This window comes from Pleurodeles waltl, chromosome 3_2 (genome assembly GCF_031143425.1).
Source record: "Pleurodeles waltl isolate 20211129_DDA chromosome 3_2, aPleWal1.hap1.20221129, whole genome shotgun sequence".
Classification (NCBI taxonomy): Eukaryota; Metazoa; Chordata; class Amphibia; order Caudata; family Salamandridae; genus Pleurodeles; species Pleurodeles waltl.
This window is the reverse complement of record NC_090441.1, coordinates 110598440-110742618: the sequence shown is the minus strand read 5'-3', so window position 1 is coordinate 110742618 and position 144179 is coordinate 110598440. Positions and strand designations below refer to the sequence as shown.

The window sequence follows — 144179 nt, the reverse complement described above, 5'->3', positions numbered from 1 at the left end:
GCTAGAGGCTAAGCTAACTCCTGTTATCCCATTAAAACGAACTAGGATTCACTACAGTAGTGTGGATGAAACATCATTTCAAACTGCTCTCTGGCACCTGCATGTGAAGCTTCCCCTGGCCTGGTGGGTTGAGGCTCTGGCCAAAATGGAGGTTGGAAGAGTGGGAGCCTGAGTTCACCTCAAAGGTGGCTTGTTTGGTCAGGTGAGGACTTGCTTGTGGAGCAGATCTGCCTCCAGCCATTGGCCAGTTGGTCTTGATGTTGTTTGTAGCTGATGGTTGTGATCACTGCTGTCACCAGGTGTGCCCCCTCGTTAGTTGGATCCATTGCAGGTTATCTTTTAAGGCATACTGTGTGCTCCCCTGATCCAAATTGCTAGGCAGGTAGGCATTTGGCCAAATAATATTTTGGCTGCTGCTTGCTAGGCCAAAAGGGCCTTTAGTGAGGGGTGACCTGTTGGTTGAATAGGTGCAAAAAAGCATGGGTTAGTGACTTATCATGCGCCCCAGCCACTAACAAAAAAAATGAGCTGATCACCCTTATCTCGAAAGCCTCTGGCCTCACTATCCTGTCCTCAGAAGCAGACACCGAAGGCAGATGGCGTCCTACTAAATTACGGAGGGAAAACACCGAAATTATAGTCATGAACATCTATTCCCCTATAACGACAACCCTACCTTTCGGATTAATCTCAATAAAATCTCTCAACTTTTCCTTGCAACTGCAGAATGATTCCAGGAGGAGATTTCAATTTACCCTGGGTCGCCTCTCTTGACAGGAATTCTGCATGTCAATTTAAACCCAACAAATCTCTTAAGCAAATGCTAAACACATTCTCATAAACTTAAAGACATTTGGAGACTATTCAATTCTACAAGGAAAGATTACAAATTTTTCTCCCATTCGCACAATACATTCTCTTGCATTGATTATATCTTAAATGACAAAACTCACACCTCAGCCACCTCTTCCCCAATCATTGAACCAATCCTAGTCTCAGACCACACCTGTATTTCATTACTCTACGATGTCGCATGCAATACATCAGGAAGAAAAACATAGAGAATGAACGACCTCCTCAAGGACGAACCCTCCTTTAAGGAAATAATCTAAAAAGAGATCAATGAATACATGGAACTCACTAAGTTTTCTGGTAAAAAAGCATAGATCATCTATGATGCCCTAAAATGCACTAGCCACAGGCACATGATTAAACTAATGTTAAAGAAAAACAAAGTAGACAACAAAAACATACACCAACTAGAACTAAAAAGAAAACATTAGAGAAAGATCTCAAATGCACAGATCTCAATTAAACAATCTAATTAAACTCAAGATATGAATACAACAAGATTCTGAGTTACAAAGCCCACCTAATTGTCCAAAAATACAAAGGCATCAACGTCTGTTGACATAATGAAGCTGGTAAAATACTTGCATCCTATTTAAAACAGACCCATCAGAAGACAAGAATGACTTCTATAGCCAATAAACATTGCATCACATTGACAAATGAGGACATCCTAATTACCTTTGATAATTATTACCATACCCTGTACTCCAAAAATAATAACACATCTTATGACATATGCTTAAACTACCTCAACAAAAGGAATGTAACTAAAAACAATTAATCAACAAAAGAATTACTAGAACAAACAATTTATAGCAAAGAAATCATAAAACAAAATCAAAACAATGAAAGCCAGGAAGGCTCTGTGACCACACTATCAAACTTGGGATGCCTCCCTAATCACTCCCTTAGAAGACTTATTCACCCACTTCTCCTCCACTGGCTCTGTTGAGGGCTCCACCGCAGAGGCAACAATAATTGTTGTACCCAAAGAAGGGAAAGACCCATCCATTCCCAAGAACTGCCGACCCATATCCCTAATAAACATAGACTGCAAAATATATGCAAAGATCCCAGCCCGCAGAATAGAGCCCGTTCTCAGTAACGTAATACTTCCCTCTCAATCAGGATTTATCAAAGGAAGATTCAGCACGGATAATATCAGACTTTTTAACCATGTGATTCAAATAGGTAAACTCCTGCACCAACCAACCTGCGCAATAGCATTAGATGCAGAGAAGGCCTTTGAAAAGGTATTGTGGATCTTCCTCCAAGCCTCACTCGCCTTCTTCAACTTTGGCCTTGCTCTCTCAAAAATTATCCCTGCTCTATACAAAGAACCAAAATCTAGAATAAACATCAATGGAAAATTATCTAATCACATTTACCTCCAACAAGGAACCAGACAAAGGTGCCCTCTCTCCCCCTACTATTTCTACTAATGCTAGAACCCCTACTCACATTGATCAGAGAAAATCATTCATCCCCTTGCTGCCAATGCTCACTATTGAAACTGCCCTCGCTAAACCCTTATCACTCGCTTCATTTCTAACAGTCAAAAAAATTAAAACACACCAGTCTATAAACATTCTATCCAGCACAGCACAGGCACTCTGAAAAATTGGCAACAGACTATCCAACAAAATTCAACACTCATGTCTAGCCTCACTATGGCACAATGAAAACTTAAAACTAGAAGGGAGAATGATGTATAGAGAGAAACGGGCAGAAAAAGATATTCTCCTGAAGAGAGATATCCGCACCCCCTCAGAACCCATTCCGTTCTCTCAAATTAAAGACAAATTCGATCTAAACGACCTAGACCTTTACTATTTCCCTAAAATTAAATCACTTATAGCCAAATATAAACCTCCAACCCCTCGACCTACACAGCACATTGGAAAAATTTACTAAAGGTGGTCACCTAGCTTCCAAACAGTACTCCCTCCTATTCCTCACAAAAACCTCACTAAATAAACTAACACAAGAGAAGTGGGAAATTCTACTGTCAGACTCCAACAACACTCCAAAGGTCTCACCGGACTGGACATCTACCTGGAGTAACCTCACTTCCAACATAATAACTCCATCACTAGCACAAAGCAGATAGTGAATTGCCAATATGGCCCAGTGAACTCCGGCCAAACTTTATAAACTAGGCCTCTGATCCACCAACACATGCTGGAGCAGTGAGAAGGAAACAGGAGACTTAAAACATATGCTAATGGAGTGCACCACCACCAAAACGTCCTAGCTGTACATCAGTACTACAATATCTCAAATACTTAATACAAAATGAACTCGTACTTTAGCCTCTATTACACTGGGCACCCTCCCCACTGACATTAAACAGGCATTAAACAAAGAAGACCGTCTTCTATGGGACATTCTAGTCACAACTGGCCTTAAAATGATCCTCAATGAATGGAAAGACTCATTCAACTATTCCCCCACACATGGTGCGAATGGGCCCAATTCACCAGAACTGCCTGTAACTCACTAAACTTGTACTTGAAGACAAGACCAATGAAGAATGGTACACTCCGGTGCAAACTAGACTACATTATGTCTCACTCATCTATGTAACCACGATCATCTGATCACTCGACCATTCATTCATTCACTCACTCATTCTCCCACACTACCTCTACTTTCCCCACTCTCCTACCCCCTCCTCTCCCTAAACACCCCCTTTTCCCATGTACTCCCTACTTTTCACCCCTAATACCTTGTCTTCTCTTCTCTCATTTTTGCTCTTTTACGCTGTCTCATTCTCTTACAACTGAGGTACCTCAATCATTCACCACAACATCAAAAAACGCTCCATCACAATAGATTGACTGATTAACCACACCTCACCATTGGAAACCAATACACTTATCTCTACCTTCTACTTTTATAAATGTGGACCAACTGCTCATGCTATTTCCTAAACTACTGTTCCCACTTGATTTGATGGGACCATACAATGCATTGTTTCTTTTCATTTATGTTATTTAATTTTCCTATTGTATAAAATCCTGATAAAACACTCTTGAAATATAAAAAAGTGCTGGGACAATTGTGTCTTGCTTGATGCTAACAGAGGGAAAAGAGGCCAGGAAAGGGCTGGAAGGCCCAGTGAGGGGAGATGTTGATGCGCCTGTCTGTATAGGGCTGATGGACCTACATTGGTACTCACTTCTGAATACAGGGGTTTGTGCAGACAATGCTTCAATTTGGGCTTCCATTGTGGCAAGAAAGCGGTCCGATACGTTGCCCAGTTCCTGGTCATATATGCTTTCCCTCCTAGGCTTCTTTGAGAGCAAATGAATGGAATTGGCCTCTAATATGCAGTTGTACCATTACCATGCAGGACCAATGTTCACTAGCCAGAACGTCTCTTTCCATTTCCCAATCAACTGTTTCCGACGGGTTGGGGGGGGGTAGATGTCTCACTCCATTGCTGCTTTCTCGGGGGCAGTACCCTGGGTGGGCAGCTCCTGGAAACCTATTGGAAGGTCAGGTGGAAGACTCCCCTTGCTGCACTGGACCTCCCAATGTAGCCCTGGGCAGGAGAATGCCCGATACGATTTTGGCTCTACAATATTCAGTGACTCTTGGCTTTCATTGTGTAGAGTCATTAAAGTCTTGTTGGATGCCCATGGGCCAAATAAAGATGGTGAAAGAGATCCTTTGTGAGGAGTCTTGAGAAAGTGTTCGCTAATAAGCCCCTGAGATGGCGGTTGGGCTTCTTGGACTTGGGTCCAGTAGGAATATTCGCTGATGGCCCCTGAGACACCATCGGGTCAGATGTTATAGCTATTAGGCCCGTATTTATACTCCGTTTGCGCCGAATTTGCATCGTTTTTTTCGACGCAAATTCGGCGCAAAACTAACGCCATATTTATACTTTGGCGTTAGACGCGTCTAGCGCCAAAGTATGAAGAAAGAGCGTCATTTTTTAGCGTGAACGCCTTCCTTGCGTTAATGAGATGCAAGGAAGGTGTTCCCGTCTAAAAAAATGACGGCGACGCAAATGCGTCGTATTTATACTCCCGGGCAAAAATCACGCCCGGGAGGTGGCGGGTCAAAAAAACCCGCATTTGCGCCTGAATTTAACGCCTGGGTCAGGGTAGGCGTTAAGGGACCTGTGGGCTCAGAATGAGCCCACAGGTGCCCTCCCCTGCCCCCAGGGACCCCCCCTGCCACCCCTGCCCACCCCAGGAGGACACCCAAGGATGGAGGGACCCATCCCAGTGAAGTACAGGTAAGTTCAGGTAAGTATAATTTTATTTTATTTTTTGTATTTTTTTTGTGGCATAGGGGGGCCTTATTTGTGCCCAATGACCATGCCCAGGGGACACAAGTCCCCTGGGCATGGCCATTGGGCAAGGGGCATGACTCCTGTCTTTACTAAGACAGGAGTCATGAAATGGCGTCTGGGCGTCGAAAAAATGGCGCAAATCGGGTTAAGACGATTTTTTAGCGTCAACCTGACTTGCGCCATTTTAAGACGCCCTAACGTCATTTTTTCCCCACGCCGGCGCTGCCTGGTCTACGTGGTTTTTTTCCACGCACATCAGGCAGCGCCGGTCTGATTGCGCCGTCTAACGCCATTCCATAAATACGGCGCCCGCATGGCGCTTCAGAATGACGTTAGACGGCGCAACATTTTTTGACGCTAAACTGCGTTAGCGCAGTTTAGCGTCAAAAAGTATAAATATGGGCCTTAGTGTGGTCGTGGGTGTGCCTCTTTGACTGGTCTCCTTTGCCCCTTGTTTCCCCGACATGTTGAGGGGAGAACGAATGAGCTCAGGCTCCTGGGAGGGCGGGTTATCGGAGATGAAGTAAAGGAATCGTCTGAGAGAGCATTGGGTTTTTTCCAGGGCAAGGCTTTCCTTTCGGGCATGGTGACGCGTCTTTTCTGAGTAGTTGAGGCACTGATTGATGAGCTATAGGCTGTGTTTTATAGAAGAGAGTGATTGGTAGTGCCACCTTACCTCATGATCAATGAGCGTGCCCTGCAGGCAACCAATGGAGATGAGGGGAGATGCACGAGCTTACTCCCATGGGGAAACTTCCCTCTGCTTTCTAGAGCGTCCCATGCTGGACGGAGCCAGTGGTTGCTTGCCAGAAGTGAAGTCGGAGTTTGCTGGGTTGGCCCTTGGATACAAATGGTACTAGGGCTATCCTTGGAACAGTCCCTGCCATTGTGAAGCGGCATTTATGTGGTGCTGATGAGTGCTGGGAGCTTCGCTTACGTCCTGAGGAAGCATGGGGTAGCCTGATCTGGCCTGGTCCAGAGGAGCACACTGTAGAGGGCTAGCCGCATCACGAACCTAGTTGGGCCGCTTCTGCCCCCACCGGCTCAATCCTTTGTAAGGAGAACTAGCTCCCACCCACTCCCCCTGGGCCAAGGTGTACCTCCCTTGGCCCTGCTTCTACTCCTGCCTTTCTCCTGTGATGTGGTAGGGGTGTGGTAGAAGGTGCCTGGTCCAGACTGGACAAGGTTGGGGCAAGAGGCGGGCAGGTGCCTTGCTCCTTCTTAGATGTTTTTCACTCCCCAGTCCCCATTTGGCTCACCTATTTGATGACAGCTGCTTGCTCGTGGGTTGCACTCTTCGCCTGCGACCTCCTGCAGCCTCGTGAGCTTCGAAAACGCTCTAAAAGTACTAAAACAGGAGCTCACAGGGTGGGTACTGGCACTAGGGAGGGGCAGTGGCCGAAAACCGACCCTCACGTAGGGCCGCGGCCACCCCCGCTGTCTCCAGTAATGTCTCCAGTGACCAAAGATCAGCGGCAGTAGCTTCCGGCGCATCCTGCAAGGCACAGCACCGAGGAGTGTAGGCTGTGGGGTGCGTCCGCGGGGTGATTTGCTTCCCCCTACATAATGGTGTAGATCTATTTTGCCCTAGAGAGCACAAGCACTAGTTAGCAGGGAAAAGGTGCACACGGAGTCTCCTAACAGCTAACAAAATTGGGTTCAGCACAGGAAGGCCGAGGTAGGCAGTTCCAATTTTGCAGTTCGTAAAGCATTTCTAAACTCATTTTTGGAGTCAGTAATATTTTACCGAAATCCTAAAATATATTTACTATAAAGAGCAACATTTTGTAGCACTCTCAAGCACGGCAATTTCTGTATCGCACTGTTTGCGACCACTAAAAAAGTTCTGTACATATGGTCCTATAATCGTTGTGGAGAAAAAGAAGGTGACACTTTGCTAGAGATTCCCATTGATTAAACGTTATTGTCATTACTGGGACCGTGGAGGTATTTAAGCGAATATGTAGGGATTTTATCAATTTAACAATTATATTGAGGTCACTATACTGACAATTTGGTTTTAATTATTATAGCTCAGCTGTTGTGCGGTCTCTTTCTGGGATGTCCCGAGCTAAATAACCATGGTCAAAATTCACAAAAAAACTCTTTACATACTCGTGACCTTGAAAATGTAAGTGAAATACACGCACCAAGCAACATTGTGGAGAAATGCATTTTCGATGGCCACACTCTGTTGTGTTGTCCATTTGTTCCCTGCACCACAAGTTGTTAGGTCGAGCATAGCAGCGCGCAAGCACTGCTTCAACATGTAAGTATGTATCAGGGCTTTTAACCACGCCCACGGCACACCCATCACTATCACTTGTTCATGGGCTTACCCTTCAAAAATGCTTTATTTTCGTTGCTAAATGCTTTACGGTTGTCCCTCCTTGGGACGGTTCAGTTACCACCTTGATATCACCCCTGTAACATGGATAATTTCACTTTTGCAGATACGTTTGACTGCGAGCAAACTTCTTTTTCCTTTTGTGTGCTGCTTCACGCTGATGGTGCTTTGAATCGGCTCGCTTATGAGAAACTCTATTACCTTTCATTTTCAATTTATGTGGCAAGAAAAGTCCAGATAGGAGTTTACAACGCTAATTGCTCCAACTCGAGCAAATGCGAGACCCATTGCATTGCAAATGCTTGCTTTTTACATGTTAGGCTTGTTACCATTCTTTTTCCGTTTTGTAGCATAAATTGTTTATATTTATTGTCTGGACTTGCTGCACTGCCCTGGGTTAAAGGGACAGGGCAGGAATGCGCCATATTTATCCAATACGCCACATCCCTGTCCTTTTCCCTTGTGCTGGTGCCGTTTTAGCAGCCTATCGACAACACAGGCACCCTTGTACCATCTTGCAAAGGTCTCTGCACTGTAGGCGGGGTTGTTTTTTAGCAGGAAGGGACACCCTCCAGCACAGAAAAAATCCTGAGAGGCTTTTTCCTCTTTCTCTGTGTGCTGCAGAATGTATAAACAAGGAGAAATAAAGATATGTCACCTCCTTACACCTCTCCGGGAAAGGCATATTTTTTTGGCGCATTTCCAGGTTTACCAGGTTTAATCAATCTGGAAAAGCATCAAAAACCATGGGAGTTGCATTGCAACAACCATGCAGCGCCCATGGAATGCCTCCCTTGCTCAGAGTAATGCAACCCAGCGATTTGTTCTGCGTTGCTTTACTCCAGATTTCTGAAGCCATTCAAAGCCAGGCAACGTGGTTTTGTGTGGCTTCAAAAAACTGTACAATTATGAGCACCTCCATTTTTAAAATGTTGTACTACCTGTACTTCTCTGCAGGGATGCAATACTCATAAAAGAGTGGTGAAGATACTGGCACTTCTCAATAACAAACAGGTACCCTGGGATAGTGAGTACCTGCAATTTTCCATTTCAAACAGGGGTGAAAGCTATAGTGATTTATGTTTTAATATAGTGCCACGACCTGTTTCTCGTGTGGTCTCAAAAATAATTTTTGACTCTGCTCCAAGCAGTGTAGAAGTAAAAAGTGACAAATTTCAACGTAAATGGCTCCCTTACTCAATTCAGACCTCCGGGTGGAACTACATTCCTGCTCCCATCTCAAAAAAGGCTGTTGAAGAACGCAACATATGGTCTGAAGCTGGCGAAAGGTGACATTTGAAGCTTTGTTCTCTGAATACATATCAAAACGTGGCTGTGAAAGGCTTAATAGCTCATTTTCTTTTCCCCCTTGATCTGTACAGGTTGTATGCGCTAAGCTGTGCAGATTAATGGACCTCGCCTGCTCTCTGCTGGCTAACGTATGAAACAGCATGTCTTAGACAAGCGCAATTCTCAGACATGGGCCATTTTATACGACCAGAGTTTCTTCTCAAATTATGTGCGCATTATTGCAGACACCAGCAGAAAATGAATTATCACTGCATGATACGAAAGTAAGAGGGCCAGATCAATAAAGAGAACTTCACAGTATAAATCACTAAAACCATTTCGAATCAGCCTGTGGATGAGCGCAGCCAAGAAAGTAAAAAGAATAATTATTTTTGTAATATTTCACTTCTGTCTGCGGTATTTAACTACAAAAATGTTACTGATTTGAGGTCATATTTATTAATAATTCACACAGCTCAGCACAGTGCACCAAGTGAAGTTGCTGATCTGCACTGCATGAAAGGGAGAGAGCAAAAGAACACCATCATTTAAAAAAATTGCAAGAGTTCTGGTCTTTCAGCTCAGGCGCTTGTGGCTCCCAAACACGAACGCAGGCACCCTTGAGCCAGGGCACAAGGATTCCTGCATTGTGGTTAGGATAGTGTTTGTGGGGGAAGGGATTCCTTACAGCACAAAACACATGCAAAGAAGGAACAAGGAGAAATATGGTGCAAGGAGGTTTCCATGCATCCACCCATGAATTTAGACCCCAACCAATGTTTACAAAGACTTGTAAACTATGGGTTTGCATACATTAATTTCAGATCAGCAAAAATGAAATCCATCTTACATCTAATTAAGAAGCAATATAACTAGACTTTAGTACCATTTCCTTTAGGAGAAAACAGATTTAATACAACTTGACACCCCCAATTATTTAAAAATGAAGTAGTAGCAGTAATACTGCCCTTTTAATTAAATGTTATTTATTACAATGCTTCTCTAACAGAAATACTACAAGTACTACTTCTAATAAATGTACTCTCAACATTGTTTGTTGGACTTGAACTTATAACTGTACATGTGCTACCCAGAACCTGTCCCCTACTGTTTATATTACATTTCCCAATGGTAGTGGGTTTGGAATTTGACCCTCCAAATGTATGTTGTTACCCTAATGTGTGTAGTATTGCAGTAAGAATATTAAATATGCCCAGCCTCTCAATTAACATTTCTCACCACAGCATTTGGAGGACTGGGCTTAGAACAGTAAATACGGCTCAAACCCCAATATTTATCAACTCTCCTCACTGTTTGCAGGATTGGAGTTAGAACATAAAATCTGCCCTCCCATCAAATATACGAACTTTCCCAGTGTTCTTGGGATTGGTTCAGACTACAAACTCCGACAGCGCCAAATATGTGCACTTGTGCCAATATCTGTCAAGTCAGGAGTTAGAATGGTAAATATCCCTCTGATCAAATATATTGCATTTCGCATTGTTATTGGGATTACAGTTTTTTAAAAAAGTCCTCTGTAAAAGAATATATGTTCTTTCCTCAAATGTTAGTCTCATTATTAAAAATATTAATATAACACGTTTTAGTTACATCACTTTAAGTATGAAATTAAAAATAACACACCATTTTCGAACTTTTAAAACTTGATTATTAAATAATAGAGAAAAGTAAAAATTACGTTAATAAAAAATATTAATTTTACAGAAACTAACGTAAATAAAGCTTTTAATATAAAACCAAGAAACCATAAAAATCAGTTATATACAATTTAAAAAAAAACAAATGAAAGGTTAATTTATTTTCAATAAATCATGTACAAATTTATTTAAGTAAAACATACTTTGCTATTAATGCAAATTCTGAAAATACATACAGGAATAATGCAATTTGGAAGAATAACTTTTCATGTAAACTAAGGAAAATTATATGAAACATAAACAGCAAAATATTTTTACATTTCGTGTAATGATTGTATAATTATATTAATTTAAGAAAAAAAATATATAACACGTTTTTGTTAGTTACCATTAATGGAAACGTCTTTCTGCACTACACTTCTGCACTAAATAAGTCTTTTTTCCAATGTAATTGAACGACATTTTATTTTACCATTGTTTGGCCATTCATATAATAAAGCAGTTTTTTTTTTCATTTCTTCATCATTCAGTGGCTGTAAAAAATTGAGTTACTGGTTGAGGGGGTGAAACCCTACTTAAGCAGCAACCACAATTCTTATAATTGTGAAGTCACAAGCAAACCCCAAGTTAACCCGGCTCAAACTTCTGATAGCTTGTCACAAAGCAGTCAGGCTTAACGTAGAGGCAATGTGTAAAGTACTTGTGCAACACTTCACACAGTAATGAAATGATAACACACTACAAAAAGGATCCCAGACAAAAATATAAAAATAGAGTAGATTTTAATTAAAAAACAAGACCAAATCGACAAACGTTTAATCAGTCAAACCATAGATATGCAGGTTTAAAGATTTCAGTGAAAATAGCACTAAAAAGTGCAAAGTGCCAACTGTGGATATCTCATCGAACTGGACGGGCCAGGTACAGGGGCTCAGATAGGCCCACTGAACAAGAGCACCCTAAGTTCTGGTTTTGGAGCGCATCAAGGTCCTGCATCAAGGATGTTTCGTTCAGCTGAGGCAATGTGCAGCTTCTGAGGAGATGCAAGGCTGCAAAGCTAGAACCTGAATCATCGTCAAGGCTACCGCTGATGAGAGATTCGTAATGCAAGTTCCGGCACCAGGGAAACTTTGCACATCAGCGGTTCTGATGGGGACTGCAAGGTCAATGCAGAGTCTATGTGCTGGGAGAATCCTCACAGCAGAGGTGATGCATCGGTTATGCTCAGGGCTGTGCTGCAGAGGAGATGTTTAGTTCTAATGGATCGAAAGAAGGAATGGAAGAGCATCTTCAGGTCCATTTCCATGACTAGGGTGTCACCTCTTGGCAGGTTAGGATTCACAGATCACAGAGTCCAGGTGCAGATTTCAAAGTTGTTGAAGCTTTTTGTCACTGAAGTTCTAGTCAGGAGGCCAGCCAGCTAGCACTAGGAACAACTGTGGGGTCCTCGGTTCAATAAATGCAGGTCCAGTCCTTCTCACCCAGGCAAGAGGGCAGCAGGTCAGCAGAGCAGGGCAATAATCCTTCGAAGCAGTATACAGCAGAGTGGCGGTCCTTTTTAGCAGCACAGCAGTCTTTCTTCCTGGCAGTTTCCCCAAATCCAGAAGTGTACTGAAGAGCTGGTGTCTTATACCTGGGCCTTCCATTTAAGAGGGAGATATGTTTTGAGGTTTTCCTCTGAGGTATACATCCCTTTGTTTGGAGGACACAGCCTATTCAAGTGTGGGTAGGGCTGTGCCCAACTTTGTTTTCCCATCTTGCCAGTGATGGCCCATCCATTCACACCTAAACTCTCTATTGTGTGTGGATGTCTAGGAGAAATACACAAAGCCTAACTGTCAGCTACACCCAGTCATGTGGCCCAGAGACAGGCTACAAGCACTAATTAACTAAGGCAGTAAAACACCAACTTTCTAAATGTGCCCTTTTCAAAATTATTTCAAAATTAAAATCCGACTTTACCATAAGAGAGGATTTTTCTAAATGTGGCCTTTTCAAAATTATTTCAAAATGAAAATCCGACTTTACCATAAGAGAGGATTTTTCTAAATGTGGCCTTTTCAAAATGATCTAAAAAATAAAATCCGACTTTCCCATAAGAGAGGATTTTTCATGACAGTTCCAAAGAAACCAAACATGAACTGGTTCCCTGTTCCCATTACAATCCCATCCAAAATTACAACTTATTAAATGTAATAAGGTTACTCCAGTGTTATCTTATGTGAGAAGTAGGCCTTACAGAGGTGAAAAACTAATTTGAGAGTGTTTCACTGCCAGATTATGTAAGCTTAAAAGTAAATGTCCAAATTGTAAATACCTTGCATCCTGCCCTATGGAGTACCCTAGTGGTAACGTATATATATTAAAAAGCAAGGGTTTATCCTAGCAAAAGTGTTTTTGCCAAGTCGAAATGGCAGTTTAAAACTACACACACAGGCTTCAATGGCAGGCCTGAAATATGTTTAAAGGGCTACATATATGGGTGGCACAATAAGTGCTGCAGGCCCATTTGTAGCATTCAATTTACAGGCCCTGGGTACATGTAGTCCACTTTACTAGGAAATTATAAGTAAATAAAATATTCCAATTGGGGATATACCAATATTGCCATGCTTTAAGGAGTGAGCACATGCACTTTAACATTGGTTAGCAATGGGAAAGTGCACAGACACAGAGTGCTAAGGCCAGCAAAAACAAGATCAGAAAAAATGCAGGAGAAAGGCAAAACATTTGGGTGAAAGACCACTCTAAGGCTGAAAGGTCTAACAGTAGTGGTTGGAGAGAAGAATGTAGGCAGGATCCTGGCCATTTGCAAAGGTACATGTACATTAATATTAATTTTTTTTTTCAAATAATTAAAAAAAAAAAGTTTAGGCGATTTGAGATTTCTAACGGCCTTCAGGGTCTGTGTAAGTGTGTAGGTTTTTTTTGTGGTTATTTCATTGTATTTAGTGAGTGGTATGTTTGACTTGTATCATGAGTTTGTCTGAGTTTGTTTTAAGAAGTCATGTGTTTCATAAGTTTTCATTGTTTGGTTTATGTCATGTAATATATAGGCAAGATGGGTAGGAGTGTATTTAACTGCAATTAAAGAGGGACTCACCACCGTGAAAAAGATCAGAAAGGTTCAAATTACTTACAATAAACTAAGGGCCTGATTTGGATATTGGAGGAATGGTTACTATGTCCCAACGATGACAGATATCCCGTCAAACCAAACTAAAATCCCATTGGACATAATTGGATTTAGATTTTGGTGTACTGAATATCTGTCTCCACTGCAAGACTATCTAAATCAGGCCCTAAGTTTGGAAGTACAGTTCCACGGAATGCAGTGTTTTGCTGGTTTTAACATAAATGTACTGAAGGGCTCAGTCTGCCTGCCCTGCTACACCAGCTGCAACTGTGTGGCTTCTGACAGGCAAAGACTGTGTTGCTAGTATATCTACTCTGGTAGCTATATGTATCTTAGGAAAAGTGTGTAAAGTATTTAGCAGTAGCAAGCAATTAAAAGGTCAAAGTGCAACTCAATAAAATCCTGCAAGCAATTTAGGAAACTCATGGAAAATATATCAAGAAAACTGAATTTAATAAGAAAACTGACACCAAAATGATTGAAATCCCATAAGGCAAAGCAGCTATATGATTTTTTAAAGTTATAGAGCCAAAAGGTCCAGGAAAAAGAAAAGATACAATCAGAAGTCACTATTCATGGTTGAGACAGGCATAGGTGAGTGGGTCATCCTGGTCAGTGTCATAGTTTTTACCTTCTGAATTATTCATTTTTATGGGCATTGCAGTCCTTCATTGGGGCTCGCTTTGATGCTAAATCAGACAATGTCCACTCAAAGCTGGCCAAGCTGGGAAAACTCCAATTTCAAACCCAGCATTGACTTTGCATCAGCCTAATATTTTTTCCCAGTCAAGATTACTATGTTTGGACCTTGTTATGCTATTAATTGTGTTTGACCAATGACTTTGTGTTTCACCACTGCGCATATTAGTTGCTCAATGTTCACCTTTAGCATATATCATGTTGTATTCAGTTTAGCTGCCTATTGGCTTTAATGTGGCATTAGACATTACATTCTGTATTCAGTTTAGCTGCCTATTGGCTTTAACATGGCATTAGACATTACATCATATATTCAGTTTAGCTGCCTATTGGTTTTAACGTGGCATTAGACATTACATTCTGTATTCAGTTTAGCTGCTTATTGGCTTTAACATGGCATTAGACATTACATTCTGTATTCAGTTTAGCTGCCTATTGGCTTTGACGTGGAGTTAGACATTGCAGTTGAGACATTGCAGATGAGCTGTGTTTTTCCAAGCTGTGTTTTTCAAATTGAATTCACACGAACCCTAACATGATAAGAGAGCGTATATTTGGTGTTTTCCTTTCTGCTCAGCCTTGGGAAGAAGGGAGGTCTAGGAGATCTGGCCAATCTCCAATGGCCTGTTTTATTTCCGAGGTCTGAGAGGAAGGGGCCAGGCTTTTTACAGTGGCCCTGGGCAGCAGCAAGGGGAGATCTTCCAGGACTTTAGTCAGGAGCAGACGTCAGCTGCCTGGCTCCCGTTTGGGTGGAAAGTCTCTTTCTCGCAGTTGAACCGGAGTCATCAACTTGAAGATAGGAGAAAGATGACAAGCAGTGATAGGCCCTACAGTGATGCAATTTTGACTTTTATTCTTTGCTTTGAAGTTATGCTATAATATAATCACATGTATTTGCTGTGTACATTGCAATTGAGAAGTACTTTGTCTTTCAGGAATCTCGTGGTGAAGTAATAATAATAATAAATGTCTTCTTTAAACTAAGAAGTGCAATCCAGAGAAGTTTTGTCAGCTCTCATAAGATAAGAAAAGGAAAGCAAAACAGACCTTGGGGAAGATTTATCATTATTTGACACAGTGCAATGCAGCAATAGAGAGGGCAGGAATCGGCCATATCTACCAGGAGCATCTCTCCTTGTGTTGGTGCATTATGTACTGCCTAGTGCCAATGCTGGGCCTCTTGCACAATGGTGCAAGGGGCCCTGTGTTTCAAGCAGGATTGTTTTTGTGCAGTAATGGACACCTTTCTGCACAAAGACAATACTTAGAGGTGTTTTCCCCCTTCTAAGAGTGCTGCAGAATGTAAGACAGTGGAAACAATGAAGAGAAATAAAGATATTCTTCTCACTGAGCCTGTATCTGGGGGCTGTACACTCCACCTATGTAATGCCTTCCCGGTGCAGAGTAACGCACAGCAGTGAATTGCACTGCCTTCTATTAGTCTGGATTTACTAAGCCATGCAGGGCCACGCAAGGTGGTGTGACTTGGTAAACCTGGCTTAAGGATTGCATTGACCTTGGGTCATCTTGTGTGACACACCGACAATGTAATCCCTTGTTAAATCTGGAGCCTGGTTTATTCCTTTTGAAGCTCAAAAACCTACAGTGGGATAAGCCTGGAAGCTGAGCCAGGCAGGCTGGACTAAAGATGGATACCTTATCCATGAGGATCCACTGAAGACTATTTTGGGGCAGCAGAAATATCAGAGTGGGGCTAACCTGATTGTGCTGAGGTCGTACTTTGAGCAGATAGCCTTGAATGGGTAGTCCCACCTTTTTGGAGTAGCTCCCCATGGTTACTTTTAAGGCTCCCTGGACATCAGGGCCAACACTTAGGGCCTCATTATGAGCTTGAGGGTCTCAGGACTGCCATTTTGGTGGTGGCGGTTGAATCGCCAACAGGAAGGCGGAGAAGACCTCCAAAATATGACCATAGTGGTATCCCCAACAGAATACAGCAAAAACACCGCCAGCAACGCCACAGCGGTCTGGCCGTCATAGATGACGGTAGCCACCTTTAGACCAGCGAAGACCATGTTTCCGCCGGACAGATTACGAGGTTGCACACGGCCAAGGATTCCACTGCGGTCGCACCACCATGGAAACCGAGGCGGAAATCAACTGCATGAAATGAGACTGTTCGAAATAGCCTCTCTGCAGGGTCACCCCCCATACTTTTTGCCTTCCTCCTCTTCTTTTTCTGACCTCATTTTTGCTGGCTTTAGGACTCTAGACACTTTACCACTGCTAACCAGTGCTAAAGTGCAGGTGCTCTTTCCCTAAAAACATGGTGATATTGGCTCATACCCAATTGGCATATTTAATTTACTTGTAAGTCCCTAGGAAAGTGCACTACGTGTGCCCCAGGCCTATAATTTAAATGCTACTAGTGGGCCTGAAGCACTGGTTGTGCCACCCACATACCCAGACCCTTAACCCTATCTCAGGCCTGCCATTGCAAGGCCTGTGTGCACAGGTTCACTGCCACTTAGACTTGGCATTTAAAAGTACTTTCCAAGCCCTAAACTCCCCTTTTTCTACATATAAGTCACCCCTAAAGTAGGCCCTAGGTAAACCATAAGGCAGGGTGCTATGTAGGTAAAAGGCAGGACATGTACGTGTGTGTTTTGTTTGTCCTGGTAGTGGGAAACTCCTAAATTTATTTTCTACTTCTGTGAGGCCTGCTCCTTTCATAGGATAGCATTAGGTTTACCCTCATTTACTGTTTAAGTGGTAGATTCTGATCAGAAAGGGGTAACCAGGACATATTTAGTCTGACCAGAATGGTAATAGAAAATCCTGCTTATTGGTGATGTTAGATTTGTTATTATTATTTTAGAAATGCCACTTTTAGAAAGTGAGCATTTCTGTGTATTCAAAATCCATCTGTGCCTTACAGCCTGTCTCCAATGAACATCTGGACTTGGCTAGTTGACAGCTTCCTTGTGCATTTCACCCAGACAACCACAAATACAGGATAATCAGTCACATCTGTACTCAACTGCATACTGAATGGATCTTCCTGGGCTGGAAGGGTGGAGGGTCTGACACTTACATATCAAAGGCCAGTGGCCTGCTCTCACACAATGGACTGCCAAACCCCCTACTGGACCCTGGCCAACAAACCTGTACTGGAAGGGTACCTTGTGCTCTTCAAAACCAGTTTTTGAAGTCTCCCCCCCTTCCAAGGCATTTTGGGGTATATAAACTAGGTCCCTGACCCCACCAACTCAGACACTTCTGGACCTGAACCTGCAACCTGTCAAGAGGAACTACCTGGCTGTCCAAAGTACTCATCTGGACTGCTGTGCTGAGAAGGACTGCTGCCCTGCTGTTGCCCTACTGCCTTGTTGCCCTCTGACTTTGATGAGAAGTGCTCTCCAAGGGCTTGGATTCAGCTTACCTCCTGTATTTTGAAGTCTCAGGGCCAAAAAGACTTCGGGCCTGATTCAGACCCTGGCGGCGGTGCTCCAAAGGGCATTCTGACCGCGGCGGTTCTGCCGCGGCCAGAAAGGGTAAACCGGCGGTCTCCCGCCGGTTTACCGCTGCCCTTGGAATCCCCCATGGCGGCGCAGCTTGCTGCGCCGCCATGGGGGATTCTGACACCCCCTACCGCCATCCTGTTCCTGGCGGTTCGCCCGCCAGGAACAGGATGGCGGTAGGGGGTGCTGCGGGGCCCCTGGGGGCCCCTGCCGTGCCCATGCCAATGGCATGGGCACGGCTGGGGCCCCCGTAAGAGGGCCCCACTGTGTATTTCAGTGTCTGCCTAGCAGACACTGAAATACGCGTCGGGTGCAAACTGCACCCGTCGCACATGCCCACTCCGCCGGCTCCATTCGGAGCCGGCTTCCTCGTGGGGAGGGGTTTCCCGCTGGGCTGGCGGGCGGCCTTCTGGCGGTCGCCCGCCAGCCCAGCGGGAAAGCCAGAATGGCCTCCGCGGTCTTTCGACCGCGGAGCGGCCATATGGCGGTTCCCTCCAGGCGGGCGGCGACCGCCGCCCGCCGGGGTCAAAATGACCCCCCTCATCTCTTCAGGAAACTCCTTGTGCACTGAAAATCAATGCACAGCCTGCTGGAAACATCGCACAGCCGTGGTGCGACCGAGAAATTGCCACACAGCCGAACCAGATCTACACAGCCCGACTTCCCGAGTGAAGAATCGACGCAGTGCCTGCCTTGCAGCTGGATATTTGACACACAGCCCTACCGGATCAACGCGCAGCAAACCAGAACGACACAGCCTGACTTCCTGTGTGAAGAATCAATGCAGCACTTGCCGTGCAATAGAAAATTCAATGCATTGCCTTTGCGGATCGACGCCATGCCTTTGACTTGATCCCGCATGCTCAAGATTTCCCTGCATCGTCTCTGGGCGTCAAAAAAGATCCCCACATCACAGTGAGGAACCAAGACTGCATGCCGGAAATCAACACGAAGCCCCTTGCAGTGTGGAAAGAAATGATGTATTGTCTGTGTCGCATCAGAAAGTCCAACGCACACCCTATTTTTCCACGCATCTCCTCCTCTGCAGCCTCCGTGCGTGTTATTTTTGATACAAACAAGGTACTTTGTGCAAATAAGAGACAACTGTTGATTTCTAAGATTTAAGACTCTTTTTAATCCTGCAAAATTGATATCCCAACTTGTGCTTATTCAATCTTTATCGCTTTGACCCTAATTCAACCAGGCAAATATCCTATATTTTTCTAAACCTGTGTGGTGGATTTTTGTGGTGTTTTCTCTGTGTTACTGTGTCATTTATTGCAAAAATACTTTACACATTGCCTTCTAAGTTAAGCCTGACTGCTTTGTGCCAAGCTACCAGAGGGTGGGCACAGGATAATTTGGATTGTGTGTGAGTTACCCTGACTAGTATTGTGGACCCTACTTGGACAACGGTGTATACCTCTGCCAACTAGAGACCCCATTTCTTACAAAGACACTCACCTTCAGGATGCCATACTTGTCCGGAGCCGCCATGGAACCAGAACTAAACGTCTTCCAGCTGTTCCTGCTTGCCCAATGACCCTGGAATCTGCAACGACGATGACAGCAACCGTAAGGACACACACTTACCTGGTACTGTTGTATATGGTCAAATTTGTACACTCACACAACATACATTCAGGAAGGGTGCATGAGGGCACCACTCACACGTAACAGGACACTAACATGCACAATCACATACAGCCACACACACACTTGCATATACACAACACACATGCCATGGCCACCACACACACACAAACACACACAGGTACGCAAGGAAACACTGCACAGGCCCACACTCATGCAGTACCACACAACAACACAACACTTCACAACCACAATTGCACCATCTCCAATCTCTTGGCAGGGACACACAGGGGACACTACCCAGGTACATATCACACATACATCACAACGTAACACCAAAGGGCTAAAAATACATCCAAATACACATTCATACTACTCGCCAATTGACTTCCAAAGGACAAGGTATATAACGCTACATGCACATAACAAGCACACAGTCAAAGTACACAAAGCCACCTAACACACCAGCAAACACATCCAAAAACAAACAACACACAATACCATCACAACAAAAACTCCTGAACACACACATGTCCATCACACAACACATACACTACCACTTTCAGACAAAAGCGCTGCACACAATCTCACATATTGCCTAAACAGCACATGTAGCCCAAGCAGAACACACACCTACAGACTCAAAACTAATGCCAGCCAGGAACAATGCCATACTAGGGAAAGAAATGCATGACAAAGATGTAACCAGGAAACCAACTACAAGTTGAAATAATTATTAATGTTCAAATCATTGTGAAACAACAAAGGCTGTAGCCCAGTCCATAAGTTTAAAGTCCATATGCACACAGTGCACAGATGTGTGCCCGGAACTTGACTCCTGACTGCCATGTTACCTCCACAGGTAGGGGCACCATTGGGGCAGACAGGCACCTAAGGGGTTATCTGGTGGGGGGGCAAAAGGGAGAGTTTGTGTTTAGGTCTTTGATGGGGGCCTTTGGGATCTGGCTTTTGGTCTTAGATTTAGGGGAGAGTGGCTTTTTGGTGGAGGGGTTGACTTCTTAGCAGGGGGAGGGGCATGGGTACTTGCAGGGGGGGCAGGGGAGAACCTGGAGGTGGAAGGGCCAGACGTGGGGAGAGACACAGGCTAATTAGGGGTATCACAGGGTGAGAGAGGAGTAAGGAAAAGGGCGAACCCCAAATGGAAAGCTTTTTTAGACACACAAAAATGGTCATAGCACATAGCGTTAGGCGTGGCGGGAGAGGGAGTGGTTGTAAATGATGTTGGTGTGGATGTCTTGGGTGCATGTTGGTGCAAGGTGTGTTTGTGGGTGGTAGGTGTCTGTTGGGTGGGTGAATGAGGGCGTTTAAATGTCTTGGGAAGAGGGAGGTGGAGGTGCTGGGGGATTCCATGGTGGGTGGGTGACTGCAGGTATGGTGGATGTGCTGTATATAGGCATTTCTGTGGTTGTGGTGTCTGCGGGTGTGGTGACTGGGGTGGATGTTTGAGGGTATGCTGTGGTTCTGTCTGTGGGTAGAATAGGTATAGTGGCTGGATCTGTGAATGTTGGTGTGGTGTCTGCAGGTGTGTCAGGTGTGCTGTCAGTGATGCTGCGGTTAGTGGGGGTTTCAGGGCAGGTTGTGACTATCACTGTGTGTGCAGGTGTATGTTGCTTGTGTGCATGCCAGAGGTGTGTTTTATGGTGCATATTTTTTGTCTGAGCTACCCTTGGATGTTGAGGTGGATGCATGCTTGCCTGTCGGTGTGCTTTGGCAGGGTCTGGGAAGAGGAGTTTGGGACTGGGAAGAGGAAGGTGGAGGGGGGACGGGAGACAAAGGATGACTGGCTGCCATCAGTGTGGAGGCCAAAGCCTGAAAGGATCTCTGTAGGCCAGCCAGTGCACCGTGAATGCCCTCCAGGAACTCATTACTCTGTTGGATTTGAGTTGCAAGTCCCTGGATGGCATTCATGATGGTCGACTGACACATAGAGATGGACCTGATAAGGTCAATAGCCTCCTCACTGAGGGCAGCAGGGCTGACAGGGCCTGGGGCAGAAGTGTCTGTGGCAAAGGAGACACCCACCCTCTTGGCTGAGCGGGCAAGACCAACTGGGTGGGGAGCTACAGGTAGGACGGTAATAGAAAGGAGGTGGCGTACAGAGATGGTGCTAGGGTGGTCACAGATGGGTCTGCCACTGCCAGGGAGTGTCCACTGGAGGAGGATTCTGAAGATGATGAACTGGATCCTGTTTCCCCCGTGACACTTCCCTAGCCCTACGGGCCACTGGGTCTCTTGGTGTGGGTGGTATCAGCACTCTGGGCCCCGTGCCCAGCAGCTTCCCCACTCGGATGTGCCCCTTCTCCTTTACCTGACAATGCTGATCCAGAGAAACATATAGAGAGAGAGGGTCATCACATTCTTAACATACACATACATTACACCATTCACAACAGTAACATTACATCTATGTATAAAAAACGCAGGTAGGAACCATTTAGAGCCTACATCATGTCACAACTAAATACTTCCAACAATCCTATGTGACAACAGTCTCACCAACAACATAAGCTAACCATCTGATCAATTCAGCTGTAACACAAACTATTCATGCACATGATGATTTGACAACATCAAAAGTCTTTCCCTTTACAGATCATCACTGTGTATCAACAAATCATCTATAGTAAATGCTGCTAACTGACATCAGTCTATCATGCCTACCCCTACTCCACACTTGCCCAGTCCATCACCAGTAGTCATGTTTCATTAAGGTAAACCCATCTCACTTCAACTACAACACAGCATGTTGCTTTGCAATCACATAACTAACATGTGACTCTGTCTATACCATTCACAATGTCAAATACCTCAGATGAAATCACTACATATGGCATTCCCAAATAGTGAGGCTCATAAAAGTACATACATACCATGTCAGTAAAACATCTATCAAATGTCTATTTAGATAGAGCTTCTGGACCCATTTATCTTATTCATTGACACATAGACAACACAGTTTTACTTAGCACACAGGATACACCCACAGACAACCATAGGGAGCATATCAACACCTTCAATATAATGGACACCAATCATGTGCATAAAGGCCACATACTATTCCGCTATTCATGCTGAGTAGAAAACCTTACAAGACAACATAGAAAAACCTACATCACTACTAACTGTCTAGACTCCTGTAACCTGACCTCTTAGGACTAACGCAACACTGACATAATACACTTCTAATGTAACCATGTTTGATACATACACCTAGAGACCAGCAAATTGACTGAAAACATTTCCCATTCCACCAACATGTGAATGTCAACTAGGAAACCCGCTACACTATGAATATATGCTCAAATTAGCTGATTCATTACAAAATGTGTCACAAAAGCCTCGGATTAGCAAAGGTACGTATGGCAGAGTAGAGCCCTCATCATAAAAAAAAGGCACAAAGTACAAATTGACAAATGATGTAGGCAAAAAACATTATGGGGGTCATTCTGACCTCGGCGGTAAAAGGCCCTTACCGCCGGTCAGAAGTCCGCCATTCTACCGCCGCGGCCGCAGTAAACCGCCACGGTCATTCTGACCCACAACGGCGGAACCGCCAAAATCCCGACATCCAAGGAAGGCCGCCACATCAGCGGGCCGCGGAAAACTGGAGATGACCAAACCTCCACCGTCACTCCAACACAAACACGCCCATGCCATTCTGACCCACGAATCCACGCGGCGGTCTTTCAACCGCGGTATTCCATTGGCGGTACACACCGCCGCGGTCAAAATACACACACAGCTCCAAAACACAGCCACATTGGACAATTTGAAATACACACACCTGACACACATACAAACAACACTCCCACACATCCAACCAACTATAAAACACACACCCACATCACCCACAAACCCCTACGACCGAAGATCATAGACGAAGGAGAGAGAGACACATCACAGAATAGAGAGCTACATCACACAGAGGCACACTACACCATCACACACACCACATAGAAGCACAAAGCACCACACACCAACACACTCTTCACCATATACACCACCCCACACCTCATCCACACCACCCCATGGCACCCCAAAGGCACCCACGCTTTTCGGACCAAGAACTCCGGGTCATGGTGGAGGAGATCATTAGAGTCGAACCCCAGCTCTTCGGCTCACAGGTGCAGCACACCACTATAGCCAGGAAGGCGGAGCTATGGCAGCGGATCGTGGACAGGGTCAACGCGGTGGGACAGCATCCCAGAAATCGAGAGGACATCCGCAAACGTTGGAACGACTTACGGGGAAAGGTGCGCTCGATGGTCTAGCGAAACAACATCGCAGTGCAGAAGACTGGCGGGGGACCCCCACCCACACCACCCGAATTCACAGCATGGGAGCAAGAGGTACTAAACATCCTGCATCCTGATGGCCTCGCTGGAGTACACGGAGGAATGGACTCTGGTAAGTACAATCTCAACTACTTCACCCCCCCCCAGCATGCCAACCCCCACCACCACCCTCACCCCCAACCCCCCATCACACATCCTCCCTGAGAATGTCTCCCCAGCACAACCCACCCAACACCAACCCCTGCATGCCACCACAAACTATGGACACCCATCACCTAAGCATGACCACTGCACACCCCCCCCCCCCAACACCCCCACAACACCTCCTCCAAGGGAATGACAGCACTGGGGGACAAGGGCACCCATAAATCGCACACAATAGCACACACAGAAACAATAACCATACTCTCTTACCCCATGCAGGACCCGAACGCCAACACACCGGCCAGGAGGGTCCAGAAATGTCCATCCCCCCGGAAGAGGCACCCAGTGATGACAGCAGCTCTGTCGACCTGGAACCTGACGACCAGCCCGGACCATCGGGGACCTCTGGACAGTCGGTTCCCCACACACAGGCCACAGCAGACCCAACCCCCTCTGGGAACAACAGCACAGCTCCCACCCAGCGGGCCCATGGCTCTGTCTCTAGGACAGGTCAATCAGCGGTGTGTCTGCCACTACAGGGCCCCCAGGCTAACCCACCACCCCAACAACAACAGGGACCTGGGGGCAGTGGTAGTGGGCACACCGTCCAGGGGACAGAGTCCGGGGGAAACAGGGCAACTCGGAGGGCTGCTGTGCGACAGGGGGGGGAGGAGAGGCCCAGGGAACCGACCCTCCAAGAGGCCCTCACCACCATCATGGCAGCCTACCACCGCTCACAAGAGACGATGGCGACGGTACTGGCCAGGTTCCAGGAGATCCAGGCACAGCAGGAGGAACGCTACATGGGGTTCAACAATCATCTCACCAACATCTCTACCGCCATGGGGAGCCTAGTCCAGGCCCTCCACCGGATAGAAGACACGTTGCGGGACCATGTGGCACCACACAGGGCCCCTGTCACTAGCCCGGACCAGGAACAGCCTACCACCTCCGCCGGCGCTAGTGGACAGGAGGCCCCACCACAACGACAGGCCACCAGAACCCCACCTCCTGCTGAAGAACAACCACCCCCCAAGAGGAGCCTGAGATCAAAAAAATCGACAGAGTAGGATGTCAAGACCCCCGCCAGCATGAGATACCCCCTGAAGTCATCCCACTGTCCCACATTGCCACCCTGTCCAACCTTGAACTGCCCCTGCTCCATCCTTCCACAGGCATATGGACAATGCACCTGTGAGACTGAGAATTGGACTCTGCCATGGCCATTACTCCACCCCCACCCATCACAGTGTTTATATCATGTACCATTATCTAGCACCAAAAAGAAATCACTCAATGCACTGAAATCATGCTGGAGTCAGGCTGTATTATTTACAAATGTAAAACACATTACCGATAAATTATGTTCTGTCAACTTTGTGCTGAACACATACCGAGATCAATAAGCATTAGTCCATGGGCTAACCAAGCAGAAGTCACGCAGTGGGTCATACAGCACTGAAAAGGGAAGGGAGAATCAAACATCAGTTTCAAATAACTGGGGGGTCATAGACAAAGTTGAGAAAAACGAGGCAGTCAGGAAAATTAAAATGGCGTGTGTGATTCTTACCTGTGTGCTACTGAAAATACTGTTGGATAACTCTGTCCCTGTTGTCTGGGTCGTCCTCTGAGTCTTCCTCCTCTTCACTCTCCACAGGCTCTACAGCTGCTTCAACACCACCATCTGGACCATCCTCCTGCAGGAAAGGCACCTGACGTCGCAATGCCAGATTGTGAAGCATACAGCAGGCCACGATGATCTGGCACACCTTCTTTGGTGAGTACATCAGTGATCCCCCTGTCATATGCAGACACCTAAACCTGGCCTTCAGGAGGCCAAAGGTTCTTTCAATGACCCTCCTAGTTCGCCCATGGGCCTCATTGTACCGTTCCTCAGCCCTGGTCCGGGGATTCCTCACTGGGGTCAATAGCCAAGGCAGGTTGGGGTAACCAGAGTCACCTATTAGCCACACACGTTGTCTCTGTAGCTGTTCCATCACAAAAGGGATGCTGCTATTACGCATCACATACGCGTCATGCACTGACCCAGGGAACTTGGCATTCACATGGGAGATGTACTGGTCAGCCAAACAGACCACCTGGACGTTCATAGAATGGTAACTCTTCCTGTTTCTGTACACCTGCTCATCGTCTTTTGGGGGGACTAAGGCTACATGGGTCCCATCAATGGCACCAATTATGTTGGGAATATGTCCAAGGGCATAAAAATCACCCTTCACAGTGGGCAAATCAACCTCCTCTGGGAATATAATGTAACTCCGCATGTGTTTCGTCAGGGCAGACAACACTCTAGACAACACCTTAGAAAACATTGGCTGAGACATTCCAGATGACATGGCCACTGTTGTCTGGAATGAGCCACTTGCAAGAAAATGGAGGACTGACAGCACCTGCACCAGAGGGGGAATTCCTGTGGGTTGGCGGATGGGGGACATCAGGGCTGGCTCCAGCTGGGCACACAGTTCATGGATGGTGGCACGGTCAAGTCGGTATCGTAGTATGATGTGGCGTTCTTCCATTGTCGACAGGTCCACCAGCGGTCGGTACACGCGAGGATTCATCCTTCTCCTCGCAAATCCCAGCGGACGGTGCCTAGGAAGGACAACATGGAGCACAGAGTCAAGATAATCACTGGTACGTTCACCACTGCTTGCATGGCACACGGTTATCTAGGTATTGAAAGGCGTGTATGTGTGGCAATGCCAGGCCTAGGCCTGTGTGTCGCAGTAGACATTATGCCATGTGGGCCCTTGAAATGGCGGCTGCCTGACCTGTGAAGTGGGACAATGGGATGTGAGGTCACTGCGCTGGCGGAGCACACCGTGGCGGTAGGCGGTCGAAGACCGCTATACGGAGCCGCATTGGATAACATTGAAGCCTATGGGTTTCAGGAGCCAATGACGATGTGCGCCGGCGGTCGTGGTACGCACCGCCGCGGTACGCACCACTGCGGGCGTGACCGCCATTTTCTATCTGCTTAATCACTCGAGACCTGATCATCCACAGGAGAGGACCTATACTGCAAGTGCTGCTGTGAACTCGGTCTGGAAGTGACAATGGCTGCTGCGACTGGGGAAAGGGCCCCTGCCTTCACATCTGAAGAGTTGGAGAAGCTCGTGGATGGGGTCCTCCCCCAGTATGCGTTACTCTACGGTCCTCCAGACCAACAGGTGAGTACACCGGGTGCACATGGAATGGGCGATGCCTGTGTGGAGTGGGGTGGATGTAAGTTGGTGGGGTGGGGGGCGAATGAGGAGTGCAACGCACGACAGATGAGAGCATGTGTTATATTGCAAGGTTGGGGAGGGGCGGCCAATCACATCTAACATGCAGTAAGTTGATGATTGTTTCCTTCCCACCCTGTACATGTCACATAGGTCAGCGCCCATCAGAAAGTCGGGATTTGGCGTGCCATCGCCAAGGAAGTCCGGGCCCTGGGGTTCCACGTCAGATGGGGCACCCACTGCCGCAAGAGGTGGGAGGACATCCGCCGCGGAACCAGGAAGACCGCCGAGTCACTGCTGGGGATGGCCTCCCAACCTAGGAGGGGTGCCAGTCGTACCCTGACCCCCCTGATGTCCCGGATCCTGGCGGTGGCCTACCCGGAGTTGGATTGGCGCTTGAGAGCATCACAGCAGACACAAGGGGGTGAGTATCAGCACATTCAGCTATCTTTCTGCGCAGTGGAGGCGTCTGGGTGGGGGAGGAGGGTTGGGGGTGACATTAGGCCAGGGCGCTTTCTGTAGTGTAGTCCTCTCCCTTAGGCATGGCCCTGTGCTCCCGGCCCCCACCTCCGTAGGGTGACAAGTCCAGCTATTGATGGTCCAGCCTCACACATGTGCGCGCTTGTCGTCTCCTGACCTGTTGTCCGAGTCAGAAGTACTGAGTAGTGTGCCCCGAATGCGCGGCTTAGTGCATGCGGCTCCTGTGTCTGTCCTCTCCGCCAACGGTGTTGACATTGCATGCACTCAACCAGGTTTTCTCTTTCTCCCCCCACCCTTCTTCTTCATCTTCTTGTGCATGTGTGCATTAGCATCATCAGGCGGAGGAGATTTGGCATCGGAGCACGAGGGAGCTGCAAGCCACAAGGCCCCGGTGGGCACAGGAACAGACACCGAGGGCCCAAGTGAGCCGGAGGGCGAGGGGAGCACCACGACGGGGACCGTTGGTGAGAGCAGCGACAGCGACACGTCCTCGGATGGGAGCTCCCTAGCGGTGGCGGCAACATCCGGGCCCCCCGCCTCTACAGGTACAGCCGCCACCCAGCGCACCAGCCCCGCCCTCCCAGCAGCCCCTCAGCCTACGCTCCGTGCCCACTCACCCAGGAAGGCGGGCGTCTCCTTCGCCCCAGGCACCTCAGCCCCTGCCCCTGTTACCCCTGCTGCCCTCAGTGAGGAGGTCATTGATCTCCTCAGGACACTCATTGTTGGGCAGACTACCCTTTTGAATGCCATCCAGGGGGTAGAAAGGGAGGTGCATCGGAGCAATGCCTACCTGGAGGGCATTCATTCGGGTCAGGCTGCTCATCAACGATCGTTCAATGCTCTGGCCTCAGCACTGACGGCAGCCATTGTCCCTGTTTCCAGCCTCCCTCTTCTGACTGCCTCCAGCCTGTCTCTGTCTCCTGTTCCTCAGCCTATCCCATCCACACCATCTGACCAGCCTGCACACACCTCAACACCCAAGGGCAGCTCATCCAGACACAAGCACCACAGATCCCACAAACACTCACCCAAGCAACACACAGATGCAGACATCCCAACAGTCACTACCACCCCTGTGTCCCCCTCCTCCTCGTCTCCCTCCTCCCTCCCTGTGACGTCTCCACTCACACCTGCATGCACACCAACATCAGCCAGTGCTTCCATCACCACCACACCCTCCTGTACAGACCGCACGCGTGCAGTCACCACCCCCACCCCCACTGCCATTTACACGTCCCCTGTGTCCTCTCCCACTGTGTCTGTCCCCACCCCTTCCAAGACACACAAACGCAGGCAGACACCCACCCAACAGACATCCACCTCACAACAGCCTACAGCACCTGCACCTTCACCCAATGACAGCACACCTGACTCTCATACAACCACATCCTCTTCCTCCACTTCCATCTCCACTTCTCCTACCTTTTACCTTGGCCCTAAAAAACTTTTCCTGGCTAATCTTGACCTCTTCCCCTCCGATGACCTACCCCCTCCATCTGCAAAGAGTCCCAAGAGCACCACAGCCACCACCAGCCCAACTTCGGGTGTCATTGTTGTGCATGGGTTCTGGAGCCCACCCTTTGCCAGCAGTGACACCTCCATCAGCAGCAAGGACACATCCAGCCCCCCCCCCCCCGGCAAGAGGACCAGGAAACACAAGGGCCGCCGTGCGAAGACTGACACGGCTGCCCCCAAGGAGCAGAGTTCGCCCACTTCACCAGCCACAACGTCTAGGGGAGGCAAGGGCCCGAGAGCCCCATCTAAGGAGCGTAAGGGCAGCAGGGCGGAGACGTCAGCCAGCAGGAGCGCGGAGCAGGTGGGCCCCACATGCCACATCCCAGCTGTAAAGGAGGACACCAAAGGGCCCAGGACTCCGTCACCGAAGGGCCCAGGAACATCACGGCCGGAGGGCATCTGAGCACGGAGTCCAGGCCAGGTCTGGCTCCCTTGAACCTACTGGATGTGCACCGCTGAACAGGGCCCGCCGTGCAGAAGAGCACCGCTGAACAGGGCCCGCCGTGAAGATAGGCACCGCTGAACAGGGCCCGCCGTGCAGAAGAGCACCGCTGAACAGGGCCCGCCGTGAAGATAGGCACCGCTGAACAGGGCCCGCCGTGCAGAAGAGCACCGCTGAACAGGGCCCGCCGTGCAGAAGAGCACCGCTGAACAGGGCCCGCCGTGAAGATAGGCACCGCTGAACAGGGCCCGCCGTGAAGATAGGCACCGCTGAACAGGGCCCGCCGTGCAGAAGAGCACCGCTGAACAGGGCCCGCCGTGCAGAAGAGCACCGCTGAACAGGGCCCGCCGTGAAGATAGGCACCGCTGAACAGGGCCCGCCGTGCAGAAGAGCACCGCTGAACAGGGCCCGCCGTGCAGAAGAGCACCGCTGAACAGGGCCCGCCGTGAAGATAGGCACCGCTGAACAGGGCCCGCCGTGAAGATAGGCACCGCTGAACAGGGCCCGCCGTGCAGAAGAGCACCGCTGAACAGGGCCCGCCGTGCAGAAGAGCACTGCTGAACAGGGCCCGCCGTGCAGAAGAGCACCGCTGAACAGGGCCCGCCGTGAAGATAGGCACCGCTGAACAGGGCCCGCCGTGCAGAAGAGCACCGCTGAACAGGGCCCGCCGTGCAGAAGAGCACCGCTCCGCTGGGCCCTTCCTGTCAAGCACCGCTCCGCTGGGCCCCTTCATCTCAAGCACCGCTCCGCTGGGCCCCGCCGTCTCCAGCACCGCTCCGCTGGGCCCCTTCATCTCAAGCACCACTCCGCTGGGCCCCGCCGTCTCCAGCACCGCTCCGCTGGGCCCCTTCATCTCAAGCACCGCTCCGCTGGGCCCCGCCGTCTCAAGCACCGCTCCGCTGGGCCCCTTCATCTCAAGCACCGCTCCGCTGGGCCCCTTCATCTCAAGCACCGCTCCGCTGGGCCTCGCCGTCTCAAGCACCACTCCGCTGGGCCCCTTCATCTCAAGCACCGCTCCGCTGGGCCCCTTCATCTCAAGCACCGCTCTGCTGGGCCCCTTCATCTCAAGCACTGCTCCGCTGGGCCCCGCCGTCTCCAGCACCGCTCCGCTGGGCCCCGCCGTCTCAAGCACCGCTCCGCTGGGCCCCTTCATCTCAAGCACCGCTCCGCTGGGCCCCTTCATCTCAAGCACCGCTCCGCTGGGCCCCGCCGTCTCAAGCACCGCTCCGCTGGGCCCCTTCATCTCAAGCACCGCTCCGCTGTGCCCCGCCGTCTCAAGCACCGCTCCGCTGGGCCCCTTCATCTCAAGCACCGCTCCGCTGGGCCCCGCCGTCTCCAGCACTGCTCCGCTGGGCCCCGCCGTCTCAAGCACCGCTCCGCTGGGCCCCTTCATCTCAAGCACTGTTTATGGTTCACTGTGCCCACCATGCCTCCTCCTTGACCAGTGGAGACTGTTATCCACTTGAGAGACTGTGGCTTTGCACTCCCCAGGATGGCAGAGTGGGCAACCCACCCACTGTAGAGACTTGAGAGACTGTGGCTTTGCACTCCCCAGGATGGTACAGTGGGCAACCCACCCACTGTAGAGACTTGAGAGACTGTGGCTTTGCACTCCCCAGGATGGTCCAGTGGGCAAGCCACCCACTGTAGAGACTTGAGAGACTGTGGCTTTGCACTCCCCAGGATGGTACAGTGGGCAACCCACCCACTGTAGAGACTTGAGAGACTGTGGCTTTGCACTCCCCAGGATGGCACAGTGGGCATGGTGGCCCCTTCGTGGATCTTGCGTCGTGGACTCATGTGGCTGTGGTGCCCCCCCCTTCCCTTCCCCCTGAGGTGCCTGTAGTATTTTCATCAGATGTCCCTGCAGTGTTCTCTCCAAAGGACTCAGGTCTCCTGTGTGGGCTTTGCCCTTGTGTCGCTACACTGTAGCCCACGGACTGTTCCATTTGACTTGGATGTAGCGGACTAATTGCCTCGGTTCGCCATGGCAGTGTGTATAGTATTATTTTGTTATGGATATTTTGCATAGTTGCCGATACGTCTCAGAGTCTATTTTTTATATAAAAATGTGGTTCACAATTTAATTCTGTCTTTGCATTTTTCAGGGGGGTTTGGGTGGTGTCACTGTGCATTGTTGCTCTGCATTGGTGTGTACATAGTTTGGGGGGGTGGGGGTCGCATATGTGTGTGCCCGTAACCTTTCCTCCTCCCCCCTCCCGTGTGTCGTAGGTGCAGTACTCACCGTTGTCGTCTGCGCCGGAGTTCGTACTCATGGTAGATGAGCAGGTAGACGAGTGCAGGTAGGATGTTTAATTCGGGTTCCATGCTGTCCTCCGTACTCGTGGAGTGTGTTTTGGTGAGCGTTTTCCCGTCCGTAGTCTGTTTCCGCCGTGTTTTTATCGGCGGGGCTCCCGCCCCGGAAAAGGTGGCGGATTGGTGAGTTGTGATAGTGTGGGCGGTACATTGTCTGCCGCCTGCCTGTTGGCGGTGACCGCCGCGCTGTTTGTCTGTACCGCCGTGGCGGTCGGAGTGTTAATGTGGCGGGCTGTGTTGGCGGTTCCCGCCAGGGTCAGAATTCCATTTTTTGGACCGCCGGCCTGTTGGCGGGTTGGCCGCCGCTTTATCACCGACCGCCAGGGTTAGAATGATCCCCTATATGTTGCACCTACAGTCCTGCATTATGTAGCATGCACAAAATACATGGCCTAATGGATCAGCAGGCTTGCCACCTACCTTCTCAATACCATGTGCATGGTACAAATTGTCTGAACACACATGTCAATGATATGTCATGTACTGTTAATGTATCATTACCCTCATGCTTTCCATCATGTAGGATGTCCACCCTGATGAAACATCACATTTGCCAATGTATAGTTTAGACAGAACAATGGGGACACCTCCTCACACCTCAGAGGGAGTGTAGTAGGTATGCCATGTCAAATTTCTGATTGGGATAACACCCTCACATGAAGTTTTCATCTATTTAAAAACACAGGAATATTTTACCCTGTTTATCATCTGTCAGACCCTATGTTGCACATAGAACTAGATCCAGTGGAATAGGAATGGTCAGAGCCCAAAGAGCTGCACAACTTACCAATTGGGTATATGGACTGTGGATCAGTAGGTGGGAAGGATGACACAGCAGGTTACACATATGTATAGCGGTGTAGAGGTACACATATGACACATTCACATGAGCATCACCACATGCTGTCATACAATTTGGTCAACATAGGTGAGTAATATGTTCCTATACACAATATAATATCCACATCTGTGTATCAATGTTGGCAACTGTAGTACTATGTCTTCCTAGGAGATCGTCTACCTGTAGCACGTACCACATTTTCACAGCTGAGATATTTAAACATACACTTAACTGGCAGAGGCATGTACATGTGTGTAGTCAGTACTTACTCCCTTGTGGCTGCTGTGCTGCCCTCAAATGTCCATCCACCTCAGGGTAGGCCACCACGAAAATGTGGGCCATTAGGGGGGGGGAGTCAAGATCTGACAGGCACCCCTCTCTTATTGGGAGGACATCACCAGTAGGGCCTCTGCGGTCTTCTGGGTCCAGCATCTCAGGTCCTCCCACCGCTTCCTACAGTGGGTGCTCTGCTGGCAGTGGATCCACAGGGTCCGCAGTAGCTTGGTGATGGCACACCAGTGTCCCTTTTTCTGATGGGCATTGACCTGCATAAATGACACAGACCAAAGGAAAAAGTAATGTCCACATGCACCATGCCAACACAAGTGGACAGAACACTTCAGTTATAGCAAGTAGGCAAATATTTCCATCCTCTCAGTTCAATTCATGAACAATTTAGCATCCGCAGGCAGCAAAACTGTCACTATTCAACATTTGAGGTACACCATCATAAACCCACACCTATCACACATTGGTACACCATTGGACTCACCTGCTCTTCGGGTGCACCATATAGCTGTTTATACTGAGGTAGGACCTCCTCCACGAGCTGATCCAGCTCTTCTGGGGTGAAGGCTGGGGCCCTATCACCTGCAGGACGTGGCATGATAGCTCCCAGAGACAGTGCAAAGCAGCTCAGGTAGTGGAGGTCTTGCTGGCAACAGTGTCAAGAGCAATACTGCAGAAGATGGCGGTCGCAACCGCCACGTACATGACAGTCATCACTGGTGGTCATCGCCATTGGCCCAAGCCCGCCAAAGGCAGCAATGTATTCCAATGGCAATTTCCACAGCAGTTGTGACCGCCTACCACCATGACGACATCTGCCAACAGAGTTTGGTCACTTCCACATATCCAGTACAGTAGGTCATGTGGCTGCCATTTTGGGCACATTTCATGTATAGAAGAGTTTTGGAATCTGTCATTTACGATTTCCTATATTGTGCTAAATATCAGTTAGTACTGCCCTCAGGTTTAGTAGTCAATTTGTGCATGTGAGTAGTTAAAGTTGTGTAACAGAGGGATTTGTGGTGAAAGAAATGTACACAAATTCTCATCATCCTATGTGCTTCGTTAATGTAGAATGGGTGCTATAAAATTGTGTTTCACATGTAAACTTGGTTAAACTATCAAACACTGTCTGTCACAGTTAAATATTCATGTATATCACATTAGCTAATTCAAGGAATGTGCACCAAGGGGAGTGTCATAGGAAGCATAGCAACATGCTGTACTGTAGATGTCAGATGTTGTAACTAACCTTGATTGCAGAGATGTGTAACTTGTATATAGACATATTCATTATGTGTGCAATGTTCATGTCTGTTAGAAATTGGGTTTTTGGTTGGCAGTCAGGTTACCCTCTGTCCAAGCAAGAACCCTCACTCTAGTCAGGGTAAGTCACACACAATCCAAAATTAGCCTGTGCCCACCGTCTGGTAGCTTGGCACGAGCAGTCAGGCTTAACTTAGAAGGCAATGTGTAAAGTATTTGTGCAATAAATCATACAATACCACCATATAGCACCACAAAAATACACCACACAGTGTTTAGAAAAATATATAATATTTATCAGGATATTTGAAGGTCAAAACGAATAAAGTTGCAATGCGAATTTGTAGAGATATCACTGAAAAATTATATAAAGTGTCTTAAGTCTTTAAAAAGCAAACAAAGGTGGTCATTCCAACCTCGGTGGTAAAAGGCGCTTACCGCCAGACAGAAGACTACCATAACACCGCCGCGGTAAACCGCCACGGTCATTCTGACCCACACTAGGCAAACCGCTAAAATACCGCCATCCACAAAAGTCCGCCACACCAAAGGTCAGCGATAAACTGGCGATGACCAAACCTCCACCGTCACGCCAACAGAAATACACCCATGCCATTACGACCCACGAATCCACGCAGCGGTCTTTCAACCGCGGTATTCTATTGCCGGTACACACCGCCGCGGTCGAAATACACATACACCTACAAAACACTACCACATTGGACAATTCGAAATACACACACCTGATACACATACACACACCACTCCCACACACCCAATACATTATAAAACACACACCCACATCACCCACAAACCCTTACGACCAGAAATTTCGAACGAAGACCAGAGAGAGACACCACAATCTACAAACAATCATCCACAGGCACACAATACCAATACCCACAGAATGGACTCTGGTAAGTCTCATCTTCACTACTTCATCCCCCCCACCCCACCTGCATGCCAACTCATACCCCCACCCTCACCCCCTTCACAACTACCCCTTGCAAATGTCTCACCATCACAACCCATCCATCCCAAAACTTAGCCCTGCATGCGGCCCCAAAGCATGGACACCCATCACCAAAGCATGCCCAATGCACGTACCCATCACCCCCCCCTAAAACACCGTCACAACAGCCCCCACAAAGGAATGCCAGCACTGGGGTACACGGGCACCCACCCATTCCACGCCATTGGCACACACAGAAGCAATAACCATACTTTTATACCCCTGCAGGACCCGAACGCCAGGTCACCGCGCAGGAGGGTCCACAAATGTCCCCTCCACCCCCAGAAGAGGCCCACAGTGATGACAGCAGCTCTGTCTCCCTGGATCTAGATGACCAGCCCGGTCCATCGGGGACCTCTGGACAGTCGGTTCCCCTCAGACAGGCACAGGCCACAGCAGACCTTCCCCCCTCTGGGAACAGCAGCACAGCAGCACAGCACCCACCCAGCGGGCCCATACCTCTGTCCCCAGGACACGTCAATCAGCGGTGTGTCCACCACTACAGGGAACCCAGGCTAACCCACCACCCCAACAACAACAGGGACCTGGGGGCAGTGGTAGTGGGCACACGGTCCAGGGGACGGAGGCCCAAGGAAATAGGGGAACTGGGAGGGCAGCTGTGCGACGGGGGGGGACCGGCCTAGGGAACCCACTCTCCATGAGGCCCTCTCCTCCATCATGGGAGCATACCACCACTCCCAGGAGACGATGGCGACGGTCCTGGCCAGGTTTCAGGAAATCCAGCTTCTGCAGGAACAACAGTATATGGGGTTCAGGGAGGAACTGAGAAACATCAGTACCACCATGGGTACCATCGTAGTGGCCCTGAATGAGTTAATCTCCACATTGCGGACCACTGTGGCACCTCAAAGGGCCCCTGACACTAGCATGGACCAAGAACTGGCTACCACCTCTGCCGGCGCTAGTGGACAAGAGGCCCCGACAGAAGACCAACAGGCCACCAGGACCCCACCCGCTGCAGAAGGAGAACCACCCCGCAAGTGGGCCCTGAGATCCAGGAAGAAGACAGAGTAACATGTCAAGACCCCCGCCAGCAAAGGATACCGCCCTGATTGTCATCCCACTGTCCCACATTGTCACCCTGTCCAACCTTAAACTGCCCCTGCTCCACTTCCCACAGGCATTTGGACAATGCACCTGTGAACCTGATAGTCTGGACTCTGCCATGGACAATCCTCCACCATCACCCCTCACCGATTTGCAACCATCCATCCAAATTAGAGCACTTGAATAAACACACTTATTGCACATAAACAATGTGGAGTCTGTCTGTGATTTTAACAAATGTATTAGACATGACAGTGCCAAAATTGTTATTCACATTGTGATGCCAAAAAACCGCTGTCACACAGCTGTAGTCCATGGGGAAACTAAGCAGATGTCACGCAGTGGGGTCCACAGCTCTGAAAACGGAAGGGAAAGTCACAACACAGTTACCATACACTGGGGGAAAAAGTCAGACAGTAGAGAGGTAGGAATCTTTAAGTAAATGTAATATGCCGGTGTGTACTCTTACCTGTGTGTCACTGAAAGTATTGCTCTATTACTGTGTTCCTGTTGTCTATGTCGTCCTCTTCGGCTTCCTCTTCTTCACTCTCCACAGGCTCCACAGCTGCTACAACACCATCATCCGGACCATCGTCCTGCAGAAAAGGCACCTGGCGGCGCAAAGCCAGGTTGTGAAGCATACAGCAGGCCACGATGATCTGGCACACCTTCTTTGGTGAGTACATTAGGGATCCACCTGTCATATGGAGGCACCTGAACCTGGCCTTCAGGAGGCCAAAGGTGCGTTCGATCACCCTCCTAGTCCGCCCATGGGCCTCATTGTAGCGTTCCTCTGCCCTGGTCCTGGGATTCCTCACTGGGGTCAATAGCCAGGAAAGGTTGGGGTAACCAGAGTCCCCTAATAGCCACACACGGTGCCTCTGGAGTTGCCCCATCACATACGGGATGCTGCTATTGCGCAGGATGTAGGCGTCATGCACAGAGCCAGGGAACTTGGCATTAACATGTGAGATGTACTGGTCTGCCAAACAGAAAATCTGTACATTCATCGAATGATAACTTTTCCTGTTCCTGTACACCTGTTCACTTTCTCTGGGGGGTACCAAAGCCACATGGGTCCCATCAATGGCACCTATGCTGTTGGGGATATGTCCAAGGGCATAGAAGTCACCCTTGACTGTAGGCAAATCCCCCACCTCAGGGAAAACGATGTAGCTCCGCATGTGTTTGAGCAGGGCAGACAACACTCTGGACAACACCTTGGAAAACATAGGTTGAGACATCCCTGATGATATGGCCACTGTTGTATGAAATGACCCACTTCTAAGAAATGGAGTACTGACAGCACCTACACTAGAGGGGGGATCCCTGTGGGTTGGCGGATGGGTGACATCAGGTCTGCCTCCAGCTGGGCACACAGTTCATATATAGTGGCTCGGTCAAGCCTGTATGTCAGAATGACATGTCGTTCCTCCATTGTCGACAGGTCCACCAGCGGTCTGTACACGGGAAGATTCCTCCATCTCCTCGCATTGCCAAGCGGACGGTGCCTAGGAAGGACAACAGCGAGCACAGAGTCAATCAACCCACAGGTACGTTCCCACAGCTTGCACACAACACGATTCACTATGCATTGAATGGTGTGTATGAGTGTTGAGGAAAGGCCTAGGTATGTGTGACGCAGTAAAAATTAAGCCATGTGGGCCCTTGAAATGGCGGCTGCCTGACCTGTGAAGTGTGACAATGGGAAGTGAGGTCAATGCGCTGGCGTGGCACACCGTGGCGGTAGGCGGTCGAAGACCGCGGCGCAAAGCCGCATTGGTTCACATTGAATCCTATGGGTTTCAGGAGCCAATGACGATGTGCGCCGGCGGTCGCGGTACGCACCGCCGCGGTACGCACCGCCGCGGGCGTGACCGCCATTTTCTATCAGCTTAATCACTCGATACCTGATCTTCCACAGGAGAGGACCTACACTGCAAGTGCTGCTGTGACCTCGGGCTGGAAGAGACAATGGCTGCTGCGACTGGGGAAAGGGCCCCTGCCTTCCCTTCTGAAGAATTGGAGAAACTCGTGGATGGGGTCCTCCCCCAGTATGCGCTACTCTACGGTCCTCCAGACCAACAGGTAAGTACACTGGGACCATGCTTTGTGGGCAATGCCTGGATTGAGTCGGGTGGATGAAAGATGGTGGGGAGGGGAGCGATTGAGTCATGCATCAGACGACAGATGAGAGCATGTGCCACAGGGCAAGGGTGGGGATGGGGGGCCACTCACATCGAGCATGCAGAAGGTGATGAAAATCACGATTTGGCGTGCTATCGCCAAAGACGTCCGGACCCTGGGGGTCCACAACAGACGGGGCACCCACTGCCGGAAGAGGTGGGAGGACATCCGCCGTGGGAGCAGGAAGACGGCAGAGTCTCTGCTGGGGATGGCCTCCCAAAGTAGGAGGGGTGCCAGTCGTCAATTGACCCCCCTGATGTCGCGGATCCTGGCGGTGGCCTACCCCGATTTGGAAGGGCACGTGAGGGCATCACAGCAGACACAAGGGGGTGAGTACAGTCTCATTCTGGTGACTTTGCGCGCAGTGGAGGTGTCTGGGTGGGGGAGGAGGGCTGTGGGTCTCCCTAGGCCAGGGCGAATTCTGTAGGCTAGGCCCCTCCGTAAGGCATGGCCCTGTGCCCCCGCCCCCCACCTCTGTAGGGTGCCAAGTTCAGGTATCCATGGCCCTGTGTCATCTATGTGTGCAGTTGTCATCAATAGGCTTGTAGGCCATGTCCCACGGATTGCGTAGTGGACCCCAAGTGCGCGGCGTAGTGCAGGGGGCTTCTGTGTCTGTCTTGTCCGCCAACGGTAGCGGTAATCCATGCACTCAACATGTCTTTATTTCTCTCCCCCCCCCCCTTTTTTGTGGTCTTCCTGTTCATGTGTGCATCAGCATCATCAGGCGGAGGAGAAGTGGCATCGGAGCACGAGGGAGCTGCATCTCACATGGCCATGGCGGGCCATGCAACTGAGTCGGATTTCACCAGTGAGACGGAGGGCGAGGGGAGCTCCACAGCGGGGACTCGTGCTGATGTCAGTGGCAGCGACTTGTCCTCTGAAGGGAGCTCTCTTGTGGTGGCGGCAACATCCGTGCCCCCCGCAACAACAGGTACAGCCGCCACCCAGCGCACCAGCACCGCCCTCCCAGCAGCCCCTCAGCCTTCGCCCCGTGCCCGCTCACCCAGGAAGGTGTGCATCTCCTTCGCCCCAGGCACCTCAGGCCCTGCCCCAGTCACCCCTGCTGCCCTCAGTGAGGAGGTCATTGACCTCCTGAGGACCATCATTGTTGGTCAGTCTACCCTTTTGAATGCCATCCAGGGTGTAGAAAGGGAGGTGCACCGGAGTAATGCATACCTGGAGGGCATTCATTCGGGTCAGGCTGCCCATCAGCGATCGTTCAACGCTCTGGCCTCAGCACTGACGGCAGCAATTGTCCCTGTCTCTAGCCTCCCCCCTCCAACTTCCTCCACCCAGACCCAATCCCCAGTACCTCTGCCTATCCCAGACACACCATCAGACCAGCCTGCACACACCTCAACACCCAAGAGAAGCTCATCCAGACATAAGCACCACACATCACACAAGCATTCACACAAGCAACATCCACATGCAGACATACCGACAGCCACTGTCTCCACTGTGTCCCCCTCCTCCTCGTCTCCCTCCTCCCTCCCTGTGACGTCTCCACTCACACTTGCATGCACAACATCTTCAGCCACTACGTCCATCACCAGCACACCCACCAGAACACTCCGCACACGTGCAGTGACCACCCCCACTACCATTTACACGTCCCCTGTGTCCTCTCCCAGTGTGTCTATCACCCCCTCTTCCAAACCACACAAACGCAAGCAGCCACCCACCCAACAGCCATCCACCTCACGACAGCCTCCAGCCCAAGCACCTGCACCCAAAGACACCAGACTTCACACTCCTACAACCACATCCTCTTCCTCCACTCCCATACCCACTACACCTACCCGTCACTCTCTTTCCAAATTGCTTTTCCTTGCCAACCTTAACCTCTTTCCAACAACTCCCCCACCCCGGCCATCTCATAAGACTGCAATCAGCACCTCAGCCACCACCAAACCAGGACCTATCAGGACTGTTGTCCAAGGACTGTGGAGTCCCCCACCCTCAAGGGCAACAACTCCAGTGAGGAGCCAAGGCACGGCCAGCCTACCCCCGGAATAGCACCCAAAAGTTAGCAGTGCCCGGCGCGAGAGGCCACGGACACCAGGGACCAAAATCCCTTCCCTGGCTCCGTCTGGAAGTGGGGTGCCACCTGGCACACCGCCAAAGGTGTCAAAGGGCCACAGACGAGCAGGGAAGGGTGGGAAGGGCAGCACGCCCGACAAGTCCAGCAGCAGCCCAGCTGCCCAGGAGTCCCCCACCAGCCCCTGTGTGCAGGAGGACACCCAGAGGCCCGGTACGGCAGCCCAGGAGGGCCCCGCAAGCCAACGGACAGATGGGCAGGAAGGCCCTGCCAGCCACATGGCAGGTGGCGAGTGACACCCATGCCTGGGCCGGAACCGCTGAACTGGGCCCTTTCAAACAAGCACCGCTGAACTGGGCCCTTTCAATCAAGCACCGCTGAACTGGGCCCTTTCAAACAAGCACCGCTGAACTGGGCACCGCCGCCTCAAGCACCGCTGAACAGGGCACCGCCGTCTCAAGCACCGCTGAACTGGGCACCGCCGTCTCAAGCACCGCTGAACTGGGCACCGCCATCTCAAGAACCGCTCCGCTGGGCACCGCCGTCTCAAGCACTGCTGAATAGGGCACCGCCGTCTCAAGCACCGCTGAACAGGGCCCTTTCAAACAAGCACCGCTGATCTGGGCACCGCTGTCTAAAGCACCGCTGAACTGGGCACCGCCGTCTCAAGCACCGCTGAACTCGGCACCGTCATCTCAAGAACCGCTCCGCTGGGCACCGCCGTCTCAAGCACCGCTGAACAGGGCCCTTTCAAACAAGCACTGCTGAACTGGGCACCGCCGTCTCAAGCACCGCTGAACTGGGCACCGACGTCTCAAGCACCGCTGAACTGGGCACCGCCGTCTCAAGCACCGCTGAACAGGGCACCGCCGTCTCAAGCACCGCTGAACTGGGCACCGCCGTCTCAAGCACCGCTGAACTGGGCACCGCCGTCTCAAGAACCGCTCCGCTGGGCACCGCCGTCTCAAGCACCGCTCCGCTGGGCCCTTCATCTCAAGCACCGCTCCGTTGGGCCCTTCATCTCAAGCACCGCTCCACTGGGCACCGCCGTCTCAAGAACCGCTGAACAGGGCACCGCCGTCTCATGCACCGCTGAACAGGGCCCTTTCAATCAAGCACCGCTGAACAGGGCCCTTTCAAACAAGCACCACTGAACTGGGCACCGCCGTCTCAAGCACCGCTGAACAGGGCCCTTTCAATCAAGCACCGCTGAACTGGGCCCTTTCAAACAAGCACCGCTGAACTGGGCACCGCCGTCTCAAGCACCGCTCCGCTGGGCACCGCCGTCTCAAGCACCGCTGAACAGGGCCCTTTCAATCAAGCACCGCTGAACAGGGCCCTTTCAAACAAGCACCGCTGAACTGGGCACCGTCGTCTCAAGCACCGCTGAACAGGGCCCTTTCAATCAAGCACCGCTGAACTGGGCCCTTTCAAACAAGCACCGCTGAACTGGGCACCGCCGTCTCAAGAACCGCTCCGCTGGGCACCGCCGTCTCAAGCACCGCTCCGCTGGGCCCTTCATCTCAAGCACCGCTCTGTTGGGCCCTTCATCTCAAGCACCGCTCCACTGGGCACCGCCGTCTCAAGAACCGCTGAACAGGGCACCGCCGTCTCAAGCACCGCTGAACAGGGCCCTTTCAATCAAGCACCGCTGAACAGGGCCCTTTCAAACAAGCACCGCTGAACTGGGCACCGCCGTCTCAAGCACCGCTGAACAGGGCCCTTTCAATCAAGCACCGCTGAACTGGGCCCTTTCAAACAAGCACCGCTGAACTGGGCACCGCCGTCTCAAGCACCGCTCCGCTGGGCACCGCCGTCTCAAGCACCGCTGAACAGGGCACCGCCGTCTCAAGCACCGCTGAACAGGGCCCTTTCAATCAAGCACCGCTGAACAGGGCCCTTTCAAACAAGCACCGCTGAACTGGGCACCGCCGTCTCAAGCACCGTTGAACAGGGCTCTTTCAATCAAGCACCGCTGAACTGGGCCCTTTCAAACAAGCACCGCTGAACTAGGCACCGCCGTCTCAAGAACCGCTCCGCTGGGCACCGCCGTCTCAAGCACCGCTCCGCTGGGCCCTTCATCTCAAGCACCGCTCCGCTGGGCCCTTCATCTCAAACACCGCTCCGCTGGGCACCGCCGTCTCAAGCACCGCTCCGCTGGGCCCTTCATCTCAAGCACCGCTCCGCTGGGCACCGCCGTCTCAAGAACCGCTGAACTGGGCCCTTCATCTCAAGCACCGCTGAACTGGGCCCTTCATCTCAAGCACCGCTCCGCTGGGCCCTTCATCTCAAGCACCGCTCCGCTGGGCACCGCTGTCTCAAGAACCACTGAACTGTGCCCTTCATCTCAAGCACCGCTGAACTGGGCCCTTCATCTCAAGCACTGCTGGCCCATTGGCGGAAGGGGCAGGCCAGCATCTGTGTCGGGCAGGGCTGCACGAGGCACTCTGGGCACTAGTCCCCCTCCAGTACCAGTGGAGACTGTTATCCACTTGAGAGACTGTGGCTTTGCACTCCCCAGGATGGTACAGTGGGCAAGCCACCCACTGTAGAGACTTGAGAGACTGTGGCTTTGCACTCCCCAGGATGGCACAGTGGGCAACCCACCCACTGTAGAGACTTGAGAGACTGTGGCTTTGCACTCCCCAGGATGGGACAGTGGCCATGGAGGCCCCTCGTGGACCTGGCGTCGTGTACTCATGTGGCTGAGGTGCCCCCCCTTCCCTTCCCCCTGAGGTGCCTGTAGTTTTTCTATCTGATGCCCCTGCGGTGTTCTCTCCGTTGGTGTCAGGTATCTTGTGTGGGCCTTGCCCATGTGATTTGGGCCCAGTGGTCCACGGACAATGACAGCTAGAATTATCGGACTTTTAATATTTATGTATATATTAGTTTTAAATGTGTGATATTTTTATAAGGCAATAATACAATATATTTGACTGTTTATGATCTATTCCTTTTGTCTTTGCATTCTTTCGGGGGGGTTTGGGGGTTGTAACAGTGATGTATTGCTATGCATTGATGTGTGTGTTGTAGTGGGTGGGGGTGTCGCGTATGTGTGTCCCCGTAATATTTTCTCCTCCCCCCTCCCCTGTGTCGTAGGTGCAGTACTCACCGTTGTCTTCTGCGCCGGCACTCGTGCTCCTGGTAGAGGAGCAGGAATACAATAGCTGGTAGGATGTGTAATTCGGGTTCCATGCTGTCCAGATTCCTCGTGGGGTGTATGGAGGTGAGCGTTTTCGGTTTGAAATGTCTGTTTCCGCCGTGTTTTTATCGGCGGGGCTATCGCCCCGGAAAAGGTGGCGGATTGGTGGGTTGTGATAGGGTGGGCGGTACATTGTCTCCCGCCTGTCTGTTGGCGGTGACCGCTGCGCTGTTTGTTTGTCCCGCCGTGGCGGTCGGAGTGTTAAAGTGGCGGTCTCTGTTGGCGGTTTCCGCCAGGGTCAGAATTCCATTTTTTTAACCGCCAGCCTGTTGGCGGGTTAGCCGCCGCTTTAACACCTACCGCCAGGGTTGGAATGACCACCAAAGTCTCTTTCAAGCACAAAGTACCTGGTTTGGAGTGGAAAATCTCCTCAGAGGGCCACAGAAGAAGAGATACGTGGAAAAATGGTGTGTGTGTCGATTTCTCCCCAGCACACACGGACTTGCGTCGTTATTTTTCACACGGGGAAGTCATGCGTCATTTTCCGGTGCGCGGACAGTCTCTTTCTGTGGATCGCGGGGATTACCAGATGTCCCGGGTCTGTGCGTGGATTTTCCTGCTTGTTTTCCGGCTGCGCGTCGTTCTGCGGGGCTGCGCGTCAAAGTTTCGCTCTCACGGCAGGCGTCGCGTCGATTTCTCCTCAGGAGGTCGGGCGGCGTTGTCCTTGCGAGGCCGTGCGTCGAAGTTACGGTCGTCCTGAAGGCGTCGCGTTGATCAGCATCGGTGTACGGCGTTTTTCTCACCGCGGAACAAGCAGTGCGTCGAAAATTTTGGCGCACGAAGCGTCCAAGTGAAAAAGAGAAGTCTTTTTGGTCCTGAGACTTCAGGGAACAGGAGGCAAGCTCTATCCAAGCCCTTGGAGAGCACTTTCACAGCCAGGCAAGAGTTCAGAAAGGCAGCAGGCCAACAGCAAGGCAACAGTCCTTTGTAGAAAGCAGACAGGTGAGTCCTTTGAGCAGCCAGGCAGTTCTTCTTGTCAGGATGTAGTTTCTGGTTCAGGTTTCTTCTCCAGCAAGTGTCTGATGAGGTAGGGCAGAGGCCCTGTTTTATACCCAAATGTGCCTTTGAAGTGAGGGAGACTTCAAAGAGTGGCTAAGAAGTGCACCAGGTCCCCTTTCAGTTCAATCCTGTCTGCCAGGGTCCCAGTAGGGGGTGTGGCAGTCCTTTGTATGAGAGCAGGCCCTCCACCCTCCCAGCCCAGGAAGACCCATTCAAAATGCAGATGTATGCAAGTGAGGCTGAGTACCCTGTGTTTGGGGTGAGTCTGAGTGAATGCACAAGGAGCTGTCAACCAAGCCCAGCCAGACGTGGATTGTAAGGCACAGAAAGATTTAAGTGCAAAGAAATGCTCACTTTCTAAAAGTGGCATTTCTAGAATAGTAATATTAAATCCGACTTCACCAGTCAGCAGGATTTTGTATTACCATTCTGTCCATACTAAATATGACCTTCCTGCTCCTTTCAGATCAGCAGCTGCCACTTCAACAATGTATGAGGGCAGCCCCAATGTTAGCCTATGAAAGGAGCAGGCCTCACAGTAGTGTAAAAACGAATTTAGGAGTTTTACACTACCAGGACATATAACTACACAGGTACATGTCCTGCCTTTTACCTACACAGCACCCTGCTCTAGGGGTTACCTAGGGCACACATTAGGGGGGACTTATATGTAGAAAAAGGGGAGTTCTAGGCTTGGCAAGTTCTTTTAAATGCCAAGTCGAAGTGGCAGTGAAACTGCACACACAGGCTTTGCAATGGCAAGTCTGAGACAAGGTTAAGGGGGCTACTTAAGTGGGTGGCACAACCAGTGCTACAGGTCCACTAGTAGCCTTTAATCTACAGGCCCTAGGCACATATAGTGCACATTACTAGGGACTTATAAGTAAATTAAATAGTCCAATCAGGTATGATTCAAAGTTACCATGTTTAAAAAGGGAGAGAGCATATGCACTTTAGCACTGGTTAGCAGTGGTAAAGTGCGCAGAGTCTAAAAGCCAGCAAAACAGGGTCCAAAAAGTGGAGGGAGGCAGGCAAAAAGTTAGGGGTGACCACCCTAAGGCATGTCAGGTCTAACATGTGTCCCACCCAGCTGAAAGTGGGGAGAGCTACCCGACCTCCTGGGAGCTCTCATCGCTAAGACGGAAGTATCTGGAGAGACCATCAGCATTGGTGGGGTCAACCCCTGGGCGATGCTCCACCGTAAAGTCCATCCCCTGAAGGGAAATGGACCATCTCAAGAGTTTTGGATTCTCACCCCTCATCTGCATGAGCCATCTGAGGGGCCTGTGGTCTGTCTGAACCCGGAAGTGAGTCCTAAACAGGTAGGGTCTTAGCTTCTTCAGTGCCCAGACCGCAGCAAATGCTTCTCTCTCAATAGCACTCCACCTTTGTTCCCGTGGTAATAGTCTTCTGCTAATAAAGACTACTGGTTGGTCTGAGCCCTCCTCATTCAGCTGTGCTAGAACAGCCCCTATGCCATGCTCTGAAGCGTCTGTCTGCACAATAAATTCCTGAGAGTAGTCAGGGGCCTTGAGCACGGGGGCCGTGCACATCGCTTCCTTCAGAGAATCAAAGGCTTTCTGACAGGCCTCTGTCCAATTCACCAACCTAGGTTGTTTCTTCGAAGTGAGTTCTGTCAAGGGGGACACAATGGTACCATAGCCCTTGACGAACCTGCGGTAGTATCCAGTGAGGCCCAAAAATGCTCTCACCTCAGTCTGTGTTCTAGGTGGTTGCCAGGCCTTGATAGTTTCAATCTTGGCCTGGAGCGGCTGCACCCTGCCACCACCTACTAGGTGTCCCAAGTACACCACGGAACCCTGCCCAATCTGGCACTTACTAGCCTTGATAGTCAGGCCTGCCTGTTGCAGGGCCTGAAGCACCTCCTTGAGGTGGAGCAGGTGTTCCTCCCAGCTGGAACTGTAGACAGCTATGTCATCTAGGTAAGCTGCACAGAAGGCATCTTTACCAGCTAGGACCCCGTTAACCAAGTGTTGGAAGGTAGCGGGGCATTTTTCAGCCCAAATGGCATCACCCTGAATTGGTAATGGCCATCAGGGGTGGAAAAAGCAGATCTTTCTTTAGCCCCCTCAGTCAGGCCAATCTGCCAGTACCCGGAAGTAAGATCGAACGTACTCAGGAACTTGGCAGCGCCTAGCCTGTCAACGAGCTCATCAGCTCGGGGGATGGGGTGAGCATCAGTCCGGGTGACTGAGTTGAGAATCCGGTAGTCCACACAGAACCAGAGTTCTGGCTTCGCACCTGGGGCAGTAGCTTTGGGAACCAATACCACAGGGCTGGCCCATGGACTACTGGATTTCTCAATAACCCCCAAAGTCAACCTCTTGCAGACCTCCTCCTTGATGCTGGCCTTCACCTTATCTGACAACCTGTAAATTTTGTTCTTTACAGGGGCACTGTCAGCTGTGTCAATGTCATGCACACAGAGGTGGGTTAGTCCAGGAGTAAGGGAGAACAGGGGGGAGAACTGCTCTAACAGCTCATAGCAGTCCCCTCTCTGGGTTGGAGTCAGGGAGTCAGAGAGAATGACACCACCTACTAACCCATCCCCTTCTTTGACAGCAAGGAGGTCGGGGAGAGGTTCACTCTCCTCTTCCATGCCCTCATCTGTGCCCAGGAGCATACTGACCTCAGACCTCTCAAAGTGAGGTTTGAGCCGGTTGTGATGGAGGACCCTTAGGGGGTGCCTAGGGGTCTTGAGGTCCACTAGGTAAGTGGCCTCCCCTTTACGCTCCTTGATCTCAAAGGGGCCAGTCCAGCAGTCCTGGAGAGCCCTGGGCTCTACTGGCTCCATCACCCAAACTTTGTCTCCAGGTGAGAACTCAACTAGAGTGGCCTTCTGGTCGTACCACTTCTTCATCACCTCTTGACTGGCCTCGAGGTTACTCTGGGCCTGCTTCCAGAAGCGTTGGGTTTGTTTGCGGAGGGCCAGCATGTAGCTGACCACATCCTGGGGAGGGGCCTGGGGAGCTCTCTCCCAGCCCTCCTTAACGATGCTTAGGGGTCCCCTGACAGGGTGACCATAGAGAAGCTCAAAGGGGCTGAACCCCACCCCTTTCTGGGGCACCTCTCTATAAGCAAACAACAGGCAGGGTAAGAGGACGTCCCACTTACGCCTCATGGCCTCAGTCAGGCCACCAATCATGCCTTTCAGGGTCTGGTTGAATCTCTCAACAAGCCCATTGGTTTGAGGATGATAAGGGGTGGTAAACCGGTAGGTCACCCCACACTCATCCCACAGGGTCTTCATGTATGCAGACATGAAGTTTGTTCCCCTGTCAGACACGACCTCCTTAGGGAATCCCACATGGGTAAATATTCCCAACAGAGCTCTGGTCACCACCTTTGCAGTCACTGTTCTCAGAGGGATTGCCTCTGGATAGCGGGTGGCATGGTCCACCAAAACCAGGATAAACCTGTTACCCAAGGCAGTTTTGGGGTCCAAGGGACCAACAATGTCGATGCCCACCCTTTCAAAGGGGGTGCCAACGACTGGGAGTGGGAGCAGGGGAGCTTTAAGCCGTTTCCCTGCCTTCCCACTAGCCTGGCAGGTGGGGCAAGCTCTGCAGAAGTTATCTGAGGCTTTCCTCATTCTGGGCCAATGAAAGTGGGTGTTAAGCCTGTCAAAGGTCTTGTCTTGGCCCAGGTGTCCTGCCAGGGGAATGTCGTGAGCCAGGCCTAGCTGGAATTTCCGGTAACACTGGGGGACCACCAGCACACGGTGTGCCCCAGGACCTGGAACCCTACGCTCACTGTAAAGGAGATCATTCTCCCAGTAAATATGGTGAGCGCCAGAGGCGTCACCTGCTGTGTGGTCTGTGGCCTGCTTCCTCAGACCCTCAAGGGTGGGGCACTCTTTCTGCACCTTGCAGAATGTTTCCCTGGTTGGCCCTCCCTCTACTTGCCAGCCAGCAAGTAGGTAGGTTACCCAGGGCAGCTATGTCCTCCCCGGTTGGCTCAGGGGCCTCCTCTTCCTCAGGGGCCTCGTCTACCACCGTGGTAACATTGGAGGCGGGTTTCCCGCGCCTCTGGACCCCCTCTATGGCAGCTGTCTGGGCCATCTTTCCAGGCTCCAGACGCCCTTGACTCCCTTCCCGGGCAGCCATGGACTGTGTGGTCATGCAGACCCACTCAGGTAACCCTAACATCTCCAGGTGAGATCTGAGCTCTACTTCTTTCCAAGTAGTATGCCCAAGATCATTGCCTAACAGACAATCTACAGGCATGGCAGGACTCACAGCTACTTTCAGAGTACCAGAGACCCCCCCCACTCAAAGGGAACCAGAGCCACCGGTAGGTGACTCTCACGATTGTCAGCGACTATGACCTGGTGGAATGTATTAGGGACTATCTGCTCTGTTGACACCAGCTGACTCTGGATAGTAGTCATACTGGCTCCTGTGTCATGCAGAGCCTCTACCTTCTGCCCATTAATAGTGACCCACTGCCTGTACTTGGAAGTATTTCGGGGCATGTGGGCTTTGGGCACCATTTCTCTTTCTCCCAGGGACACTAGGGAAATCTCTACCTGCTCCCCAAAGCTATCTGGGTCCATCTCCCCCCCAAGCGCTACACTAGTCAACCCAGGTGTCTGTCTGGTAGTGGACGGTGCCCTTTTGGAGCACTGGGGGTCGCCTGTATAGTGACCATACTGGTAACACTACATTCATTTGGGGTTGGATTTCCCTGACCTATCATATGTCCCTGGCTTTTTCCCAAATCTGGAAAAGGAATGGTTACCACCCCCTCCCTGGGAATTCTTTTGGGGGCCTTTTGAGAGTTCCTTATCTGTAAGTTTATCTCCCCCCTCTTTCTTCTGTTGGGAACCCTGACCACCTTTGTGGGAGTCCCCCCCACGTACCTTTTTGGACACTCTGGTGCTAACCCAGAAGTCCGCCTCCTCAGCAAGCTTCCTGGGATCAGTCAGCTTACTATCTACCAAGTGCTGGCGCAACTCTGTATAGGTAACATTGAGTATATGCTCTCCCAGAATCAAGTCATATAGCCCTTTATAATTATCTACTTTGTTGCCCCGCACCCATCCATTCAGTGCCTTACTGGAAAAGTCAAAGAAATCTACCCATGTTTGTGTGGTTTGTTTGGTGCTGTCCCTGAACCTCTGACGGTATCCCTCAGGTGTCAGCCCAAACTTGGCAAGTAAAGTGGCTTTCTGAAGTGGGTATGTGTTTTGATCAGGTTGATCCAATGTGAGAAGTGTGTCCCTCCCCAATGGCGGCACATAACCCCACTTAGCTACCCCCCATTGCCCTTCAGGAACCACATGAGCCCTTAGTGCAACTTCATAAGCAGCTAACCATTTATCTATGTCATCTCCCACCTCAAAACTGGGCACCACATTTTTGGGTCTAGGAACTTTCTTTTCTCCAGCAGGTCCTGTCTGTATGCTGCCACCTTTATTGCTGGATTCAGACTGTCTTGCCTTGATCTCCAGCTCCTTGAGACTCAGTTCATGAGCCAATAATAGTTTATTTTCAGCCAAAGCTCTTTCAGCTTCCACCTGTTTGGCTGCTCTTTCAGCTTCAGCTTGTTTGGCTGCCGTTTCAGCTTCAGCTTGAATCTGTTTGGCTGCTCTTTCAGCCTCAGCTTGCTTGGCTTCTCTCTCTGCCCTTCTTTCCTCCTGGTGAGCCTCAATTTTCAGTTTTGCCATTTGCAATTGGAACTCCCTTTCCTCTCTCCTTTCCTCTGCGGTCAGGCTTTGCACAGAGACACTGCTCCCTGGTCTGGAAGGGGGCATAATTGCAGTGGTAACATCATCCACAGATAGCAACAAATCCTCTGAGGGGCCATTTTCTGGCTCCTCTTCCTCATCATCCTCTTCTAAATGGGCTTCTGCCCAGGCCCTCAGCGCCACTTGAAAGTCCTCCTTTTTGGAGGCCCCTTGGGTGGGTACCCTCATTGCCCTGCAGAACCCTCTTAGTTGTTTGACCGTATATGTATCCAACAGGACTAGGTCAAAGTCTCCTATTTGAGACCCAGTCAGAGACATGTTGAGTGAGGATTGAGGGCCATATTTATACTTTTTGACGCAAAACTGCGCTAACGCAGTTTTGCGCCAAAGAATTAGCGCCGGCTAACGCCATGCGGGCGCCGTATTTATTCAATGGCGTTAGCCGCCGGCGCTGCCTGGTGTGCGTGAAAAAAAATGATGTACACCAGGCAGCGCCGGCGTAGGGGAATATGGAGCTTGGGTGCCAAAAAATGGGGCAAGTCAGGCTGAGGCAAATTTTTCGCCTCAACCCGATTTGCGCCATTTTTTTCGACTCCCAACCCCCATTGAAATGACTCCTGTCTTAGCAAAGACAGGAGTCATGCCCCCTTGCCCAATGGCCATGCCCAGGGGACTTCTGTCCCCTGGGCATGGTCATTGGGCATAGTGGCATGTAGGGGGGCACAAATCAGGTCCCCCTATGCCACAACAATGTTTTTTTTAAAATACTTACCAGAACTTACCTTAAGTTCCCTGGGATGGGTCCCTCCATCCTTGGGTGTCCTCCTGGGGTGGGCAAGGGTGGCAGGGGGTGTCCCTGGGGGCATGGGAGGGCACCTCTGGGCTCCTTCCGAGCCCACAGGACCCTTAACGCCTGCCTTGTCCAGGCGCTAAAAAATGGCGCAAACGCGGCTGGACGTCATTTTTTTTTACCCGCCCACACCCGTGCGTGAATTTTGCCCGGGAGTGTAAATACGGCGCACATGCCTCGGAGTCACTTTTTTAGACGGGAACGCCTACCTTGCATATCATTAACGCAAAGTAGGTGTCCACGCTAAAAAATGACGCAAACTCCATGGACTTTGGTGCTAGACGCGTCTAACGCCAAAGTATAAATATGGAGTTAGTTTTGCGTCGGAATTGCGTCAAAAAAAACGACACAATTCCGGCGCAAACAGAGTATAAATATGCCCCTTAGTTTTTGAAAATTGTCAGGAAAAACGAATTTGCAAAAAGAGATAAAAATCAAGTTGACCTTCAACTGTGGGTAGGTAGTGAAATACTTAGCTACTGTATGTCACTGCACACATACAAGTCCTATCCTCACCGCTGATCACCAATGTTAGAAATGGGGTTTTTGGTTGGCAGTCAGGTTACCCTCTGTCCAAGCAAGAACCCTCACTCTAGTCAGGGTAAGTCACACACAATCCAAAATTAGCCTGTGCCCACCCTCTGGTAGCTTGGCACAAGCAGTCAGGCTTAACTTAGAAGGCAATGTGTAAAGTATTTGTGCAATAAATCATACAATACCACCATATAGCACCACAAAAATACACCACACAGTGTTTAGAAAAATATATAATATTTATCAGGATATTTGTAGGTCAAAACGAATAAAGATGCAATGCGAATTTGTAGAGATATCACTGAAAAATGATATAAAGGCGGTCATTCTGACCTTGGCGGACGGCGGAGGCCGTCCGCCAAGGTACTGCCGTCAGAACACTGCACCGCGGTCGAAAGACCGCGGCGGTGATTCTGACATTTGCCCTGGGCTGGCGGGCAGCCGCCAAAAGGCCGCCCGCCAGCCCAGGGCAAATCAACCTTCCCACTAGGATGGCGGCTCAGAATTGAGCCGGCGGAGTGGGAAGGTGCGACGGGTGCAGTTGCACCCGTCGCGTATTTCAGTGTCTGCAAAGCAGACACTGAAATACTTTGCTGGGCCCTCTTACGGGGGCCCCTGCAGTGCCCATGCCATTGGCATGGGCACTGCAGGGGCCCCCAGGGGCCCCGCGGCACCCCCTACCGCCATCCTGTTCATGGCGGGAGAGCCGCCATGAACAGGATGGCGGTAGGGGGTGTCTGAATCCCCATGGCGGCGGAGCGCGCTCCGCCGCCATGGAGGATTCAGACGGGCAGCGGAAAGTCGGCGGTACCCCGCCGGCTTTCCGCTTCTGGCCGCGGCTGTACCGCCGCGGTCAGAATGCCCGGCGGAGCACCGCCAGCCTGTTGGCGGTGCTACCGCCGACCTCCGCCCTGGCGGTAATTACCGCCAGGGTGAGAATCAGGGCCAAAGTGTCTTAAGTCATTAAAAAGCAAACAAAGTCTCTTTCAAGCACAAAGTACCTGGTTTGGAGTGGAAAACTCCTCAGAGGGCCACAGAAGAAGAGATACGTGAAAAATGGTGTGTGTGTCGATTTCTCCCCCGCACACACGGACTTGCGTCGTTATTTTTCACACAGGGAAGTCATGCGTCGTTTTCCGGTGCGCGGACAGTCTCTTTCTGTGGATCGCGGGGATTACCAGATGTCCCGGGTCTGTGCGTGGATTTTCCTGCTTGTTTTCCGGCTGCGCGTCGTTCTGCGGGGGTGCGCTTCAAAGTTTCGCTCTCATGGCAGGCGTCGCGTCGATTTCTCCTCTGGAGGTCGGGCGGCGTTGTCCTTGCGAGGCCGTGCGTCGAAGTTCCGGTCGTCCCGAAGGCGTTGCGTCGATCAGCGTCGGTGTGCGGCGTTTTTCTCGCCGTGGAACAAGCTGTGCGTCGAAACTTTCGGCGCACGAAGCGTCCAAGTGAAAAAGAGAAGTCTTTTTGGTCCTGAGACTTCAGGGAACACGAGGCAAGCTCTATCCAAGCCCTTGGAGAGCACGTTCACAGCCAGGCAAGAGTTCAGCAAGGCAGCAGGCCAACAGCAAGGCAGCAGTCCTTTGTAGAAAGCAGACAGGTGCATCCTTTGAGCAGCCAGGCAGTTCTTCTTGTCAGGATGTAGTTTCTGGTTCAGGTTTCTTCTCCAGTAAGTGTCTGATGAGGTAGGGCAGAGGCCCTGTTTTATACCCAAATGTGCCTTTGAAGTGAGGGAGACTTCAATGAGTGGCTAAGAAGTGCACCAGTTCAATCCTGTCTGCCAGGGTCCCTGTAGGGAGTGTGGCAGTCCTTTGTATGAGAGCAGGCCCTCCACCCTCCCAGCCCAGGAAGACCCATTCAAAATGCAGATGTATGCAAGTGAGGCTGAGTACCCTGTGTTTGGGGTGAGTCTGAGTGAATGCACAAGGAGCTGTCAACCAAGCCCAGCCAGACGTGGATTGTAAGGCACAGAAAGATTTAACTGCAAAGAAATGCTCACTTTCTAAAAGTGGCATTTCTAGAATAGTAATATTAAATCCGACTTCACCAGTCAGCAGGATTTTGTATTACCATTCTGTCCATACTAAATATGACCTTCCTGCTCCTTTCAGATCAGCAGCTGCCACTTCAACAATGTATGAGGGCAGCCCCAATGTTAGCCTATGAAGGGAGCAGGTCTCACAGTAGTGTAAAAACGAATTTAGGAGTTTTACACTACCAGGACATATAACTACACAGGTACATGTCCTGCCTTTTACCTACACAGCACCCTGCTCTAGGGGTTACCTAGGGCACACATTAGGGGTGACTTATATGTAGAAAAAGGGAAGTTCTAGGCTTGGCAAGTACTTTTAAATGCCAAGTCGAAGTGGCAGTGAAACTGCACACACAGGCCTTGCAATGGCAAGCCTGAGACAAGGTTAAGGGGGCTACTTAAGTGGGTGGCACAACCAGTGCTGCAGGTCCACTAGTAGCCTTTAATCTACAGGCCCTAGGCTCATATAGTGCACATTACTAGGGACTTATAAGTAAATTAAATAGTCCAATCAGGTATGATCCAAAGTTGCCATGTTTAAAAAGGGAGAGAGCATATGCACTTTAGCACTGGTTAGCAGTTAGTAAAGTGTGCAGAGTCTAAAAGCCAGCAAAACAGGGTCCAAAAAGTGGAGGGAGGGAGGCAGGCAAAAAGTTAGGGGTGACCACCCTAAGGCATGTCAGGTCTAAGAATGTCACATACACATTTTTCATGTTTACACATAGTTACCCTGCCATGAAAAGAGGAAGACAACTTCCAGTGTACTGCCCACTAGTAGACCTGCACACCATGGGGGAGAGACATACCATATAGACACATTGCCTGAATAGGCATACAATCATGGATCTTCGTGATCAGTTGGAGTCAGATCTGATGCCTGGCATTCGCAATCCCTATAGCATACCTCCTGTCGTTCAAGTCATGTCAGTGCTACACTTCCTGGCCATTGGGTCCTTCTAGAATACAATGGCCCTAACTGCAGGAATGTCTCAGCCTATAATCAGTCTGGTTTTGAAGGGTGTACTGTGTGCATTATTGAAACACCAAGACAGCTACATCAGGTTTCCCCAACATATGGATTTGGCCTATGTGAAGGCAGAGTTTTATGTTATGGGACACATTTCACATGTGGTGGGAGCAATAGATGGCACCCTTGTAGCCTTGTGCCAATGAACAGGTATATAGAAACATGAAAAACTACCACTCCATCAACATTCAGGTGGCATGTTAGGCAGACCAGTACATTTCACAAATGAGTACAAAGGGGCATATTTATACTCCGTTTGCGCCGGAATTGCGTCGTTTTTTTTTACGCAATTCTGACGCAAAAGTAACTCCATATTTATACTTTGGCCTTAGACGCGTCTAGCGCCAAAGTCCATGGAGTTTGCGTCCTTTTTTAGCGTGGACACCTACTTTGCGTTAATTATATGCAAGGTAGGCGTTCCCGTCTAAAAAAGTGACTCCGCGGCATGTGCGCCGTATTTACACTACCGGGCAAAATTCACGCCCTGGAGTGGGCGGGTCAAAAAAAATTACGTGCGGCCGCTTTTGCGCCGTTTTTTAGCGCCTGGAAAAGGCAGGCGTTAAGGGACCTGTGGGCTCGGAAGGAGCCCAGAGGTGCCCTCCCATACCCCCAGGGACACCCCCTGTCACCCTTGCCCACCCCAGGAGGACACCCAAGGCTGGAGGGACCCATCCCAGGGACAATAAGGTAAGTTCTGGTAAGTATATATATTTTTTTTTTTTTGTGGCATGGGGGGCCTGATTCGTGCCCCCCTACATGCCACTATGCCCAATGACCATGCCCAGGGGACAGAAGTCCCCTGGCCATGGCCATTGGGCAAGGGGGCATGACTCCTGTCTTTGCTAAGACAGGAGTCATTTCTATGGGGGTTGGGAGTCGGAAAAAATGGCGAAAATCGGGTTGAGGCGAAAAATTTGCCTCAGCCTGACTTGCCCCATTTTTTCACGCCCAAGCTCCATATCCCCCTACACCGGCTCTGCCTGGTGTACGTCGTTTTTTTCAACGCACACCAGGCAGCGCCGCCGGCTAACGCTGGCTAACGTCATTGCTTAAATACGGCGCCCGCATGGCGCTTCAGAATGGCGCTAGCCGGCGCTAATTTTTTTTACGCAAAACTGCGTTAGCGCAGTTTTGCGTCAAAAAGTATAAATATGGGCCAAAGTATCCACGATCAGTCCATGATTCTCTCATCATGCAGAACAGCAATATCCCACTGCTGATGACACAACACTACACAGAGAGGGTTAGGTTGGTTGGTAAGTCGGATTTGACATAGTTTATCTTCTGCTAACACTAATGTGCATGTCCTCAATAGATGTATATGTTGTTCTACCTATGTCCTCACAGGGGACTCTGGCTATCCAAACCGTCCTTGGTTGTTGACACCAGTGAGGTACCCAAACACACCAGGGGAAGTCCGTTACAGTGAGGCCCACAGAAGGACAAGGTGTGTCATGAAGCGGACTTTTGGGCTCCTGAAGGCAAGATTCTGTGGCATTGATAAGTCTGGTGGAGCCCTCCTCTACTCACCCAACAAGGTATGTCAAATAATTGTTGCCTGCTGCATGCTCCACAACCTTGCCCTCAGACATCAGATACCATTCATACTAGATGAGGGGGAGGCAGCAGAACCTGTGGGTTGAAATGCAGATTTGCCAAGTGATGATTAGCCAGATGAAGATGCAGCTGGAGACTTCAGGGCAGATCTCATCAATCAGTACTTCAGCTGACTCAAGGTGTGTTATTTCTTCTTCATGCTGAGATTTCAGTTTGTAACCTAGAGTTAATGGGCAGCATCTCACCTCCTCTTTCACCATCATCTATGAGGTTCTAGGGAGCTCCAATGCCAATGCGTGAGTTGTGCATGCAGATTGTAATTTGGTATTGTGCACAGAACAGAGCGGTCTGCAGTGTCATGATTTGTTAATGCACATGCAAAGCCACACTTGTGAACAGGACTTGTCTGACTTGATTAATGTTTTCTGCTATGTCCTATCCCTATCTCTGTCAATCATAGATTTGCTGAGTTCCAGTTTGGCTCCTCATCCTTGGCAAGTAACAGACAGTTTCAGAAGCAGATGGGAATTGCAGGAAGACCTGTAGAAGTGGAGGTACTAATTGCTATGAGTATGTGGAGCGTAACTGCCATGGCCAGACTATCAGGACACTGGGGTGGACATGTGTTTTATCATCAAGATGACCTGTAGGCTTCTGGAGGTAGTCAAATGGTGTAACTTGTATGTTCTTATGTGTCTAACACATGTGAAAATGTATAACCATAGCCTCTACCATCACAATGGTTTCTGTTGGATGTAATCTACCTTGTACATAGCTTTCAGTGTGTTCCTAATTTGCAGACCAATCTGCATGTCTCTGTGGACTGACATAGGTGAGTGGCAAGCCTACAGGTATGTGATCAATGTAAGTGAATGATCCCTGGACTGGGGACATCAGTACTAATCTCTGTTTGTACCATGGGATATGATTATTAGGAAGCAAAGGTATGGGTATGTGAAAAGGCTTTACCAGGTGATACAAAGAACCAATCTGTATGCCTTCTGGCTTGTAGGAAGACTGACATGCCCCTAAATACTGCATCCTGTGATTTAGTAATGTATGACACCTTAACAAACATCCTGCTGTTACTATCAGTTTTATTGTATGTGCTGTTTGTATATCTAGCAATAAATGTGCGTAGATGTGGCATACACATGTTTTTCAATTTGCCCATTTTACAATCCCATGGGTCTCCTGCTGATAGAGTCCACGTGTGATGTCCATAGCAAAGGTTGTATAATACAGAGGGACATATTGATACTAGAGTTGGCATGCATAACAGTTGTACATGGTTGATAAATGACACTTACACAGGACCTGTGTTTCTAAGTGTGATTTATTGCGGACAGTAAAACAATATGTGTGATTAGTAACTAAGAACGACAAAGAAAACAGTGAAGGGCTTAGTCATGGTGGCTGAAATCATCAGGGTAGCTGCTACAACATTAGAAAACACAAGTCCAGTGTCCTTGCATCATAAGAAAATGTAGATAGGTTTCAGAACAGTCAATAGAGGATATCTGTGGCACACAAGTGGAACCAGTCAGGAGAGGTTTTCTGCCTGGCAGTGGGTTTGGTCTTGGACGTCCACGTTTGCGGTGGTTTGTCTGCTACAGAGGGTGGGGTGTCTGAGGCATGACTGTCCCCTGGCAGAGCCTCATTTCCACTAGCAGCCGCAGATGTTGAAGGGCCTGATGACTCAGTAGTGGAAGAGGCCTGATGTTGTGTGTATACCTACTCAGGGTAGTGTTGATATCCCTCAGCACCCCAGCAATAGAAGCCAGGATGGCATATTGTGCCTGCCACTGATGCATGACCTCCTGGTGGTTGAACCTCTGCAGCTTTTGCATTTCACCCATCATGTTGAGTACTTAGCCCATCATGCCTTGGGGATTTTGGTAGGCTCCAAGACTTCCCAGTCAGGATTGACCCGGTCAGTTTCCCGGTCAGTATTGTCCCTCTGAGCCCCCATCCTCTGGCCCACATACCCTACCCTCACCTGCCTGTGACACTGGCATATTGTGCCCACTTCCAGTGGTGGCAGGACCATCATTGTCTGGGGTGACAAGAGGAGACTTAGGTACTTGTACTTTGAGGTATACAATGGATGAGACAGTTCTTGGGACACAGGTTTGGAGGTGAATGATTGCCTGTGATGTTGATGCAGCAGGGCTGGGATGAGTCGATGTGGGCAGAGTGAGGCTGACAGTTGTTGACTGGCAAGGTGTCCCTGATGGGCCAGCTTCGCCTTCAGTGTGCACACTTCCAGGGGTATTGCCCTCACCGGGGCCTTCATCCAGACGGGTAGTGACAGTCTCTGGTATCCTTTCCATGATGACATTGGAAACGGTACCTGTGGGAGAAGAGGAACACAGAGTTGCTGTTACATTTAGGGTATTATTGATGTTGTGTGAGACTCTGTAATTTCAATGCCATCCACCATGCTTGAAGCTGTTAAACAATGTTGATAGTGATCAGACTGCTAATATCATCTTATGTTGCCTGATTATTGGCTAGGGTGTTCATCTTTGTTTGCCTAGTGAAGTGTCTGACATGACATATGACACAAAAAAGAATTGTACAATGCACAACAGTGTCAGAGTAGGGACACAGTATGGGAGTAAGCAATAGATATTGATCTGCAACTGGATGTCCTGCATGTGCATCCACTTTGGCATCTAGATTTCCAACCCAGGTGAATACATTTCAATCTTATGAATCTTTATTCTAAGGGCATTCGGATTGGGCACTCAGCTATAGCAGGGTTTTGCTTGTGATGATAGTGGGAGTGGGCCTTTGCATTGCTGTCATTGGCATTAACTGTTTCACACTTGCACATACATGATTGGTTAGATTGGTAGTCAGTGTCACATGCATGACATCTCACATTTAGTGCACTGTTCAGGGTTTCACAATGGTGGAATATTGCATTCTGGGAGTAGCAGTGCTATGAGTTACCAGTACTTCACATGCCATTTCCAAGGGCTGTGGAGCCAGGTGAGTTTAGTGGACATGTGGCATGCCAAAGAGGGGTATTGGAACCTTTGGACAGAGGTGTATTGGGTGTTATGTTAATTGGGGTGGGTTAAGGTGGTGAGGGAGCATGCACAACATGAAAATCGGGTGACATGGATTTCGTGAGGACTTACCCAACTCCACCCTCCCCCAGGTATTCCTGTCAGGTCCTCAGGATGCAGTATGTCCAAGACCTTCTCCTCCCAAGATGTGAAAGTAAGGGGAGGAGGTAGGGCCCACCACCAGTCTTCATTACCGCCAGCTGGTGGCTGGATGCCATGGAATGTACCTTTCCCCTGAGGTCGTTCCCCCTCTTCCTGGTGTCCTCCCTTGTGCATGGTTAGCTGCCTACAGAATTGACCCTGTTGACTATTCTTTGCCACAGCTGGATTTTCCTGGCAATTGATGTTTGCTGGACCTGTGACCAGAACAGGTGTGGCTCTACCCTAACAATTTCGTCCACCATGACCCTGAAATCATCATCTGTGAAATGTGGGTGTTTTTGTGGGGATGGTAGTGGTAGTGAAGACGGTGTGGTAATGTTCAAAGAAGTGTTCAAAGAAAAAGGCTACAGAAAAATGTAAATGGTGAGGTATAGGTGCTGTGATGTGAGTGGGTGACGGTTGTTGTAGATTTTGTGTGGTAGTAAAATGTGTGTTGTGTATGTTGTGCACGTGTCTAATGTGTGCATAGTGAAATGTAAATGAGTGCCTATTCTTGCTTTTTGTATATCCCTAAAATGTTGGTTGTCTGTGGATGTGTGTGACGTTCTGTTTGCAAAGGATTGTGGGTTGTGTAGGGGTGTGTTTTATAGCGCAGTGTGTAGGTGTGTCGGGTGTGTGGATATGTGTCAGGTGTGGGGTATTCAAACTATCCAATCTGGTGTTGTGTTCAGTGTGATGTGAGTTGAGACCTCCGCGGTTTGCACCACCAATAGTTTTCCGCAATGGAAGAACCACTGTAGTGATTTGTGGATCGTAATATGATGGGAGGATTTTTGTCAGCCTGGCGGTGCTGGTGGTGGGACTGCATATTTTCCGTACTTCAGTGTCCTGGAGGTTTTGGAAATTTGGCTGTTTTTCAGCATACTTCACAGTGTGAATCTTAATACGGCGGTCAGATGACCACCAACATGGCGGTCTTTTGGCACCACCACTGTGGCATTCTTTACAAAAGACTGCCAAACTCGTAATGACCCCCTTGGACTCCAGGACCTACTCCAGCAGAGGGCTCAAGCAGAGTCCATCAGCACAGTCCAGGCTAGGTTTGCGACTTCTGATGTGTCTGTAGACATCCAGGGCAGCCAACTTTCACTTGGAGTCCACACCACAGTCCTGGGTACAAGAGGCAGCAGGTCTATAAATTTAGGGCCCATATTTATACTTTTTAGCGCCGCATTTGCGCTGCTTTTTTACCAAAAACAGTGCAAACTTACAAAATACAAATGCGCTGCTTCTGCGTCAAAAATTGACGCAAATGCGGAAATAAAAAAGTATAAATATGGGCCTAGGTCTCCACATAGGTCACAGACAGCAGACATTTCCTCCTCTGCTCTCCCTCAGGTCCAGATGTATTCTGAGGAACTTGGGGAGAGATACCACTTTTGTACACTTCACAAGCCAAAGGGTGGGGTGTCTTCTGAACACTCTCTAATCAATGGTCAAAAAGTTCCCAAAGCAAACCTTTACCCTTTTCCAGGTCATCATGTTTGCCTTACTGCAACCTATCCCACAGTGCACCATTCTTAGGAAAAGTCAATATGGCGGAAACATTTTGCCCCTGAAGGAGGCTGGTGGTCCAGCCAGGGGTTTGTCTAGGAAACGGAGCAATTACCCTCTACTCAACCACACTAAACTGGTTCTGGGACACACTCACCCCTCTTCCCCTTCACACACGTACTAGAATGGAGCCAGAATAGAAATTTTTGGCACTGGAGTAAAAGGTCTCACTGCATGCCAAATGTCTCACTTTATGCGTAACTAAGAATGAACCGTTTTAGGCTCCACCCTGTACCTCTCAAGTTAATTCAGTTAATTCAGTTTTTAAACCCTTCACAGATGTCTTAACTGAGAGAAAATAAGTCATATTCCTCACACCCAGGTCCTCCTGTCAAACAATCCCAAGTGATTATTTGTGCTCTGGCAGACATTTTTACACATCCTCAATGGGAAATCACTGACAGAGGGCAATGCTGGTAGCATAATACTAATTAGCTTACTAGAGTTTCTGGCAAAGTCTAAGGGGCATATTTATACTTCCTTTGCACCGTCTTTGCGTCATTTTTTTGATGCAAAAGCACCACAAACTTAGCTCCATATTTATATGTTGGTGCTAGACCTGTCTAGCATCAAAATATTGGAGTTAGCGTCATTTTTTGGATGCAGGAAGCCACCTTGCGCTGCCTTAGAGCTATATTTATATCCCTGTGCTAAAATGACGCACAGGTTGGAGGCGGACCCAAATAATGATGTTAAGCTTGCTTAGTGTCAATATTTAATGCCTGGGTCAGACCAGACATTAAGGTACCTGTGGAACCATTTCCACGGTCAAGCATCATGGAATGGGCCCACAGGTGCCCATCCCAAGCCCCCGGAACACCCCAACCCACACCGAGGGACACCAGAGGATGGAGGACCTCATCCCAGGTGAGTAGGCTAAGTATTTTTTATATTTTATTTTAAGTGCCATTGGGGGCCCTACCATGGGCCCCCACTGTCTGGCACTGGGTTTAATGGCCATGCCCAGGGGACATTGGGGTGGTGGGCATGACTCCTGCCTTTACTAAGACAGGAGTCATTTTTGGGTGGTTGTGCATCTGGAAATGACATAAGGCTGGTCAGCAGCATTATTTTTGCCGCTAACCACCCTACCGTCATTTTCTGTCGCACAACCTCCTTTTCCCATACCGCCACCCCACCCCCACCCGGCTAGTGTCTTTTTTTTTAAGATAGCCCAAGCTTAGTGCTGGCTTGTGTCATTCCTTAAATATGGCACCAGGCTGGCGCTGTAGAATGGAGCAACCCGGCGCTAAATCTTTGGAAATAAAAAAAAGTATAAATATGCCCCTAACTTTCTAAAAGTTATTTTTCTTTATATTTATAAAAAAACAAACTTCATCATTGAATTGGATATTTAATAAAAATGTCAAAACCATGGTTTCATGAACTCTTGTTTATTCCAAAACAAATAGCATTTTAATTGTACTTTAGTTTTAATTGTAGAAACAGCTGCAACCCTGTGCAGTGACAAAAGCTTTTGAGGGCTGGTCAATGTAGAGACATGCCAATCTAGTTTTCTTACATTTTCTACTTTGAAAAATTAGGGTCCATACCTCGTGGGATACAAGGTGACTTGCTTATTATTTAAAAGCAGAGTTCCTTCCTGTTAAAAATTATTATTTTTAAAAGCTGCAGCTGTCAGGGTGCCCATGCAGGCCTGGAGCCATATTTTCCTTGTCAGCCTAGTGGATGGTGCAATATGTGCTACACTCTACAGGAGAAATCAAACTTTCATGCCAATTGGTGTATTTTTAACACAAGTTACTATGTCCAACCCATTTAGCCACCTTGATTTTTGCTGTATTACCCAGTTTTTGGACTTTTCTGTTTGGGAGTCTCATTGAATATCACTCACTATGTTCTGTTGAAAAGAATTGGAAGTACTAACAGGCAGCATCTACCTTTTAAAACAGGATATGCTGCTGTGCAATTGAGGTAAGATAGTCTAGGTTGGCTGCACAAGAGTACATAGGCACATATGTGTACACCTGTGTGTGGCCCCAACAAGTGGGTCTATAATCTTGCTCAGTCTAGTATCTGCACACAGGTAGACTATTGCAGAGGAACCCATCATGGATTTGTGCTGACTTACTTGTACAAACTTCGTCAGTGGGAATTCAAGTGTACGTCTGTAGTGCTTCATTGGAAAGTGTGTAAGTTTCACTATATTCCACATAGTTAGCAACATGTACAACAAAGTACAGTTTTGCTAAATTAGATAGGGTGACACACTCTTATGATAAACAAAGACCAAAAATGCTGATTTAATTTTACTTTTATGGCTGCACTCCTTCTGACACTTCAAGATTAGGGGCCATATTTATGAGCCCACTTGCATCATACTCACCAATGTGGTGCATGGATGACTCAACTCAAAATGCAATTTACAAAGCCACACAAGGCCACCTTGCACAGCCCTGAGTGGCTTCTTAAATCTGGAGTAATTCAACGGAGTACAAATTGCTGCACTGGGCTAATCTGCTACTGGGAGTCATTCCATGCGTGTTGTGTGGGTGTTCCCTCACGAAACCCCTGGATTTTGACATATTCCCATATTTACCTGAAGTGGCAGACCAAGGAACGCACGAAAATGTTACACCTTCCCAATTGAGGCGTAACTAGGAGAAAGGAGTAATATCTTTATTTCTCCTTATTCTTACCTCTTTCTATGTGTGCTGTATTCTGCAGCACACATAGAAAGAGGGAAATGACTCAGGGGATTGTTTTGTGCAGGAAGGTGCCCCTTTCTGCACAAAAACCATCCTCCTTACAATGTAGGCACCCTTGCACCATGGTGCAGGGATGCCTGTGTTAGTGCTAGGCTACCTAAATGGCACCAGCGCAGGGACAAAGGTAGGAATGCAGCATATTTGTTTATATACAGTCCATTCTTGACCTTTCCCCGTGGTGCAGTGCAGCAAGGTGACTTGCTGGGCTGCGCTGCGTGCTCATAAATATTCCCCTTATTATATATTTCTCAAACTTGGCTCCTAATTGCATTCTGCATTTTGGTAGCCTCGCTGGGCCATGTTAATTAGTCTGCTGGCTAGCAGGAGGACCCCCACACCGTAGGGTCTTTTGAGAATGATTTGGCCTGTCCTGAAAAGGAAAGGGACAGGACAGAAGCTGCATGTGCTAATTACTATTTACACTTTACCAGGCTTCAGGAGGCTCATCTCATATAGAACAAACATAAGAAGACCAGACCTCTAGATCCAGTCACAGCATGAGTTTTTGAGTGAAGAAACCAGGCGGCTGTGGCAGGTAGATGTGTGGTTTCAGGCTCTCAGAGAAGTCTTTCAAGAGACCACTTCAACCTGCCATGTTGGAATACTGTGCACAGTGGTTGGGACAGGGGTGGAGTGATGTATCATCCTATAATTGGAAAGAGATACCTACCTTATGGCATTTTCCATCCCACTTAAAAGCCTCTGCACAGGGGAGGAAGAGAAAGAGAAGATGGAAGTGGCAGGACCCTGACAAGATGGGTCCCTTGTCTGGAGCGCTGAGGCACTGTGGACTTGGACACAATGGGACTCTGTGGATCTATCTTTCCAGGGCAAGTACCTACACTCTGTGACAGACAATAGAGGGATAGGCCTGCTGAGGGACCCTCAGCAAGAAGGGTCCCCAGGAATGTCTGAGAACTGAGCCTGCAGGACAGCAACCTTCATCAAAGGGTTGCCCACTGACTTCTGCAAAATAAGGGCACCCTTAAAGTGGCCAAAAAAGGCTGTGGGATCTGAAGGGAGCAGGCAGGGAGCAAATAACAGCTTGAGGACATGGGGTGTTCCTGAACTCCAGGCTGAAAACAGATGGAAATTGACAGAGGGCAGGTTATTGGCTAAATGTTACAGGGCAGGAGGATGGGTCTTGTTCTCTCCTGTAATTGCAATGGAGAAGAAACATAGAGGAAAAGTAGCTACTGGTAACATAAGAAAATTAAGAGGCCAAGAGGCAGAAAATAGACTCTCATGGTGGCTAGAGGTCACCATGGGAAGCAAACTTGATCAGAGATCATTCAAATGAGCCAAGCAAGTGGAGAAGTGGAGGGGGGAAATGTGATCCCTGTCAGGAGAGGGTCTGGAATTGGGCTTGTGTGGCATTCCCCCTTATTTTTTATTAAGTGTCTCCAGGGGATTCCATCTTCCCAGGGACCAATGCAGATAATATAAGCAAGAAAACTGAATAACTGTGTCTTGGTGCTGTCCCATAGCAAATTCAAAAATGTCCCTGGGCACCCTTATCTCCCCAGTGACTGAAGCAAGAAACCACTAAGAGAAAACATTATCACAGGGACATTTCTGGATAACCTATCCTGTGTCCAGGACCTACGTCTGGGAAAGTAAGAGGCTCCCAGAGTGTCAATCCTCACCCATGCTGACCATGGATGGGAGAAGAGAATAATGCTTTCTCTGAACCAACGGAACCAGCAGAGTGGTCATGTGAAGAGGATGCTGGCTTGGTGGCGACACACACAAAAGTTGAGTCAGATAGAGGGTGCAAGCCAGGGGGCACATGTTGCTCATGCATGATTCCAGCGTGCCCAACCTGGGTGCCCTTCAGAAGGGGAAGAGGGCATAAAGAGCAGAAAAAAACAAAAGTGCCCAAAAGCGTACTCACTTAAAGGCAAAAGTAGAAAAGGCATTTCTTGCACCTTATTATAATGTGTCTGAAATACATAGGGGTTATTATTGTTGGTAGAGGGTGTCACCAGATGTCTTTCCCCTGCAAACCTGTATCTATTTATAAATTAATGTGTTCAATTATGTAGTCTGTCTGTAATAAAGAACGTTACCATTTTGTAAGTAAAAGCACTTAAGGGACAATGATTTATTAGGGGTTGTTCATTGTATGCCTAAATGCTGTGGTACTAGGCCATATCATGTTCCTTGGGCATGCCTTGGACTACTTTGACTCTCTACCCTTAGAAAGTCAAGGCTTCAATGTGGCACTTGTTTCCCAGAAGTTGGGAGTGTGTTACAAGTAACAACTTACAACTAACTACCCCATTGTCTTACAGCTTTACTGGGAAGTTAAATATGCCAATTGGAGATTAACCAATGTTACCATGTTTTAAAGCATAAACAGAGGGGACTGGACAGCAATGCCCCAGTGTGCAGAGTTCAAAATACCTTTCAGGAGAAAAGGGGGGGGGGCTACACCCACAGTTTTTGTAGCAGAAAAGACAACTACATTCAGGTCATTTTTATATATGGTTCAGTTTTTTGTTTTTTGGAGATTTATTTTTACAAATATTATATTTAAATAAGTGTATGAATTTATTTTAAGGAACTGCTTTTATTTTTTAGTTTGCTTTTTTAATAATTATATTTAAGTTCTTTATGGTAATTTGCATGGACGTGTGGATTTTTTCTACAGTGGGCTGCTTATACATTTTTTTGAACATTTGAATTCTACATTTTTTCAGACTGTATTTCCTGATTATTTGCTGTGTAGAATACTTTTAAAGATGCTGTTCTGCAAAGATTATTTTTAAATTATTTAGAATTGTAATGAAAGTATGTGTTTATTTTAATTGTATTGTATTTATTTGTATGTGTTTTTGAATTCCCTTCTCTGTAGGAAAATGTATTGTCAATAAAATCAATGTTTTTGGCTGCTTGGTTCAGTTTGTTTATTTCTGTCATTTATGCATATTATGTGTTATACTTAAATGTTGTAGAGTTATTTTAGTTATTTATTTACTTTTTTGTTTATTTGTGTTAATGTCTGGGTTGTCTTTTTTGGTTATAGGTTTTATTCATAAGTGTCTGGATTTATTTTCTGGAGAATTGGCTAGTTTTTTTTGTTGCATGTTGGTTTGTGTTATTAAAGAAAAACAATACGTACAAGAAAAAAGGTTTCTTTTTGCATATATTTTATAAAGGTTAATTTGTAATTTTATTACGTTCATGTTTGTTTACGTAAATGTAGTTGCATGTAGATAAGTGTATGTTACACTGTAGGGTATAGTATCTTAGTACCATCACAATTCATTGCTTAGTGTGTCTTTTTTCTGCAAAGCTTTGAATTAAGGGTCTGCTAGAGAATGTTTAACTCAGAACCTTTCTATGTTCCTTCTGTAGGATTCATTGATAAGTGGTGCCTTCCTATTGTTGCTTGAAAGTAATAGAGCCACTCTTCACTGATATTGTTTGTCTTTTCTTCCTTATTGAACAAACTTTGGTAAACATTCCACTATTCCATGTAGACTTTGGCTTGGCATCCTTGTCTAGATTGGCGCAGATGGTCATCCAAGGTATCATCAGAGTAGTCTGGTTGAGGATTTTTGTCTCATTGTTTTCATAGAATGATAACACAATTAATAAAACTTAATAGTCAATGTTTATTTTTGTTTGTGAGCAGTAGTGCATTTTTTTACTGTAAGTTTGTGGTAGGTATTGCTTTGTTGGTTGGACAACTGTGCAAATATTAATGGGATGTTGCTCTGGTATTAGCTGTATATGGTGCAGATTTGGTAGAAGAATGATCAGACATGTTTTGATGATGTCACTCTTAAGTCAGATTAGTGATTAGCATGGGAGTTAAGAGACTTTGGGAAGCAGGCAAAATAATAATAATGTTCTCATTATTTAAATTAACTGTTAAAATAAAATGTTCTTTAGTACGGGTGAGTGATAGTTGTGGTTTAATCTCTGTTCTTAATTTTTAGGGCAGGGTGTGATTCTGTTGTAGTTGATGGTCAGGATCTCCATACAAAGACTGAAGCTGTTTAGGTAAGAGGTAAGTTTTTTAAACCATATTAGGCACTTAGGTTGCAGCTGCAAGATGTAGCTTGTGTTAGGGTTCCATTCTCCCTCCAACTGTAAGGGGAATATTTATACTCTGGTTGCGACAGATTTTTCTTCATTTTTTTTAACGAAAATCTGGTGCAAACTTAACCCCATACTTATATAAAATATTGGAGTTAAAGTCATTTTTTGCTTGCAGAAAACTACCTTGCGTCAATGAGATGCAAGGTATATGTTGCCGGGCAAAAAATTACTCTAAGGCCCAGGTGCCTTATTTATCCTCCCGTGCAAAAATCACGCAAGGGAAGGGGGCCGGGCCTAAATTATGGCTCTAAGCATACTTAGCGCCATTATTTAACGCCTCGGTTAGGGCAGGTGATAGGGGACTTGTGGGCCTATTTCCATGGTGGAACACCATGGAATAAGCACACAGGTGCCCTCCCCAGGCCCCAGGGACACCCCACCCACACCAAAGGGACAGCGGAGGATGGAGGACCCCATCCCAGGTAAGTATAGGTAAGTAGAGGAAAGTATTGTGGTTCTTTTTTTTTAAAGTGCCATAGGGGGGGCCTAACTTGGGCTCTCTACATGGCACTGTGCCCAATGGCCATGCCCAGAGGACTAAGGTCCCCTGGGCATGGCCATTGGGCTGGGCAGCATGACTCCTGTCTTTGCTTAGACAGGTGTCATGTCCATGGGGGTTGTGTGTCTAACAATGACGCTAGTCAGGTTAGAGTCATTATTTTGACTCTAACCTGACTAGCGTCATTCTTTCACGCACAACCTCCAGTTTTCCCTATGCCTCCCCTACCCGATTAGCGTTATGTATTTTGACGCTAACCATACCTTAGCGCTGGCTTATGCCATTTCTTAAATATGACGCACGGCTGGCATCCTGGAATGGCACTAGCTGGCACTACACTTTTTGACGCAAAGCGGCGCTAACGCAGGTTTGCGTCAAAAAGTATAAATCAGGCCCTAAATGTCTCCCATGCTTCACCAAGCATACAGATACCAACTTTACTCATATCACATTCCCACAGCATCCACATTCAGTGTTCTACCATATGCTCACTCAGCTCATACATACAAAGACTCATCACATTCCTACATTGTCCCCCTTCCTCACACACTCGACAGGCCAGGTGCTTAGACAGCACATCATGGCACTATATCATCCCCTTTCCTTACATACAGGACAACCAGGAATGCCTTGTCACTATGTCATCCTCTTTCCCTACAAGCATGGCAAATATCAAATCAGTAGAACAATGGCCCATAAACAAGGTAAGCTCTCATACCTTCACTATCTTCCACAAGCAAAACACACATGTTCACAAGAATAATACACTGTATCACATTCTCTTGCATACAGTCTAACGTGCAGCCCAGCACTCCACCACATCCAACATCCATTACTTGTGGCTGGCCAAGCCAACATGCCAAAGTGGCAGGCTGAAAAATGTGCATACATTTGCACTCAATACCACACCCTCTTGAAGCTGCACACACTTCAAATGGAACATCTCCCACACACAATAATGACAGACTCCAGTGCATGCAAATATGACTTCTGAAACCATAACATTCAAATATCTGTGTGGTCCGGTGCTACCACCCAACACCAGTCCACTTAAGAACATAGGACAGATGCCTTAAGGTGCTAACATAGAGGAGCACAGGCATACCACACCCTATACTTACACCCACAGATCATCCCATACATAATACCTGTATGTGCAATCCAAATCACAATCAAGACAACCATCAATGTATTCTCTTTTCAGTACCATGCATCTGTCACTCCTCCAATTTTTACAAAATGATGACTCATACCAGCCCACAGACAGGTGAAAAAACATAATATAACACTACACCTTACACTGATGTGTGCTGTCTTGAGTAACACACATCTGATAAACTTACCATTTGTACACATTGAAATAGAACTTGTTATTTGCAGCCACAAACACTGGCTTCTACTCTGCTCTAGTGTTGGACATGGCACTTTCAGCAGGGTCACCCCCAAACTTTTTACCTTCACTGCTCCTGTTTTGCTGGAATTAATTCTGTTGGCTTTTGGGACTCTGTGCACTTTACCACTGCCAGCCAGTGCTAAAGTGCTGTATTATTCCCTTTACACAGTGCCAACTGGCACCTTTAATTAACTTTCAAGTCTCAGCTAAAGTGGTATTACATGTACCCAAGGCCTGTTACTGTAATGCTACTGATGGGCATGCAGCACTCATTGTGCCACCCACTTAGGCAGCCAAATCCTTACTTTTTAATACACATAAGTCACCTCTAAGGTAGGCCCTAAACAGTCCTTAAAGTTGAAGATATACTTTTAAGTTGTACATGTCCTCGTAGTGAAAGACTCCTAAATCGTTTTTCACTACTGCAAGGCCTATATCTTCCAATGGCTAACATTGAGTTACCTTTTTAAATTTTATAAGTGCTAACTTTTGTTTGGTAATAGGTAGAAAAATCATGTTTGGTCTTGAAATAATCGTAATTAAAATTCCTCTTTAATGGTAAAGTCTGAATTTAATTCACAATTCTGAAAAATGCCCCAGTTATAAAGTTGACATTTTCTTGTCCAGGAATTTGGTGCCCAAAGCCTGTGTCCTGGGACCCATGATTAGGTGTAGCTGGCATCTGACCTTTGTGTATTACTCCGAGACAGTGACACAAAGGCGACTGGGAGCAGTTTTGGTGTTGCGAAGGTGGGTAAGAGTACCCATCTTTTTGCAAGAAAGAAAAAAGTTTTACACTTGATTATACTAATGTAGACATTTTTGAAGAGTAGGAGCATTTTTCATGGGAAAGCATGATGGATACCACCGGGGTATGCAACAGTATAGAAGAGTAGTGTCCATCTTTTGCAACAGAGTACCCTTCAACCATCCCATAACAACAGGGCGACTTGTGAATCATACCCGCTATTGTGCACCTACAGTTATTTATGAAATACTCTCATGCTACATAGTATTAAGTGTTACAACATTCATATATTTGTGCAGGGACAACAACAAAACATTCTCCTAACCATCCAGGTTGCAACAACACTATTTGCAACTAAGGAAAAAACCTCATAGACACAATGTCAACACTCTTCACACAGATTCAATAAATTGCAAACAAAATAAATATATAATGTACTCAAAATATTTTCCATGGAAAACAAATAAAAAATAACTACATTCTCTCTCATGTTCAGAGATGTACAATATTCTTTTGTATCCATGAATCATATGGAAGAAAAAATGTTGCCTCTTCATAACACTAACATAGGACACTGCATATGTATCTCCCAATGAGTGTGTTAACTGTACACACACATTTCCTTCATATCGCAAGGATCATATTAAACTCAAGCTTAGCAGCAGCAGCCTCTCTACAAAAATGTTTACGGCTGTGTGTCTTGCCAACACCTGCTTGCTATCTGAAAATGATGACCCTTTCAAAATAAATAATCACCTAAAGGCAAACATCTCACCTCTGCCTTAAAACAGTGATCACAAAAGCCTTAGAAAATAAAAAGGAACTCCAAATTCCACTCATTCCTGTACAATATCCACTTGCATTATTATCTGCATGTGAGAAAACAGGGCTTTTTGCAGAAGCCCCCTCACTTTTTGCCCCCAATTTTGATTAATATTGGTGTGTTCTGACTCTGATTGTGCCCTTTGCTATGTTAACCAGGCCCAGGGCATGTGCCTTGATTTGAAAGGTATATGGAAATTAGGCATAATTATAATTGGCTCTGGCAAACTATCTGTAAATCCCTAGCACATGGTAGGGCATGTACGATAAGAGACCCAGTGGAGTTAGTGTGCCCTTGGTTGCACTGCTGTATTATCCAGTGTCATTTTAAAGACAGACCTGCCTTCCAAATTTGACTTTGGAATTAAAAGTACTACCAAAGTCTTAATCTACCTTATTTGTACATGTAAGTCACCCCTAAAGTCTGCCCCTAGGCACCCCAAGGGTTGGGTAAAGTGTAAATATAAGCAGGGACATTACAAAATATGTTTTATAAGCCCCGGTGAGGGAAAAACTGCCAAATTCGATTTTCGCTATTGAAGTGTATTAGATCCATAGTCTAATATTGGAGGGTTTCATTTTAAAATAATAAAGTCTCATTTTGCATAGCAAATAGCTACATATGTCACGTAAGATATCAAATAGTAAGAATAAATCCAACAACTTCTAATGTTCCATTTATTATAAATATTACAGGGAACGAGTTTAAGAACTCTTTCTAAAAGTTACGTAAATTAGCCCTGTAGTGCCCTTTCCTGATTGGTCAGCCTCTGGCAGGCTGAGCCAAGCTACCTTAATGATGTGTGAATCACCTGGGCTGAGACAAAGGATGCATCTGGTGGGAGGAGAACTACAAGGGAAGATGGCAGAGCAGAAAGGGGGTTGGGTGGCCAAATTGATTTTCAAACTAATGAAAAACAGTAGGTACAGAAACCAGACCTCCATTTCCTGTACCCTCCTGCCAGATGGGAGCCCTTGTAATAGAATTAGCAGAGGGGCTGAAAGGGGTATGTTAGAGAAGCTTAGCCACACAAGGGGGTTGGTTTGGCCAGATCTATTGTCCCAGGAGAAATGTTCTCCCTCTTGGATTTTTGGAGAATAGTGCTTTCTGGGAATGATTCTTGGCACATTCTGCAGGAAGTGGTCACCCCAGAGTGTGGCACCCCACAACCCGAAAGACAAGGGTGCCCCTTGCCTGTCAATCCAGGAGCATGGATAAATAGGAAGAGTTGCCCAGCATCTCAGATCCCTGTTGGAAGAATAACGGTCCTGCTGAACCTCTGGTCTGCACCTGAAGGACTGTACCCAAAAGGAGTACACACTCTGGACTTCACCACAAAAAGGACTTTGCCTTGCTTCTGAAGAGCCAGGAGTGGACTTCCTGTAAGCACAGGTACAAAGGAGCTACCAAGAGTATCCTGCATTAAGTCCTGCAAGCAGAGCCCAACTGACCAGCGCCCAGTGGCCTTTTGAGGATTCTGACCAGGTGCGTTCCAGGAATTGTAGTCCCAACTCCCAAGCAGCAACTCAGATCTTCTGGAACCTTGGACCAAGATTATAGGCACTGCAAGACACCAAACACAACTTCAGGAAGAAGATCCAGAAGTTTAGAGAAGTTTGGAGCAACTTTGTAACAAATCTTCATAAAGTGATTGCCCCTTCAACAAGAGTCAAGCCAGCGACATTGAGCCGCGACCCAGCTTACATTTTAGGTGCATCCTGCTGAAGCTCTGAGGCTTTTCCCCTATTGACGAGACTTCCAGGAATTAACCGGGACCTCTCACTAAGCCAAACCGATGTTGTTGCATCACAAGCCGGCCTGAAGAGGAGCCCTGCTCAACGACAAGAGAAAAAGTGGCAGAAAAAAAGCCTGAGGGCTCGATTATGATTGCAGCGGTGAGACCATCAGACCTTGAATATGATGGTGGGAAGGCGACCGCCAAACTGGCAGCCTCTTCACCACCGTATCATGATGTTTCTGTCAGGGGTCCATTTTAGTTTGTCCAGGTGCAGGAGTTTAGCTCAACTCTGGCTTGCAAGGCCTGTGCCCTTTTACCTAGATAACATGTTCTGTTTTATTATTTGCTTTTATTCATTTAAGAATTGCTTGCATTTTATTAGAAATGTTTTTATTACATAATCTGTTGCCATTCCATGAAATCGTTATTATCAGTAATGTACATATTGGATTGTCATCATGTTCTTTGCTATGCGTTGGACAAGAACAGAATGTAAACATGTCAGGCATGTGTTTTGATATTGCGATACAAATTTGCACACAGTCTACATTTAGTTACATACCCACATCAAGATGTCAGCACGAACAATAACATGTGCCTTACAAAAATACCTTGTGAGATCAAAGCCTTTAGAGGAGGTTCCATCCAGGATATTCCATCTATCCTGCACGTCACTTTGAAGCAGACCTCAGCCTTTGTGTCTTTACTAAGCCTGATTTGGAGACTGGAGGCCAACCTTGTTTTAAAGTAACAGGGATTAGGGCGCCTCTTTTGGATACGGCATGGGCAGATTAGGTTTTTCATGCCTCTCTCTCTATAGGAAAGAAAATACACTTTAGGGAGGAATTTGCATAGTCATGTTTTTAGCAATATGTTGGGGGTTTTCTTATTTACATTGCAGCTCATGCATTTTATCATACATTGCAGTCTTTTCAATAAATGTATTGAAAACTATCCTGCATATTCTTTCTTGCCTGTGTGTGTGTGTGTGTGTAAGAGACTTATTGCTAACGAGAGAAAAGGGTAAGACCTGTTCTACCACGATTTTCCCTGAAAGGCTGCCTGAGTCCAACTGTTAGGCTGCCGGAAATCACCTTTACTATTTGTGTTTTGGTGAGGTGCTGCTAGAGAGCCTAAAGGATTGGGCCAACAGCTGCCAACTGGTTTAGGAGTGACTCAGTCACCTATAAGCAGAGGTGCTGCAGTCCCTAATTCAGCAGTATCGTAGAGGTACGAGAGTCGTTACGACATGGCATCACCAACGACGATTTACAAGTCTGCTAAGTATCTCTGTCTCACACACACCAAGGTACCCTAAGTACCATTATGCGGAGATGCCCGTGGTCTTAGGGATGAACCTCCTCAACTGAGTACCTATATAGCCTGTAGGTTGTTCAAGTTTGAAGCTTAAAAAATATTTATTTTCCCATTGGTGTTCCCAACTTTGAGACCTCCTCCTTAACATGGCAAACGCCATAAACATCCCAGAGAACTGCAGGCAAGCACTTAAGCAGTTTCTTTTAGCCAATGGCTTAACAGACGAGGGAAGGGAAAACACAATTGTTGTGGAAGCTCATGGAGCATACCAAACAGAAACATTTTATTCCTGGGTCACTTTTCCTGAAATAACTGACAATTCAAATACATTTTACACCTACAGAATAGTGAACATACCACAGTGGTACCTAGCTTATCTACACTTAGATATACCACTTTCTTATCAAGACCCCAAAACTGGTTCAATGGTGCCCTTCCACATGAAATACAACCTGTGAGATTGAGGGCCAGATGTATACTTTTTGATGCAAAACTGCGCAAATGTAGTTTTGCGTCAAAAAGCTTAGCCCTGGCTAATGCTATTTTTCAGAGCCGTCTGGGCATCATATGTATACCATGACGCAAGTCAGCACTCAAAAAATGGTTAGAGTCCATTTTCTTTACCTTAACCACTGCTCCTTGTCGTAAGGCAAAATGATATATGCACCGCAAAAATAACTCTAACCTGTTTTACGGCACGTAAATGTGTCGCAAAATGGAAATGCACCACTTTAAACCGCATTAGCGTCAACACCATTCGCTAATGCAGAAAACAGTGCAAAGGAGAGGCAAAATGGACTCAGAAAGCCAAGAGAGACCCCAGGGTGGCCCCAATCAACCAGAAATCAGTCAGGAGGACACACACAAGTCCCAGGGGAGGTAGAAGAAAAAGAGAAAGTGTTGTTTCAGTGCAGAGGAGCATGAAATACTTGTGAGAGTGGTGACGGACTACCAACATCAACTCTTCATCACCTCAGAATTGCCAATTGGCAGGAGAGAGGCAATCTGGCAGAAGATAGTTGACAAGATTAACAGTGTGGCAGAGGTGAGGAGAACTGTAACTGAGTGCAAAAAAAAACACTGGCATGTTTGCAAGCGAAGGACAAAGGAAAAAATGGCAAGGAAAAGGAAGGCAGCACTACAAACTGGAGGTGGTAGTCCAGCACCACAAAAGGACCTGGGCGAGATAGAGGAGATGGTTGCAGTGGTCATCGTGGAGGAACTGGTCACTGGAATCACAGGACAGGACACTGTAGACTAACAGGAAACACCACAAATGCAGGGTAAGTTGCATTGGGGAAATTAATGCTAAATTGTCAAGTGCAAGAAGGGGGAGGCACATAGGACACACTCAATGCATATCAAAGGAGTGTAGAGGGACACATTGCCCATGAAGCAAGTTGCATCATTCAGACATAAGCTACACATGTACCGATGCCTTGGTAGTACCATGCACCACAACACATACACAACCTGGACATATGTCAATCACCAGGGCTAAATACCTACAAGTACATATGCAGCACATAGGATGGAAGGCATGTCTAATGACTGTGCCTCCGGTTGTGTCATCACAACATCCCTTGCATATAGCCAAATAAACCCTACCAACACGACGGAGACATCAGAGACTAGGAAGTCAGTTAATACCATTCCTTGGGTCATGTGGTGTCCCTTGCAGTAACACCTTGCAACTGCCTTGCCTCATTGCCCAAACACATGTGTGCTGCATCTTATAGCACACAATGTATTGCAACTGTTCCAAACAGTACCCAGACATGTGCCGATAGCACCACTACCCCACACATTAACAACATATCCACATAAGGCAGCCACCACTCCATCATGCAGTAAGGATGCCCCCCGGGTGCAGGGAAAAATAATCTTAGCAGACGCTGGGGGAATAGCAGGGTGGTCCTGTATCACAGGAAACATGCCACTACCCAGAGCAACTAAATTGGTATAATGTGGAGCCACACATTTTGATGCTGATCAGAACTGTACTGCTACTGAAAATATGAGGCACAGATTGCAAATTGTTGGTCACAACAAATACAGGCTGAGCCCACCACTACTGTGACACAACCATGTGAGACACGTAGGAATGGGGAAATAATCACACACATACAACACATGGTGTATGTCTGTGAACATAATGGTGTACAATTTCACATTGGCAGGTGAGGGATGGTGAATGGGCAAGTCTGGTGTTGGTAAGACTGCCAGTGCAGTTTACCCTTTGTGGTTGGCAGTATGAGTCACATGTTGGGATGGCGGGTGGAAATCTGTCTGCTCATCGTAGCTTTGTGGGGCACTTAGCACAACATTGTTGATGGATCAAATAGAGTCAGTGCCAGTCTTGGGGTGTATTGGGTGTGACAGGACACACTGCTCTTAGCCCTGCAAATCAGGCAATGGAAAGGGTAAAGGGACAAGGCATGGCACCCCCTGCACTGCCCATGCCAGGTGCATGGGCTGTGCAGGGGCACACAACACCACATCACCGCCAACCTTTGCGAGGGGGTCTGACTGCCATGCAAAGGCTGGTGGAAAAGCAGGAACATACCTGGAGGGTAGCGCTGCTCAAAATACTGGTCTGGTGTCACAAGACAGGTGGCATTGACAGTCTGTAAGCTGCTGGCAACCTGCCAGTGCCAGGGCATTGGCCCATGGGGCATACCCCAAGGACAACATGTGCCACTACCTCCTGCGCTGTTGGGGGTAGTCATATAGAAAATGGCAATCAGGTGGTCATAGGACTGCCAGACTTGTGATGAGAGTCCATGTATGCACTAGTATGACTGCCTGTAAAATCACCATCAAACTAGCTCGAGGCCCTTACTTAAGTTCAACTCCAGTTAACTGGTTATGTCCATAAACTAATTTACCATCAGGCACTGTCATATAGGAAATTATGTACACAGCAACAAATGATACCCATGCTGGCCATTCCTGGATCCACCCCTGTGCCTGTGTCAATTTAGCTGCACTGCCACTATGCTGTATCTCTTGCATCATAGTTCAAGGATGGCTGCTTTGAGGAAGAGAACATAGATTTGTAGGAAGGCATACCTTCCAGCACAGAATGAAGATGAAATGGAAATCTGCTAGGTCCATCTGTGCTGTGCAATGTAGCACACATACACACATATCAACATTGGGAGCTATCAAAGGAAACAACAGCATAGTGTCTTGGCAATGCCATCCCTGGGGTGGTGCAAGGTTTCAGTACTGCCCGGGTGTATGTGAAACATGTAAGACTGGGACAGGGGCATATTGCAATGTATGTTGCTGTGGCTTCACCACTACAACACCCATTGCAAGGCCTTACTAATAGCTAGTCAGTGACATGACATGTCAACTGTCACAACACAGAAAGATTGATTTTACTCCTTCTCATTGTAGGGCATGATGGCTCTCCTGCTGATCTGCCTGTCCTCGAGTACCCCGATGACTTGGATGACCAGCTAGCAATAATCAGCCAAGAGACCCTCCAAGAAGTCCTGGCATCTCCTGAGACACCTCCTCCAGTCGCAAGGAGGACAAATAATGTAGCAGCCATCCCAGATGCCCCACCAAACACCCCAATAGTACAACCTGCCAGCACCGACACAGGTAAGGACTGCAGCAATGCCATATGTTGTTCCACAGATTGCAGCTGCCGGGAATTGCGATTCCACATCTCCAACCACTGAAGTGTGTGTGGCCCGCTCTACCTCCCCACCACTACCATCAAGGGCAGAGGAGACACCACACACATCGGAGGATGAAGAGGTGGAAAATATCATCTTCATTCGTAAGAGTTCCCGGTAGCACCAGCCCATGCCACATGGGCAGTGTTCTCCTTTGTCCTGTGCTTGAAATCATGCCAGTGTTAGCATAGTTGGATATGTGCACTCTTCACCCACACACTGTTGACCTGTCTGCTATGGACTGTCATTGTCTCTCACCTACCAATTGGCAATTATTGTTCCTCCGCACTTAAAAACACTTCACCCAAGCATGTCCCATGACATGTCCATCAACTCTGGACTTGTGTTGTGTCACGATTGTATGGATTTCACAAATGGTGTCACTGACCTGGACATTGTAATTGTCGCACTACGACACTTGTAAATAAACACCTCCTACACAAACATCATGTCTTTGTGTATTGTGATACATCTACTACGCTTAGTAATTGTGATGTGTGTAACCATGTCATTAGTCACAGAGTGTCCGTTACAAGAGTGCAGGACTATGGGGGCACATACCTACACACAAGCTCCCAACATGACAAATGTCAATGCTGGTCTCATCCCTTACAGGCAATTCAGTGAGTATGTCAAAAATGAAAAACACATGTATGCTTCACTCACTACATATGGCAGAAATGGCTGTAAAACAATTCTAGTGCAATATCGTCAGCTAGGAGTACCAGTAGAACACATTGGTGTGATGCAGAGGTACCTAACCTCATTAGTGATTGCCACCAGTCAGTTTTGCAAGATAGAATTCAAATGTAGGCTGTTGTCAGATATGCCACAGTTCCCATCATTCATACACAGGACCTCAACGCTGACAGCTGAATTACCACATCTACCTGTCCAATACAAAGTAAACATAGTCACCTTGAGTGGTGGGTACACTGGATGGCAGATGCATGGACAGTTACTGCCAATGTGACAGCTCAGTTGTCAATAAGTGATGCACATGTCAAGAGAGGGATTCGGAGGCAGGTCGGAATCCCCAGGCCAACACACAATTTGCACTGTTCATTCATGGGACGACCCTGAGACACAAACATATCACACTGAGGGGCAGATTTATACTCTTTGACAAAAAGTATAGCGCCGGCTTGCTTCATTCCTAGACGCCGGCTTGGCGCCATATTTAAGGAACGGCACTAGCCGATGGTAAGGCCCTGTTAGCGTCCTTTGAGAGAGCGCAAACAGGGCTGGGAGCTGTAGGGGGAACCGGGTCTTGTTTGCCAAATTATGGCCCTACACTGTTTAGAGGCAAAAAAATTGCCTCTAATCAGTGTAGCGCCATTTTCTGGCACACAAGACCCCTGGACATGGCTCCTGTCTTAGTAAAGATAGGAGCCATGCCCACCACCCCAATGGCCATGCCCAGGGACAAATGTCCCCTGCGCATGGCCATTGGGGCCAGCGCTGTGCAGGTGGCCCCAAGTCAGAGCCCCCGAGTGGCGTTGGATAGAAGAAAAAACAATATCTACCGGGACTTACCTTTGGATGTGTCCCCCATCCGTGGGTGACCTCCTGGTGTGGGTAAGGGTGGGTGGGGGTTTCCCTTGGGACAAGGAAGGGCACCTGTGGGCAATTTCCATGTTCTCAGACCATGTAAATCTGCCTCCAGGTCCCCTTACACCTGCCCATACTCAGGCCTTAAATAATGGCGCTAAGCAGGCTTAGAGCCATTATTTAAGGCCCTCCTCCTCCCGTGCGTGATTTTTGCACAGGAGGATCAATAAGGCGCTAGGGCCTTTGAGACATTTTTTTGCCCGGGAACGCCTACCTTGCATCTCATTGATGCAAGGTAGTTTTCCGCAGGCAAATAATGTCGTTGACTCCAATATTTTGGCGCTAGACATGTCTAGCACCAAAATATAAATATGGAGTTAAGTTTGCACTGGATTTGCGTCAATGACACAAATCCGGCGCAAACAGGGTATAAATATGACCCTAAATGTATAGGCATACGCAAAAATGTTATTAAGTATTAAACTAAACTAAAAACATTAATAAAACCTACTATATCCTAAACTAACCCATTCTAACTATACGTAACCAACAACTACAGCTAACTACCCTATGCTAAACTTAACAAAGTTAACACCACACTCTAAACTTTGTCCCCTCCCACCCTCCTTAAGTTACAAGACACATGCTACTAAAACTACACATATACTAACTAAATCGAAACAAATATATATATATATATATATATATACATTTTAGATTGTTTTTATTGAAAACACATAGATACCCCAACATGACCCCCCACCCACCCACCAATTAACACATAACAAGTAAAAACCCAACCCCCCAAATCCACTTATCCTATGTAATCTACATATCTACACTAACCTAACACTAACCCCCTAAAACCCACAATAAAACATGATTCAAAATCAGAAGGGAGAGGACAGAACTTGGAGGTGGCAGTTCACAAATCACTTAAAGTTTGGCCTTCTTTATTTTTTTCTTGATGAATTTCAGCCTCTTGGTGTTAGCGGCCACCTCCTCCTCCAAGCTGTCGAGACGTTTCAGTACCAGGGTAACGTGCCTCTGCAGATCCTGCAGCAATTGTGTGTCCATGACAGCAGATGGTGTGGGCTGTTGTACTGATGTTGAAGCAGATGCAGCCTATGTTGTGGGAGTGGTGCCAGCTGTGCCCCCCTGCACTGCAGAGGACCTGGGTGTCTTCTGTGCCTTTTTAGCCAGTGTGGAGACCCCTTGTAGGAATGCTCAGCATTCCTCAGTTGCCCTCTCTGCACGGTAGCAGCAAGCCATTCATCTGAACACAGATTCCACTGCCAGGATATAACAGTACCTCACTGCCCTCTTCTGGAACGTACGCAGCTCATCATTGGTTATGTTGGCAGCTGCAAAATACAGACAGGCAACCATCAGTGTCAGCACTGTGTGGAGTCTGTAGAGATTAGTAGCTTACACTGCTAAATCTAATTACACATGCACTCCGACTCACATTCCAGTATAGACAATGGCCCTGATAAATGTAATGACAACGCTGCCTTAGCATCATATTAATGACACTAAAGCAACCCAAACGGAGAAAGTGAACCAAACATTTGGACGTGTGCATCGCTTTTGAGTAATAAAGAATAATGCAAAGACAGCGCTAACTTTACATAGATAAGGCCCAAACTTCTTCATCATCTGTGTCTATTTTCAACCCTACATCACCAATAACTTGGACATGTCATTGGGAGGATGGGATGCTGTTGGTAACCTTAAGGGGTCAGAGCTGATAGGTACGCATGCAAACCGGATCAATATGACTGTCACCTACACTGTGAGCAGCACATCTACCTACAAATTTCGTATTCCTCTCCCCGTGTGTCTAAGGGGAGATGGCCATGTAATCCATCATCGCAACTGTCCTGGTAATCCTCAAGGCATGCCCACTCATACATGGAGTCAATGAGTGGACCATATGTTAGGAGGGCTGACAACTAGGAAGGTCTATCACATATACATTCATGTGTCCAGGTATAGAAACCCATCAATACCTGATCTGCCACTACTATTCCTTTCAAACCCATTTCCATGCCAGCACATGTTTGGCCTTGACCTGCATGCAAGCCAGTTACATTCCACATAAGTGTAACATACATGGAGTGTAAAAGATGGAGCTCCATGCTGGGGGACAATTGCCAGCCCAGTCCTCCATCTTCATGACAATACAGGGATGTACCAAATTGTGTTCAATATGGTGCATCCCTTTGTTGTGAGAATGATGGAGTGTGCCACAGCCAATATTCTCACTGCGTTGACATGAATGGAAAACCATGCTTAGTATCAAATCATAGTCACTGCGAGTGGACAACAAATTTCAGTGCAAACAAGTTGAGAGGAGTGAGCAAAAGACACACCACTACAATCACACAATGACACACGCACTCAGGTGATTTAGAGCCACACATCTCAACTCTAACACAGGGCCAGAGACTCATGTAGTGCTACACCCTGCAACAACCATATGGGGGCAATCTATAAAAGACCGAATAACATGGTGTAAGGGGGAGTTGTGTAAAAAAAACATGACACTAACCTGGCGCTTTGCAAGACATATAACTCAGGTACTCAAGCTTATCCTGCAAGGCACCCAGAGGCACTTTGTGATAGACATGCCGCTCAAGTCTGCAATGATCATGCATTGATTAATCCATGACTGATGTGGCAAAGTTGTCTAATGGTATCAAATGCCCCAAAATCATTGCCCCTTAAGGCGGGTAAACCCCCTTTACTAACATAATGGCAGAGGTCATGTGCGTGAAATGTTGACAAAGTTGTGCTATACATGCGTTGCCCAACATTGTTGACACAATCCATGGAAAATATGGTAGGCTGGCGGTGCCTTGGCGTTTTATACATGACACTATGCCAGAGCACAGGTGTCGCTATGGCCTCTGAAATGTGTGCCTTCATGATGGTTGTGCAGGACTCATCAGACATCTGACCTGCATTGGTATCATAGTTGCCTAGCCTGGTGCAGTTACACTTCATTCTGGTTGCATACAACCTATCCACAAGCTTTGCATGCAGCACTCCAACTCATCTGCTACTGTCATTCAAGAGCAGTGAACAGTCAATAGTATGCCAATTGGAGACTCACCAACAGGTGAGCCGATCTCAATCCCAAGATGATCGAGCAGATCCTGCTCCCTGGCAACCAGATCTGCCCAGTGATGCTTTAGCTGGTTCTCATTCCTGCAGGTCCTGTATATTCTCTTCAAGTGGTGGAGCACCTTTCCCCACCGCAGCATCCTGGCCTCGGTCTGGTATCCAAGGATGACCCGGCCACCCATCTCAAGCATCATAGGCAGGTAGTGGGATACCAGCCTATCAAATCTACCAAGCTCATCCTTGGAAATCCTGGTCATCCTCCCCCTTCCAGACATGTTAAATTATGTTCAGAGTTGACCCCAAATATGAAGAAAGAAAAAAATAGAATGGAAACTTAACCCAACTAACTTATCCCAACTAGCCCTAATGAGTAACAACCCTGGACAGACACTCCACAGTGCAAATACAAATCCAGACAAAAACTACACAAAACTACAACTACTGGGACAGAATGCACACAAAATACAAGAGGACACGGCAGAAGGGACACCAGAAACTCCAAGACACAATCAAGACTCTACCAAAGGCTCCAAAACACAACTATACTGTCACAAAGGCACAAACTGTAAGGAGAAAGTGAAACTACACCCACTGTACCATTCTTGTAGAAAGAATCTCCTATTACATCACTTCCTGTCCTCATGCGTCACGGTTTTCAGTTATGTGTGTATTAATTTGATGCATTTGACATTTGTGTAGGTTTTGTAGACGCATAACGCATGTGGGTCACCTACATTGACGGTTATGCATCGATTTCACAGAAGGCTGCATTAAAAGGAGTGCGAAGGTAGAATTCACGCTAAGGACCCATGTGTCATCCTTAAATGCACCCTCAATCAACATACATATGACATGGGCTGTGCTGCAGTGTGGCATATTGGGTATGGGCACATGTGGTAGTTCATGCAACAATGTGGTAAGGGTGAGATTAGTCAGTTCTACCAATGTGTGTGTTACGGAGTCAACAGCATGCACATTTTTGCATGTCGTGTATATGTATGCATGTGTGACAACAGTGTATCCACAGATGTTTGCCATTCAGTACAATGCAATACTACTGATATTTGAATGTGTATTGTGGATTGGTATGTGATGTGTGATGTTGTCATACAGAATATACTATTTTGGAGGTGCATACGCGGGTCAGGCATTGTTGATGATGGGCAAACTATTACTACCTAGGAAATGTGACGCGACATCTGTCTCCATATTTGGATTTAGAGTTCATGGAGAGCTGTGTGAAGACAGCACATTTGCCTGACATGTGTACATCTTTGGGACATAGTGTGTGTGACACACTCTGCCTACATTCCACCCAGAATATGGTAGGATCACATATTTTGGATTTCAATCATTGCATTTACAAATGGTTGTTGCTTTTTGTATGGTGGACCTGCAGCCCTATCTGCATACGTTCTCATCCATACTAATGTGCATACCACAGATGTGACTGTGCAATGAGTGAGGTCATGTTTACCCTGTGTCAAGCTTGTGCCCCATGGCGTTGTCAGGACAGATTACCATGGATAGACTGCGCAGACTCAACTTCTTCCATTGGTTACAATATCTGGGGAAGTCATGATGACCATAGTTACCAATGATGTCCCACCCTTGTCACACATGTTCCATGTAGCCAGACTGAGTTATGACAGTGTTTGGTTCCAACATTACTTAATTTCTATTTTTGAACATCCCCAACCTCATGTGTGAGCCCCTTGCATACATCCTATTCTGACATGATGTGGTTGGGTGTGATGAGCTATTGATTAGCAAGTTGCCAATGTGAATGTACAATATGTGTTGTGGTCTATGGATTATGTCCTTCGGTTGTCACATACCAGTGATCAGGCTGTAAGTGATGTGTGTGATGGTGGCAGTAGAATGCTGCACATCACATTTGATGTTACAACATCACTTGTCAGATTAGTAACTGTTACATACTCACTGAGGTAGACTCATATTCCTATGGTATATGTAGTGGAGATTGAATAGACCAAAACAGAATTGGTTGTGTTTAGTTAAATATTAAACATGGTGATTTCAGTGATTTTTTTATGTGAAAAAGTTCTCGACAATTTGCTGTCTACAGCGTCCCCAGCAGCTGTGTTGTGCTGTTCCCCCTATATATCATCAGCGCCACCCTCCTCCTCTTCCTCAGGCAGTTCTGCAACCTGGTCATACATTGGAACGTTCATTCGCACACATATGTTGTGCAGGATGCCATGTCAGGACGATTTTACACACAATGTGTGGGACACCTGAATCTTGATTTCAGGACGCCAAATGTCCTTTCTGCAACATTGCGTGTATGATGGTGTTCCTCATTGTATGCAAGCTCTGCTGCTGTGTTTGGGTTTGCACATGGGGTCATCACCCAGGGCTGTATGTCATAATCCTGACCTGCTGCAAAAGTTAAAAGATGTGAGTTGCTGTTGAGGCTTGCAACAGGTTTGCCATGTAGTATGGCAGTTGTTAATTGGAGTTGGTTTTGACTCATACATGTTTGTGGTATGGTGTGAGTTCCTGGCCTTGTGCTACGTTTTTTTGGCACTGTGTTGTTGGACATGACAATCTTGGGTATTGGCTCAAGGACCTGGGACATATCATTAGAATTCCTGACTGATGCTCAATATGTATGTACCATGTGTTGTGTAGTGCATCTTTGTATCAGTGTGCTATCACTAGAGGGGACATGACACATCCTTGCAACATAAGGGGGTCAGATGTGGTGACAACTTGGTAGCCCTAAAAGAGCCTGGACATCCCAGCCATTTTGACATGTGTCATTACAGATGAAGTGCTACACTTAGGCCCATTTTAATGAGTGAGTGACAATGCACAACACAGCTCCGACATTGGCAGCGATGTGCTGCATCATTTTCACTATGCAGGAATGCACCATGTGTGACATGTTACTAGGCAACCCTTTGTCATCCCCTGCATCGGCGCCTAATAAGCAGCCGTGCACCAACACTGCCAACCTTGCAGCGGGGTACTTGGCCAGCTGCCCTGTGGAGGGGGATGTATCTGTGCAGGAAGAGACACCTCCCTATACATACATGGAGAATTGGCTCTTTCTGTGTAAGCAGCAGTATACAGCATGCATAGATGGCACATTCATATGAGGTCAAATCACAGTCTATTTCATTATTGCATCCTGCAAACGGCACCCCTAGGGTGGTGTTTGATGTTGGCACTACCTCAGCTTTTGGGTGACACCTACATCTGAGTCAGTGTCATCATGCTATGTATCTTGTGGTGACAGACCTACAGAAACACACACTAGACTCCCCTTCCATGCTAAGTGCTGCTTGGGAGGGTGCCCTATTTACAATGTGGCTTCAAGTCACAAAAGAGTGGTTATCCGCCAACTTGTACATACAGTGCAGGCCATGACAATGGCACTGGGGGCTCTTACATAGGTCCCTTGGTGATCTTGAGTGGCAGCTGATGTTTGTGCCAGCCATCAAGTGTCCAAGGGTGTGTACCCCATTGTTTCAGGAGTCCAGCTACTTAGCAAATGTGTCCCTTAGCACAGTGCATGAATGATCAGTGATGTCCTGTATACTCCTACTGGGTCCCACTATGGCATCCATGATCTGCACTAACAGTGACTGCCCTATGGTGGGCCATTTATTGTTTATGATACAGACATGATTGTGTTGTTGGGTCAGTAAGTGGTGCATGTGAGGTGGCAGTACACTTGGGGGGTGATTCTAACTTCGGCGGGCGGCGGAGGCCGCCCGCCGAAGTTCCCCCACCAAAATACCGCTCCACGGTCGAAAGACCGCTGAGGGTATTTTGGGATTTGCCCTGGGCTGGCGGGCGGCCGCCAAAAGGCCGCCCGCCAGCCCAGGGCAAATCAGCCTTCCCACGAGGACGCCGGCTCAGAATTGAGCCGGCGTAGTGGGAGGGTGCGACGGGTGCAGTGGCACCCGTCGCGTATTTCAGTGTCTGCATTGCAGACACTGAAATACTTTGTGGGGCCCTCTTACGGGGGCCCCTGCAGTGCCCATGCCATTGGCATGGGCACTGCAGGGGCCCCCAGGGGCCCCGCGGCACCCCCTACCGCCATCCTGTTCCTGGCGGGAGTCCCGCCAGGAACAGGATGGCGGTAGGGGGTGTCAGAATTCCCATGGCGGCGGAGCGCGCTCCGCTGCCATGGAGGATTCTGCAGGGCAGCGGGAAACTGGCGGGAGACCGCCGGTTTCCCGCATCTGACCGCGGCCGAACCGCCGCGGTCAGAATGCCCTGCGGGGCACCGCCGGTCTGTCAGCGGTGCTCCCGCCGACCCTGGACCGCCGGGGTCAGAATGACCCCCTAGGTGTGGTGCCACTACTCACAAATCTGGCACATGGCATGTGATGGCGTTGATGTTGTATTCCTATGTGTGTGACCCAATGCATCAGGCAGATGTATATGCACACTACAGGTAAGTCAGGTATGTGTTGATGAGATGGAGTTGGTATTGGCACCAGTTGTCTGGCATTTGATGTTTGTTCTGACAGAGACTTGCACGGCATGATTTAAAGGGCCTGTGCCTATGTGTGACTTACGTTACATGAGCATGGTGTATGCCATTGACATTGCTGTGTTATTCTTTGTTTGGTGTACTGTGTGTGTAAAGTGTACGTAACAGGCAACCTGTGGGCAATTGTAGTGGTTTGTTTACATCTTCTGTTACCAAAGGGAACATATCTGCACTTCTCTTTTTTGTGGCATGCCTGTCAAGTTGTGGGTGTGTTACGTACATGTGGGGGTATGTGTTTGTTCTCTGCACTGATTGTGCTGTACTTCTGCATGGTGCATATGTTTTGTTACCTGCACATCTGTGTTACCCTGGTCATGTGTTTTTGGAGTGGTGTATGTCTTGTGTGCCCTACAGTTTTGGTGTGTTGTGTGTATATTGCTAGGTTTGTTGACTTACCCACAAGAAGGCCATTTCAATATTGGACATCCTGGAAGTGTTTGTTGATCCTGCTACACCAGAATATGTAGGTGTCATGGACGCTCCCAGGATACTCGGCCAAAGCGTTTGCAAATAGTTCCCGGTGGTCCACTATGGCGTGCACATTTATGGAATGCATGTGTTTGCGATTCCTGTATAAATGCTCTGTTGCTGTAGGTGGAACAAGTCGGACATGGGTGCAGTCCATTGCACCGAGAACACGTGGAAAGCCAGCAAATTGGTACATCCCCTGTTTTATCTCCTGCTCCATTTGCTCGGTGTTGGGGAAGCTGATGTGGCCGGATTTCAGAGAGATAATTGCGTCAAACACCTTCGGCAGGAACACCGAGAAGGATGGCTGTGACACACCAGCAACCAGGGCACCTGTCGTCAGAAATGAGCCAGTTGCCAGCATGTGCATGACAGCTAGAAGCTTTGTCACAGGTGGTATATTATGTGGGGTCTGCAGGCTGGCTGTGATCTGTGACTGAATATGGTACAGCCGATGTAGTATGGCTTGCTGTTTGAGTCTGTATATCCTAATGATGTCTTGTTCCTTGAGGCCAATAAGGGTTGTCCTGAATCAGAATATCCTCTCCTGCCTTCTGCGTTGCCTTTGTGGGTCCCATTGTGGTGGTGGTGGTTGCTGTTGTTGTTGCTGTCCTCTGCGTCATCTCCCAAACTGCAGCAGTAGCACTTCCATCTTGTCCTGTAGGTTGGTAATGTTGTTTCTGTGTATTTTCCTTAAATAGTGGTGTGTGGGCCTCATGTTAATTCCTGGTCTGACCCAAATCAACGCAAATCGGAGTTAACATCATTTTTTTAGTCCGCCTCCCACCCGTGCGTAATTTCTGCATGGGTGGATAAATATGGCGCTAGGGGCTTAGAATCATTTTTTGGTCGGTAATGCCTACCTCACATCTCATTGACGCAAGGTGGTTTCACACTTCCAAAAAATGAAGTTAACTCCAATATTTTGATGCTAGATGGGTCTAGCATAAAAATATAAATATGGAGTTAAGTTTGCGCTGAATTAGTGTAAACAAATTACGCTAATTCAGAGAAAAGCAAGTATAAATATGGGCCTAGGTCCCTTAGGTAATGACGAACCAACATGGCCCACGTTTGCCATGCACACACCACATCCTGATGTGCAGGCTATGCAAGTAGCTGACATATGCACACTTTACAATGAGCTAGTAGCAATATGTAGATGACTAATGCAGTTCGCAATGCAAACTTTGAATACCACCCCAGCGAGGGCTGAGAGGGCTGTCCATCAATTAGTTGTTACAGGAATTAATCCTCAAACGGTACATGCAATAATGGGCAAAGCACCCATGGAATGGGAAATTATTTTGTTCTGGATAGCACAAAAAACAAATGAACTGGAAGCAGTGTTTTCCCATACGAACCCCAAGATAGACATAGAAATTTGCACAATGTGCTTGCTATTCAGAATGGTTCTCTCAATAGAGGACTGTGCCACTTGGGGTACAGTCTTCGATGCAATCTACACTACCACACATGGTACTACAACACTCACTAATTTACTGGAAGTGTTAAAACAAATTCAAAATGAACACAGGGCAGCCCCGGCCCTGGAGCCGGAGATTGAACTGATGCGTAATTTCAACACAGTCTCCTCAATTATTTTAAGCAATATTAAAGGAGAAGCAGCATTGGCCATTGACCAATGGCTTCAGAAGATTCCTCAACAAAACCAAGAGTGTGAGCTGCCAAATATTATTTCCGAAACGTATACAATTATAGGTCAGGATAGGCTAGGGGCCAGATCAACTAAACCACACATTCAGAGTACCACCCCTGAGGAAGGTACTAAACAAACACAAGAAAAAGCTGAGATAAAAACAAAACAAAGACAAAAGAAGCCAGAGAGGAGAATCTCTGCAGCCTGAGACCTCTGAAAGAAGATACACTCTCCGAAATAGAGAAACTTTAAAACCTCCAGATAGATACCAATAAACTGATACACCTCCCTCTTGTTCCTTTTAGGACATGCTGGATAAATTGAGTAAGAGAGTGGGCCGCTCAGAACACCGCACTGACTATACCAAGTAGAAGAACGACTCACAATGTTCTTCAGAAGCTTACAGTAAAAAGGGGGACAAATCTCCCCAACAAAAGACCCAATTTAAAAAGAAAAACGTGGCAGTAATTTCCATAAGCATGGCAGCAACGCTGAGAATGTTGTTCAAGAACAGGATATGGGCAGCAACTCTGCCAGGCAGGCAGCAGAAGTCACAATTTGTTGCCAAAATCTTATAGCTCATCTGGCTGTATCAGCAACTAATGACTTTTCTCATCAGAGAGACAGCAGACAGGTGTTTCCCCACCCTATAGGGTTTATTAATTAAATATCCAAATTGAAGGGGACGTGGAGCACACCATAGAAGTAATATTTTGGGAAATTTTGAACTGTGATGTTCTATTGGCAGAAAAAGATTGGCAACCTTAATTTGTCCGCAAGCTCCCACATGGGAACAATGTCATTTTGCCTTCTTTCTCAGACTTAGGGGCATATTTATACTCTGTTTGCGCCGAATGTGCGTCAAAATTTTTGACGCACATTGGGCGCAAACACTGCCCCATATTTATACTTTGACGTCCGACCCCGCGGGCGTCAAAGTTCCACCATGTGCGTCATTTTTTAGAAGGGTGAACCAGACTTGCGTTAATTATATGCAAGGTAGGCGTTCCCTTCCAAAAAATGACTTTAAGGCCTGTGCCCCATATTTATACTGTGACGTCATTTTGACACACAGGAGGGGGCAGGCCTTAAAAAACGGCGCCCAGCCTGATGGGTGCCGTTTTTTAACGCCTGGGTCAGGGCAGGCGTTAAGGGACCTGTGGGCTCAGAAGGAGCCCAGAGGTGACCTCCCATGCCCCCAGGGACACCCCCTGCCACCCTTGCCCACCCCAGGAGGACACCAAAGGATGGAGGGACCCATCCCAGGGAAGTTAAGGTAAGTTCAGGTAAGTATATTTTTTCGATTTTTTTTTGTGGCATAGGGGGGCCTGATTTGTGCCCCCCTACATGCCACTATGCCCAATGACCATGCCCAGGGGACATAAGTCCCCTGGGCATGGCCATTGGGCAAGGGGGCATGACTCCTGTCTTTGCTAAGACAGGAGTCATTTCAATGGGGGTTGGGCGTAAAAATAAATGGCGCAAATCGGGTTGAGGCCAAAATTTTGCCTCAGACCTGACTTGCCCCATTTTTTGACACCCAAGATCCATTTTCCCCTACGCCGGCGCTGCCTGGTGTGAGTCATTTTTTTTTACGCACACCAGTCCGCAGCGCCGGCTAACGTCATCCAATAAATAAGGCGCCCGCATGGCGCTTTGGAATGGCGTTAGCCGGCGTTAAAATTTTTGACGCACAACTGCGTTGGCGCAGTTGTGCGTCAAAAAGTATAAATATGGGCCTTAGTTCCAGATGCAGTAAAGGAAGCCTATGGTGCTGATTGGGATCTAGGGCAGGGTCCCGAGCTGTACCCCAACCATTCAGGGTGGTATAAAGATTCCCCCTACCATGTAATACCTAAGAGGTCCACATCCCAGCGTCATCCTCAATATCCCATTTAACACAAGGCTAAAGCCCCAATGGGAGAGAGTCTCACACAACATGAGTACCAGAGAACAATGAAACCCTGTGTCTCAGCAATGAATAACCTGTTAGTCCCCATTGCAAAACCAGCCCATTCATATAGAATAGTCTTAGACTACAGACACTTAAACATTCACAAACACATATCCTATACAAAAAGCACACAGCACGAGACTAATTAACAACATAGGGGGCGCATTTATAGGCCCCTAGCACCACAGGAGCATCACTTTTTGTGATGCTCCTGTGGCGCTAAGCACTGCGCCGTATTTACAAGGTGGCGTTAAGCCACTTTTTGTGGCTTAACGTCACCTTGTAAATACGGCCCCTTCCAACGCTGCACTGTGCATGGAAGGGGCGTTCAATGGGTGTTGCTGTGGGTGTGCCACAGCAACACCTATTGCATTTTGATGCGCCTCAGATTTATGAAATTTCGTAAACCTGGAGGCAACGCCAAAATCTAACACCACTCCCAGGGGTGGCGTTAGCAGGGCGCAATGAGGAGGGATATTTTCATTCTGCAGCATGCATAGAAATAACAAAATGCCAGCAATTATTGTTTATGTGTGGGAAGGTGTCCCTTCCTGCACATAAACAATCATTTGAAAATGACGCTTTGGCACTTCTGTGTGTGCTGCATTGTGCAGCACACACAGAAGTGCCAAAGAGCCATTAGTGATTGTTTATGTGCAGGAAGGGACACCTTCCCGCACATAAACAATCACAACCCTCAACACAGAAATCATTGCACGATGATGAAAGGATGCCTGCATTGGCAGCTGAATTTAGTGCCAGCACAGGGGACAACACAGGGGTGCATCGTATTAACTTAAATACAGCACATCCCTGCATTTCTAAGATGATGCAGCGTGACAATGACAATTTTGGCGCAGCACCACACTGCATCACTATTCCATAAATCTGGCCCATAGTGCACAAAAAATACAAAACAACCTTGGATATTTCCACCCCTAATCCAGCAGATTTGTAGAGATACATTACATTTTCACCGGGCTCACCAATGGAAACAGTGCAACGGCATTGGCCTCGAGGCCAATGCAGTCACACACAGCACACTCTGCAGACAGTGCGCATTACGAGAGCGCTGATAGGGGCGCCCCTGCACTGTCTATGACATGGTCGTGGGCAGTGCAGGGGGCCTTCTATGGAAACAACTCTGCCTTTCCACCAGTCTTTTCATAGTGGAAACCACCATGAGAAGGCTGGTGGAAAGGAAAGGAAAGTTGTGATCAGCATGGTGGAGCGGAACTCAGCACTGCCATTGTTGACCATGACTTTCACCTACACCAAACCATTGGAATCTCTGATCCTGGCGGTGGTGGCGGTGTTGTGGCAGTCCAACCGCCAGCATCATAATCTGGCAGGCAGATCACTAGGGACTGCCACTGTGTGTATGGCAGTCCAAGGGACTGTCGTACTCATAATCAGGCCGTAAGTCCGAAAGTACATTTTTGACTGAGGCCTCCTACTCAGTGTATCCAGCTTGGGCTCCATCGCGGCCAGCTTTAAACTCTGACTTTGCCCAGTCAAGCACGACCAGATGTCCGCGGTTGGCACTTTTTGCTTTTAGGCACTACAAAGCATCTTTTTACATTTAATCTTTAAAAAATCATATCTCCGGACCCCTAAATTGGATTTTTGTCATTTTGGTGTCATTTTAAAGATACAACTATTTCCTGTTTGTATAAATTGGTATTGGATTTTAATTGTTTGTTGTGTTTTACATATGTTCTGTTTTGTTGGTATTAAATGCTTTACATACTCCTAAGGTAAGCCTAACTGATCGTGGGCCAAGCTACCAAGGGTTGATCAAGGATTCATTAATTGAGACCTTGACTGGACCTTATCTGAGATTGTTGCCTATTACAAAGTGTAGATATCTACCTGCCCTGCCTAATAATCCACTTTCCAACACTGCACACCTCCCAGTTTGTTCTGACAAAGGCTTGTGAAAAAGCAGATGTCTGCATTCTATTTTTCTTCTCTCAGAGTAAGACCAAGACAACAAAAGCCCTCTTTCTCTTGCTGTTAACAGTATGGGCAGGATAGCAATGAGGTAAGAAGTATGGTTCTCCAGGTGTCACTCTTTACCTCATTGTAATTCCATGAAACATTTGACAAAGCTGTTAACAAATTAAAAATGCACTTGACATCACCTTCGATTGGGTAACTATAGGCACTTAAAACGTACACGACAGATAAATGTGTATGAGTTTCTTTATCTGGAAAATAGATAAATATTGTGAAATAATTTTAATTTGCCTGGTTGTATGATCCTTGTATCCTTGTTTAGCTAATAAGATTGACGTTTCAAGGGTGAAGGCTGTTGCCTGTTGACGGAAGAGAATGTTGTTATTATCTACTATGTGAGGCTTTCTTCAGCATAATATGTGCAGGAAGAAACAATATGCAAAAATATACATTTCTGCAATGTATTTTAAATGCATTATTTTACTTCTGGTACCAGGATTACACAAACAATGAATGTTTGTAGAATATTATAGTATTTGTATTTTAATAATACAAGTGGGCGGATCGAAAGTGTAAGATATGTTTTTATTTTTGTATGTCATCTTGTTTCCTAAATCTGTTGCTAGCTGGATGTTATATATTTACAAATGTCACAATTTATTCTATATAATGTGTATTGTGCAAAACAGTATAAATGGAAAATTTGTATTGTCAATTTTGCTCCGCCCTCTTCCTTCCGGAGCACTTTTCCTATGGCACTTCATGTGGCTCTTTTCAGATCATTTTGAACATTTGCTCTTTTATTGTCAGACCACTTTAAATCATAGTATTGCTTTGAAACTCTCTGAGAAGCAGGCTCATTTTAACTTATTTGCCACAGTTGCACTTTTGGCTTATTTTTTATCAGTCTTGCTCAACATGTGTACATGTTAACAGGCTTTTTTGTGCAGAGTATTTTGTGACTTATTCTAAATGTTGGACTACGTGATTATGTCTGTTTAATCTGGCTTGTTTATTGTTTCCTTAGTGTTGGACTTAATGCCTTATGCAGGGTCATCCCCAGTCTTTATGCCTCCTTCCTCCTGGTTTTTCTGACCTCTTGCTGTTGGCTCTAGGACTCTGAGCGCTTTATCACTGCTGACCAGTGCTAAAGTGCAGGTGCTCTCCCATCTAAAGTTGGTATGATTGGCTTATACCTAATTGGCATATTTAATTTACCTATAAGTCCCTTGTACAGTGGTATCTCTATACCCAGGGCCTGTAAATTAAATACTAATAGTGGGCATGCAGCGCTACTTGCGCCACCCACTGAAGTAGACTTTCAAAACCTGTCTCAGGCCTGCTAGCGCAGGGCCTGTGTGCGCAGTTTTCTGCCACAGGGACCTGGCATCTAAATTTACTTGCCAGGCCCAGAACTCCCCTTTTACTACATGTAAGTAACCCCTAAGGTACGTCCTAGCTAGCCCTGTGGGCAGGGTGCCATGTATGTAGAAAGGCAGGACATGTGCCATATTGCATGGCCTGTCCTAGTAGTGACAAACAGCCTAACTTGGTGTCTAACTGCTGTGAGTGCTGCCTTCTCATAAGATTGCATTAGAAATGCCCTGCCTTATGTGTAAAGGGTATTGTCTGATTTATGACGGGTAGCGTAGGCATGTTTGGTATGGTTGTGATGGTGATAATAAATGCTGCTTACTGGTGTGGGTGTATTTTTTTATTACTATCACAGAAATGCCACTTCTAGAAAGTGCGCATTTATCTGTGCTTATGACTCTGGTGTTTTGCAGCTTGACTCCAATCCACGTCTGGGCAGAGTGACAGTTGGGGCTTTGTGCATACTTTTCAGACAGCCTATACACAGGGAGGGTGGAGGTGTCACAGAGGTGCATCTGCATACTGAATAGTCTTCGTGGGCTGAGAGAAGGAAGAGGCGGGGCACACCTGCATTTGTAAAGACTGTGCCCTGGCCTCACACAATAGGGTCGTTAACCCCCCACTGATGTTTGGAGCCTGTGCCGAAAAGAGAGAGGGGGCACTCCCAGAACCAGTTGTAACTGGCTGGAACCTCCTCTCCCTACCATTGTAAAACACTGTAAGAACTGACTATAAGTACAGGGGAATTTTCCCCACAATTTGGAGACTCTTGGAATCATCTTGGAACTGGACACCAAAGGCTGAAAGGACTCACCAGGATCCGCCATGGACTGCTGCTGCTGTGCTGACCTGTGACCTGCCTGGTCACTGTGAAGGACTTGCCACTTGCTGCCTTTCCCTTGTGCTGGCCTGTAGCTGGGCCCTCCACCTGAGGACCTTGTCTTAAGATTCTGCTCCCCAGGGGCAGGGTGGTGTGGCCCCTGACCCCTGCATCAATTTCTTCACGAGGGGTGCTTCTCCGTGGTTTGCAGCGCGCTTATGGAGCCTTGGGAGCTCGTAGGCTCCTGGCTGCATTGTGCCCCTCTAAATAAGATCACTGCAGCGGCCCGGGAAGCTGGAAGAACACTCACGCACCGCATCGGGTGCAGGCGAGTGTCTGCTCTGGCCCCAGGAGGGGTTCGATCTTCTTGTGGCTTCACGGCAGGACCAGGGGAAGGCGCAGGCAGTGCCCCCTGGCCTCTGCGTTATGAGCAGGACGCTCCTTTTCGGCTGTTAGGTAAAACAGGCATTATTGTGGGCCCCCCCCCCCTTGGTGAAAGGGCCAGTGGAGGCCCGGGGGGGCCCCCAGAGATCGCGGGTCCCGGGAGGGGCCTGTCATTAAACCGCAGAGGGTGCGTGGTGCCCCCCACCTGCCCTAAGTTGTTTTTGCTGGCTTTGGCCCCCCTCGTGAGGGCCGGTTGAGGCCCTGGGGGGCCCCCAGTAATCACGGTCCCCGGAGGGGCCTGTCTATAAAAGAGAGGAGGTGCATGTCGCCCTCATCTGACCCCAGAGTATAAGGGAGGCCCCCGTTTTGCGCATAGGAGCGCCGGGGGGCCCATTGTTCGCCTTCTAGGCACTGGAGGTGCCTTCATCCAACCAGGTACTGTTTAAAGGACCAATATAGTTGCAATCTAAAGGTCTTTCTACAGACTATTGTTTGATTCATATATTACCTACCTGCGTTTGATGTTTTTACATATGTGTATGCAAATGTTCCTTTTATGGACATGCTTGCTAATATGTTTTTCTAACTTGCCATATGTTTTCTAATGTTCCTACTACGGGCATTTTATGATATTCTTATGACAAGTGCTGTGATGTAATAACGTGTTTTCCTGACTACTGCTTATGTTGCAGAATACTGAGTAACCTGTGTGTAATGTGTGACTACTGCTAGGTTGCAGAGTAACTAATGTGTAACGTTCTGACAACTGCTAAGGTAGGAGGATAGTACTGATATGTGTTTGGTCTGATAATTGTGTTGTGTTCAATACAGTATATTTTCATATAATCTGGTGTTGTGTTTCCTTTGTGGTGGGGATATTGCATCACATGTGTGTGTGTGTTGTGCAAACACTTTACACATTGCCTCCGGGTTAAGCCTGACTGCTCGTGCCAAGCTACCAAGGGGGTGAGCAGGGGTTATCTTGGACGTGTAACTCCCTTGCCCTGACTAGAGTGGGTAAGTTCTGCCTGGCTGAGGTGCATACCCTAGCCAACCAGAAACCCCATTTCTAACACTTAGCAAATTGCTGTGCCGTGTGCATACAATTAATTTTCTGTTCTGTACTATTTTTGTTGGTTGCATTACTACCGTATTTTTTCAGTGAAGACACCTAATAATAAAATACCTAGTAGTTTTAGTAAAATGTTTCTGACACAGTTTGAATTCACTCTTGTTCCCACTGATCCTGAAGATGACCCTTTTTGACAGAAAAAAAGCATTGACACACTATGATCAGCTTCACTTTGAGCACCAGAGGAACTCTTCCTCTAAAAACTATAGACACATGGTCTGAGAAGTATGGCACTGCCTCCTGCAGCATGACCATGTGCTGCACTAGATCTCTTCAAAAGATAACAGCAGTTGTTAACTGTGCATGGACTGCCATATGTATTACCTACCAAAATATTTGCCCACGATTTCACTATTGATGCTTACACAGTGACATGTCCATACCTTCAATGCACCATACAATCAGAGTAAAGCCATTTCATTAAAAACAAACAGCCTTTGCCAGAGCACAATTTCGGACTCACAAGAATGCTTACTATATGTAGATTCAAACACTCTTCCTTCACAACCTGAGCCAGGCCATCCAGACCCAAACTTTACTTCATTGCTTCATCACTCTCATCACTCTCCAAGGCTACACTCGTTGCAGACCAGAAGTACCTTCCTTCTGCTTCAACACTGCATGTGGAAACGGGTTGATGGCTTCTTTGTTGCTGTTGTTACCAATACAGATGTTGCTTACTGATGAAGAAACTATGCTGACAGGAATATAGCTCTTCCTTTGTTCCTGGTCTTTACAACCTTCTCAGTGACCTGAGGACACTGTAGATCAGTACTCAATATGTGCAGCTGATATCTTGTCCATGGCCATCCTCCTCACTGGGCCCTGGGTGCCCTGTAGCCATTTCTGGCGCCACTTGACACTGCATTTTCTTTTTCTGTTCCTAAAGTCTGGAATACCTCCCATTATTCTTTTTTTAGAAATATTTATTTATTTTTGGGGCGTCTAGGTATATCTGTTTTTTATATTGTCTCTACCCTTCTCTCAATCCCACTAACCTTAAAAAGCTCTTACTGTTGCATACCCTTAATTTCATTGAACCCTAAAACGTCCTCATTATCCCCTACCCTAACCCATACATGATCCCTAAAAACCCTTAATGCCCCTTTACACCTGTCCTACCTATCAGTGAACCCTAAAAGCTCTTTACTACCCCTTACTTAACTTACTCTTAACCCGCCCTGAATCCTAAAAATCCGTACATCCCTGCACCGGTACCCGTCTCTCAACCCTAAATAAGCCCTTACTAACCCCTGCTAGCCCCTAACTCTACCCATCTCTGCACCCTAAAATCCCTTACTTATCCTACCCTTACCCAGACCTAAAAGATAAAAACCCTTACATTCCTTTTGGTAAGTTATCCACCTTTGGTCCCTAAAAACACCTTACTACTTATTTTACTATTTTTGCCCTTACCAACTTACCCATCCCTAAACCCTAAAATTCCCTTACAGCCTCTTACCTACCCTTACCAAACCCTGAACCCCTTAGAACCCCTGGCAGCCCTTAAATCTCCTTAATTGCCTTATTGAAATATATTTAAAAGCACCTGTGTAGTGATGTCCCATGCAGTAAAGCGCCTCAAAATGTCAGGTGAGGTCAACACCTGTGTGATAACTGTTACGAGGCAGGTGTGGCTCGTGGTAATGTCCGCGTGCAAAAGACTGCATACCTTTCATGCACATTCACTTCTCACAGTACCCACCCTTAACATTCCACAGTCTGTCCATTCAGCTTGTGCATTACGGAAATATCGCGTGACTACAAATACTCTTTCCATACACACAAGGCAGACCAAATTAATACACAGACACAACACGTCACTACAGATACCCCTTCTGTTCTTTTGCGGGATATAGCGCACTTCGGGTACGCGTTGGATAGAGAGAAACGTTCTCCTGTGATATGGGTATGAATGGGCACAGCCTTGTAAATGGTTGCACTTTGAGAAGTGGGACTTGTGGAGCTCTCTTTTAATATTCTGGACATCTATCTCAGCCATATTTGCTTGGTGATTATGTTCTGTTGACATTTTCCTATTTCATTATCTACTGGTGTGACCTTCTGTAATAGCCATTTAATCAATGAATTGAACATGGTTAGTGCTGTTTTTTTCTGTCGCTGTATTTGTTGTACTTTGATGAAGCATGCGTGTTTTCCTCTCGGGCTAAGTCAAAGGCACTTTGGTTTAAGTAGAGACACATTGAGGGCCACATTTATACTTTTTGACGCACAACTGCGCCAACGCAGTTGTGCGTCAAAAATGTTAACGCCGGCTAACGCCATTCCAAAGCGCCATGCGGGCGCCTTATTTATGGAATGACGTTAGCCGGCGGAGCTGACTGGTGTGCGTAAAAAAAAAAAGACCCACACCAGGCAGCGCCGGCGTAGGGGAAAATGGAGCTTGGTCGTCAAAAAATGGGGCAAGTCGGTCTGAGGCAAAAAATCTGCCTCAACCCGATTTGCGCCATTTTTTTTGACTCCCACCCTCCATTGACATGACTCCTGTCTTAGCAAAGACAGGAGTCATGCCCCCTTGCCCAATGGCCATGCCCAGGGGACTTCTGTCCCCTGGGCATGGTCATTGGGCATAGTGGCATGTAGGGGGGCACAAATCAGGCCCCCCTATGCCACAAAAAAATAATTAAAAAAATACTTACCTGAACTTGCCTTAAGTTCCCTGGGATGGGTCCCTCCATCCTTGGGCGTCCTCCTGGGGTGGGCAAGGGTGGCAGGGGGTGTCCCTGGGGGCATGGGAGGGCACCTCTGGGCTCCTTCCGAGCCCACAGGTCCCTTAACGCCTGCCCTGACCAGGAGCTAAAAAATGACGCAAAAGCGGCTGGACGTCATTTTTTTTTACCCGCCCACTCCCGTGCGCCATTTTTGCACGGGAGTTTAAATAAGGCGCACATGCCTTGGAGTCATTTTTTAGACGGGAACGCCTACCTTGCATATCATTAACGCAAGGTAGGTGTCCACGCTAAAAAATGACGCTAACTCCAAGATCTTTGGCGCTAGACGGGTCTAACGCCAAAGTATAAATATGGAGTTAGCTTTGCGTCGGAATTGCGTAAAAAAAAACGACGCAATTCCATCGCAAACAGGGTATAAATATGCCCCTGAGTGCTTTGCATGTCGTTATATCTTTGTGATTGGTAGAGTTTCCTGATTTGGCAACTGATTTGCCTCTGAATTTGATTAGATGTGTAGTTCTGAATTCGATTTTGGTAGGATTTTCTATATTACCTTAACCCTAGCCTATGTTTAATGCTTGTGAAATGTTTTTTATATATGAATTCATAGTTGGGGCATTGTTTACTTTTATTTGTTTTATTAATTTGTTAGTAGCTAGAGTTTTGATACTATTGTATGGTGGGTGTAATTGGATTGTTTAAGTTAATATTGTGGTTGCCTATGTTTAAGAACTCGGTATTTGTGTATTTTACTCAGCACCATTAAAAATCGATGTTGCCACACTCAATATTTTGACCCTTATATTTTTGTCTAATTATATTTTTGTGTTCATTTTCTGAAATAAAACCGTCCACCATCAATGCTGTGGTCTCTGTAGGAAATTGGGCTACTGGTTGAGGGGGGGCAAAAGATCGACAACCCCACCTAGCTTTGCCAATTTTAGCAATCACCACCTGTCTCTTGAAAACAGAATACAGCAAACAAAAAAATGAAAAGATTCCTTCTCATTTTTTCAGAGCTCTGAAATAAATGTTGGTGCCCCATTCACAAAGGGGAAGGAGTCATTTGGGGACTCCTTCTGATTTGCGAATGGGTTAACACTAACTTGGCCAATAGTTTTTATATTGATGTTCCAAGACTATGGGCCTCATTCAGAGTTTGGCGGATGGGAAAACTCTCTTCTGCCAAACTCCTGACAAGATGGCCCCGCCTACGTAGCAACCTCCCCGCCAGAGTCATTAGGAGTTTCCCGCTAAGTCAGTGGGTGGAAACCTAAGTTTTCACCTGTGGCCTAGCGGGAAACAAGCTACAGAATTGTCTCCGGCTCGTAATCGAGCCAGAGGCAATGCTGTAGCCAGCAGGGTGCACCAGCACCCTCGCAATGTTCACGTAATGAGAGCCTATGTCAGAGGCTAATTGTAAACTTTTAGGAAGGCAGGGATCTCACTCGGATACCTATCTATTGCCCCAAATATTTTATTTTAACTTGGAGCAAGTAACCTGCGAGAAGCAAGAACACACATGAAAATTTTCCAAACAGGAGAAGGAAAATGTAAGAGCCAATGCCTCATGATCACAAGTAAGATGGACTACGAATAAATATTCAAGATCCTGTCCCTAAAGAAATTCACTAGATCATCACAAAAGAATACGGAAATATCTGAATTTGATAAGGACAGAGGATTAGATAGAGAATTTACATTTTTAAAGAGTTCCTTTGAGAAATTATCCACATACCTGATTTTCAGATTAAGGAATTTGGGGTCATATGTACTAAAGCCTTTTTCCATAGACACAGAATGGATAAAATCCTTTGATACATCTGGCCCTTAGTTTTTCCTTCTAAAATGGCACACTCATAAACTTGCAATAAAAAGCTGTGCTTTCTCTGTTCATCCAAATTAAAAGTTAGGCCCCATTTGTGTTCCTGCCTTTGGCAGTTCTGCCTCAGTTCTTTAAACTGATCTTTAAATAAAGATGCCATGATGTTCCTTCCTAAGGGCCTGCATGTTTTCAATGGAGCAATCATATTTAAAGCATACCTAACCCAGCTGGAAAATTCCTCCGATATAGAGCCTATATCTTGGCCAGATCAAAAAGGGACGACAGCTAATACTTCCTACAGAGCAGTGCCTGAGACCTTTTACCAGTTTTTGCTTATATTGGACATGCTTAAAGGGCTAACTGAAAAAGGGGGTGTCACAATCAAGAACCCTACCACTTGATCGTCAGACCAACTAAGCTCAATGATGTGCTTTAGCCTAATCCCAACATTTTTATTAATAAAGATCCCAACAATAAATTGTTCAACCAGATGTGTGTGGGACTGAACTAACTGCAAGAAGCCCATATTTGAATAAGATCATTAAAAACCTCAAGAATGGTGAAGTTAGAATTTAAAAAAGAGATTCTATAAATTGCCCCTAAGATGATATAAAACAGATTCTAGAGCTGGGTGGGTGATAAACAAGAAGGCCAGAGAAAGTAAACGTTTCATACATTTTCAGTTTGAACATGACAGCCTCATAGTTGTATTGTGGCTGAGGGGAGAGTGGATTAGGCGTGCAATGTAGGGAATCCCAAAATATAATGGCAAGATCACCCTGATCTTAGTATGACAATCAAGTCTAACAACAGCATATGCAATAGGGACTGCCTCTACAAAATCAGGACCAGAATGTTACAGTGACCATGTATCCATGATAAAGAGACAGTCCAGATTACGTGACTGAATACATTCAAGCTTATTTTTAATTAGCAATTGTGAGTTAATTAAAACACAAGCAACATCACTGGCTATCTCCTCTGAACCTGTCAATAGAGGCCCAAATTGACCCACTGTGAAAGTGTCTAATGGGCCCTCACTAGGTGAATTATATGGTTCTACAACACTCACTATACTGCAATCATTCACATCGACATGGTCCATGACTACTACATCCTCCTTCACAACTAAAATGTCATCTTATTTACTGTAATCCTCTGCTACCAATTGTACCCTTCTGTTAAATTTATCTATGATCTTGCTGTTCCCATCACCACAAACCTTGCATACCTTTGAAAAATGTCTTAGTTTTTTATGATATCATTTAGCTTTACTAGATGAACAATGCGCTGAGACAGCAAGATGTTTAATTCTCCCACATTTGTAACATAAACATTTGTCCTTAATTAAAAGTTATTTGGGAATATTCCTTGTTTTGATGTGATTTTTGTTATACACTTCGTTTACTTCCTTAATTCAACTACTGGTTGAATTATCTTCACTCACACTCATGCATGCATTAGAATTTAATATTTTTATATATGCAGAAGTATTTGCAATGCTTTTCCCAATGGACACCTTTTCCTCTGATTTAGGCTCCTTAACACTCAGTAGCTTTTCATGAATTTGCATATTACTAGTGTTATTTATCAATTGATCTCTTACAATTTTGCCTTGAAGATCCTTAAACTCACAAGTCTCTGCAAGAATACGCATGCTTGTTGGGCCTGACGCTTTCTGCAGGGTAACCCCAGATTTTTGGCTTCCTCTACCTTCATTTGTGAACCCATTTTTGTTGGATTGTAGGGCTCTGTACACCGCCTCCATGCTACCCAGTGTTAGTGTGCTAGTGCTCTCTCTCTAGAAATGATACTGGTGTCCTACATAAGATTAGCACATTTCATTTACGTGTAATCCCCTAGTATATAGTACTACATACATCCAGGGCCTGTACATTAAATGCTACTAATGAGCAGCAGCACGCATTTTGCCACCCACCAAGGTAGCCTTTTAAAACATGTTTGATGCCTGCCAGCACAGCCTTTAATGCAGTTTTAAACAGCCATTTCGACCTGGCAAATTAAAGTTTTTGCAAGACCTAACCCTTTCTTTTCATTACATATAAGTCCCTCTAAGGTAGGCCCTAAAGTTTCATGTGGAAGGATGCATCTTATTTAAAAAGTAGGAAATGTGTGTTAAAATTGTACATGTCCTGACAGTGAAAACTCCTAACATTGTTTTTCACTGTTCGATTGCCTATGTTCCCCAAAGGCTAACAATGTGTTACCTTATTTCAGTTGATAAGTGTTAATTTCAGATTGGGAGCAGATAGAGAAATGACGTTTGCACCCAAATGAACTGTAATTTAAAAACCTCTGTAATAGTAAAGTTGGACTTTAAGTTACTATTCTAAAAATGCCTTTTTTATAAAGTTGCCATTTTCCTTCCTTGTTAATGGTTTCCTTATCAAGGGTGTGCTTTGGGCCCAGCAATTGCACTCTAGGCCGTAGGTATAACTGGGAGAAGGCCTTCTTGGAAGATCGCTGGTGAGGAACTGTACCCTGCCCTGATTACATTTTAAAGGACCGTGCCCACAGCACACACAAAGAAACCTGACACCAGGCCTGCCCTTGCTTGTGTACCCCTAGACAGTTTGCATACAGGACCAGGGGAAGGGAAAGAACTGATCAGGTCCAGTTTTGAGGGTAGGTGAGGAATTCCTCCACACAAAGGCTGGTTGCACACACATTCACACTTGCACACACACCCTCAAGCACACGCACAACATAGATGTAAAAGCACTTGTTTGTTTATCTCAGCTGTGAGGGAGGGTGTAATCCAGCTAATTGTACTCCATTTTTTAATTACACTGACTAATAGTGACTAATTAAACATTATACACTATCAGTGTAATAAAAAATGAGAGAAAACAAAGAGAAAGCAGCCCCGACCAACGTTCATAACGACGTGGTGCCACTGTGTTTCTGGCACTGCTTTCGCCACCTCTAAAGCCAGGAGTCGCAAGGACAGTGCCAGGGGTCGCAAGGGGCAGGTCAGGGGTCGCAGCTGCGACTCCTGGTGACTCCTGAATGACGTTCATGGAGCTTACGATTTTTTTTTTTTTGTGTTCTGACTTTAGTGTTGTTTCAGTGCTGCTTAAGTACTTAACAATTATTTCTGTGGGAAAACGCCACCTGCTCTAGTCCAAAGCTTATATTGGGTGTAGATGTTTTCTCATTGAAACTGTGTTTTGACCAACCACATCATTGTATTACTAGGGTTGTGGGTTACCCCATCCAAAATAAATAATCCACGATCTCCAAACATTCCTGTTACTGGAAGGAGCTTGTCTGTTTGTCCCAAATCCCTTCTACTGAAAGACCAAGTTTACTTCCAGCTACCTCCTCTACAGTGCTTAATTTGTGCCTGCTGTTTCCGGAAGTGGAGCACCGGCACTTATTTTTGAGGGCCGGCGCTTATTTTTCTGCATCAAGCATTTGCTGCGAGCAAAAGACACATATTGGAAATACGGAGGAAGAGAAAAACGAAAAAGCTTCACAAAGGGAGAAAGCAGAAAGCTGCAAGAGTGAGCTGAATGGCAGGGGTTGGCTGTAAATGGATTAAAGAGGCTCGAGATGGCTTCAGGACTACTTCCGTGTATGCACATTTAATTGCAGCAGCCATGAGTTTAAGAGGAGGGCTTTTGGGTACTGGCACCTTTTCATTTATAAAGCTCCTCTCCTATCCACTCCAAATGCAAGGATTGCAGTTACCGCCTTTCTTCTAACTGCGGATCTCTCGTTTAAATTGTCTGCATAGGGTTGCCCCAATTGCCTTTTGTTTCCAGGAATTTTCCACAGCTAATGTCTAAGTATAGCTCTAGAGTTATTTCCTACTGGACTGCTGCAACAGAATCTCTCGTTCAAATAGGATGGCACAGCAGACATTTCTCCACACGAACACTGCCCCCCTGCCTCAACTATTCTGTGGCCTGCATGTGTCTGGAATCCAAAATTGCGAATTCTTCCAGACAATCCTCACTGACTGTCCCGTCACTGTGCCTCCGCTTGGGTACAGAGCAAGGAAGCTGACAGAAAATAAAAATACCCCCCACTTTCAACAAAAACTCGTGGGGCACCAGGCAAGCAAAACAAGTCATTGCCACCCTGCACAGAAGAGCCTGCTTCTCTCTTCCACCACTTCATCCTTCCATCCACCCTCTGATATACACCATTTCACCTTTACTTCTTGTCATCCATCCGGTTTTTATCCAACATTCAGGGCCTGATGACGACCTTGGCGGATGGGAGGCTCCGTTACAAACGTGACAGATATCCCACCTGCCATTTTACAAGCTCCATACAATATCATAGAACTTATAATACAGCGGACAGGACATCCATCACATTTGTGACGGAGTATCACATCCGCCAAGGTCATAATCAGGCCCACAGTCTGTTACCTTTCCGTCTGTCTGTCCGTCCGTTAACCCATCCATATCCAAATCTAACAATCCATCTTTAAACCTGTTCATCACACATATCTATCCATCCCATTTTCATCTATCAATTCATCCACCCATCCTTTCAATCACCACCCATTCATCCTTTTGCTCATCCATCCATGCTTTCACTCATCCATCCTTCTATCCATCCATCCATCCATCCTTTCACTCCATGCAGCCACCCATCCTCCCTTTCACTCAGCCATCCATACTTTCACCCATTCATGCACCCTTAATACAATTACTCCACTCCATCCATTTACCCTTTCACTCATCTATCCTTTCACTCAGACATCTATCCATCCACCCTTTCACTTATCCATCCAGTCATTCACACTTTCAATCATCCATTCACACTTTCACTCATCCATCCACCCACCCATCTATTCATTCAGCCATCTATCCTTTCTCCCTTTCACTCACTCATCCTTTTATCCATCCTTTCACTTATTCATCGATGCATTTATTCATCCACCCTTTCACTCACCCATCCATCCATTCACCATTTCACTCACACATCCATCCATTTACCCTTTTACTCATCCATCCATCCATCCTTTTACTTTCCCATCCATACACACTTTCACACATCTTTCTATTCATTCACTCTTTCACTTACCCATCCCTCCATCCATCTACTGTCCTTTCACTCATCCATCCATTCTTTACTTATTGATCATTCCATCCCATTCCATTCCATCCATCCATCCATTTATCGAACCAAGCTTTTAACTTGTTCACCCATTCAGCCTTTCACCCCATCCATCCATCCATTCACCCTTTCACTCGTCATCCATCCTTTCACTCACTCATCTATCCATAATTTCTCTCACCACTTGTCCGTCTATCCATCCATCCACCCTTTCACTCATCCATCCATTGTCCCTTTCACTCATCCATCCTTACATCCATCCTTTCACTAATTCATCCACATATCTATCCATCAACCCTTTCACCTAGCCAACCCATCCATCCATCTACCCCATCCGAGCATCCATCATCCATCCATCCATCCACCCGCCTGTCCGTCTGTCCATCCAACAATCCACCCATCCATCCATCCATCCATCCAGACACCCATCCACCCTTTTTATTCACTCCCCCCACCCTTTTACATGGATTATGAGGCTTTGTCTGCAAAGTTGCAGACAAATTAGCTCTTTAGTTGCTACAGTGGGGGTTGATGACATTCCTAGTACAGAAGGGTACGATTGTAGGTGCAGGTTCTGATGCCTTTGTAGATGATGTAGCTAGTTGGAGGAAGGTACACGGTGGCGAAGATAGCCAGTGGTGATCCAGCAGGGTGGATCTGATGTAATCCTGTTTCTTCAAGCCCATATTGAGTCATGTTGGTGCATGAATGATACCCTTAAAGGGGGCCAGGGTGTAGTCTGGGAGGGTGTGGCACAGGTTGCTGCCACCAATTAGATGTAAGAATATGAGGGCTTGCTCAGCAGTTCTGAAGTTGCGTTCTGGGAGAAATGGTTTCATATTCTTTAGTAGAGACAGTTGGTACTAGGGGATCCTTGTTTCCTTGGAAGTATTTTTCTGGATCGTGAGATTGGTGTCCATGACGAATCTGAGAAACTCAGCATTGGGAAGAAAGCTTAAGAATCCATCCAGGTACAAGTTGTTGAGAGTAGTTTTTTTTTGTGTCACTGTGAAAAGAATAAAATCTGTTTTTGTAGAGTTACTCTCCGAGTGAGTGATTGTCATCTAGGTCTGGATGAAGAAAAAGTAGGGTTTGATGCATTAAATATCTGAATTAGAGGACACCTTCATACACATTTGTGTGTTATCAGAGTACTGGATTTTGGTGGGGCATGCACTTGCATAAGTGTATGACTGGTAACAGCATAATAGGGAGGAAGAGAACCAATTAATTACATTTCCTGTGAAGCACATTCAAAACTGCAGTGTAGATGAGGATGGAGTTACAATTCATAATATTAGGAGCCAAGAATCATCATTATATGTAGACTGCGGAGTATGTCCTTAACATCAAGGTTTTTATATTACCTTTCTAGAATATATTTGGGGCAAAAATAATGTGTTTTAAAATGTCATGGTAAGTATATCATTTGTTACTTTGGAGGGTGAAGTTCTGGTGTCGTGCCCTAAGTGCTACATTGCTTTGGAGATGTAGCTGCTTCTTCCACAGCTCCTTCTGCGCACTAACACCCTTGGGGGCATATTTATACTCTGTTTGCACCGAATGTGCGTAAAAGGTTTTGGCGCACATTCGGCGCAAACATTGCCCCATATTTAAACTATGACCCCCGACCCCGCGGACGTCCAAAAACCTCCATGTGCATCATTTTTGATGCGGGAAACCGCCTTGCATTATTGACATGCAAGGTAGGCGTTCCCATCCAAAAAATGACTTTAACACCCACCCCGGGAGGACACCCGTCGATGGGGGGACCCATCCCAGATAAGTACAGGTAAGTTGAGGTAAGTATTATATTTGTGTTTTTTAAAGTGGCATGAGGGGCCTAATTTGGGCCCCCCTACATGCCACTGTGCCCAATGGCCATGCCCAGGGGACAGATGTCCCCTGGGTATGGCCATTGGGCAAGGGGGCATGACTCCTGTCTTTGCTAAGACAGGTGTTATTTCAATGAGGGTTGTGCATCCAAAAATGGCGCAAGTCCGGTTTGAGCCGTGATTTTTGACTCAAATATGACTTGCACCATTTTTTGACGCAAAACCCACATTTTCCCCTACACCCGCGCTGCCTGGTTTGAGTCATTTTTTTTTTTACTCTGACCAGCCCGCAGCGCTGGCTAACATCAATCCTTAAAGAAGGCGCCCCCATGGCGCGTAGGAATGGCGTTAGCTGGCTGTAAATTTTCTGACGCAAACCAGCGCCGGGGCTGGTTTGCATCAAAAAGTATAAATATGGGCCTTGGAGTCCTTGTCTGATAGTAAGGTAAAACCACTACAGATACTGTGGCCCATATTTATACTTTTTGACTCAAACCAGCGCCGGCGCTGGTTTGCGTCAAAAATTTTACTGCCGGCTAACGCCATTCCTACGTGCCATGCGGGCGCCTTATTTAAGGAATGACGTAAGTCGGCGCTGCGGACTGGTCAGAGTAAAAAAAAAAAGACTCAAACCAGGCAGCGCGGGCACAGGGGAAAATGGGGGTTGTGCGTCAAAAAATGGTGCAAGTCAGGTTTGAGGCAAAAATCATGCCTCAAACCGGACTTGCGCCATTTTTTGACGCACAACCCCCATTGAAATGACTCCTGTCTTAGCAAAGACAAGAGTCATGCCCCCTTGCCCAATGGACATCTGTCCCCTGGGCATGGTCACTGGGCACAGTGGCATGTAGGGGGGCCCAAATTAGGCCCCCCTATGCCACTTAAAAAAAAAAAAATACTTACCTCAACTTACCTGTACTAACCTGGGATGGGTCCCCCCATCCATGGGTGTCCTCCAGGGGTGGGCGAGGGTGTGTCCCTGGGGGCAGGGAAGGGCACCTATGGACTGCTTCCATGGTCAGAGATCATGGAAGTGAGCCCACAGGCCCCTGAACGCCTGCCCTCACCCAGGCATTAAAAAACGGCACTCATCAGGCTGGGCGCCGTTTTTTAAGGCTCGCCCCCTCCTGTGCGTGAAAATGATGCGAGTATAAATAAGGCGCACAGGCCTTAAAGTCATTTTTTGGGTGGGAACTCCTACCTTGCATGTCATTAACGCAAGGCAGTTTCCTGCATTGAAAAAATGACGCACACGGAGGAATTTTGACGTCCGCGGGCTTGGGCGTCAAAGTTTAAATATGGTGCATGGTTTACGCCGAATGTGAGTCAAAATTTTTTAGGCTCATTCGGCGCAAACAGAGTATAAATATGCCCCTTTATTTATAAAACACAAAACCTAAATGAGATTTATCAATCCATGGAAGGCCAACTTGCATGGCTTGATAAATCTAGAGTAATGCAAGACAGCTTAAATCACTGCCTTGTGTTACTCTGCCCCAGCTCCATGGGTGGATCATGGTTATTCCCACACATCCACTCATGGACTTTGGTGCATTCCCAGATTTACCATTAGTGGTAGGCCTAGACGTGTGTCAAAATGCTACACCTCCCCAAGTGAGGCATAACAAGACAAAATATCTTTATTTTTCCCATCTTTCCTTTTTCGATGTGCTCTGCATTCTGCAGAACACATAGAAAGAGGAAAATGCCTCTCAGGATTGTTTTTGTGCCGCACAGTCACCCTTGCAACATAACACAAGAGGACCGCTGTTGGCGCTAGGCAGTCAAACGTATGCCAGCATTAGGAAAGGACAGGAATGTGCTGTATAATGTTAAATACGAAATTTCCTAGCTATCGTGAAGGAAAGTTTCAATTCTATTAAGGACACGGAGGCGAGGATTATGCAGATCTTTCTTCACTTTTAATTAAACAGCAAGTTCAAAGTAAAACAAAACATGAACAAAAAAACTACAAGTTCCATGAGCCCGCCGCCATGGTAACGAGTATCCAATGAGGTGCGCTCCTTCACGTTGGTATAAGTATCCCGAAATGCGTCACACTTCCTCGACTTCACTGCGGAAGGAATCCTGGTAGAGTCAATTGGTCGTAGTCTCGGAACCTACCAAAAAAGGTATAATTAGATGCAAATCCGATAAAACATAGATACATACTGACTGCAATAAAGTCATGAACCTTAAAATACCACTAAATAGAATGTGATCACATCTGAATCAAGTACAACATGATGTATTTAGAACATGATCAAAAGGACAACAAATAAATGTACAAACTCAAGTATACTACCTTGTTACGGAGGTAGATGTAATCGGGAGGGGACATACCAGCGTAGAGTATGTGGGTGGGATAATCCTCGCCTCCGTGTCCTTAATAGAATTGAAACTTTCCTTCACGATAGCTAGGAAATTTCGTATTCTATCACAGGACCGGAGGCGAGGATTATGCAAGTTTAAAGCTTACTCACCACAAGTGCGGCTGCTTCATGAATTGGTTTAAAGTAAAACTTTTTAAAAGTAGACTCTGAAGACCAATCAGCAGCATGCATGATGTCCTCCAATCTGCCCCCCACCTGTATGGCTTTGGAAGCCATAGCTCCCCGAGTAGAATGGGCGCCAAAAACTTGAACATCTATTCCTGCCTCAGAGAGAATCCATCGAATCCATCTGGCAATGGAAGGGGAAGAAACCGCCTTAAACGGTTTCCTTATAGAAATCAATAACTGCTCGACTCCTGGAGGTCTACAAGAACTGGTTACTTCCTCATAGACTTTGAGACATCGAACCACACATAGCTTCGGGGAATCAGGAAAAGCGGGATAGGATACTGACCTGGTATTAGACTTTGTCCTCCTTGCAATAGTAAACGTGACTCCCTCTGGAGTAAAGATACGAGCGGAAATATCCAATGCTCTGACATCGGACACTCGCTTACAGGAAATGAGGCAGAGAAGCACGGCCAATTTGGCTGACAATTCCTTTAGTGACAAATATTGGTTGTCCCGCCAAGAGGACAAGAGAGTAAGAACTAAGTTCACGTCCCAGAGTTCCGAATATCTGGGCTGCGGAGGTCTGGAGAGTCTAATACCCTTAAGAAGTTTACAAATCCAGGGATGCTCCCCGACCGGGAGATTGTTAAGGGGCGGGTGGCCCGCCGAGATGGCCGAACGAAAAGAATTGATAGTGCGATACGCTAAGCCAGAGTCCCCTAATTCTGCAAGGAAATTGATGATGTCGGTAATACTGGCCCCCATGGGATCGCAGTGTTTGCCCACACACCAGCGAGACCATCTGTTCCATGCAGATCTATATCGTTTGCATGTACCCGGGGCCCAGGCCTGTGCGATGAAGTCATTAGCCTCCTGCGAAAGTCGGTTGTCTTGCCAACGATGCCGGAAATTTTCCAAGCTATGAGGGAAAGATGACCTTGAAGGACCAGAGGGTGATAGGAACCCAACGGATCCAGGAGTATTGAGGGAAAATGCGGGAGGCGAAGAGGACACTCGCACGAGAGTTCCAACAGGGTCGGGAACCACGGCTGTGACCTCCACCAGGGGGTTATCAGAACCACAGTCGCCTCTTGGCGGCGAACCTGAGCCGCAACCCGCGGGATGAGGAGAAATGGGGGAAAAGCATAACCCTGAAGGGTATCCCAATGCTGGAGAAACGCATCTACTGCCGCCGCTCCCGGATCCGGTCGCCAGCTGAAGTATAGGGGAAGTTGAGCGTTCCAACGAGACGCAAAGAGATCCACTGAACAGGGACCCCAGCGATCCATGATCGGCTGAAAGACCGAGCGATGTAGTCGCCAATCGCTGGGATCCTGGAGAAACCGAGAATTCCAGTCTGCCCCCACATTCTGGACTCCCGGAAGATACTCTGCTGTGACTGAGATTTGGTGTTGAAGGCAAAAATGCCAAAGATTCATCGCCAGTTCCGCTAGGGCTCTTGATCTTGTTCCCCCTAAGCGATTTATGTAATGTACCGCCGATACGTTGTCCATCCGTAGTAGAACAACACATGAGATTTTGTCTCTCGTGAGAGATTTGATCGCAAAAGATCCCGCCAGGAGTTCCAGGCAGTTGATATGCATGGTTAGTTCCTGAGCGGTCCAGCGTCCCCCGAACGATATGTCTCCGCAACGAGCCCCCCATCCCTGGCGACTGGCGTCTGATTCGATCACCAGATCCGGGGCTGCACCAAAAATGGCTCTGCCATTCCATGCCTCCATGTGGTCCAGCCACCAAAACAACTCCGTCCTTGCCTCTGGAGACAGGGAGATCAATTCGGAGTACGTGACCCCTCGGCGAAGGTGAAACGCTTTCAAGCGTTGCAGGGCTCTGTAGTGTAGGGGACCCGGAAAAATGGCCTGAATCGAGGAGGAAAGCAGGCCGATCACCCTGGCTAATTGACGTAACGAAATGTGGTCTCGTCGAAGGACTTTCCTCAGTTCCTTCTTTATCTTGGAGATCTTCGGCGTAGGGAGACTGAGAGACGCCGATCGGGAATCCACTAGAAACCCTAGAAAGACTAACGATTGAGTCGGAGTAAGTTGCGACTTCTGTTGGTTGATCACGAAACCAAGGTCCTGGAAAAGCGCAATAGTTGTGTTCAGATTGAACATCAACTGAGACTTGGACTGGTCCATCAAAAGGAGGTCGTCCAGATAAATTATGAGGCGTATGCCTAGCAATCTCAGTTTTCCCACTATTGGTTTGAGAAGTTTTGTGAAGCACCAAGGTGCCGATGACAGGCCGAAGGGGAGTGTGGTGAATTCGAACATCTGGCCGTTCCATATGAATTGCAGGAATCTGCGATGGGGCGGAAAAATGGGGACTGTGAGGTATGCGTCTTTGAGATCCAGACGAACCATCCAGTCTCCTTGTAAGAGGAGGTCGCGGAGCATGTGAATACCCTCCATCTTGAAATGTCTGTAAACCACCCATTCGTTGAATGCCCGAAGGTTGATAACGGGGCGAAACCCCTTGTCCTTCTTCTCCACCAAAAAGATGTTGCTCACGAAACCTGTGGGGTGAAAGGAAGTGAAGGAAATGGCTCCCTTGTGGAGAAGGGCCTGAACCTCTAATTCTATGAGGTCTGAGTTTTCTGCCGAAAATACGATGGGCGGAGGCAGTCTCTCCTGAAGTGGGGTACCCCAGAACTCTATCTGAAAACCTGAGACAGTTTGGAGAACCCATGCGTCGGAGGTAATGCGCCTCCAATTGTCCTTGAAAAACCTCAATCTCCCTCCAAAATTTTTTGGGGAAAAAGGGATAAGCCTCACCAGAGGGACCTCCAGGGCGTTAGATGCTCCTCGCGTGTTTCTGGACCCTCTGCCTCTTCCCCTGCCTCTGTTGGGGAAGAAAGTTCCTTGTCTGCCGTCCCTCCAACCGTTGTTCCTGAAGGAACTGGGGCCTCGCTGGAAAGGACGGCCGGAAGAGCGACCCCTGCCTCGCCCGGCCCCGCCAAAAACCTTGTTGGGGAAGATCTTTTTAATGGAAGATTGCGCTTTATCCAAAGCCGAAAACGTAGCCACAAACTTCCCCAATTCTTTGACAAAAGGGTCGCCAAATAAATTGCCTTGGGCAACAGCCCCTGCCTCCGAGTTAGATAGTTCCCCCAATTTGGGGTCGATTTTGATTAATAAAGACCTGCGTCTTTCTGCAGAGATGGCACAGTTCGCGTTGCCCAGGAGACAAACAGCTCTCTGAGCCCATCCTGCGACGATGTCCGTCTGAAGGGGAGTGTTTGCTTGCCTGGCACGCTCCGCCAATTGAACAATCTGTGTGAGGGGACCAAGGACATCAAGAAGTTTATCTTGACATGCTCGCCAGGAGCGGTCAATCCCTTTTTTGGGATCCCTGGTATACTTTGCAAAAAACGTACACATTTTAGGGTCAATATCAGGTGTACAAGCGACCTTATCCGATAAAGACGGGCGTGGGCACTCCGCCCGTAGCCGGGCCCGCACCTCCTTGTCCAGAGGTTGCCTAATTTTGCTGGCGACATACTCAGCCACCTTGTGGTCTGGGCGCCACTCCGAGGAACGTGGATGGTAGATACCCTCCGGTTCAAACATATCGGAGTCAGAATCAGCGCGATCCGAAGGATCTGGTAAGGTAGCCCCAGGGCGCCAAGGGCGACCTGAGTCGTCATCCAAAGATGATGAGTCCTCATCTGAACCTCCCATGAAGCCTTTGGGGGATTCCAAATCAGGGTTCCATAGGTGGTGAAGCTTGTCACCCATTACCCCGGGCAAACAGCCCTCCCGGGAGGGTAAGCGCGTATGCGCGCGCGCACTCTTGGGATGGGAAAAAAACTCGCCCTCCTCCAGGTGCCCCGCGTCGCGCTTGCGCAGTTTCCTGGGAGCCGAAAGGGTAGAGGAATCACCCTCCGCTCCCGTCACACCAAACATGCCCGTACCTCTGGACACCTGTTCAGTAAGTTTAGCTACACTATCCCTAAGAGGGGCCAAAGCGTGGGAAATAGCCTGTGAAAACAAAGTGTCCACCCCGGGGGGGAGGGTACGGCGAGAGGAACCCTCACCTGGGGACATGTTGGGAAAAGGCTCATGTTCTTGAGAGGAGTGCATAATGAGGACTGGACAGAGTGTACACCCAACAAAAAATATGATATATAGGGTAAAATCCCTACCCACTCTGTCACTGTAAGTGCAAGAAAAATAATATCTTCCCTAATGGGGTAAACCTTACCCAAATGGGTGTCACGGGTAGGGACAAAACTGTACCGAAGGTACAAACGTGTAATTGAGGGCCAAAAACCCTTAATTGAGAAAAAAGAAAACAAACGCGAGGCGCGAGCGCCGAGCGCTGAGAGCTACATGCTCTCCGAGAGAAAAACAGCGTGCGCGCGCCCTCTAGTGGGCCCGACGTGTATTTAAACACGCCGGAGGGAGAAAAACAAAAGAAACGCTCGAGCGGAACGTTCGTTCCGGCGAACGAAGACAGAAAATGCAATTTAGCAGAGACGCGCCAAATCAAACAGAAAACCCCCGAACCGGAGGCAGAAAGGCACTTATCTGGCTCACAGCAGTGAAGAAAGAGGAAGTGTGACGCATTTCGGGATACTTATACCAACGTGAAGGAGCGCACCTCATTGGATACTCGTTACCATGGCGGCGGGCTCATGGAACTTGTAGTTTTTTTGTTCATGTTTTGTTTTACTTTGAACTTGCTGTTTAATTAAAAGTGAAGAAAGATCTGCATAATCCTCGCCTCCGGTCCTGTGATAGAATACAACACATTCCTGCCTTTTCCCTTTCATACAGAACAGCACAGCAAGGTGACTTAGTGCGTTGCATTGTGTGAAAGATTGAGAAATATGCCCCATAGTACTTATATAGTGCAAACCTACCCAAGAGGCAGCAGAGCCCTGTACAGGGTACAAGGCAAATGCAATGTGTTTGGAGGGGTAGCTGGTTTCTGAGAGTGAAAGTGGACTGCTAATTTATCTTGATGACGTGTTCTTTAAAAAGATGTGTGGTCATAAGTATCCTAAATTACAGCAGGTTTGGGGTATTCCCGATTAGTCATGGGCAGAACTGTCATTCGCTCACAGAACTGGCAGATTTGGGCAGCTCTACATTACTTTTGCAAAGTGGTGTTCCTGCCAAAATCTGCCAATTGAGGCTTGGCGGAATTATTCTCACATTCAAGCAGTGCAATGTTCACAGGAATAACGAGAGGCTCCATAAGGTGCGCTTGCAAGCTCGAGTGACATTTGGCAGGCTCTGGTGTGATTTCCGGTCACCATGGAGCCTATTTGTGCCATTTTGGACCCCCGGAAGTCTTAAGATGTTGGGGCTGTTTCCCAAATATATTTTCTACTCAAAAAGCAGCTAAATCAACTCGAAAATAACTTTTCGAGTGGATATTATACCTGAACGGAGAGTTCAAGTATTTATTTCACGCAAAGTGCACTTTTTTTATTTGACTTTTTTTTTTTAGCAGGAAGGAAGTGTCTCAGATACTCTAAATTCCTCTTTCTGTCCAGAAGGCTCCCCTCAGTACTTTGTCCATCCCCTGATCATTTTCCACTTAGATTTCGAAGTAAAAGGATCACTCTCTATGTCTGCAATTCTTGCTGCATATACCATTGAAATTTAAGGACTTTCATTTTGTACCATCACAATCAAGTAAGTTAAAACATTTTAGATACTGGTGTTATTTGATAGAAGGCATGCACCAATGTAATTGTGTGTATCTTTTCTATTCAATTTTCAAATTTGATTGTGGATGTGGTGGATGGCCTGTAGTTGCAGGAGAGGAATATTTGGGCATTCACTTTTTAAGCTTTTATAATGGAAAAATGTTGCACAGGTAAGTACTTTTTCTCCATGTTCATGAAGCTTGCATTATTCATTTATTTTACCATGTGGCCTAGTCTTCCCAGGGGCCATCCAGCCACTACTAGTTACTGGGTGTACGAAACAACTGTTTCCGTGGTATATGTTGCTTTAAAGCATCTATGATTTGGGGATGACATTAGATTAAATACAAAATTGTATTTTTTGTATTTCACATTTTGTTAAGTGTTAAAGCGTATTTTGGTGGGGTCATATTTTTGTAATGACTTGGGAGGATATGTGTTGTTGCAAAATTTTTGTAGTTGACAATTTTTGTTTTTGCCATTGCTATATTAATTGTCGAGTTTTCTTCTTTGTTTACCATGTCTTATTTGTTTGCTGAATAAGTGGCCATTTCTAATCTGGCAGGTGTGTGTGTGTGTGTGTGTGTGTGAGAGACGTAGGCCACCCTTTTACCTTTGTTCTCCATGATATGTGGCTGGAAGCCATTTTGTGTAGTCAGTGCCCACAGGTTATGTGTTCTTTGTTGTCCATGCCTCCTTGCTTGTTGTTTGAAATTTTGGCTGTTGGCCATTTTGTGTAGCCACCCAGTGTGCTTTTGCCATAGGCCTGCATGGGTTCTTTGGTGTCCATGCCTTCTTGCTTGCTGTTGTTTGATCATGTGGCGGACAGCCATTTTATGTAGCTAGCCAGTGTATTCAATCCTTTTTTCCAGTTTTCAAAGCGACATTGATAGAAGAGGGCTATGTCTTTTAGTTTTTTGTTCATTTTTCCCTTTTCCCTGATATCAGTTTAATGTGCTTGAGGATCATTGCAGTATGTATCTACAATGTTTATATATTATATGCATTTTTCTTTTTTCCCCTCTGCTTCCTTCCCTCCCAAACATTTCTCATAGTCCCTAATGAGACACCAGCAATTATTCTTTTACATTATTTGATTTTTCACTGCACCCCCTGCTTTCAATAGGTCTTCTAGGCTATAGATGCACAGCAACATTCATTTCTAATGTTTATTCAATTTTCCCCTACACACCATGCCTGCCATAGGCACACACCAGCATTCACTTTTTAAGGATTAGTCCATTTTCCCCTGTACCCCCTGCCATCCAGGTGTCTCATTGGATTCAGAGGCACATAAAGCAAACTTTTGAATTTGTATGTAAGTATTGAAATATTACATTATGGTCTGAATTGGAATGGATACACTATTGTTAATTATTTGGGGTAAATTCACTAAATTATATTCTGTATGTATATTCACGCTGCTTTTAGGGGCACAAAAGGCATTATCCACAGTACTACCCGACAGAATGCTGGCACTAAGGGCCCTATTACGAGTTTGGTGGTCTATAGACTGCCACATTCACTGTGGCGGTCTGGACCTCCGCCAATGCGGTGGTCCAACCACCATATTACAACCCTTGCTGTCGTACTGCCAGGGAACCACCAGCTCCATCAGTATCTTGGATTCTGGTGGTCTGGCGGTGGCGGAGATCCTAAGCTCTGCCCTGGGGATTACCTCATTCTCTGCCAGCGGTTTCATGGTGGTAGCACCGTCATGAAAAGGCTGGTGGAGAACAGGTACGGGGGGTACGGGGGCCCTGCACTGAGAAAGATTCACTTGGCCCAATCACTGCAGGAAGCAAAGCGGACAACAGGAGCCACAGCCAGCAACAGTTCTTCCTGAAGTAGGAGCATAACAGGAGGTTTAGCTTGCTGCTGAGAAAGATGTATCTTTTTAACCATTGGCTTCACGCTCTCCAGTAAGAAAAAGAAAGGTTACTCCACCATCTTCTCCAAGTTCCCCTTCTGATGATCTGGACATGGATTGGATACAGGAAGAGTTTGAGACCTGCCACAAAAGACAGGGGAAAAAGAAAGTTCCTGAAAGCCTTACAATTATGGAAAGTGATAGTGTTGAGGATAAGTCTGTGCTTGTCAAGAAGAGGAAGGATACCAAAATTACCCCTTTTATTCAACCTGCTCAGAGAGAAGTTGCACTGGTTGCAACACCACCACGGCCAGCTTCCATATTTGTAAGGCCCCCGCTGAGACCTCCGTCCACTACTACATCAGTCAAAGTGCATATTCCAGAGAGTCAAATGACATACCCACCTATCTGCAGTTTTTCAGGCATTGCTAGTAGCACACTAAAAAAATCTCCTCTCCAGTTTGAGACTTCTTTACAATTAGCAAGCAGGAGGATAACATTACAATATGATCCATTTGCCACACATGTTTTCACCAAGGTAAGTTAGATTCACACTATGGTACTGGAGGCCAACTGTCCCATTTGAAAAAGCATCACGTAATCTGATGTGAGAAGCTCCTTAAAACGGTAGCTGGTGGTGGTGATGATGATGAAAGAGGGGAAGGAGCTCTGTTTATGGTGAGAGAAGAAGGTGATGAGGAACAAGAGGATGACAACTTTACACAAAGCAGCCATGTGCCCTGAATTATTTCAGCATGACCCTCATCAGCAAAGTCCAAATGGCACAAAACTCAAATATAGACACCACCACATACAGTGATTCCCCCAAAACCCACAATTAGTCTCCCCTCTGAAAGTCATCTGTGTCAGTGGCAACAAAAACCACAAAAAAGCAGACTACAATAAAGGCATGTTTAGGTAGGAAGGGCCCTTCGAAACCAACCACGGGTGTATGTTTGTACAATGGGAAACTGCCTAAAATTTTAGTTCTGGACCTCCTCCTTTTACTTTTGTATAAGAATTGGGATTTTTAGAATTTGTGGTGGTCATCTGCGTGAAATGGAACGCTTCCAGCCAGATCTATTTTGCCAGAGTTGCCATTTCAAGCAATATTAAAAGAGGTGAAAAAGTGGGAATAAATTAGAAAACAACAATGCTTACTGCAAACACTTGAATTTATCACATTGTACTGGTATACTAATCACCAAGACATCCGTCTAAGTCTTTACACAGAAGCTCAAGACCTGTTTTCTTAAAACACTTGGCTGTACCAGTTTCTTGACTCACCAGGCATACAGCATACCACTATTGTGCATCTTAGCATACTTAAACAAATTAAAAAATCCACCGGTGCTGTACATTTTAGCACATTTGTGCACGTCACAATATACAAAATCAAAACATAAACATACAATACAGGACACCCAACAATATAATTTTTCTCCGCTCTTCCAATAGTTTCTATATATTTCAGTGGCTTTAAAGCAGTTTTTTGGATAAAGCCCACAGTCAGAGTTAGTTCTTATGTGCAGAGCACAGACGGAAGACCTCTACGGCTTCAGCTCCTTTATTCTGATAGTAGCCTTTCTAATGTATTGGAGACAATCAGTGCTGCAGGCCCACTTGTAGCATTTAATATACAGGCCCTGGGCACATGCAGTGCACTTTACTAGGGACTAACAGGTAAATTAACTATGCCAATTGGGTAGGAACCAATGTAACCATGTTTAGGGGAGAGAACACATGCAGTTTTGGCTGTCAGGTCTAAAACAGTCCTTACTCAGACGGCCTGTAAGTTTAGGGAATGGATCTGCCCCTAAATGGCCCATAAAATGTTTATGGATGTGGCTAAATAGCTCTCTCCCAATGGAAGTCCAGGCAAGGAAACATTTGGCCAGTTGTTTTGGCATTCTCAAGATGCTTTGTAAAATATTGAACCTTCTCCCTCCTTTATCAAGAAGACCTGTTCCAGACCCTCCAAGGATATTGTGGCAAAGATTTGCAAATTGTGTAATGAAAAAATGAAGGTTTTGTGGCACAAAAATAGATACTTTACAGCATTATTGTGGCACTTTAATATACTCATAATCATTACTTTTCAGTCTTACTTCAATGGAAATTGTTGTAGCACAGCATTCCAATTTCAAATAGGCATGGTTAAAGTGTCTGAGAGTGAATGTCTAGGGATTGCCACGAGACAGTTCATTATGGTACTTTCACTCACGACGTTCACATGCCTTCGGACGCAGTGTACCGGCCATACCGCCGGTCCCTCCAGTATACCGCCAGGCTTCAGCAGGGCGGTTATAATCCCCAGGGCAGCGCTACAAGCAGCGCTACCCTGGGGATTATGAGTCTGCAACTGCCAGCCTGTCCATGGCGGTAAACACCGCCATGGGAAGGCTGGCTGTAAGGGGGGCTCGGGTGCCCCTGGGGGCCCCTGCACTGCCCATGCACTTGGCATGGGCAGCGTAGGGGCCCCCAGGCACAGCCCCATCGTGCATTTCACTGCCCGAATTACGGGCAGTGAAATGCGCGATGGGTGCTGCTGCACATCAACATTGCCGCCGGCTCTATTATGAGCCGGCTTCAATGTTGATGTGACTTTTCCGCTGGGCCAGCAGACGGAAACGCTGTTTCAGTCTGCTGGCCCAGCGGAAAAGTCATAATAGGGGGCCAAGCATACCGCCAGCACTGGCGGTATGTTGGCTCCCGCAGCTTCGGCGGTTTTTTTCCAAGACCGCCGAAGTCATAATGAGAGCCTTAATTTCGATTGCAGACAAGTGCTTTATTATTATTAAGAGGTGTCTATCTATGGTAAATAGGAACACTTTGCAAGCTATGCAAAATGATATCTGCCTTACTCATCAGTGACTAAAAGAATTGGATGATGGTGTCACAGCCTGAGTGAATTCTAGGATATCCAGCTACCAGGACAGGCATTCAGTAGTGAGCCATTTTAAGCATATTTCATTTTTGAGGGAGTTGGCCACAAGCTGACAGAAGAATGCAAGTTTTTATTTAAGACCGGTAACAAACTGCCAAGCAAATACTGTGTGCACCATATGGGATTGTAGTGTTCAGATTGAGCTCCTCTTGCTCAGCTGATATCTCTAAACCTGCTGGAAAGCAAAAATGTTATTGCTACCTTTGATGTCACGGTAATCATTCATATGGCGCAGACTTTGCATTTTGTTACTTGAAATACTAATAGATTCATTGTAAAGTGGTCCTCTGAAAGCCTACATGAATGTTCATTCACTGTAGGGTAGTCATTTTGATTGATGTGGTATAGCTCTAAAACTTTATGTATAACCAATAAATTAATTTTTTATGTGATTCTTTATAATGTTAATTAATAGTTTGCACTAAAACAATAATGAATTCCTGAAAAGTAGTGTTTAAATGTTACATGCAAAAGTAGAAAATGCAGTTCTGCGTTATACTTAATTGAAAGTATTAGCAGAGTTACTTCATTTTAAAAACTACTGTAAAATGAGCACTGACAAAGCTTGTTAATGATGAATTCTTAATTTGAATGTGATGTGTGCCTTATTTTGAAGAAATGAATGTGCCATTTTAAATTCCTTTGCTTACCCTATGTCAGGCCTGCAAAGCCTTGTTTCCCGACTGTGCAGAAAATGTTTATTCATTTTTACTCACCTGTCATTCTTTTCAGATTTGTTCCTATGAAATGCTAGCTTGTAAATAAATGTCCTATTGTTTTACACATAGTGAGTCTGATAAATTAACCTTGAGCCCAGTACATTGAGGAACTGTGGAAGTAGACTGTATACAGTTGTTTCAACCCATACAGATGAGCTAAGATGTATGCCTTTCCCAAGCTGGCAATGAGAATTTTTCCTGATGTTGCAGTTCCATGTCAAATAACGGACTCTGATTGGACAATTACACCTTCTGAGTCATGTGGAGTGATGGATGAGTGATTCTTCATGCACTGTGGACTTTAATATACCTCTCCCCATTGGGACTAGCAGAACTCTTTGCTTGACTTTCTCTTGGAGAGAGGTACAGACATCTATGCCCTTACCCTTCTTTTTCACTACTTTGCTACCACCTAGAAATTTTCCCCTGACTCAAAGGAGAAGAGTCTTGAGCGAGCTTCTGAAATTCTGACACCTAAACTTTTTATCTACTTTTTGCCAACTTTTGTTATTGACCTTTTGCCCCAGATGTCATTTTTCCAAATTCTTTATGTCTTTTTTAGGGTTGAGCGCAACACGCTCCGTACCTGGTGTAATCTCTCTGTGGGCTTTTAATCATGCCCATGTCAAGCCCATCCCTGAGGTTAGTTCCTGGACTTGCCTTTTAAAATTAGCTTGATTTTATTAGTGGAAGGCATGCCTACGTCATGCCTTTTCCAGTGTTTAACCCGCCTCGACCGTAACAGCCAATTACTGAAAACATACGAGGTTCCATGTTTTCCGTATGGTTTCTGCACTATTATTTTGCAGGCAGCGTGATCTCGCTGGGCAGAAGTCAAGCGCTTTGCATGACATCGACCGTGTTACATGGATAGTTGCACTTTTGCTGGTTATATGGATAATTGCACTTTTGCCAATACTTTTCACTTCGAGCGGACTTCTGTTTCCTTTTGTGTGTTTGCTTTGCGCTCATGGTTACCACTGCTGAGGGTTAACACTACTGTGATTACTACCTTCGAGATTACCACTGCTGATATTACCACTACTGTGATTACTACCTCTGAGATTACCAGTGCAGATTACCTCTGCTGAGATTATCACCTTTGAAATTATCACTGCAGCAATTATCATTGCTGAGATTGCCACTACTGTGATTACTATCTCTGAGATTATCACTGCAGGGATTAACACTGCTGAATTACCACTATTGTGATTACTACCTCTGAGAGTACCACTGCAGGGATTATCACTGCTGTGATTAATACCTCTGACATTACCCCTGCAGGGATTACCATTGCTGAGATTACCTCTACTGTGATTACTAACTCTGAGATTACCATTGCAAGGATTACCACTGCAGGGATTACCACTACTGTGATTACTACCTCTGAGAGTACCACTGCAGGGATAACCACTTCTGAGATTACCACTGCTGTGATTACTACCACTGAGATTACCACTACTGATATTACCACTAATGTGATTATTACCTCTTAGATTACCACTGCAGGGATTACCACTGCTGAGATTACCACTACTGTGATTAATAGCTCTGAGATTACCACTGCTGATATTACCACTACTGTGATTACTACCTCTGAGATTATCCCTGTAAGGGTAACCACTGCTGAGGTTACTACTACTGTGATTACTACTTCCGAGATCACCAGTGCAGGGATTACCTCTGTTTAGATTACTGCAGTTGATATTATCACTGCAGGGGTTGCTACTGCTGAGATAACCATTACTGGGATTACTACCTCTGAGGTTACCACTACAGGGATTGCCACTGCTGAGATTACCAATGCTGGGATTACTAACTCTGAGATAACCACTGCTAATATTACCACTACTGTGATTACTACCTTTGAGGTTACCACTGCGGGGATTACCATTCCTGAGGTTACCACTACTGTGATTACTACCTCTGTGATTACCTCTGCAAGGATTACCACTGCTGCGATTACCACTGCTGTGATTACTACCTCTGAGATTTCCACTGCAGGGATTACCTCTGATGAGATTACCACCATTGAAATTATCACTGCAGGGATTACCACTGCTGAGATTACCACTAATGGGAATAATACCTCTGAGATTACCACTGCGGGGATTACCATTGATGAGATTACCACTGCAGGGATTACCATTCCTGAGGTTACCACTACTATGATTACTAACTCTGGGATTGCCACTGCTAATATTACCACTACTGTGATTACTACATCCAAGATTACCAATGCTGAGATTACCACTGCTGTGATTACTACCACTGAGATTACCATTGAAGGGATTACATCTGCTGAGATTACCACCAAGGAAATTATCACTGCAGGGATTACCACTGCTGATATTACCACTACTGGGATGAATACCTATGAGATTACCACTGTGGGGATTACCACTGATGAAATTACCAATACAGGGATTACCACTTCTGAGGTTACCACTACTGTGATTACAAACTCTGAGATTGCCACTGCTAATATTACCACTACTGTGATTACTGACTCTGAGATTACACCTGCAGGGATCACCTCTGCTGAGATTACCACCATTGAAATTATCACTGCAGGGATTACCACTGTTGAGATTACCACTACTGGGAGTAAATACCTCTGATATTACCACTGCAAGGATTACCACTGATGAGATCACCACTGCAGGGATTACCACTCCTGAGGTTACCACTACTGTGATTGCTATCTCTGGGATTACCATTGCGATCTCTGCTGAGATTACCACCTTTGAAATTACTACTGCAGCAATTACCACTGCTGAGATCATCACTTTGACTGTGATTACAATCTCTGAGACTACCACTGCAAATAGTGCCACTGCAGAATTACCACTATTGTGATTACTACCTCTGAGAGTACCACTGCAGGGATTACCACTGCTGAATTACCACTATTGTGATTACTACCTCTGAGGATACCACTGCAGGGATTACCACTGCAGGGATTACTACCTCTGACATTACCCCTGCGGGGATTACCACTGTGGATATTACCTCTACTGTGATTACTACCTCTGAGATGACCACTGCAGGGATTACCACTGCTGAGATTACCACTGCTGTGATTACTTCCACTGAGATTACTACCTCTGAGAGTACCACTACAGGGATTACCACTGTTGAGATTAATACCTCTGAGATTACCCCTGCAGGGGTTACCACTGCTGATATTACCACTACTGTGATTACTACCTCTGAGATTACCAATGCAGATTACCTCTGCTGAGATTATCACCTTTGAAATTATCACTGCAGCAATTATCATTGCTGAGATTACCACTACTGTGATTACTATCTCTGAGATTACCACTGCAGGGATTAACACTACTGAATTACCACTATTGTGATTACTAACTCTGAGCGTACCACTGCAGGGATTACCACTGCTGTGATTAATACCTCTGACATTACCCCTGCAGGGATTACCATTGCTGAGATTACCTCTACTGTGATTACTATCACTGAGATTACCACTACCGATATTACCACTAATGTGATTATTACCTCTTAGATTACCACTGCAGGGATTACCACTACAGGGATTACCACTACTGTGATTACTACCTCTGAGAGTACCACTGCAGGGATTACCACTGCTGAGATTACCACTGCTGTGATTACTACCACTGAGATTACCACTACTGATATTACCACTAATGTGATTATTACCTCTTATATTACCACTGCAGGGATTACCACTGCTGAGATTACCTCTATTGTGATTAATAGCTCTGAGATTACCACTGCTGATATTACCACTACTGTGATTACTACCTCTGAGATTATCCCTGTAAGGGTAACCACTGCTGAGGTTACTACTACTCTGATTACTACCTCAGAGATCACCAGTGCAGGGATTACCTTTGTTTAGATTACCACAGTTGATATTATCACTGCAGGGGTTGCCACTGTTGAGATTACCATTACTGGAATTACTACCTCTGAGGTTACCACTTCAGGGATTACCATTGATGAGATTAGCACTGCAGGGATTACCACTCCTGAGATTACCACTACTATGATTACTAACTCTGGGATTGCCACTGCTAATATTACCACTACTGTGATTACTACGTCCAAGATTACCACTGCTGAGATTACCACTGCTGTGATTACTACCTCTGAGCTTACCATTGAAGGGATTACCTCTGCTGAGATTACCACCATGGAAATTATCACTGCAGGGATTACCACTGCTGATATTACCACTACTGGGATTAATACCTCTGAGATTACCACTGCAGGGATTACCACTGATGATATTACCAATGCACGGATTACCGCTTCTGAGATTACCACTGCTAATATTACCACTACTGTGATTATTGCCTCTGAGATTACACCTGCAGGGATCACCTCTGCTGAGATTACCACCATTGAAATGATCACTGCAGGGATTACCACTGTTGAGATTACCACTACTGGGAGTAACTACCTCTGAGATGACCACTGCAAGGATTACCACTGATGAGATCACCACTGCGGGGATTACCACTCCTGAGGTTACCACTACTGTGATTACTATCTCTGAGATTACCATTGCAATCTCTGCTAACATTACCACCTTTGAAATTACCACTGCAGCAATAACCACTGCTGAGATCATCACTTTGACTGTGATTACAGTCTCTGAGACTACCACTGCAAATAGTGCCACTGCAGAATTACCACTATTGTGATTACTACCTCTGAGAGTACCACTGCTGAATTACCACTATTGTGATTACTACCTCTGAGGGTACCACTGCAGGGATTACCACTGCTGTGATTACTACCTCTGACATTATCCCTGCAGGGATTACCACTGCAGAGATTACCACTACTGTGATCAATACCTCTGAGATTACCCCTGCATGGGTTACCACTGCTAAGGTTACCACTTCTGTGATAACTACCTCCAAGATTACCAGTGCAGGGATTACCTCTGCTGAGATTACCACAGTTGAAATTATCACTGCAGGGATTGCCACTGCTGAGATTACCAATGCTGGGATTACTAACTCTGAGATAACCACTGCTAATATTACCACTACTGTGATTACTACCTTTGAGATTACCACTGCGGGGATTACCATTCCTGAAGTTACCACTACTGTGATTACTACCTCTGTGATTACTTCTGCAAGGATTACCACTGCAGAGATTACCATTACTGGGATTACTACCTCAGAGATTACCACTGCAGGGATTTCCACTGCTGAGATTACCTCTGCTGAGATTACCACCATTGAAATTATCACTGCAGGGATTACCACTTCTGAGATTACCACTACTGGCATTAATACCTCTGAGATTACCACTGCAGGGATTACCATTGATGAGATTACCACTCCTGAGGTTACCACTACTATGATTACTAACTCTGGGATTGCCACTGCTAATATTACCACTACTGTGATTACTACGTCCAAGATTACCACTGCTGAGATTACCACTGCTGGGATTACTACCTCTGAGATTACCATTAAAGGAATTACCTCTGCTGAGATTACCACCATGGAAATTATCACTGCATGGATTACCACTGCTGATATTACCACTACTGGGATTAATTCCTCTAAAATTACCACTGCAGGGATTACCACTGATGAGATTACTACTGCTGTGATTACTACCACTGAGATTACCACTACTGATATTACCACTACTGTGATTACTACCTCTGAGATTACCACTGCAGGGATTGCCACTGCTGAGATTACCAATGCTGGGATTACTAACTCTGAGATAACCACTGCTAATATTACCACTACTGTGATTACTACCTTTGAGATTACCCCTGCAGGGGTTGCCACTGCTGAGATTACCATTACTGGGATTACTACCTCTGAGGTTACCACTGCAGGGATTGCCACTGCTGAGATTACCAATGCTGGGATTACTAACTCTGAGATAACCAATTCTAATATTACCACTACTGTGATTACTACCCTTGAGATTACCACTGCAGGGATTACCATTCCTGAGGTTACCACTACTGTGATTACTACCTCTGTGATTACCTCTGCAAGGATTACCACTGCTGAGATTACCACTGCTGTGATTACTACCTCTGAGATTTCCACTGCAGGGATTACCTCTGCTGAGATTACTGCCATTGAAATTATCACTGCAGGGATTACCACTTCTGAGAGTACCACTACTAGGATTAATACCTCTGAGATTACCACTGCAGGGATTACCATTGATGAGATTGCCACTGCAGGGATTACCACTCCTGGGGTTACCACTACTATGATTACTAGCTCTGGGATTGCCATTGCTAATATTACCACTGCTGTGATTACTACCTCTGAGATTACCAATGAAGGGATTACCTCTGCTGAGATTGCCACCATGAAAATTATCACTGCAGGGATTACCACTGCTGATATTACCACTACTGGGATTAATACCTTTGAGATTACCACTACAGGGATTACCACTGATGAGATTACCAATGCAGGGATTACCACTTCTGAGGTTACCACTACTGTGATTACAAACTCTGAGATTACCACTGCTAATATTACCACTACAGTGATTACTACCTCTAAGATTACCACTGCAGGGATTACCACTGCTGAGATTACCACTACTGTGATTACTACCGCTAAGATTACCACGACAGGGATTACCACTGTTGAGATTACCACTTCTGAGATTACCACTACATTGAGTAAAATAGATTTAAGAGTAAATGTACTGACCCTATGATAACCTACACCTTAAAATGAAACCTTACTGTATAACTATTGGTTGGTTTGTGGGCTTGCCTTTTAAAATTTGCTTGATTTAATTAGTGAAAGGCATGCATACGTCATGTCATTTCCGGTGTTTAGCCAGCCTCAAGCGCACTGGCCAACTACTGAAAACATATGAGGCTCAATGTTTTCTGTATGGTTGGTTTCTGGGCTACTTTTTTTCTTTATTTCGTAGGCAGGGCGATCTTGCTGGGCAGTAGTCGAGCACTTTGCATGACATCTACCCTGTTACATGGATATTTGCACTTTTGCCAATACGTTTCACTGCGAGAAAACTTCTGTTTGCTTTGCGCTCATGGCGGCCGTCGGCTCGCTTATGTGAAAGTGTTTTACTTTTCTGTTTATGTGGCAAGAAAAGTCCAGTTAGGAGTTCACAACGCTAATAGCTTTAACTCCAGTAAATGTGAGTTGCATTGCAAATGCTTGTTCTTTTTACTTTTTATCCCCATGTGTTTAGCCCAGCACATGCTAACTTGTGACATGCAAATCTTCAGGGATTTCATTTGCCCTAGCTAGCTAATCTGAAATTACTTTTAAATTGCCTTTACGCTGAAAAGAACTGAGCAATGCTTGTTTTTTACCCTTAGGATAATCCTTTTGATGTTTTGCATTGCTACTGTTGAATGTTTAGTCCTTTTGATGTTAGTTTGCTTTAAATCTTTTTTGATGTCTACTTTGAGTCTGACTTTGTAATAAAATTCCCTAACCTTATTTCAGAATGGAGTTTTCCTTGTATGGCCACCTGGGTCATACTCGCAATGCAAATTGTGTTGTTTGAAGAGGTCTATTTCGCCACCTCTTTATACTGGATGTTTATTGACCTTGTTTAAAGCATTACCGAAAAATGCTTTATCACTACTATTAAATATGCCTCATCAAATTAGGCCACAAGGTGGCGCACCTGTTCCATGCTCTGGAAGGAAATGAAGTGGTTGCGTTACTAGCCAGAGAAACAGGTGCTTTGTTTTCATCTGCATTCTTACAGTGTTCATATTCAGCTGGTGCCTGGTACCTTTTCTCTTTGTGCCTGGGAAAATGAAAATATCTTTACAAGCAACAAAAGGGACTTTATTTTAAATTTGGCTATGATTAGTGATTAGAGAGAGTAGAGGTTCTGAAAAGGAATCTTGGAGACTGAGCCTGTTTTGGGGCTTCTCAGTAAACTGTAAAGTTGCAGGAGGAAGCAGCGATTACAGCTGTACGCGGGCACATAGCGATGTGTGTGCGTAAACTCAATAAGAAGTCACCATTTACTTGATGTCTGCTGGGATACCGTTTTTGCAGCCAAAATGGCAAAACTTGTGTTCATTACGCTCCTTAGAAACTTCCATGATTTTTTTGCAAATAGTGAAATCGCAAAGTGCTCGAAGGTCTGCCTGTTGTTCAAACCTTGATACTCTCACGCCTGGACTATGAGACTTCTCTCTACCTGGAGGCACCCAAGACATATGACTAAAAGGTTACAGGCTGTACAAAATGTGGCAGCCCACCTCTTACTGAACATTCCCAGACACAGATCAGCTCAGAGTGTGTTGGCTACTCTTCACTGGCACCCAATTGAACAACAGGTAAAGCTTAAGGCTTGCTGCATTGCACATAAAGCATTGCATACAAAAGGCACACGTTTATTACAAGCCTTATTGCAGCCATACCATCCAGGCAGATGCCTAAGGTCAGCCAATGCACGATTAATAAAGGTTCCTCATATCCATAAGATAAGGTGTGCTGGGTGCTCTTTTTACTATAAGGGAGTCTGGGGGGTGGACCCAGGGTGGACTTGAGCTGTTAGGAGGGCGTTGTTGGCACCAGTAACCCACCTCAACTGGGATCAAGGGTCACGGGTGCAGTGGTTGCTATAGCTGTCAGATTTTCTCTCTCAACAAGGCTATGGGAGAGGGGGGCTGCATACAGTGGCTGCAGGTATCTCAGGTGAGTCCAAGATGAGTGAGGCCACATTGGACTCAGTCTCTGAGCAGCTGGAGCTCCACATTGGCACCATTGGTTGGCTTCACCTCACCTCAGGTCAGGTGCAGTGGTCATTTCTGGTGATGGGTTTCTGGGGCCCAGCACCTGCAGAGTCTTTTCCGTGGAGTTTCTTGTTGCAGGGCAAGTACGGTGCCCGTGGGAAACTTGAGCTTTTATTGAAGGCTGGACGAGTTGTCTTGTTTTGCAGGATCCTTTGAGGTCAGCAGGCAGGCTGGAGGGGATGGCTCCAGGTCAGCTGCTTCTTCTTGTCCCCATCTGCAGGTGCAACTCTTCTTTGTCTGGGTCTTCTTAGGCTGTCGAAATCTGAACTCTAGGGTTCAGGGGTGCCACTTAAATACTCAATTTAAGGGCATTACAGGGCTTGCCAGGCGGTAGCCAATGAGCTGAACACCTTCAGGGTGATTACACCCTTCTTACAGTATGAACACTTCCACTCGGAAGTGGGCATAACCCTAACCCTAGAGGCCTAATTCCTTCCAAGCAAGATGGAGGGATTTGAAAAGCAGTGTTCAATTCAGCTCATCCAACTTAAGGGTGGGACTGTGCCCTTTATCACTTGTTAGGAATTGGGTCTCTAGTTGGCAGAGGTATGCACCCTGTCCAAGTAGGGATCATGATCCTAGTCAGGGTAAGTCATAACACAACCTAAACTATTATGTGCTCACCCTCAGTAGCTTGGCACAGAGTAGCCAAGATTAACTTAGAAGGCAATGTGTAAAGTATTTGCGCAATTACTCATATGATATTTTGATGCCCAGGGATGATGTGTGGAATGTGTAGAAAATCCAACACATGCTGCAAAGATGAAACAGGCACTGCATCGATCCGGTAGGTGCTGTGGATATTTTCCAGCTGCTAGCAGGCGCTGTATCGATTCTGCACCCAATGCATCGATTTTTGTCTGCATTGAGTCAATTTTCCGATGCACCGGATTTCTTCTCTCTCTCTGGTGATGTCTTTGAAGGTCTTGAAACGTCTTAGCAGGAGGCAAGCTTTTGGGGATCACTTGTGGGGGAAGGCAAAGTCCTTCCAGCAGAGTCAAGGAGCAGCAGGCAGCAAGGCAACAAGCAGGAGTGCAGTCCTTCCAGAAAAGCAGTCCAGATTAGCCCTTTGGGCAGCACTGCAGACTTTCTGATGGAGTCTAGTATTAGGTCCAGAAGTGTATGATTTGAGGGGGTCACAAATCCAGTAGATGTACCAAAATGTGCCTTTGAAGTGGAAGAGACTTCAAAGAATGATTTTTAAGTGCATCAGTTCCTCTTTCAAACCAGTCCTGTCTGCCAGGAGATCTGTGGGAGGTTATCAGTCCTTTGTGTGAGGTTAGTGTAGGGAGCTGGCTCTCCACGTAGTGTGCAAAGCTTGGCACACTGTGCAGAGAGTACAGGAAACCACTTGTTGGTTTACAGGAGTAAAAACTAGATTACTTAATTCTTTGATTTTTATGGTAGCTTGGTTGGGCAGTTAGACCAATCTTGGAGAAGTGCAAAGCATTTAGGCCCATATTTATACTTTTTGACGCAAAACTGCGCTAACGCAGTTTTGCGCCAAAAAAATTAGCGCCGGCTAACGCCATTCTGAAGCGCCATGCGGGTGCCGTATTTATTGAATGGCGTTAGCCGGCGTTAGCCGACCGGCGCTGCCTGGTGTGCGTGAAAAAAAACCACGTACACCAGGCAGCGCCGGCGTAGGGAAAAATGGCGTTTGGGCGTCTAAAAATGGGGCAAGTCAGGCTGAGGCAAAAAAATCGTCTTAACCCGATTTGCGCCATTTTTTTACGACGCCCATCCCCCATTGAAATGACTCCTGTCTTAGCAAAGACAGGAGTCATGCCCCCTTGCCCAATGGCCATGCCCAGGGGACTTCTGTCCCCTGGGCATGGTCATTGGGCATAGTGGCATGTAGGGGGGCACAAATCAGGCCCCCCTATGCCACAAAAAAAAATAAAAAAAACTTACCTGAACTTATCTTAATGTCCCTGGGGTGGGTCCCTCCATCCTTGGGTGTCCTCCTGGGGTGGGCAAGGGTGGCAGGGGGTGTCCCTGGGGGCAGGGGAGGGCACCTCTGGGCTCATTCTGCGCCCACAGGTCCCTTAACGCCTGCCCTGACCCAGGCGCTAAAATCTGGCGCAAATGCAGGTTTTTTAGACCCGCCCACTCCCGGGCGCCATTTTTGCCCGGGAATATAAATCCGACGCAATAGCATCGGAGTCATTTTTTAAGACGGGAACGCCTACATTGCATATCATTAACGCAAGGAAGGTGTTCACGCAAAAAAATTACGCTAATTCCAGGAACTTTGGCGCTAGACGCGTCTAACGCCAAAGTATAAATATGGAGTTAGTTTTGCGTCGAATTTGCGTCGAAAAAAACGACGCAAATTTGGCGCAAACGGAGTATAAATATGCCCCTTACTGTATTCACAGCATCAATCTTGCAACTGACACACTCAAAGGAATAACTCGAGAAGAACTTATAAAAATACTGCGGCCACTGTGGGAATCACTTGGAAAAGCACTGCACAGGAAAGTTTAAAGGTGAATTCTGGGGGTCCCCTTGGAGTGTCAAAGTTCCAAGGGGGGCACGGGGGGGTCCCTTAGGGCACAGTTGGATCTTTGGTGCAGGGCACAGGGTGGCTGTGTGCAGAGCGAATCAGTGGGCCAGGAGCTGTGCGCAAAGATGCCCTCAGAAGCGGGAGGTAAGTTGGTTCAAGGGTCGATTGCAGGACAACAGGGGCACTCTAATGGGAGGTCCAGGTTGTTTCCGAAGTACAGTTCCAGGTGGAGTGTTTTTCAGGTCATCTGACCAATACATGGGGTATTGGTATGGTTCAGCTACCAACGGGTGTTCTCCCGCTCTTTGGTGTGGAGTTTGGTCTGGCTACAGTGTCTGCTTCTGGAGTTAGCATCCGATCACTAAGGTGGACCTCACTGGCTTGTTGGTTCCCTGTGGGTTTAGAGTGGTGCCTCCACTCTGGAGGGAGTTCTTTAGTAATTTCCAAAGCCTGGAGGTCCTCTGGGATTTTTAGAGTTCTTACAGTCGTCCAGCAGCTCCTCAGTGGCGATTGCCGGGTCCTGGGTGCAGAAGGCAGGCTATGGAGCCTTTTCTTTGTGCAGGAGGTCCCCAGTTCTTGTGCCTTTGGATCCACTTGTTGCCAGTCTTCTTCTGTCCATGAAATCTGAATCTTTGGTCTAGAGATGCCCACAAATATTTTTATTTAGTGGGTGTTTTAGGGGGAACCTGGTAGTGACCAATGTTCATCTACTTTAGGGTGGCTACACCCACTAAGTGACCACTTCCAGATTGGGCAGAGATCACTTACCTACACCTGATTGGCTATTTTCCTTTCATCGAAGATAGAGGAATATTAAATAGAGAGTTTACCTCGCATGCAGCACCTTAGTGGTGGTGCATGTTAGGTAGGGCCACTCCTCCTGTCCTTTGTTTGAGTTTCCTGCCATTGTTCCCACCAAAAGTGTGGATTTGCCATGGTGGCAGCCATCTTCTGCTAGCATCAGGCCTGGAGGTCGGGTTTTAAAGGTGATAAGCCCTTTGACGCTCGCCAGCAGGGCAGTGCACTTTCCTGGGGGAGGGGGTGTTAGCATATCTATCCAGGAAGGGATTTGTTCTGCATCCCAGAGGGCAGAGGTACTCAGCCCACGGGTGCAGATGTGCTTCTGGCAGTGGCAGGCTGGTCAGGACCAGTCAGCAGCCATGCCAGGGTAGTTAGCTTTTGTAGGGGGCACCTCTAAGGTGACCCCTGGGTACATTTTATATTAAATCCAACACTGGTACCAGTTTGGATTTATCATTTGATATTAACAACCCTGTGTTCAGAGGGGCCATCATGTAGCTGTGAAACTCATATTGACCAGTGTCCAGCACATTTATTAAAAATGGCTGCTCTGTTCACTCACTATGTCTCAGGTTTGGCAAAGACACAGTGGGGGCATATTGCTCATGCAGCTATCCCCTCACATGTAGTATAGGGCACCCTACCTTAGGGCTGGAAGGCCTGCCAGAGGGGTGTCTTACCCATAGTGCATGCAGTGTATGGTGGACAGGGCACACAGGTAGTGTGCCATGTCAAGTTTGTGCTTTTAGGTTTTCACCAGAGCACTCAGCCTACAATGGCAGGACTGGGTGCACCTGGATGCATGGCCCTAGATGGTGGTGCGATCAGTGTTGCTGCCCTCAGGGGCCTATCCTTAGTACCCCATGCCCTGGGTACCTAGGTACCATTTACTAGGGACTTATAGAGGCAGCTAAAGTTGTTGCCAATTGTGCCAAACTCGACGCATCGTCCGTGTGCGCCAGAAAAATCGATTCCTACAATGATAACTCAAAGTGTACTTATGAAATCTTAATCGGTTTGACCTGCATTTAACCAGATAAATATTATATATTTTTCTAAACACTTTGTGGTGTATTTTTGTGGTGTTATTCTGTGTTATTGCTTGATTTGTAGCACAAATACTTTACACATTGTCTTCTAAGTTAAGCCTGACTGCTCAGTGCCAAGCTACCAGAGGGTGGGCACAGGATCATTTGGATTGTGTGTGACTTAACCTGACCAGAGTGAGGGTCCTTGCTTGGACAGGCGGTAACCTGACTGCCAACCAAAGACCCCATTTCTAACAAGATGTATTTATGAATACCGCCAATTATGGGGAAATATTTTGATACCATCATTATGGACACCATTACTTACACTGAGGTAATACTCCAAAGGTAGTTTTTAATTTCACACTATGGGACATTGCCCAACTCCACCAGTGGGGAGTTTGAAAACATATGTAGAGAAATCCACTTATTTTTCTGGGCATGATGCTAAAAATGCAGGGGCATATTTATACTCCGTTTGCGCCGGTATTGCGTAGTTTTTTTTTACACAATTTCGACGCAAAACTAACTCCATATTTATACTTTGGCGTTAGACGCGTCTAGCGCCAAAGTCCATGGAGTTAGCGTTGATTTTTAGCGTAGACACCTACTTTGCGTTAATTATATGCAAGGTAGGCGTTCCCGTCTAAAAAATCGACTCCGAGGCATGTGCGTCGGATTTATACTCCCGGGCAAAAATCACGCCCGGGAGTGGGCGGGTCAAAAAAAATGACGTACGGCCGCTTTTGCGCCGTTTTTTAGCGCCTGCAAAAGGCAGGCGTTTAGGGACCTGTGGGCTCTGAAGGAGCCCAGAGGTGCCCTCCCATGCCCCCAGGGACCCCCCCTGTCACCCTTGGCCACCCCAGGAGGACACCCAAGGCTGGAGGGACCCATCCCAGGGACATTAAGGTAAGTTCAGGTAAGTGTTTATAAAAAAAAAAAATTGTGGCATAGGGGGGCCTGATTTGTGCCCCCCTACATGCCACTATGCCTAATGACCATGCTCAGGGGACAGAAGTCCCCTGGGCATGGCCATTGGGCAAGGGGGCATGACTCCTGTCTTTGCTAAGACAGGAGTCATTTCTATGGGGGTTGGGAGTGAAAAAAAAATGGCGCAAATCGGGTTGAGGCGAAAAAATTGCCTCAACCTGACTTGCCCCATTTCTTGATGCCCAAGCCCCATTTCCCCCTACGCCGGCGCTGCCTGGTGTACGTCGTTTTTTTTAACGCACACCAGACGGCGACGGCGGCTAACGCCGGCTAACGTCATTCAATAAATACGGCGCCCGCATGGCGCTTCAGAATGGCGTTAGCCGGCGCTAATTTTTTTGACGCAAAACTGCGTTAGCGCAGTTTTGCGTCAAAAAGTATAAATATGGGCCGCAGAGTCCTATTATTTTTTATTGCAAAATTCTAAAACAAGGACAATACTGCTAGCCAACACTAAATTAATCTATTTAGAATCTTTTGTGTCCTAGTTGGCCATATAAGGCTATGAACATAAGAAAAAGTCAACTGACTTGAAAAGTGTTTGGGGAATGAAAGATTGGCAGATATAAGGCACAAAGGCTCTATTTAGAGTTTGTTTTATTTAGTTGCAAATTCTATTTCTAAATGACACTGTCCAGCAAACAACTTGCCTTTGGTTAGCAAAAGTAAAAGAAATGAATGTGCCTAGTATTCCCTCAATAGCTAAGTATGTAAATTGGCAAACTATTGTGAACATTACAGAAGAACAGCTCAACAGTTGGGTTCAGAATGGTACCTTTCATTCATCACTTTCAGGTCCCAACAGGTGGTTATTGTAGCCAGCAGACACAAATTGCTATCATGCACGTTTTATCAACTCTACACAGGGTTTTAGAGCCACCAGACCAGACCCTTGTTACACCATCACGCAGCACTCATTTATCGTCACCACATATAGCGTGGGTAAATTATGTCAACAATGGTTACAGTCCTTTTCACTAACAGATGTAAAATAACACTTTTCTCTCCTTTCTAAAGACATTGACATGCAGTATTTCTTGTTAGGTCTTAGAGAACCTCACTGTAAAAGTTTGTTACGTGCAATGCATATTGAAATGTGGAAGCTTTCACAAGCCTGGAAGTCACTGCACGTTTAAGGCAAATAGAAAAATTAGGAAATTTTAGAGAAAGCTTTAGCCTTTTGTTGATAATGATAGGAACACACTTTCTATATGCATTCACAAATTAAACAACATTATGGGCCTCATTACAACCTCGGCGGTCTTTCAAAAAGACCACCGAGGCTGCGGGAGCCAGAATACCACCATTGCCGGCGGTATTCCTGGCTACCTATTATGACTTTTCCGCTGGGCCAGCGGACAGTAACATTGTTACCGTCCGCTGGCCCAGCGGAAAAGTCACATCAACATTGCTGCCGGCTCGTAATAGAGCCGGCGGCAATGCTGATGTGCAGCGGGTGCAGTAGCACCCGTCGCACATTTCACTGCCCGAAATTCGGGCAGTGAAATGCACGACGGGGGTATGCCTGGGGACCCCTGCACTGCCCATGCCAAGTGCACGGGCAGTGCAGGGGCCCCCAGGGGCACCCCAAGTCCCCTTACCGCCAGCCTTTCCATGGCGGTGTTTACCGCCACGGACAGGCTGGCGGTCAGGGACTCATAATCCCCAGGGCAGCTGTGCTTGCACCGCTGCCCTGGGGATTATGGTATGTTGGAGGGGCCGGCGGTATGGCCGTGGCTATTGCACCACGGTCATAATAGCTGGCGGAACACTGCCAGCCTGTTGGCGGTGTTACCGCCAGCTTACCGCCGGCCACCAGGGTCGTAATGACCCCCTATGTCTTCTGCTATTGACATTATTCAAAATGACATTTTTACACAATGGACAAAGTCCGCCTAGGTCCATTATGCAGTAGAGTTGGACTTTGCAAGGTCTGAAAAGTGGCTAAGTGTCTTGGAAGAACATTAACTCTATAGTTATTTGCCACATTTAAACTCCCACATAAAGAACAAAAAATGGCTATGAAAGAAAGTAGTAGTTACATCATGCTTAATGTTGATAAATTAGAAAAGTTGCCTTTTACTGTAGCTGAAACACAGTCATCAGTGTGGTTAATACATGGCGTGATCTCACTTCCAATATCATCATTTCAGTTCACTTTGTGTTTGAAACATTTGTCTTTTGGCAGGCTTCAGCAGTTAAGAGAAGCTACATTCATGAGGTCTGGGAGTTGCCCTGTGATTCCAAATGCTTGAACGGTGACAAGGAGGTTTTTCTTAGCAAACGAGGTTGTGAAAGTTATGTAAGCCATTCCATGATTTGTAAACAGGAGGATTTGCGTGGCGCATGCTACGCGTCTGTGGCAAGCCAAACTAGCTTGCTACTTGAAGGTTACTCCCGTCCCTTTGATTGACCCAGTCCCTTTGATTGACCCAGTGTTTCAGTTACTTTTGAATTGGAGTTGCTTGATGCTGAGTGATCAAGGCTATTGTGGGATGAGAACAATGATTTCTGTTTCTCAAATAGTTACCTGTTGTGGAAATGTGCTTTTTCCTCCTATGCATGATGTGCTTTTCCCTCCCAAACATGAGATAAAAAGTAGCAAATTTGTGGCCTTACATTGCTACTTATAATGTCAATTTCAAGAAGGTGAGCAGACTAAAAACACTTTTGTTTCAAAAACATGTGATGAACCCATCAGCCCGTGAAACATGTGACCTGCAAGTGGCAAGGCCGTCTGCAGACATACAGTCCATTTTAAATACCAACTTTCCAAAACACTTCAGTGAATTGATCAGTCGCTTTCCTTTAGCATTCAACAATGCAGGGAATGTACACTTTTTAAAGATTGTAGGTTCTGGATTTGTCGGCACCTTCCAGACTGTGTTTGGAGTTGTACCTTCAGCCATTCGCTCACTTTTTCAAATGTTTTTGGAGGTTTCCGGATTGTTTTGGCATTAATTGGAAGTGTCTTGCTGTTGCTATTTTTAATTTGGAATAGCTGCTCCATCTCAACTAAAAGGACTGATGGAGCTCGCACCAGCCCAACTGTGTCGTGAATGCATGATATAGTACTTCAGAGTATCACTACTGGAAGAACTTGACAAGGACTGGTCATTGTTATTTAGAGTGCCGCTTTACTGTGTGAAGCCCATCTTCCTTTGCTTATGGTGCCCTTTTGAATGTGCACTGAAAGTGTGTCTTGCTTTGTGACATGTACTTTTTGTGGACATTGATCTGATGTTTTCGGTGAGGGTTCATTTCCAGAACTGTCCTATGAGCTTGCAGTTGCTATGTGACGCTTCCTATGAGCTGCCCTTTGTGAATCTAGTGGCTTCTAGGGCCCCAGTATCTGGCACAGCACAGAATGCTGCCTCCTTGACCCTGAATATGGCTGAGACAATGAATCATGTGTGCTCCTTGCACCTTTTGAATGAGGCCTTGGTCATTTAATGGCCTGCCGAATTTTGGTCTGTCCTGGATTCCGATATGTTTGATGACCTCATGTGGGATTTTTAATTTGGCCCCTATTTTTACAAACTGAATTATTTTAATTTGGTTTTATGCTTTGGCCTGGACTGCTGGTCAACATGGACATTTTATCTCTTTTATGTATATTTTTTATAATTCACTTGCTTTTAAGTTAGCTGTTATATACTTCTACTCTCCTTAGGTCCTGGACCCTACACTCATCAACAAATAAGCAGACGTTGTTTTGGGTTCTCTGTAGTACCTGGGTTGAACACCATCATTTTAGCATTAGGCCAGTAGCCTGTGCCTTTTACATGTAGACAACTTTTTATTCATTTCATATATTTTAGCAAAGCCATCTTTTAGCTTGCTATTTTTATATTTTAATTGTCTGCATCTTTCTGAGAAGACATAGGGGGTGATTCTAATTCCGCCCCCATAATACCGCTGCGCGGTCAGAAGACCGCGGAGGGTATTATGAGTTTTTCCCTGGGCTGGCGGGCAGTCTCCAAAAGACCGCCCGCCAGCCCAGGGAAAAACTCTCTTCCCACGAGGATGCCGGCTCGTAATCGAGCCGGCGGAGTGGGAAGGTGCGACGGGTGCAGTAGCACCCGTCGCGTATTTCAGTGTCTGCAAGGCAGACACTGAAATACCTTGCGGGGCCCTCTTACGGGGGCCCCTGCCGTGCCCATGCCATTGGCATGGGCACGGCAGGGGCCCCCAGGGGCCCCGCGACCCCCCCCTACCGCCATCCTGTTCATGGCGGCTTTCCCGCCATGAACAGGATGGCGGTAGGGGGGGTCAGAATCCCCCATGGCGGCGCAGCAAGCTGCGCCGCCATGGGGGATTCTGAGGGCAGCGGTAAACCGGCGGGAGACCGCCGGTTTACCCTTTCTGACCGCGGCCAAAGCGCCGCGGTCAGAATGCCCTGCGGGGCACCGCCGGCCTGTCGGCGGTGCTCCCGCCGACCCTCGCCCCGGCGGTCAAAGACCGCCGGGGTTAGAATCAGCCCCATAGTTGTTAACGCTGCCCGTTTTATCAGCCCTTTGAAAGCATTTCACTTTGTGCCCTTTTCAAAGCTGTCATGTTCAGTGTATGATATTCTAACTCATATTGTCGCACCAGGAGCTCAGTAGACAGTCCCTATTTCTTAGACATATTATAACGTCAGGCCTGTTCCTAGAACATAACAGGATTTATTATATAAACCCAGATAGGCCTATGGGGTGGCAGAGGGCATTCCAGTCATGGCCATCCTGTGACACACACCACTATTTGACAGCTTTGCTGATCCTGGTGCTTGCTGTTCAGCCAACCGAGCATTGCCATCCAGACAACAGGCAGAACCTTGCCAACCTTTTTTGGGTATGGGGTCGGGGTGCTTCTCTTACACTGGGATAGGCCGAAGGGTCACTACCACTCTGCTGTCAGGTTTTAGACACATGGGGCCTGATTACAACTTTGGCAGAGGGGGTTAATCCGTCCCAAATGTGACAGATAGCCCGCCCGCCCGTCGTATTATGAATCCATTATATCCTATGGAACTCGTAATACAGCGAGCGTGATATCCGTTACATTTGGGATGGATTAACCCCCTCCGCCAAAGTTGTAATCAGGCCAATGGTGTTGGTAGGAATTATTTAAACTTTTAAGATCATACAAAGATGTTGAGGTTGGTTATCTTTTTTACCCTAATCTTAATGATGAGCACTGTTTCATCTGTCTTACTATTGTAGCCCATCGAATATATTTTTCGGCTTCCGCTTTTTATAATCGGATGCAATTGCTTTAATAAATTGCTTCAATAAATGTATTGACATACATCTTGCATCTGTTATGCTTGCCTGAGAGGTCAGAGTGTCATGTTTAGGTTGCAACAATTCACCTTTACTTTCTAGGTTTGGGTAAGTCATTGGGGGCTAGCAGGAATCAGGCCGAGAGCTTATAGATAGTGCGGGACCGACTCAGTCACCCACACGCAGTGGTGCTGCTGACCTAAATACATGCATTCTTATTTACTTAATGGGAACCACATGACAAGGGAGAATGACAAAAAGCATGAGGGGTGGCAAAGGGGAGGAATGGAAAGGGGTTGCATGTGACCTCTAGATAAAAGGAGTACTCAAACATTGCTTGGATGTCAGAGGTGACATTTAAACAGGATCGGGGATCTCCACACACTGGTAACTCTGAGCTAGGGTATCACTGGAGATCTGAATGGGGGAATGCGGGCAGAAGTGGGTGCGGGAGGCAGGCAAGGGGAGGAGGGTGGAGGATGGTTCTACTTGGGACAAATTCAAGAAAAAAGGCAACTAATTACATAAAGGGTTTAGAGAAAACAACATTAAATAAGAGAAAGGGAAAATGGTTAAAACTTTGTCATGGAATATCAATGGTATTAAGAATGGGAGGAGGAAAGCTAAAGTTGTTTCTGAAACTTGGGCCCTGATTTATACTTTTTGATGCAAAACTGCACTAACACAGTTTTGCACCAAAATGTTTAGCACCAGCTTGCACCATTTCTGTGCACCTGCTGGGCACCATATTTATGGAATGGTGCAAGCCGGTGCAAAGGGTAGGCTAGTGTAAAACAAAATGATGTTAGTCGGGTGGGGCTGGCGGTATGGAAGAAGGGGGTTTTGCACCAAAAAATGACATTAGGCAGGGTAGAGTAAAGAAAATGACTCTAACCTGCCTAGAGTCATTTTCTGATGCAAAACCATCCATACCACATGACTCCTGTCTCAGAATAGACAGAAGTCATGCCCACCACCCCAATAGCCAGCACAGGGGACAAGGGTCCCCTGGGCATGGCCATTGCACCCTGTGCCATGTATGGGGGCCCATTTCAGGCCCCCCTATGGCACTTTAAAAAATAAAATACTTAACTGTACTTACCTATACTTACCTGGGATGGGGTCCCCCATCCTCCTCGGTCCCTCTGGTGTGGGTGGGGGTGTCCCTGGGGCCTGGGGAGGGCACCAGTGGGCTTATTCCATGGTGTTCCACCATGGAAATAGGCCCACAGGTCCCCTAACGCCTGCCCTGACCCAGGCGTTAAAAAATGGGGCAAAGCAAGCTTTGCACCATTTCTTGACCCCTCCTATCTCCCGTGCACTATTTTTGCACGGGAGTATAAATATGGCATTAAGGCCATAGAGTAATTTTTTGCACGGGAACGCCTACTTTGCATCTCATTAAGGCAGAGGTCTTCAAACTGGGGGGCGGGCCCCCCTTGGGGGGCCTCAAGTGATCCCAGGGGGGGCGCCAAACTCTGGCCAAAAGAAATATTATACAGATAACATGCTTTTGTTTTAAGCAGAAGCATGTTATTGCAGTTTTAAAAAGGTAACAGTACTTAACTGTAATGTTTAAATAGGTTTAGATCGATTTAAACAATGCCATAATTCTAAAATAATTGTGAAAAATTCTGAGGGGGGGCCCAATGATTTTTATTTTTCAACTGGGGGGGCGCGGCATTAGAAAGTTTGAAGACCACTGCATTAAGGCAAGGTAGGTTTCCACGTCTAAAAAATGACTTTAACTCCATAAAGTTGGCACTAGATGGGTCTAGCGCCAAAGTGTACATATAGAGTTAGTTTTGCACCGAATTAGAGTTAAAAAAATGACGCTAATTCGGTGCAAACAGAGTATAAATATGCCCCTTGGTGTCTGAGAGCCGACATTCTTGTTCTACAAAAAACTCAACTAAGGTTAAAGCCATAATTCATAGTGTATCTAAGAGTGATAGAGGTAACACTATCACAGAATCAACAATATAATCAATGACACAGCATTTGGGGTACAGGGGAGTATCTTTAATAGTTTTCAATAAAGCACTTAGAATTATACAATCAAAGGCAGATCGGAAGTTCAGGTGGGTAATAAAGGAAATAACTAATCAAGTAGACAACAGTCACTTTATTCTAGCCAACTTATATGTGCCTAACTATGAAAACCCTCTGTTTTCTATTAACATAATTCTAGAACTAAGTTTTGCAGCTTATTTCTGCAAAAATCAATGCATTGTGCCCTTGATGTTGAAGTTTTGCTTCATCAAAGTTACTGTTTCAGTGAACCCGGCGTGGATTGTGTAGATGGCCTGCTCTCCATTGCAGTCAGTCTGAACTTTAAATTTGCACAGGGCCCTCGCGACCTCAAGTAACTTTTTGACCGCTAATGACTT

The 144179-nt window shown here is 46.9% G+C and overlaps 1 protein-coding gene across 1 annotated transcript; it reads left to right on the top strand.

Annotated features, from left to right (window-relative positions):
• The first annotated feature begins 48850 nt into the window (after positions 1-48850).
• LOC138286354 (mucin-22-like) lies at positions 48851-126865 on the top strand. The gene is made up of 7 exons (XM_069226511.1): positions 48851-48900; positions 56893-57002; positions 77988-78197; positions 118794-119278; positions 123903-124016; positions 124098-125013; positions 126324-126865. The coding sequence occupies exons 1-7, from the start codon at positions 48851-48853 to the stop codon at positions 126863-126865; spliced, it is 2427 nt and encodes an 808-aa protein (XP_069082612.1).
• The last annotated feature ends 17314 nt before the right edge of the window (positions 126866-144179 follow it).

Bases quoted from the DNA above. Each gene is read 5' to 3' on its own strand.
- LOC138286354 (XM_069226511.1), top strand. From the start codon at position 48,851: ATGGACTGTGTGGTCATGCAGACCCACTCAGGTAACCCTAACATCTCC. The intron at 48,901-56,892 runs GTGAGATCTGAG...TGTCAATCATAG, and splicing joins GGTAACCCTAACATCTCCAG to ATTTGCTGAGTTCCAGTTTG. The intron at 57,003-77,987 runs GTATGTGGAGCG...TTCTCATTGTAG, and splicing joins GGAGGTACTAATTGCTATGA to GGCATGATGGCTCTCCTGCT.